Raw genomic sequence first — 135,639 nt, forward strand, 5'->3', positions numbered from 1 at the left:
AAAATGACAACTAAAACATATAGAGGAGTAGATTTTTGGGAGGTGAGATTGACTTCAAGGGAGCAAAACAGTAATTGGGAAAAGCGGGGTCAAAGAAGTATCCTCTGCTTTTTGTTCTTAATATTAGTGGTAGTCATTCTAATGAATAATTCCACATTTCATCATTTTTTAAGAACAAGCTGTGCCATAATGTAGAGCTACAAGGTCTTCATAGATGCAGTTGTATCAATAACCTTGCAGCTTACTCTTGAAACTTTCACTATTTTTGTGGGGTACATACTCATGGGCTGTATATACTGTAGTTGGCTGTGACCTATGAATTTGCACCAGTAAACCTTTTAAACGGACAGCAAGAAGGTCTGCGCTGTCTCTGCTTCTTTGTGGTCAGCTGGATGCACAAAGGACTCAGGATTATGATTGCCCCAGTGGGTAGTGGATAGTTGGAGCCAGAAGAGAACACTCTATTCTTGTTGAAGTATAATAGTAGTATAGTAGTATAATTGTATAATGACTAAGTTAGACAAATATAACCAACTGAAAACATAATATTTTCCCTTTCCTGTGTCTCTAATAATTTTCTGCAGTGGCTGGGCAAATTATTGATCTATTTGATCTAAAACTATTGTCTGCTCACAAGTTGCCTAAGGCATGCTTCCATTTCATCAGCAAGCCCATTATTTAAACCACAAGACGAACTCATAGGTTACACAATATATTCCCTGGACATAAATTATTTTCAGCATTTGCTGTGCATAATTCCCCTCTTGGTTAGCTAAATCCTGTGATATTACTGCAGTTGCCACAGTCAGTAACTTACTTAGAGAAGCAAAATGAAACTAGGGTAAGTCAGCTTTCATTTCTTCACAAGACGGAACACAAGGCTTTGCATGGAAATATAGCTGTACCTTAGTTACAAGGCTTTCACTCCCTATAAAAAGTTACAGAAGCATACCTTTTGTGGGGTGGTGATAGTTTCCATCAGCCAAAGGTTTTATCACCTGAACTACACCAACACAAAGCAAAAGCACTAAGTTACTCAGGCAGTCACTGAGAAAAATATGGTGAGTGGGAACATTAATAGTAACCACAAATTAAAGTAATCTCTGCAGTATGAAAACTGGGGCTGTGTGACCTGCTGCAACACACCAGGGCCCGGACCCCAGCTGGGACCTTCAGGAGCTATGAAAATACATGTACAACACAGAGAACACAGAGAAATCTGCCGTGGTATTAATGAGCAATGCTGAACAAGCATGAAGTGATGTCTGCCTGAGGGCTGCTGGTGTAGATTAGGTGCTGCAAAAATCCCTGCACCTGCCACCAGAGCAACCTGTGTTTGCTCTGCCACTGTTTGCACAACGTCCTTGCAATTCAAAGCTCAGTATGTTAGTGAGAGCAGGAGCTAAGAGGAAAAGCAGTTGAGTGGGAACGGAGCAGAGGCTTTGAACTTAAGCTATCTGCCATCAGTGACATTGCGGTCACTCACAGGTGCTGGTGGTGACAGCCCCCAGATAAGTAGAGCAAGATACACAGATTCTTTGTTCTCATTCAGACAAACTTCTTTTGGCTCCAAAGGAAGCTTGAGTGGAAACTGGATAAGGTGCCTGGTAAAGCTATTGGAGCTGGAAATAGCCTATCAGGTTGTTGGAGAACACTGTACCATGCCTATGAATATTTTATCAAAACTACACAGAAGCAAAGGAGTTACAGGAAGATACTCATCCCCCATGAAAGATTAATCATAACCAAATCTTCCAGAGCTTGCTCCTACTGCTGATTTCATGTCTGCTGTCTCTGACTGTGCTACAAAAGGATTAGTAAACTCCTGTGAGAGAGTGCCAGTCTCCATGTCTATATGCTGCTTCTCAGCAGCATTACTTCATAGCCTAGATATTTACTGTCAACCGAAAGTACTGGGCAGCCCATGAGACCAACACGGTAGTCAGTCACTAGATGATGGCAGACATCTGCCGTGCTCAGGAGCAGTAGTCAGCAGTGTTTGTATTAAAAAGCTTTTGTGGCCAGACAGCAGGGCTGACTCCTCTGAGCTTGGTTATGGTAACAGTCCCCCAAGGCAAAGACGTATGGCTTAAAAGAGGAAGCGGATTCTGTGATACACAAATTATGTGCCCTCTCTTCTCTGCCAAATAACTTGAGGGTCTAATTGCACCTTAAATAGAGGGTGATCTACAAGAAAAAACAAACTTACACATGAATAAGTGCTCTTTGTTGCTTACACAGCCCGTGTATTTGTCTTTTGTCTGTCTGACTTGCACTTTATGTGTTTAGCCACTATCCAGGGCAAAGGATTGTGCATATTCACCCTGGGACTCATCCTAAAAGGCACTGGGATTCAGGGAGACAGTGGTTTTGTGGTTTCCTTAGTCCTTCTACGAACAAACAGAATGTTGTGGTGACACCATCCTTAAGCACTATGGCAACAGAGTACGCCTGGCCAGTGAAGGGGCTGGTCTTTTGAGAGCTGATATTTCCCTAACACTACCTTTTTTCCCAAACAGCAACATCATACAAGGTTTCCTCAAGGCTCCAACAACTGGCCCATTAAGTGGTCCAATTTCTGATATCAGTTGAATTCATGGAGATTTGAGTATTTTCACCACAGTCTCTGGCTTATTTTGCTTTTAAGGTGATGTAAAGAAACTTTATATCTGGTCCCTGTCTTTCTATGCTGGTACAATTACAGCTGACCAGCTGTGGCCCAGTGCTTTTCCCTGGTGTTTCTCTGAGGCTTTGGTATGGTAGCATCAGAGAAGGCCCTTCCTGACACAGCGAAATTGACAGAGAAAATCAGTTTTAGAAATATTAATTTATTTTGCAAACCCAAAGCAAAGTGTAACAGCAAAGAATAAGGTTCTGCAACATGATGAAAAGGCTAGGGGAATTATAATTTAGTGACAGTCAATCTGTAAGCCTCCATCGATGATAGCCTTTCATACTCTCAGATTCAGAGAAGAGCTAAAGTAGGTCTGAATTACCAAAGATGCCAAAAACATAAGAAGAATTATCTGTCATATTTAAAATTTTTTGTCAAAAATCTGTTGCAGCAACCTCAGTTTCTGCATGTGTATTTTGCAATAATAATCCAAGTGCTGGTAGCCTTGCTTGTATTATTTGGATTTTCATGAATACTGGTTTTGGCTGTTCAGCATTCATTATTCAGGTGGTGGGATCTGCTCCCTACATTTTAGTCTCAGACCGGACTCTTAGAAGTTTCTAAGCAGATCAATTATTTGGCCTTAAGCATTCTTTCTCATTTACAGATACAAGCAAAGTACTGACATCTCTTAAACTGTAACATACACACAAAAAAATAAATTCTCTGTGTGAATCTGGTCAAGGGAGAGAATTACAGACAAATTGAATGCTGGAATGTGAACAAATATTCTCCAACTCTGTGTTTGCAGCAAACAGGCATCTCTCACTACAAGAAAGGGTAGTCACTCCAGGATGTAGTGAAAGGCTCTCAGGTTTAATCTTTCAGTATTTCTGTGCCAAACAGGTTCACATAGTTTAGACAATTTTTGAATAGGCATCAGTCTTTTGAATACTTATCTAAGACAGACCTTGGAAATTTTCAGCTGCTTCCATTGGAACAAATTAATCCCTTGAGCTAAAACCAGTGCAGCTGGGTTTATGCAATTTTCCAAGAAAGAGAACTACTACTACATGTAAAGTTTATTGATACATTTTTAAGAAAAAAAAATAGATAGGATGTCTTATGTAATAGAATGAGTCCCTGCTTTTGAAGATACAGTCATAACAAACATTATATTCCATGGGGTTATGTATTAGATCAGCAGGTGACTGACAATATACGAACCCGTCCTTTCTCAAATGAGAAGTGCAGGCCCCAGGTCTCACTGCACCTTATCTAAAACTATATAACATAGGCAAAAATAATGGTTTCTTTCTACTTTCTCTTGGAGCCTTTTCTCAAGAGAAATCACATCTTTCTCAGTGCCTAAAAAGCCAAAGGGAGGCAGACATACTTCTGATTCCACATTTACTTCTATGCTCAGTGCAGTTCCCTTATTTTGCTTCTTTGTCAGAGCAACCTACCTCACTACACAAGTGTTAGCAATTCATTTACTGAGTGCATGAATGAAATTCAGAGTTGAGCTGCAGCTGTTTGTGTGGACTGGAGTACTCCTTCCAAAGAATAAATGTGTTTTCTTGACAACTTCCCAATGCTTTCTTTGCCTGTCAAGGTAGGCAACAGGGGAGGTAACGGGTAGGCAAGTCATAAACATGCAGAGCTCTCCAGAAGATATCAAGTCTAATTATATAGCAGAAACTGCTTTTCATTCTGCAGTGGAAAGATAACAAAATCTTCCCCGTATTTCTGAGAAAACTGAGTTGTTCCAGTCTTTGATTTTGTTTGAACCAGATCTCAGTTCAGTTTTTCATCTCAAATGCTTTCAAGTCTGGCAGAGAATGGACTTTAACCCAAACACCTCTGGCTAATGTACTTACCACCAGGCTGGTTAGCTTCATTGGTTTTATTTCCATGAAATGTAGTCATTTAAATGATGTGATTAACTCTAATATCAGCTATTCCCCATTGCATCATTTTCTTCTTAGATGGTGATTATTGTGTCTACGGTTGTTTGTGATATAAAGAGGTACTTCCAAAATCCTGTGGTTCATGTATGCTTACATGAGTGCTCATGCCATCACCTTCATCCTGTGGGAAAAAAAAATCAAATAACATGTCTGGAAAAACAAATAATTTATTAAAAAAAAAGATTCAACTTTGTGAATTCTTCTGTTGTATGCCCTTTTCTTGTCAGTCATCATGAGGTACATCATCATGGTCTATCACATTTCAGGAGTTTTCATCTACCTCAAGACAAACCCCCATGCTGTTTTTATTTCACTTTGATTCAGGCAGAACAAATTTTTTAAACTATTTTTTTTACTTCTGAGCAAGTTAAGGCTCACCTTGATGAAAATATTTCCTCAAAGTCACATTGTTGGTCAGGGCCAAAGCAGAGCTCAGAGCTGAGTCTCAGTTATGGGCATACAGACACCTTGTTGGGTGAGCAATATTAAGGCAGATGATACCTATTCACTTCATATCCTTGCCTGGCAATGCATGTCCCTTTTATCATGTAGGTGTCAGCTACCTCCCAATTACCTCAGGGTGAAAGACTGCAGCCAGGGGTGTTGATGTGGTGGTGAGTGACTCACACTCAGCCAGAGGCTCACATCTTGCAGAATCCCTGGTTTTTCTTACCAGGCTCTGCTGCCTCCCGTGGGCCAGCTCTTGTGCAATTCCAGACAAGACCATTTTTTCTTTCATGGTTTTTTGTCAATGATCAAAATCAGAGATGAGTTTTTAAAAGTAAGCAAACAAACAAAAAAACATGGTCTTTGTGACTCTTCTGGAAACTGGACATCCCTTTGAGATTAGAAGTACTTATTTGTTAGGTTCTAGTAGTAACTAGTTGTGGTTTTTTGTTTGGTTGGTTTTGTTTTGTTTCGGCTGGTTGGTTGTTTTGGGTGGGTTTGTTTGTTTGTTTGTTTAGTTGTGGTTTGTTGTTTTTTTTTTTTTTTTGGTCAAGTACTAACTATTGTATTCAAATCCAGATCTGAATTTCAAAACAAAAAGTTCATGAATGCTCAACTTGATGACAAGGACATTGCTAACCCAGAATTACTATGTCTCCACCTATCATTCCTAGCTTACATATGGAAGTTTTATCATAAAACTGCTGAAAACTTCAAGTAGGTGGATAGCTGGATATGCTCTGACAAAGCTCTAAACTTCCACATGTTTGGGTTTTTTTTTCATCCAGACTCCAGAACTTTAACCCATGTGCTCTTTTATATGGTTTGTTTCCGGTGCTGCAGTGGGTATGTATCTTCAGGACATATTACAAAAAAGAGAAGGTAGGTCACAAATGGCAAATACAATTCTGGTTTTAGTAAAGGCCTCTGATAGCAGGCATAGACAAAGTAGAAAGAGATTAATGGAAGTTACACTTTTCTTGGATTCACCCCTTTGCAGCCACATGACTTATACAATGTCCCAGATACTCCGCATCTCTGCTATGAACTAATACAACATTCACATGACAGCAAAGCTCAAATTTAGCCCTGAAAAAGCTGCTTGCTGAGGTCTGAGATGACGTGGGGGGAGTAAAACCTCTCTAATGCTTAAATCCTCCTGCTGCTTCAGAACAGTCAGCACCTCATTAGCCTTAGCTCCTTGTTTGATAGGTAATGTCAGCTCGCCACAGGAAATCTCCTACACCCAATGGCAGGAGCATCTGTCTCCATCTAGTGTTCGTCCATCTGCATTTGTACTCACCTGCCCACCAAGGAAATTACAAACCAAGAAAGGAAAGCAGGGGAAACGCTTACTAAAACACCACCTTCTCACCCAGCGGAGGTAGCAGCTGACATATAAACCTGCGGATGAGCTGCAATGGAATTCAGCACTCCCACCTTCATCTTGTGCTAAAAGAGTGGGAAGTGACAAAAAAATGTTAGAAAAGCTTGTCTTTTTTTACAGTATTCTTCTGCCCATGACCAAAGTTACGTTCAAGCCCTTTCTATTTTTTGATGCCAAGGGAATTTCTTAGTATGAGAAATGAAATATTTAATTAAGGAAAAAGAGCATGGAAACATTTATAGGAATACTTTCCACTGTAACTCCCAAAGTACTGGATAAGAGTTACTCAACTTGCCTCTCAACGTGACTCTGAAGAAGAAAAATGTCACACCCTCTGTGGGTTGTGAAACCATATTTTCCTCAAAACCGTCTGGGTGATTTGAGGGCATTTGAAGTGAAACCAGGTACAGACTGCCACCAAGGTAACCCTCCGTTCCAGAGGCCCAGCTTTTTGCTGTGCATCTTGCCTTATCCCTTGAAAGATAAATCTGTGGTACAAAATGCAGGATAACAATTTTGCACTAGTAGAAGTAGAACTTGAAGGGGGTGGTAAGCCACACAGACACTTTTGGGAAGAGAATGTGTCCCTTCAAAACATTTTTAGGGCCCTAGAGGGACCTTCAGGCTGCCTAACTGGAACAGGACCCAGCCTGCAGCCACTACTGATGAGGTACTGCTGAGACTAAACTGAGCTGTAAGCCACAGGAACAGCATCCTGGGAAACTCAGAATGGACATAAATATAAATCCTAAGTTTTAAAATAAGAGGTAGAAGAAATATCCTGCAAGCTCAATTTATAGCAGAGAGTATTAAGAGCCTTTGTGGGAAACACGGTCTTACTCAGTCTTCATGAGGTCTTGTTTGTCCTAGAAATGCTGAAATAGTTGTTGACTGAAGGGAATTAAGCCCTAATCTCCCTTTCTTAACACTTGTATATTTCAATAAGTGGAACGAATTCCAAAATCTCAGAGAATAATCTGAATGTCAGTGGGGTGAACCCAAATTATTTTGGTGAAAGGCAACAGAGGCAAGCAAGGAAGTCATGGAGCTCCAGCATGCAGTCAGTACTGGGGCCAGCTTCCAATGGCTTTATATTGTCTCTAGACAAAACAGATTCACAGCAGTTGTTACCATGTTCATGCATTTGAATTTTCCCATCTCACATCTGACTGTCTTCCCAAAACATGTTAACCCATTTACACACAGAGCATGCTGAGGGGTGTAAAAGCATGATGGACCCAGGCTTGTCAGAGAAGAAGGGAGCAGACAGGACCTCAGCAGGAATTTAAGACCAAAAGATTGGCTGATCCACCGGAACCTGTCAGACCTCAGGGAGTTCCTGAAGTGGAGAGTATGGGGAAGTGGTGCACAGGATGTGCCTGGAAGAGGTGTGGGAGTGCAATGAACTACAATTTCAGCTTAGAAGCAGCACCAATGTGACACTTCAGGAAACAACACTGTTTCACACTCCTTGTTTCATTTGAGAACTTGCTCCCTTTTGTTCATACTCTCTTCTCTAATGCTCAACAGCTTCTCCCTTATTCTGAGAACTCTTCCCAATTTTAAGCTTTACCACTGAGTTCTTGCTGACCTCCAGTTGAGAAGAAGGAGACAAAGACCACCCATGATCTGACTCATGCAAATACTGCAAGCACTGCTGATGTTGAAAATGTCAGTAAGTGAAAATAAGTTAAAGCTGTTTGTAAAAAGAAGAGAAGCACTAGGATAGCAATATTCAGTATTTGACATTTCATGTATATCTTATTTTTACATTCCACCGCTTCCATCTGTCTACCTTGACATTCATCTGGAAAAAAAAAAAAAAAAAAAAAGAAGAAAAAAAAAGAAAAAAACTTTGTATTTAGATTTTGAAACAGACTTTGCTGGAACACTTTCACATTGATGAGGAAGCCTCTTAATTGGTTTTATGTATGTCAGGAGGTATAATTTCCCCTGGGTGTCATGAGTAAACAAGAATGTGAACATAAGTTTTTCAATATACAAGGGCTGAGCTTAAACTTTACACTAAAACCAGATGAGTTTTTCATACTTCTGAATTGCACAATGACAGTTTCACATGGTACCAATCATTAACAGGCATACTGCAAAAGAAGTTCAGTTTTGGTTAAGCATCCAAAAGTTTGGATGCATTTACAAGCCTCACTGGTTTGGAAATAGGCAGACATTTTCATCAGATCTGGTTTTCCTCAGTGTATTCCAGGGATCTTCTGTCTCAGGCAGCTCAGAAATGGTACAAAGAGAGTCAATGGAGTGTCACAGTATTCATGTAACTGGTTGACAACAGGCAGATGGATGCAACATATGAAGTATTTTATTATTATCATCATTATTTTTACTACTACTACTATTGGTATTAGTTGTGTGTTTATATACATTTTCCAAACTTCAAAATGTTTGAGCTCTGGGGTAATGCTTATTTTTATTGAACTACATTACCCCTTTCTAAGCCATAACAATAGTTCTGTTGAGTAGGCAAATACATACTTGTAGTATACGCATAATTTAAAGTGAATGTTGTGCTCAGAAATAGGACAGACGTGGTAGGCATTAAGTCCTTTATAAATTCCCAGAATAGTAAAAGCACTTGCAGTGGCAATACTTTCTCATATTATCAGCATACCACGAGTCTGTTCTTGTCTAAACCTCCTTAGCTATAAGAAGACAGTCCAGTTTCTGCAGCAATTCAGCTCTCAACTTCTTTCCTGAAGTTGCCAAGAAAGTTGTTCTAGAGGAAGAGATGCCTGAGGTGGTTTTGGATGTGAACAGTGATAACAGCAAAAATGGTAACAGTAGCAGCAGTCAGTTTTGAGCAGTTTGGGTACTGGGAATCCCACAATGCCTATTCCTTCAATTGCAGCTACTTTCAGCGTACTAATTCAACATCGTGCCACTTTATGTAGACCACCTTCAGGCAGCTGCCATTTTGAATAAAAGGAGGTTCCAATTGCTTGAGTAGCAAGGGTCCCATATAACCTCCATGGGTTAGCTAGGATTTCAGGACTTAAGTAGAGGAATGCCAAATTACAAACCTCTCCCCAAATCCAAACTTGTCTTAATCAGTAATGATGCCACAAATCAGTAATCTGTTTAGTACTTAAGTATGTTGCATATGGCTTTTACTATTTTTATGGTAACTCTTCTGCCCTGTAATGCAGGCATGAGACTCTGAATGAGCTTATGTGTGATATATGAAGGCAGACTGACTCAAGAGTAGCTTATGAAATAATGACTGGAAAGAACAATGATCTGTGGGAATTCTGCCCAGATTTATGAGAACTGCTAGGATTGCTTTTCCCAGACTAATGAGCCCTGGGCAGCAACAGCTTGAAATGTTGAAACCAAGAGCATTTTTGAGGGAGGACATTTTAGGAGAACATCTTGAAGCTGAATTTTGTAATGAAGTGGAGACTTTGTGTGTGGGTCAATACTGTTGGAAGTAGTATGCATCTCACCTAACTTCAGACATCTTCAAAGAACATATTTAGTCTAAACTGGTCATTTATGTTTCCTCTGTCATCAACTAAGAGAGACAAGTCTATATTTAGCCTGTATGAAAGACTTCTTGGTGACACCTGGCTTAGGATATGACACATTATATGTGTCAATCAGTCTCCACTCAATAGCACCTAGACGACTAGGTTAGGCAGAATACTTATCTCCTAAGCATCCTGACTAAAGTTAGGAGAGACAAAATCTCATTTTCCATTTCCCAAGAGAGGCTACTGAGTATTCATTCCAGAACCTGTGCATAGACTGCAGTTTTATTTCTGTCTGTGTTAAATCCTTTGGCTTTGGTTGATGGAAGAATAACTGCTCTTACATGCTGTGGCCCTGGCAGCTATAATTCAGAAGTACAGGCTTGGTTCTCGTTGATATTTGGCCCTTGGCCCTGGCATGGGCTGAGGAGGTGAGCTGGTAAACAGGTAGGCTGTATCTAGTAAAATGAGGCTGTGATCTCTTCCAGTCCCGTGAGATGTCACCTGCCTCTTTCTCATGAGAGAAAGAGAAAGTCTTCATTCACTTGCACAATATTCCCATGGGACAAATCCCTGAAAATATTAAGTGCTTATCAGTGCTGGGAGCCCCACCATTGGCACTGTAGTTAACTGCATACATGTTTTTTTGGTGCAATTTCATTGTCACTGTGTATAGCTTCCAAAGACCCATGTCTTCTTCCATACCCTAAGTGCAGATCTTCCTATCAATTACAATTGCTCATGCTAACTGACTGAGCCATACAAGGATTTAACTAACCAAGGCATCTGAAGAAAATGGACAAGGAAGTTGTGTCCTACAGTCTAGGCAGGCGCAGCCAAAAACATAGCAGGCCAGGCATTATTTTGAGCATAGAAGGGGAACAGCAAGGAACATATTAAGAATAATGTTTTCTATCTTTGCTAGACAAATTTTTTGAGAGACTTGTATCTTCATTCTTTAGATGGATAGGCCATTCCATCATAATTACACTGATACCCTTTGGTACTATCCCAAATGACTGGCTTTTGCAAACTCCGGTATTCTTTCCGACAAGGAGCAGACTATTTTAGCCAAATTTGGAAGGTGATGAAGAAAAATAGATCTTTGTCCAAAAACTCCCTTCTCTCTAGTATAAAGGAGATGCCTGAGAGAGAAAAAGAGGGATTCATGTCAGCAGTTTTTCAGTCAGTACAGAGAAATAGCCACCCCTAGGGTCTTATCCTAGACAGGCATCTGACACAAGAAAGATGATTCAGCTTTGGAGGTGTCTGTTTGTGCTGTGGTGATGAGCTCAAATGGGATGAAATAACTTATATGAGCTGATGCGCCTAGCAAAACTGGGAATCAAACTCAGATTTCCCAAGCCCTGACCTACCGATGATATCACAAAAACACCCTTTTCAATGGATTAATATTTAGCTTTAGAAAAGTTGCTGTTATCCTCTGTATCTAATTAGCTGTGTTTATTTTAGCAGTGAAGGCACCAAACAGATTGTCTAATTTATTATTTCCAATACATCTGCATAATTGATTTGTCAGCCCCTTGGAATTAAATATAAACAAAAATATTTATTTTTATTAAAACCAAAATGAAAAAAATATCAATGTCAAACATTTGACAAATAAAAAGGGTAAATGAAGTTAATGGGAAGTCAAATACAATATTTCAAATATTTTGTAAAGAAAAAACTACTCCATGTTTAGGCATTTGGGTAATTTTAAGACTTTGTTTAGTTTCTTAATTAAATTAATTTTTTTAAAGAAACATTTTATATTTATTTTTTTTAGGAAACCTTTTTTTCTTCCCTAGCAGGAACTAACTGGCAAAAGAAAGGTAACTGCAAACTCAGCTGTGCCATCAAAACAGCATATTTTTCAAAGAAGAAAAGCTCAATCGATTCTATCATATTGGAGCTGGAGAAACTTGTAAAATGGATGTCCCTAAAAAAATTATATCAGAAATGAACACGCATATGTATGACAATGTTCACAGTCATATTCAGGTGAACCCCATAGCTCAGTGGCGATCATTTGATTCAATGAAAAAAATGTTTGCCATAAAAGAAACACTGGAGTCACCACATGCTGTGGCAGGGATACTCCCAAGCAAATCTGCCACACAGACTTGCCAACAATTTATTCAGACTATTCCAGGTGGCTTAGACAAAGGGGAGGGAGGAAGCCTACAAAGGCAGTCAAAATCCCTAAAGATAGGAGCTAAGCCAACAAATTTCATTTAGATTTTTCACTTCAGAATAGTTCCTGCAGTTGTGTCTGAGCCCTCAGGACATCTCTTTTTGTCCTACAGCCCTGAGCCCTCAGGACATCTTTCTGTTCCTACAGCCACAACAAGATGTCACCAGCCCTGTTCATTCCCTTTCTCACCATGAGGTTCAGACCGTAGATGCTCTCTTCTCTATTATACAAAAGTAGTACAAAAGCTTGTCACTGAAGCCTGAGAGCTTCCAGCTACCAGTGTTAAATCTCCGTAAGATGAGTGGCATGGTGGTTTGCAAAACTATCCCTGACTCTTGGGCGAGCCTCCGCCTGTGAGCAATAAAATCACAGCTCCAAAGGTGACCAAGGGACAGGGGAAAACAAGGCTGACTTGTAACAGAGCTGGATCTGCCTTATGACAATCTGCTTGGAAAACAAGTTGCAGCAGAGGAGTTGCCAATTTTCCTCCTAATTTTTTTTGCCTTTGAAATAAATTCAGCATCTTTGGGACTGAGAGCAAGTATGAGTATGATCACCTTTCCAGAAAAGTGCAAAGATCAAACGCGTGGGTGTTTTGACAGAGCATTACCTATCCTTCTTACAAACTGGAAAAGAAGATTACATATAATTATATGAATGACATCATATTAGGAAAACTTCTGGCATCTTTTAACTCAAAATGTTTGCTTCAGCCCAACCTCCATCAATGATTAGAAAACATTTGGTGACGCCAACAGGTTGTTTGTGGGAAGTTTTTAAAGAAAAATACAATTGGTGCAAAAAAAAAAAATCCCTTTTAATCAGTTCCTCATGCCAAAGATTAGCAGTGATCTTGACGTGTGCAACATAATCAGTCACAATTAAATCCGAACTGGAGTAGTACCTCAGATGTTGTTAATTGTATTCCTATTAGCCTCTTGATTTACCCATTAAGTCCTGATGGAAGATGCAGAAACTTGTTCAAGATACCGTATGTTTGCCTTCAGCAGCAAATGGATGGAAGTATATAGCAATGGAGCACACACAATTTCATCTTGGAATTGTCCATAGGATCTGAATTTCTCGCCATATTGTCTCTTCCAGAGAGTTTGCCTGATCCTCCCTGCCTCTGAGCTTAAAGACTTCAAAATGTTGCTGAAAATACTACTATCTCTACCAGATATTCAAACTATCCTTCCAGGATTTAAAAGAGAATTATGGAAATCTCTCATCATTCTTGTAGTACTTCATTAAATTCTAAAGGTTTTTTCCCTAAAAAGATACAGACTCCTCAATGTTTCTCTTGGCTTTTTCACTGCCCTGAGATTTAGGTAGTCTGCTAGCATGTGCAGTTCAGCATTGTTTCAACCTACAGGATTTAACATCTCTTTTTGGAGTGAAAATATGTCTTTCCTGCAACCTCTGTCAAACATGCAAGGATCTTGGCCATCTCTGAGACCTCCCACTGTGGATTTTTGTTAAATCCAGTTCTCTACCTTTCTCAAAAGTATTTTGTGAAATGAAAACCTCAGTACTTCTACCCATAGTAGCAGATATGCTGTGTGTCATAACAAGGAAATATTTTTGCTGAAGTTCTCAGATATTACTTACTGTCCTCACTTGAGTTAACAAAACTTCTTTCCCTATTTTGTCATATACTCCACTTCTTGTTCCTTCTGCATTTTCTGCCTTTTCTGCAATGTTCTATCAATGCCACTTTCCCAGGAACTATGAAATAATAGAGAGGGAAAAAAAAAAGGTAGCTATTCTTTTTAAGAAGGAAATAAAATTGGCAGAAAAGTTTTGGAAAAGGTAATGTAGGCAGGGAAGTTGCAATCACTGCAAATGCACACTTTTCAACATTTGAGGCTTACGCACTTTAACACAGCGTAAGTTCATGATCATACCAGTGCTCACCATACATGATTGTTGTACCTGGTCTTAAACTAGCACTTCTCCTTCCTTCTGTTCAAGAGAACCCCACTAAAAATGGCCACAGTTTTTCAGGGAAGAGCAGTTTCAATACTTGTGATTCTCCACCACAGGTGGACTTTAGACCAGTGCACATGACTGAGACCTCTGCATCCTGCTGGACCAGAAATAGATTATGAATAATGATAAGATAACATGCAGCCTCAAAAAAGTACCTTGACCAAGTGTGTGTGAACTTACTAGCCACCTAAGGAAACATAACCGTAACTGGGGTTCCTTTAAGGAGGAAAGTTCGCTACCAAACATTTTTTCATAGGTTGAAAATGCTCATTAACCAAGTGAAGATTATACGATAACAAAGATTAAGCTGCCACAGTACAGAATGCTAAACTTTGTTTACGCATGCTGCTTTCCCACATTTTAGCCCAAATCCCAACAACAGAGACACTGTGCATGTGCTCTCTATAGTCAGATGCTGGTAAGAAATACCACCTGCTTCACAGGATTACTGACTGAGTAACTAATAGCAGCTTCTCGTTTTGATCAGCTTTACAAAAGGAAAGGCTCATTGCTCTGGTCAGATATGAGCACTGTTAAGGAGGCATCACTTCACCATTTCTTCCAGCCTGTCAACAGCAACTTGACTCTGTTTTCCATAGCTGTGATACACATTTTGTATTTCTCTGAGGTTAGGAAAGTTCAGTTTTTCTATATGCTTGAAAATATATAATCAGTATCAGTATTTCAGTTTGTGAAACCTAAGGCAGCAATATCTTGCATCATGCCTCTTACAACTGCACTTCCTGTATCAGAACCAGGACACATATATGAGTCAAACCAAAGGTCCATATAGCCACTGTCCTTCTCCAACAGTTGTCAATGCAGATAAATAGTGAAAAGTATAAAAGCACAGGAAGAAAATAGAGGTATTGTTCCAGAAAAATCTGCCTCTTCACGACAGTTTGGTCAGGCACCTCTTGAATCAAAAATGCTATCTTTGAATATATATCACCCTTGGTGAGTTTTTCTCCCAGACTAACACAGAAGACATTTCAGTTAGGAAGGGAAAAATTTTGTTAAATCCAGTTCTCTACCTTTCTCAAAAGTAATTTGTGAAATGAAGACCTCAGTACTTCTACCCATAGTAACAGATATGCTGTGTGTCATAACAAGGACCATTCTAAGCAGTGGTTAACAAAATTGAGAACACTTTTTGTCAGCTTGTTGTTGTGAACATGCTTTTTTTTTTTTTAGACTCTATTTGAAACATCATCTTACATGTTCAAGTCTGGCTGCCAAGCCATTCTTTCCTGTCACACATTGTAATGATTCTGTAGTCAGGTAAATGGCTTCTGAGCAATGCCTTCTGACTACTGTTACTGTGCTGGTGTACAGCAATAACATCCATGTAGGTATAGCTGAGCACAGTTCATTCTGGATCAGCAAGCAACTGTTGTCCCTTTGGTGGTTTACAAGAGCAGTTACCTGCAAAACCTCAAGGTTCTTATGTTAAGTCTTTTCCTTATCTGTTGCAAGTCACCGCAGATGAGCCAAAAGCCTTCTGCGCGAACTTGCCAGAATGCCTGAGATTTTCTTGGATTATTTTGCTGTCTAAGGATTTTTTTTTTTTTTTGTGTTGCATGAGCCTAGTCTTTTCTAGTAGAGAAATGGCAATGCACAGCAGAGAAATAATAATGTTAGTCTTAAATTTACTCCATCTGCAATAAGCCATATGGCATCGCTGCCACAGCATATCACAGAATCACAGAATCACAGAATGTTAGGGATTGGAAGGGACCTCGAAAGATCATCTAGTCCAATCCCCCTGCCAGAGCAGAAGTTTTTTATCCACATAGATCAAAGAACTCTTTAGATACAATGCTCAGCCCTCCACCTCCAAACACACTAAGCTGTAACAAAAATCCAACACAGTTTTAAGGTCTCCAGACCTTGGAAAAAAAGTCCCTGCCTATATGCTAATATTTCTTCTTGGTACAATCATTTTTACTTGCCACTGAAACATCACAGATGTACTACAAGAAAGGCTGAATTGCCATTTGAATTAGAGACCTGGTTAGCAAACTGTCATTAGGTCTTTTATTTTTCTTTCTCCAGCTCCTTACTCTATTACCAGCCAATCTATGGGAGATCTACCACAGCTGGTGTTAGCCATAGGTCAATTATGTGGTCTATGGAACAGCTGGCAATGTGATTGTGTACATATGGACAAGTGGAAATAAAAAACAAACACAAGATTCCCATTATTTTGTTGTGTGTGCCTACATATAACTTTAGGAAAAGTCAGTACATGCTGTTTGGTTCATCATGGAAAGCATGAGTCATGAGTTCTTGAGTCATCCACCAAGGAAATGTGATACCATAATTATCTTAGTTACTTCATCCCTTTCTTCTGTTACCACACACTACCCTATCAACCTCCTCTCCAGTTTCACAGCCCTGCTATGAGGACAGAAGCTGCTGTCCAAAAAGTTAAGGCTGTCTGTAACCTTTTTTTGGCTCCTGTTTGTTATTATGGGACATAACATTTTGTAGACTTCATCTCTAAAGTGGAAGTGACAAACGGGTTTCCTGTCAGTATGCCAGAAGTTGCTTTTGTGCTGTATTTCACACTAATGTGAAATTTTTTTAAGATGCACTGTGTTTTTTCATTCAGAAACACAGAAGAGGGTAATCTAGGAGAAAAATTTAAAAATAACCCTTTAAAAATGTTTCTTCTGCAGAGATCAATGTATTTTAGACTGAAGGAAATAGATAGAAAGTTCAATTGTCCCTTAATGAACTAAAATCAGATTTTCAAAAGGGTCTGCGGAGACTGAGTTGCGATGCTCATCCTCTTTATTCATTCACTGGAACGAGACAGATGCATTTGCAGGGATTTAGAGGACCCACACAGCCTCCTTTCAGTGCTACCTCCTGTCCTTTGTTCAGGAAGCCTGCGTGCTTCCAGAGAGTGTCTACCTCTTCCAGAAGAAAATGGTAGGTACAGCTGACCACCGGGCATCCAGCTGCCCAGCTATGCCTACTCCAAGATAAAGGAGCAGGGTCCCGGATTCAGTGCACAAATAGAAATGTCAAACATACTTAAACAGGTCGAATGCTTGAGTATTTTTGGAAAAGTTCAGTTACACAACACCTTCTGAAATCTAGCCACTGGTGTTCCAAAGCTGGTGGTAGTAGTGTGCAATCTTGGGTGAGATTTTTCCAGCAGCTCTTCAGGATCAGACACTTCCTACACTTTGTCAAGTCTGGCTTTTAGACATTCCTAAAATGCAGGGGGATCATACAAAAATCTGTGCAATGAGGAACTTGCCATGTGGTGAAAGGAACTCAAACTAGGTCCCTCCCTGAACAAAAACAGATGGAAAAACATGGACAGACCACATCAGTGCTCCATGACCTACATCGAACCTCCCTCCAAAACATCTCTTAAACCATTCAAGAACCACATCAGAATAAACTTCCTATTGCTGAGATCTGTCAGACCAACAGCTTAGAAGCATTGGGGCACGATCCAAAAGTGGGTCACCAGAGGACACCCACTGGGCTTCATCCCACCAACTGAAAGGGCAGTAAATCCCTGTCGTTGCTAAACCAAGCTGGAATTTTAAGCCCAGCGAGAAAGAACAATGCTTTTCCTCACCCACACCTTCCCTTCCTGCTCCAGCTGCCCTTGCCCTGATTTTCATCTTCACTTGCCCACCACAAAGTAGATGACCTGCTCTTCAGTTGCCCTCTCACCTCCCTGTTTTTCCTGCCCAGCACTGACAAAACACCCATATGATCCTGTAGTACTGTGTCAAACTCATGTCCATTTGCTGAGGAGCACAAAAATAGCCTTATTCCATTCCTACAATGTCTTATTTTGTCAAGCATAGAGCCTCCAGGGTTCTTCACCTTGCAAACTCAGGCATAATAGTTTTCTGGGGCCTCAACTCATGTTTAAGCCTAACAAGCCCACCCTGTTGCATGATTATGTTTCCCCACACTAATGGTCGACTCCTCATGAAGTAGAACAATGTTTATATTTTATATGACATTTATAATGCTTCTATTTTTGTTAAATGGGAGGAAGAGGCTAGCAAATGTAGTCACACATACGTAGCAAGAACTTTCCAGCCAACCTTAAGGCTACGAATAAGCAATTTAATGGAAAAATTAAGGAAGTTGCTAGGTCACCAAGCAAACTGAGAAGTCCTGCTTTAGAGGAGTCTTTTAGTATTTTAACAAGAAGAGCTGGCATTTCTCTAATTGATAATGGACTATCATGACAGCTACATATGGGCTCTGTCAATGGAACAGATGGAAGATTTGCCTTTCAGTCTTCTCTGCATAGGAATGACTTAAAATGCAGCCATTCCTACTTTATAATAGTTGTTTTTATAAGTAACAGGAAAAATAAAAAAGAATAAAAATAGTAAGAAGTTTTACCTGCCCAGAGTGTTGTGTCCCTGTGGTAAGCACAATGCAAACAGAGAGTGAAAAGAGTGTCCCTGCCTGTGTCTATATTCTAAGGAAATGGACCGACAATAGCACATAAGGAAACAAAAAGGCAATATTTGAAGCAGAGGTTTCAACACACCAACTGTTGTTTTGCTTTTCCCTGGATATCATGGCAGAAAATCCGAGGCAAATCCTTCTGGATAGCATGTATTAGGACTGCAAGCACCCTATTAGGTTCCCACAGGGCAGGGATGGGTAATAGTATTCCTGTTATAAGCACAGAAAGCACTGTTGTTAGGTACAGTTCCCTAAAGTGGGAATCATACCTAATGCTGCATCAATACTCCTTTTTTCTCTGTTAAAGAGCTTCAGACTCTAGTCTCGAGTGTTTATTAGGTTTTATGGTGTTAACTTATTGTGACATCCCTCAGCAGCTGACGCACAGATATTGTCTTACAGATAACATGCATGCATATGGATAATCCCTTGAAGTTCTTTCCTGAATTATCTCCCTGTAGTAAATGTGTTTAAAAATTAATCACTATTTCTGTTGTGTTTTCCTCAGAAATCCATACTTTTCTTATCAGTAGAAAATAAAAGCTTTTTGAAATATTAAGATAAATAAATATGCCGAGGGAAGTTTTAAAAGATTGCCTTAAAGGAATTAGCGTGACTAAACTTCTCTATTTCACTACTGAGCTCTGGATGTCTACATTGACACCCTATAACTGTGGCTCAAAAATCCCTGCCTCTTGTCTGACATCTCTCATGCTATGTACACATGCTTGGTGTAGTTTTTCTGGCGTTCACAAGATATTCATGAGCTCTTGGTGTGTTTTCTTGTATCACTGATGTTGTTTGCCTGTTCCTTTTTTTGTTTTGTTTTTCAGACAGGGACCTGTTTTGAGTTCCTGTCAGCTACATGGGTATATATTTATCATTGCTGGAAACAGCTCGTGATTTCCTGAGATATTTTGAAGAGCAAGAAGAGCAAATCCAAGTTTTGAAAATATCCTCTCTCTGAAGAATGACTTGAAAAAGCATGTGATGTTTAGATTATTTTATCTGAATGGCTACTGCTTTCTCAGAAGAGCTCTAGAGCCACGTACAAACATGGTGGCACATGGAACTCAGTGCAATACAGATCTGTATGGTACTGACTTGTCATAGTGTAGACAGCCGGCTTGGTAATTTGCGAGGTGCACCACTACCTTCCTCTCATGGGAAGCACGAACAAAAAACCCCAAACCATAACAAAACAAAAATTCAGAGGAGCCCATTTCTCATCCTTTGGTAAACTGATTACTGATCTCCTATTTTAAGAATTCCTGCATCATCTTCTAATTCCCTAGTGCAAGTAACAGGGGAAAAGATCACATTCCTATCTTTCTTACATGTGTTCATTAGGTGTTGGAGGATGTTCCTGCAGCATCATTTAGCTGTCTCATTAGAGACTTTTCATCTGCTCAGTGTCACCACCACAGATTATTGGAACTGGTTTAAAGTAAAACTACTCTTATATTATGCTCAGTTGTGCAGATTTTCACTGAAGCACATTGATGCTATTTATTTTTCTTCAATACTCAGTTCTGGTTATATTTGACATAAGCATCCAGAAAGCAAGATTTAACCTGTAGAAGATTTACTCTGGTGGATTTAAACCTTAGACAATGGCAAGACTACTATATTGTACCGTACCATACCATACCATACCGTACCATACTGTACCATACCATACCACACTGTACCACACCATACCGTACCGTATTCTACCGTACCATACCGTACCATACTGTACCATACCGTACCACACCATACCACACCATAACTTACCCTACGGTATGGTACCGTACCATACCATACCATAGCTCCTTCTACACCCCGGAATAGGCATTGTGCCCAAAAGTATCCCTGAGTTTGGGTAAAATTGAGACGACCATTGTGCCTCTTAGAAACAGTCTATAAATTAACCACAGACATAGATATATTTTATACATCAGATCTGGCTCACCTTCATTTGATCTCAGTGTCAGCCTTCATATCCCACCTCCTCTTGAACCTGTGCAGCATAACACAGCAGGAAGAGCCAAATCTAGACACGTAAGTATGACACACACAGTGTACTTTCAAAACTCTCTTTCATGCAAAGCCAGCCCTGGGTTGTTGAAAAGCACGATAGAAGGCTGTTACTTACTATATTCCAGCTGTTGTCATAAAAAATCATGCTGCTTTAAGTAAATGCTAGTAAAATATCACATTCCTTCCTTTAGCAATAAATTAAATGGTGTTGTGAAAATATTACAGAATTAATAATATTTGGGAGGATCTGCTTTTTCATAAAGCAGCTGGACCTACAAGTTTTGCAATTTACAGCACCATCTTGACATTTTTTGAAGTAGAGCATCATGGTTAATACCCAGTTGACTGTTTTCATCCTTGCACACATCTTGCGGTGGAAACCTAATGGATGAATCATTTAAAAGAAGAAGAGAAATAGAAAGTATAGAGGTAATACAGTTGGTAAAATTAAAAATGAATAGCTACAAGATCAGTGATCTAATGCATATTCATAGAAAGAAGGTTCTTCTGTATTTTTCAGATATCTGCACTAGCTTCTGTGCTGAATCCAATACTGTGTTATTGCCTATTCCAAATGCATAAAATCCTCTTTTCTTCTCTCTTTGAAGTTGTGGAACAACTTCAAGGGGAAAAGAAAAAGGCTAGTAGAGCTTTTGTAGGGCTTATTGCAGGATCTGTTAATAAAATCAGCCACTATTAAGATTAATTAATATTTACCTTTGCAAGTACGAAAACATAAAAAAGGACTGGGGTCTATTGCAGAGGAAGCACACTAGAATATTAGGTTAGGTACAGCACCAGTCTTCTGTTGCAGGTGTGGAGCTTAGGATAGCAAACTGATGAAGCAAAGGCCTATTAATTCAGAGTCCATTTTCCTGAAAAAAACAAAAGATCAAGCCAAATTGAAACCGACGCCTGATGACTTCAATAATTAGATCATAGTCTCATGATACGAGGCACATCGTATAGTAAACTGAGCAGAGGCCAAGAATAATGAACAGAGATCTCATTAACTGAGATCCTGCAAGTTTCTAAATTTTACTAAATCATTTTAATGTCACTTCTCACCACTAAGTGGCAAAAATAATACAGTGAAAGCACTCTGTATTTGCAGTACTAGACATACCTAGCATACTCCCTATGCCTCCACAGAGCTTATAAAAATACAAGTAAATATTTGTAAATCAGACTCAAATTAATTTATTCTTAATACTCTCCAAGATTTTTTCAGAAATAATCCTGGTGCTTTCCCTGGAAATTTTCTATCACACATGGAACATAATTATCTATAAAGCAATAGGAATGTACATGCAAACATGCTTTGCAAATGCATAGAATGTATGGGCAAGGTTATAATTTAGCTTGGACTAAATGGAACAAATTTCAGTCCTACAGAAGACTTAAGCTAATGCATTGTTCTAAAAAACCCATAATTTTGGGGCGCAACAATGCTTCAGTGAATGGTAGTTTAAGAATTTTGGAGCAAAAGACTCACAGAGTTCAAAACACAGCAGAAAGTCCATAGCTATGTCAAAAATCCTTTTCACGCTGCTCATCTCTATCTGTTGCACACATTTGCTTTGCTAGTACCCTTCTAGTCTAATCATTGCAAAAGTGGATCCACCAAGGAGAATTTTCACACAGAGCTGAAGAATGTTTTTTACAGGAAGGAGAACCATGGAATTTGACCAAAAAAGGAGTATGTCATTCCAGTGCTAATATGCAAAGTGAGAGCAAATTTATGTAAATACAGTCCAAATTACAAAAGTTTGTCATATCTATCTCTGGAAGCTGCATAAAGGATGAGCAGAAGACTGAATTATGATCTACCTCAGCATAGACCATCTGGCGATATTTGGATATGAGCAGATGCTGAGACTTTCTACCTTATATCCATTTATCTTTTTCATCATCTCTCTTTCTTTTCCAGGTATCTAAGGAATAAAATATTATCTCCCTGGGACATAAAAGAGTATTTGTGCAGGGGCAGATAATCAAGGTAAGCAGGATACCTAAAATGTTGAAGGCAGACTCAGTTTCAGTTCTGGGCTCTGTGGTCCTTCATGCCTTCCTTAGAGCTACCTGCAAGAGAGTCACAGCTGTTCTTTTTCAGTTTAAGAATGTGACATTTACTTCAAAACAGTATCTATTGCTGTAAAGGATATTATAGTGCTCTAGGGGGACTCCCACCTGCACAGGACTTGCAAATACTTAGTTTTGCAGTACCTTGCTTCCCTCTGTAAATGTTTTCCAGCTTAATCTGACCATTTTGTGAGGTCATTGTAAACCTCCATCTGTCCAGCCAGTCAGCCAGTGAGCCAACCAGCCAGGCCTGTGCTCAGTTTCATCCCTCTGGCTTCCAGCACCCAGCTGGGACTCCTTGTCTAGGAGCATGGTTGCCACGCTTTACATGTACAGCCCATGAAAGGATGTGGCTCTAGAAAGTGACTCAGGCCACCCAGGAGCCGTGTTCTGGATAAGCACATCTGTGTTCATTCACTGCAAGGTAACCATGTTCCTGACACAATCCTCACAGGCAGGTGACAAGAACCTGTGGGATGACGCAGGTCTCTGCTTAAAATGTGTTTTCATAAAAACTAAAAGAAGAGTTGGAAAAGTTCATATTGGCCTTCTCCTTCTATAATTCACCTTCCTGAGTTGATGGCACTTTTTAATAGAACAATATCTTTTGAAACACAGAGCTCTATGCAATCTCAGTATTCAAGTGAAAGAGAAGTTCTCATCTAGACAATAGTATCTTTTTCTGTGTGACAGAGAAAGCTATTAGTTGTACAAATCTGTGTAAAATTCAGTCTGCTTTTTATAAAGGCATTTTTTAATTAGGAATGATTTTCTGGCCTATGAGACATTCCCACATACTAGAAGTTTTGCTGCGCTTCAGGGAGGAGTGACATCAGTGATGATTACATTAGCCTAATAGCCAGCAATAGCAACAACAAAAAAATCACATCCCACAACCTGTGTGAAGATTATCCAATTTCTTAGTCTAGGAATAAGATCATACTAGATTTCCTGCAGAATGTCATTTTGGTTTAAGTGCGTCGTTCACTCTTACATAGAGGTTTTTTTAGGAGGTAAACAATGTCACATCCTCTTTATGGCAGAGGAGCACACAGAGTTCAGTCCCTGGTTCATTTCTTTGAGATGATGCAGATGTATGAAGCTAAATTTAAGCATTTCCTTCTTTATTTCCGGATAACTAATTCTGAACTAAAAGGGGAGGTAGAAATCTATCTGGAAAAAACAGTAAACTTTACCTTTGTCAGAATTTCCTTGCTAATGAACAATATACTGAGCAGTTGAACAAGTATGGAAAATCTACAGAAATCAGGAATACTTTTCAGATCTTCTCATCAAAGCTGGCATCTCCTCAACGACTCTAGGAGAAGAGACAAATTCTCCTCAGGGGCATCTGCTGGCTGACAATATTTTGTGCTCGGTGCTTAAGGTTGAAAGCAATCCGTGATGATCTAGGGAGCTTATTCCAGGCCCCTCCTGACACCTCCACCCTCTGTAAAACTTTTTCGTCAGAGCCTGTGACCTCCTCCAGCATACTCCTTGCTCAGCCACTTGCCTTTGCCTGCTCCTCAGGGAAGCAGGTCAACTTCCAGCCCTCACCTTGCAAATCAGAACTGCTAGTTATTTGTTGCTTATCAAACACAAGTTTTCTTGTTACAGCAGTTGTTCTAATGGACCTCAAAAGAGCTCAGGTTGTTTTCAAGCCACAAGTTGGATAGCATTGATGTAAAATCCCCCCGAGGCTTTAGTTTTCAAGGTAAAATATTTATGTAAATGTACAATCAAAGATCAACCAACAGAATGCCTGTGCATCATATCTGCAAGCATCCCACAGCAAATTATATAACCTGGACCTTAGTTGCCTTTAAAACCATGGTTGTTCCACAGTGTTGCCTATCTTAGTGTCAGTACTTCTGTGTTGGGAAGTTGACCCCATGTACAAACACAGCAGTTGACTGTGAGATAGATGATCATGGGCAAACTTACAGGTACTTTTTACTCTTAGTCAACTCCAAGTACACTAGAACTTTTTTGTAAAAATCAGCAGTGGGCACCAAATTCAGACTGTGCCCAACAAACATTGCTGCAGATGAAACAACCGTGATCCGGGGGATCCAGGCTTGCCAGTAAATTACTGTATGACACGTGTTCCTTCTAGAAACAATTTTCACAAAAACCTCATCCAAATTCTGACCAGGCTTGGTCTGAAAGGCCTGCTGGTCACCATTCGGTCAGCAGGCCAGGAGCTCTTTGGGACAGATGTTTCTGTTTCTCCCTTGCTGAGCAGGTTGCCTGCAGCGGAACATGAGCGTTTGTGGGTTGTCACACCATGAAACAAGTCTCCTATCAAATCGCAGCCCTTAGTCCACAGAGCAAGCGTGCAGGTTCAGTTACATCTTAGTGTGTTTTTCATGCAAACTGTGGTATTCAACTTTGGGTCCACCCTAAGGATCCTAACAGGACATAATTAGAAGGGACATGTCTTGCCCAGGGACCCACCACCCAGGAACTGTGGGCAGGTTGCAGCCTTCCTCTATATGATGTTTCCAAGAATCTATTTGATGTGATTTACACCCACAGAGGAACACAGTAAGAGTGTGGAAGCTCAGACCTGCTGCGATGTTTGTGCAAATGGGCACAAGGATAGAAAGTCTCTTTGTTCCCTGCCCTCCTCTGCTCCCACATTCAGCTTTCAAATGTGGGTGCTGGAATCTGACAGCACTTTTCAGCACCTACAATGATGTGATTGATGCGCTTTAGGATCAAATTGCGTAGCCTGTTTGCCAGACTGAGATATTCTGTGTAGGGCCTCACGTTTAAAGATTCATGGAGTGTTGAAAGTTCAAAGTGGTTTCAAATGATCTGCACCTCAAGAAGATGCCTGCAAACTAGCACACTACAGTTTCATTTCTTTCTGTGCCCTGACCATTGAAATATTCTTGTCTGAGTTTCCTTAGCTAGAAAATGGTGATAACACCTTGATCATTCGCTGTATCAAACGTGGCACGCACAGTATCATGACATGGACTAGTCTAAAGCCATTTTCTTGTTATGATGCTATATTTCATTCCAATGTCACCCTTTGCTGCCTTAAAAACCAATCTTCACCCAAACATCAGAATTTTTTAATCTCAGTATTAGTAACCTGAAGTGAGTGTTGTAGTTTTTTTTTTTTCCTTTAGTGTAAGGCCAGGAACTGCACAGCTGCTACATCAGATTAAGAATTAACAACTAAGGCATTTAATACTCAAAGGAAACAGTCTATTAATGCAAAAAGCACAAAGGCTTTGTCTTCACTCTCCAGCTTCCAAACATTTACTCTTAATAATCTTTCCATCACCACAATTTCAGAATTTATATTCCTACCCCTGTTCTAAAAGACATGATTGAAGGCAAAAAGATTGAGATTGATTGTTCCCTTCAGGCTCACCTGGAAACTCATCTACATTGCAGTAAAGCTCTAACTCAATGCTTGTTCCTCTAGTTATCAGAATTTGCAAGTGCTAATGATTCTAATTTAACTAAATAAGCTACCATTTTTTTCCTTAACATGTAGCGAGAGCAGTTATAACTCTTTAGCCTTACCTTCTTGTTTCATTGCTAAACACACCTCCTGTTTGTCTCTCGCTGACAATAATTTTAGGTGCTGCTTTGTACTCAGAGCCTCCTATGTGGAGAATGCTGTACCAAACCCCTGCAATCAGTACTGGGCACTGTGCTGGATGGGAGGCTGCAGAACAACATCAGCAGCTGGGTGGGGAGAACTTGTCCCTCCCACCAAAAGGAGCTTGTGTAGAACTACTGTAAATACAGGTAGAGGGGGCTGATGTAGGGGTTTGCAGTGCAGAAGCTCTGTGTGGCCTCGAGTCATAGTAGCAAGCTCTGGAGCACAGACATAACCATTGCACTGTGCACCTCAGAGTTGTGGAGATGTCCAGAAGCCATTGGTTTGCATGGTGGGGCTGTCCTTCTCGCAGACACAAGTTTTAACATCTCTTTTTAACACATTTAGCAGAGGCCTTTTCACTTCAAAAGAAACTGATGCTGACCACACCAAAACAACACTGATGACTGGCTGGCTGTAGAATAACAATAATAAAAATGCTAATTACTCTCGTTTGCAAAGTGAACAAGGGTCATGTAACACTTATGAAAAGGTCACCTTGTGAGGTGGCCAAGAATGAGGAATTCTGACCTTTAAGGCTGAGTGTAGCCCTCTGAATATGTTTGGTTTTGCTAGCTCTGAACACAACATAAACTCCCAATAAATGGGCACTGGCTAAGGAAACAAAGAGATTCCAGGAATGAGACTGCTGCCTTTCTCCCAAAGAACCCCGTGTTATCAAGAGAAGTGAGTGGTCTGGAAGAAAAATTGTTGATGTCTCTCTTCCCCGAAGGTACTTCAAACAGTAAACGAACACACAAGATCCCGTGTTTATTTTCTTTTAAATATATTTTTGAAAATATTGAGTGATCCAAAATATGTGTTTTTCAATTTCGCGTGCCATAGCCTGGCCATGAGTGATGTATTTTATCCATATTCATAACAGTGTACAAACTTTCTATTCATAGCTCTCTCCACAGCATAAATTTTGGTGGGCATGCTGGAATTTCCTTCTGCCGCATATGGTAATCCTTTACCTGAGGGCTTGCTCCAAATAAATGTTTACATTCCTCTGACAGCTCACTCGAAATGTAAAGGAACAAAGTATGTGAGTCTTCCATTAAATGACTGCATTTACATGTTTGGGGGAGGAAGGCACATAGCGTTCCTACACTGGACTGGCTGCAGGAATGTCCAACCTTGTTTCCTCTCATAAATATTTCATAATAGAAAAGACCTTAAAAATATGCCAATTCAAACTGCAGATTGACTCTTCCAAGTCCAGGCCCCGTAGCTAGGAGGGACTGAAATAAACACCACAAGTAAGCAGTGCCCGCAGTGGGAAGTCATCTGTGGTAACCGCAGCCTCTTCTTTGGTCCTGGGGACCATCGTTTCATTCGGAGGCTATTCCAGGGAGGGCCAGCTGGAAGGGAGGGCAGTGGGTGGCAAGGGTCACACATCGAAAGTGCCAAGGAAGGTGGAAAGAATCTGGAGAAAAACTTCCTCGTCTGGGATCAGGTTTTATTTTATTTCAACCAGTTCAAGCAAATAACATTTCTACTTATGTCCATGAAAGAATGTCTCAGCAGCTAGGGATCAGCATGCTGAAGCGGTAAATAGGGTAAATGCCTATACACAGTGTGTATATCCAATTACCGAAGTAAATGTGCTGCTGTTTGTTTATTAGAGTACCACATCTACTCAGGCTCCTGTGATTTCAGATAGTCACATGGCTTTTCTTTAACCTTTTAATCATTATTCATATCACCAGGGCTATATACTTGGCCACCCTCCTTTCAGCTGCCACCAGGCTGGGGCTGGCAGGTTACCAAAACATCCCCGAGAGAAAGAGCAGTACAGGAAGTCAGGAGTTTGTTATTCTGCAGGAATCCAAACCCACAGCTTTCTCTGGTCACTCCTGCCCACCTTCCTTGGCAATGGAGCTCTAATAAGATATCCTTCAGCTGCCTTTGATATCCTTTGCTGGGTGAACATGTTGTTTAGCCCCAGGAGGATGGTAAAACAGAAGCTCTTTCTCCTCCATTACTCGTATTCCCGTGCAGTGGAATATCTCACATTTCCCAGTTAAGAGTCTAGTGTTTCCTGTAAGTGCTTGTCAAGAGGACCATATTTTTTGCTGTTCCTCTTGATTGCTATCAAGCCTGCTTGCAGAGCTCTCTAAACGGACACAAGGAGCTTGTGCAAACTGAGCAGAAGTAAAACTAATACTAGAGATTTAGAATATCTCTCAAAAGCTGAGAGGTGCCTGAGTGACAGCTTGTATGTCCAGGACATTTAGCAGCTAATATGTACCCAATAGCTTTGCTTTAAATTAAGGAAAGCTTAATGGGTGTTACATGATTTACTCTGGCATAAAACGGGGCGGGGGGGGAATGGACTCTAGTAGCTACAGTAAATTACAGTTACCACAATAATAGTTTGTAATAAAAACCAGTCTCTCCAAGGAACAAAATTGCCTCTGCAACCTTTATTTAAGTTGGAATCTGAACCTTTTGTAGGCTAGTTTCCTGTACAATCCCCAGTTTACAGTGTGGAAACCAGGGCATGTATATGTAAAGTAACTTATCTGAGTGTCACAGAGGAAGTCAAAGACAAAGCCAGGAGTGGAAACAAACCAGACCGTAATATAAATGTATACAATTCCTACTAGAATCTGAAAGCACATTTATTCAAACCTAAATTTTATTCTTACTTAATAATCCCGTGCCTTGTAAACAAAACTATCCTTTGTCTACCAGTAATTTCAAAATCTACTCATTATTGAGAAGGTGCATGTATTCATTAGGCAATTGATACAGCTGTGTGCAGTGTCTCAGCACCCTTCTCTGCTGAATTATGTTTATATATATCCTCTGCCAACATGCTTCAGAGAAGTGTAGTAAGGACAAAACACTCTAAGGAGGAGAGTTAGTTTAATTCAGATAATTCTTATTTAAAGTCACAGATATTACCAAGCAGTTGTCACTGCTAACACAATTGAAATTGGATTTTTTAAAGCAGATGAACAATAATACCACGTACCTGTTAAAAAATCCATCAGTGACACTAGTTTAGCTCATATCTGTCGTTAAACTTTTCTGTCATGGATTATCAGACAATATGACTTCTGTAATCTCTGGGGACCATCTACAATCAATACACAGAACTACATACACCAAAAGTAGTAGAAGTCAAATCAAAAAAGGTTTGCATTTCTCAGTACAAAAATCATCCTGCTGTGTGACAACCAACATGCCCAAGAACAGTTTCTGGAGATATGAAGCTTTTTCGGCATACTTTTCAAGTCAACAGAGTAGGAGTAGTTACATTTATACAGTCCTAAAATAACGTATGGCCCTCTGAAGGCATCAGTGAGGCTGATGTGGCCTCCGGTGAAAATGAGTTTGACACCCTTGATTTAAATGATGAAACAAATGACCAAATTGAAATGTTCCTGCTGGAAATAAACTAACCCCTCCTTCCAGAGCTTAAAACTGAACACGGCTAGCAAAAGTGCTTCAGAAAATAGGTTGGCACGTAATGAGAATGATGAGTTCTGATGTTTCTTGTGACCCAAACAACACAGGATTTAATAAAATGACTTGACATTAGGATACACATCTTCCAGCTTAGGTAATAGCCTATTGAGAAGCCAGATGGGATTTCAAAGATGTTAGTACATTGTTGATGCAAATACAGACAAGCACCTCAGAGGTTAATATCTGTGGTTGTCAATATAGTCAGAGCACACTGCAGAACTGTAATCTTGCATTTAATCTTTATCAAAGAAGTAGCCAGCTCTATTTCTCTCTTTCTCAGCTATTGATGAAAACAGCATGAGCTCGTGCTGGTGCTCTCCCATAGCAGTTTGTGTGCCCCAATCCAACCTTTACATTAAAGCCTCCCCAGAATACCTTTGCAGCCTGTCCCCAGGACTGGCAGGTTGAGATAAGCTTTGTTATTTTCTGATGATGGAGATATAAATATTGACACCTTAACACTTCAAATAAGCTTTTTCAGTGGGATTTCCTAGCATTTGAAGAAGTTCCATTGTGTTTAGGTGGTGAACTGTAAAATCCATCCACAGTCCTCCATCAAACAGCTTCAAAAAATCATTACAAAGGGGAAGACTCACACTACAATTGAGTCACAGTGTATTACTGCATTTTGGTTTCATATCCTCAGTGGAGATGTTGAGAGACATCTCCTAAATTACCAGGACACTTCCAGGCATATTCCTGTAGGTTTCAGCACACTTCTCACCACACCATCAATCTCATGCAGTTGGCTCCACGGAAGTGAAATTCAGAGAGCCATCTTTCTAAGATACTCCTGTAGCACATGGATAATCTCATATATCAAGAGCCTGCCTGCATTATTATTAAGTCCCATTGGAACTGATCTTCAGGTCAGTTGTCTTCTGAAGGCAACAAAATGTTTTTGAAAATGCCGTGTTCCTCCAAATCAGCAATGGCAGCTGTTTGCACCCAAGTTAAGAAACCAAACCATTTGATGGTTACCAGAAAGAAGGCCATGTACTTTTGTGCTAGTGACATCAAATACAGTTTCCCATTGTATGAAGAACAATTTTCTGTCAAAAAATGGTTTTGACTGAGCCTTGGGCAGTAACAAACTTCTGCCATTAAATATAGTCCTGTTTATCACCATCGACCCAATGGCAAACTGTGAACCACTTCCATTTGGTTGGGTTTCTGTGAAGCCAGCAAGTTCTTTCACTTTTATAAGTATCTCAGAAAAAAAAAATCTTTGCAACTCAAAAAGCAATAACTGGAGTAAATATCCTAGAAACATCCTTGGTTTGGTATATTTCAGCTTTTATTATATACATTTCAGAAAAGATTTTGCCTGCATTCCTGTACTGTTGAAACTAATGGTAGGAGCACATGACTAATTTAGTGGTGTATAGCTCCCTCTGAACACTGTGTCCATACTGGAAAATGACAAAGCGGTCCACAGATGACTTAGTGCCCAGATGTCAGATTACTAGTTGTGCATTGGGTGACGCTTGAGCAGTATGAGGTTTTTTGTATTAGTATTGCTGCTTGTTACCAATATCACTCCATTATCACTTGTAGGCTCCCCAGTGAGATGCTATTGGCAAAAAAGAGTGAAGAAGTTGTATTTTTTATGCAGCTGGATTTTTTAAAAGCTGTACAACAGACAGGAGTTTAGCTTATAAGTATCACTTAAAAGCATCCAGCTATAAACAAAACAAATTATTCATTATGAATGAGATTTTGAGTGGTATTTTTGGACCCTGAACTAATGACAGCTGGCCACATTCACAGAAGCAAAGCTGTACATTCGGATAAGTAAAACTTGGGAGACTTCAGCCAATGGGATCTTAAAACACTCAGCACTTCTGAGATGTGGATGATACGTGTTAAGTTCCTTTAAAATAAATCACATTAGTATCAGAAGTTAATGCTTTGCAGAATCATCAAAAGAATAATTTCACCTCTATGAAAAGGCTGTAAGAATATCCAACTAACTATTCCTGCTGTAGGCTTTATTTTATAGAAAGTGCATAAGGGAAAGAAAGTTTCAAACAACCTGTATGTTTGGATAGAAAATGATGTCTCGCAACTAGATCTGTTGAAGCACTTCGTTCCTGGCTAGGTTACAGCTAGCCTTCACCAGTCTATTAAGTGCTGGTGAATGTAGAAGGTGGGAAGGCTGAGTTCAGAAAACACCATTTTGTTGTCTATTTTTTCCTGTGTGTCCTATTCGACCATTGTGCTGACACACCAGGAACTCTATCTATAGTGCTTGTATCCACTCCCAGAGCATCACTGTATTTCCTTTGGGATGTCACGGCTTATATGTTGACTGAGCAGCAAATGAAGAAAAAACATATTAATGAAAACAACAATAGAAACCAATCCATTTAACAGTTTGCTTCAGATGATTTCTCGTCGTGCTTAGTCCTGCAATGTTTGCAGGCACTCTTCAGGCCTGCTGCCTGCAGGCAGCAACAGGGCCGCACTCTGCCAGGCAGCCTCTGCACAGACACCCTCAGCAGCAAAAGTCTTGTCAGTTATTCCTAAATTCACTCAACCTTCTTTGACCTGGAGGACTGAGGTCAGGGTCTCCCATTACACACTCTAGTTTGTAGAAGCTTGCTGGCTGTGACACTGCTCTCTGGCATCAGCAAGTGAAAGAATAATTCATCCTTTGTCTCCTATATTATTTTTTACCTTGCAAGGATGCAGCAGCTCTTTTCAGGAGACCATGGGTCATCTGAAGCATCATGCCCACAAACTCCAGTAGAGCACCTCCAAGAAGAGGGCCAGGAGCCATCTTCTTGGGATTCAGCCAGTTGTCTTGTTCCACAGTCTGAATTGCCTCTTTCAGATCCTCACAGGGAGAAGAGTTAAATATCAGCCTTGAATGCTGCTTTTCAAAGACAACCATGTCATTACTCATTTTAAAGTAAACAACTCCTGCAATGCACAGTAGAATGAGCTATGTGTTTCTTGTGCTATCTATAAAATGGTGGTTTTGTCTGTGTTCTCTGGTTTCTTTATTTCCTATGGATAAAGGTCAGTAAAATATGAACAAACCTGATATATTCATACATACTGTTATGGCAAAACCAGTTTCAAACACTTAAATCTCATAATGGTCTTATAATTTCCTTTTATTTCAGCAATATTTGGACATGGCCACTCCTCAGTTGAAGGTGATGAAGATTTGACGAGATATAACTTGACCAAAAAACTGTTCCACTGGCCTTTTGTTTGGAGATCTACCGTTTTGTTCCTCTTCCCTCAGATCTCTTTTATTTTTCCTCCGTTTCTTTCTTTGTGCTCTACTGCAAGTTCCCTCCTTGCCTTCCTCTTCAATAATTCTTTGCAAAATTCTGCTTTCATGCACTTTTTTTCAACCAAGATAGTTCTCTAGAGTCATCTTTTATCAGGAAGAAGCCAAAGAACGACAGAGAAGACATATCTCTACTAGTCAGTTTAAAACGTGAGGAGTTTAAATGGATCATAGATCCTTTTCATAGTTATCCAGACTAGTCTTACGAGCTGGCAAAAAGAGGAGCTTCTGCAGACATCATTACTGGTGGTATTAATGATCTCACCTCCTCTGACGTAGGAAACACAACAGCTAGTGGTCAAGGTGGCTGGGAGTAAGGAATGTACTGTATGTTTGAAATAGAAGAAGACCAAATGACCATGGAGCCACTGCTGCTAGTTTAGAGGGGGAAAAAAATGCACTTTTGCTTGCATTTGTGCATTAATTTACGGAAAATACTATTACATTACTACATTGTTATTGTCAAGAGTGTTATTGTCAAGAGTGCTAAAATATCCATGTGCTTTGTGACACTTTCAGTGTGAATCCAAAGTTAATGATAAGAACTGTGTCATAATGGCTCATGGCCTGAAATTTCTGTTTTATTCCAAGACAGCCAGCTCCATTTGAGATGCTCCTATTCTGTTAAGTGTTAGAATGACCATCAAAGCACATACCCTGCTGCCTTCTTCAGATAGGACCATAATTCTACCAGGACAAACCAATACTATGTTTGATTCATATTGTGCAAAAGAGGGTGAGAGCAGATTTAAACACCATATTATACTGAGTTACCATAATAATCTCTCTATTCTCTGAGTTTCAAGAAGCAACGCTTTGTAAGTCTGGATCGCAGAAAACATACAGTGCTGATATAAGATGCAGGAAAAACAGTTCTCGAGGCCCTGTTTTTTTCATGTGGAGATTCACTGCATGATGGCAAAGGAGCATTTCAGTCCATCAATTGACTGACTGTTGTAGTATTTGTCGTTTTGGTGCTTATTTGTTTTGCTAAAGGAAATGCTTCAGCAGGGAGCGCACACACAGCCTGGCGTAAGATGGATTGTGCCCACATTCCTGACAATGATGGTTTACTTAGCTGTGTGGGGGAGGCTGTTTTCAGCTGACGGTTTAGAGCACCCATTTTTTTCCTGAAAAAGAGGAAACATAATAATATCATGGAGAATCATAGACCTGAGCTGCCTGATTTCACCACCAGACGTAAATTCTTCCAAAACAAAATACCTCAAAACATCCATCGGGCAACAAGGTGTGTATTTATGCACTACTGTGGCAGGCTGTGGATTGGCTTTTCATGGTGATATTCAGCCAGCTCAGTATTACAAACCCAGACACAGTAGCTTTAGGTACCTGTTGGTCTCCAGGCTGTTACTGTGGCAGACACATTTTATCCAAAAACTGTGCTTTACACTGCGTAAGGATTTTGTCCTTCGTTCATCAAAACCCTAATGGATCAGCAGAGAATATTTGCAGGTGATTTTAAGGGATGAGATATCTGTGAGGTGCAGAAGGCTGGGGTAGCTCAGCTGGGAGCTGAGAGAGGGTATGACCAAGGTTTGTATAACCAGGAAGGCAGTGCAGAAGATGAGGGGGAAGGTGTTCACCCAGATTCTCCAGTAGCAGAACAGGGCTCAGTTTAAAACAAGTAAAAATCACTTTACAGAGCAGGGAGTACACTTCTGAAACATGCTGCCACAGGAGACATGGTGAGGAGCCAGAGCAAGCCTCCAGGTTCAAAACAGGAATAGATAAAATAAAGCAAAATAAGTCCAAAAAAGACACCATTGGGAATAGGGAGAGATATTTCCCCTGGTATCCCCAAACCAACAGATAACTTTACACAATTATTAATGTTAATCTGGAAAAGCTAGTCTCCCTAGGATGCCTTCTACACAGCAACCCAGGGAAAATCCTGTCTCCCTCCAGTGGCTCTCTAGCGAGCTCAAGGAGGCTAGCTCATTTAGGTTGAAGTCAACTTCATCTTAAACCTCTCCCCAGATAGGGAAAATTTAACTGAATGAGCCCATGACATAAGTAGAAAAGTCATATAGTAGAAACAAAAAAAACCCCAACCCTTTGAGCCATTCTTAGAGAGAAATAAATGTTCAAAACCTGAAAGAATCAATGTCAAATTTTTCTGCCACCATGTCAGCCATCTGCTGACATAAAGGCAGAGTCCAGCCACAGTGGCTTAGCTACATCCTTGTCCCCTGTGGCAAAAGGATTTGAGAAAATGGCTCAACTTGCAAAAATGGCCAGTATCTTGAGCCAAGTTCTGTGTACTTTTGACTGCTGGGAAACCTCACTGCTAGCCTTGCTTCAGGTGGTGAAAGAGAACCAAGTGGATCATATTTTTTATATCATTTTCAGGAAAGAGGCTATAGCCTTTGACTCGGAAATTCCTTCCAATGTTCATTTTAATCCATTTCTTTGAATTTATCAAGGCTAACTGCTTCAGCAGTCAGTCACTGTTTTCCCCACTAAGCCCACGCTGCAAATTACTTTGGTATACTGCCTTTCACTTTATCTTTGTTCACAGTAACATCAAATTCCTTGCTGAATGGCAATCCATGTGTAATCTGTCTGTGAAAAGGAAAGATAACCTCTTACGGGAAAGTGCAGCATACATAATTATGACTCAGTCTGAAAAACAACAAAAACTGCCTCGGTGTTTTGATTTGTCAGCTCCGTTGTGTAATGTTAACCAGTCTTGATAATCCAGGGCAACAACAGAGGCTGCCCCATTTCAAGTTTTCTTTGCACAATTCCTTCACCAGAACTGCCAAATGCATTGGCATTCCCCTGCTTCTGCACTACCTTTTGGGTGTCTGTGCCTTAGCTGACCTCCAAGTAGCATAATTTATCACCTAGAGTCCTGTTTCTAGCTTCAGACAATCCCTGGCTGCAAAGCATGGAAAGGGTACATGTATAAAAATATGTGCCAATTCTATAACATATATATAATAAAAATTTGTACCCATTAAGTAATAATTTATAGCACTGATCTATGGCAGTGGATCCCTTTTCCACCCTTTATCCACCCTGCACATTTGTAGACTCTACCCCATTGATGATTACTACTAGGTAGAGAAGTGAGACAGAAAACAGTTTTACGGATGGGGCACTGTCTTATCTGTTGGTCGTAAGAGAGATCAAATCTTCACCTTCTCCCTCTGTGGAACCAGGTGGTTTGGGCCTCTCTTCCTTCCTAGGAAAGATTTTTCACGTGGAAGGATGCTTTCTGTATTTACTTCAATCTTATTCTCACTGAGTTGCAGTGCACGAAGTAGCCTGTTGACTTTCTGCGTCATGCCTTGCTGTGAATCCAAGATTAGCACAGGCTGCTTGCTAGTGCTGAGGTTTATTGATACAATGAGTTTCACCAAGTTTATAATTCCAAGAAGTCTGTCTCACAGGCAAATGGGAAGTGAAGGAAGAAACAGCCTGTGAAATGAAAAATATTTTCTTGACCTACCGTAGGTGTAAACTGAATTTTCATTGAAAGTAGTCACAAGAAGTCATCCAGAAAGGAACCAGAAGTAAAATTAGTCATCAGCCTGCTAAAGCCATCTGTACTAAGTCCTCTTTGTATGTTCCAACAATGTACACAGTTAGTTTAAAATAATAGTCACTGTAAAGCTAGACAAATATGTCTGATGCTGACTTCATGTAAGTGCAAATGAAACAACACAAAAATTAAAAAATACCTCAAAGATAAACACATCTGTTTGTACAATAGCCACCTCTCACTCTACAGCAACCCTTTCTTTTTCTGTTCCTGTTCTCTTCCGCTTTGCCATCCGAAGTATCATCCTGGCTTTCTTTTATTTAATTTTACTTAATTTAAAGTCATTTATTTAACGAATTTCATTGACTTAATTTTTATAAATCCAAAATGGACCAGTATTAGGCACATTCATCAATCTGATCATTCATTTTGCCTGCAGGAATTCCTTGTGCCATATAAGCAGTTCTGTTTCAGTCAGCTTGTTCCCATAATATAGGACTTCTTGGCAACAGGGAACTTAATTAACCATTACACTTGGGCTGTGGATGTGCACCCACTTGGGCTGTAGCTGCACCAACTGAAGAGGTTACTGAAGCAGCACCTCATCCCCATGTCCTTGTCACCTTCTCTCTGTGGTCCCTGACCAACACCCATCAAAGAGAGATGCATCAATTTTAAGAATTTAAAGAAGGGGCCACTGTTGAAGCAGCTTATTTTGACTGAAACAAGTTATGGGAAGTCACATGAGAAGCCTGGCCAGCAGATCAGAGGGGATGATAACTTCCAGCAGCAGAGCTGGAAGGAACAGCTGGGAGGAGGCTGGGGCACTCACCTTTTTGTTGGCACAGCTGCAGCTGGAAAAGAGCATGTGTCCATAGGCTTGCAAAAACACCAGCTGCAAGAGAGGAGATGAGAAACCCAGAATAAATGCCATAGAGGCATGTCAATGTGCAGGCAGATCACAGCAAAATATCTTGGTCTTGTAGTAAACTTATTCCCCTCGAGAGTGGGACCTTTGCCATTTACATCTGTGACAGAAATAATTCTGAGTTCTCAGGCCAACTTGAACTGCATTAAATGAAAGGACAGTTTATCACACATCATAAGATGTGTGTCAACTTGCTAAACCACATAGTTAGATCATGTGTCTGAGCCCTAAATTCTTACTTACGCACCTAAAGAAATAGATTGAATTTCATAAGCACTGGGAATCCAGGCATCTCCTGTTGACTTAGTCATTCCAAAGGCAACTGTAAGATACCCAAATTTGGGGAAAATAAAACCATTTATATCCTTACATGAGGGCCAAGTAACCTACTTTTAGGTACATTTATGTTAATCTTTCAGTCCGTGCAACTGAATGCAAGGAAATAAAGTTCATTTGGAAAGGCAAACTTGAATCTTGCCTCACTTATTTTAAAATACTACAAAAACTGTACAAATACTCAAACAGAGATTTTACAGTAGCACAATTATAGTGTTTTGGATGACTGTGGCAAGATCTTGGCCTAATCTAGTCATGGTTAAATTTCTTCTAGGTACATAACTTTTTTCTTCAGAACAGAAACCTGTTATTCCCGTCAAATGCAAATCAGTCTCTAAATTCTAAATCTAAAAGGTGTGCCAATGACTTCAGCAGCTGTTATCTAACAGAATCACAGAATCACAGAATCACAGAACGTTAGGGATTGGAAGGGACCTCAAAAGATCATCCAGTCCAATCGCCCTGCTGGAGCAGGAACACCCAGATGAGGTTACACAGGAAGGCGTCCAGGCGGGTTTTGAATGTCTCCAGAGAAGGAGACTACACAACCTCCTTGAGCAGCCTGTTCCAGTGTTCTGTCACCCTCACTGAGAAGAAGTTTCTTCTCAAATTTAAGTGGAACCTCTTGTGTTCCAGCTTGAACCCATTACCCCTTGTCTTGCTGTTGGTTGTCACTGAGAAGAGCCTGGCTCCATCCTCGTGACACCCACCCTTTATATATTTATAAACATTAATGAGATCGCCCCTCAGTCTCCTCCAAGCTAAAGAGACCCAGCTCTCTCAGCCTTTCCTCATGAGGGAGATGCTCCATTCCTTTAATCATCTTCGTGGCCCTGCACTGGACTCTCTCCAGCAGTTCCCTATCCTTCTTGAACTGAGGGGCCCAGAACTGGACACAATATTCCAGATGAGGTCTCACCAGGGCACAGTAGAGGGGAAGGAGAACCTCTCTCGACCTACTAACCACCCCCCTTCTAATACACCCCAGGATGCCATTGGGCTTCCTGGCCACAAGGGCACAGTGCTGGCTCATGGTCATCCTGCTGTCCACCAGGACCCCCAGGTCCCTTTCCCCTGCACTGCTCTCTAATAGGTCATTCCCCAACCTATATTGGAACCTGGAGTTGTTCCTGCCCAGATGCAAGACTCTACATTTTCCCTTGTTATATTTCATTAAATTTTTCCATGCCCAAGGGAAATCTTACATGTATCTTTCAGATACATGTAAGAAGATCTTTCAGCCTTTATGTTTAATTAAGAAAGAAACTACTTAAAGTATTCAACAGCAGTCTCTGAATAATGCAATAATATTTTGCCTCTTTATTGATTTTACCATATCTTTCACAGTGCATTTAGAGGTGGAACTGCCCCACTGTCAGGGATGGAAAGGTTCATGGTGGTTTTGTGCTTTCTGTTCAGAGGTTTCATGAGAGTGAGGCAGAACTCTCAAAACTTGGTCATTTCTAGATTTGAATGTGCTCGCTGATGATGACCCAACTGTGTTTAGCCATATCAGTCACCTTTTCAAAGCTCAGTCTGCAACTGATATGGCATCTGTAAAATGCTGTGGAGCACAGTGCAGTGAGTACAATGCAATCAGTACATGCTTCAGAGTAGTGGAGGCTCTTGACCTTGCAAGGAACAGAGAGGAAAAGAGACGGTGAATGGAAAGGGTGAAGCTCTGAATATTAGAAGATATTAAAAAAAAAAAACAAAAAAAAAAACCCCAAAAAACAAAACAGGAAACTCTCTGCATGTACCTACGCATACTTAGTACTTTCCATTACATCCAAACTATGTACAACATACCATAGCATACTCATTTTTATGGGCAAAGTTGTAGATATTACAGTATCTAACTTTCCAGCCCTCCTTTGCTAATATCTTTCCCATATGTTAGGGAAGTCAGTTCTGAAGAAACAGATGCCCTGTGCACAAAGTTCATACATCAAGCACCTGAGTGTAACAGGCAGGAAAGGCAGCTCTGAAGCATTTTTATCGCTTCCCCAGACCCAGATCAGCCAGTGTCTCAAAGTGTCTGGAGAGATGAGGGAGCAGTAACCTGTCTTTCCTCATTAATGCTGCCTGCGGAGGTCTCATGGGGAAAGCTGTGCTGGCTGAAATCTGGAAAGAACGAAGATGATGTGTGCCTTGCCTAGACAAATAGTGCCCTAACACCAACCAGGCCGCCTGTCCCCTATGCCCAAGTGTGTTGTTTTATATCCACTTGCCATATGACATCATCGGGCAGTCAAATCCCATCTGAAAGTCTGTTCAACACAGTATACTTTCATTCAATCCAAAATTTAACCTAACCATTTGTTTGAAATTTGCATTTCATTGGGTCCCCATCCACCATTTTTTTTGTATATGTACATATGTATGTATACTTGCATTGTGTGTATATTTGTATGTACATACACTCATCTGCATCCACACATATATAAATGTAAAAATCAGTTATGGGCATTATAGATCAGCCAAAGTGATGTCTGTTATGAGGGACCTGTCATCTCAGGGACTACTTGCATCTGGCAAAATATGATGTCCTTTTCAGCCTTTCCCCTCATCTCTTCCTCATACCTTGACTCACCGTTATTATCCCCTGTTTCAGCAAACCAATGTTGTGCTGGGATACTGCACAGGTCTATGCAGAACATGCTTGAAGTCGACACTTTTGGACGAGCATTAAAAGAGCTATTCCTAGCTGAGGAACATGACCATGTATTTGGTAGTGTTGCCTCTTGCTAAAAAAGCAGGTGTTGTTACCTGCATAGGAGTACAGTGGCCCAACTTCCCACCTGCCAATGTCTGCATTTGAAAAGCAAACACTCAGGCTGTGCAGGATGCATGAAGTTCAGATGGAGAGAGTGAGCAGCTGGGATGGAAAGCCTTCTCACTTTTAACTGTTTTCTTTTTCAGAACAAACTAGCTCAAATCAATTCAGCACCAGTGAATCAGACAATTAAGGTCTTGAATGGAAAGTCAGTTACAGATAAATTTAAACCAAAATATATCATGGCTTAACTCTATGCTGCAAATGTTTGTGTACACGTTTGAACTGGAAGTTACCTGATTCAAGCAACCAGTGGCGTTAGCATGAATTAAGTTAAACACATACATTAGTACTTGCCAGGCTGAAGTCTGAGACCTTGATTCAGTAAGTGATCTCCTCTTCAGCTGAGACACAATCATTGGTCATTAGTGTCTCAACCTAATGTGCCAAAAAGATGCTGTCTGGAGGGTGAGACAAAACATCTAATTTTGCTTCATATTTGCAATGCACTAGGCATACACATCTGGCTAGTGACCATATTGCAGCAACTACTGGCATCTTCTGAAAAAAATATAATTCAGTTTCTTACTATGTGAGCATTTAGGCTGGCTTCACAGGTGGATTTAAGTACATAACTCCTGTATAATGGCTTTAAAAGAGGCTCATTTCCAAATGTGACCTTTCTTGGCCTTTAGTCAGATGCTTTCAGGCCCTGCAAGCACTTCCATTTTCTATGTCAGATTTCTCAACCTTAACACATCTCGCCCTATTAATAGTACTGGTCTGCTTTTGACATCTGATCTGCTAGGTGTTTTTGAGAGCACTTCTGCTAATGAAATATCACCACAGTAGGAGTGCTTCCACCTTCTTGCCTCAGATCATATTCAGCTCCACCCTTCTCTTCCCACTGAACTGCAAGAAAAGCTCTGAACTGCAATGTGAGAGGATCAGTCTCAGTTCCATCCTCTTCTGACAGGCCTTTGCATGTCCCATGCAGTTAGAGGTGAACACCATAAATTCCAGGCTATAGAGTTTTCTGAGACCCCCTTTGATGATTTGAATAATAAAGTGCAGTGAATAACCACATGTTTGTTAGGTCAGAGAGAGAGAGAATGAAGGATTTGACAGACTCTTGAGTCAGGTGTTCCCATGGCTGGGGAAGTATCTCACCTGCCGTAGTTCTTCAGTGGTTGACTATGTCACATGGATGGCTTATCTCTGGGAGAGGAACCTCTTCCCCTTGGCTCACAGGTCTTCCAGGCTCTGCACTGTAAAATATTGCTTTTCACCGTAGTCTGTATCAGAATATCTAATACCCATGTAGTTTAGTAGTTTTCCAGGAAGTAAGAAATACTGCTTCCAGTCCTTACAGGCAAAGAGTTGAATATCACATTTTTCTCTTCTCTGGTCCTGTTTCTGCTAGTCTCCATATTGTGGTGGAAAGGTCACCATGGCTGCATTCTGTGTGAATTTATCACAGCACGGGCAGCTGGAGATGGAAGAGAGCTCAGGGTAGTGAATTCTCATAAAAAATCACTAATTGCCTGCAGTTTGGTGACCGGGAAGAAGTGAAATTTCAGATAATATTTCCTCTGGTTTATTTGTAACCACACTGGCTTCTGTGGATCCAGCCAATAAGGGTTTAGATCTCTCTGCATATTGTTCAAAGAGGGTAGGATGCTCACCTTTCAGGCAGTGAAGTTCATCAAGAGTAAAGCTGCAGTAAAACACCAAAACCTCCATCCTGAGCACCAGTCTTCTGGGAATCTAATTCCCATCAATTCAGATGAGTCTAGGTGCTTTTTGAAAGTTTAATCCTGCAGTCTTAGGTCACAGTCTCTTCAGGGCAGGGACCAGCTATTTCATCAGGCTGCAGAGCAATACCTATTCCTATAGTTTACAGCACTGTGAATACAATGGCATTCAGCAACTTACTATCAATTTAAATAAGAACTTTGCCACCTGGCCTAGAGGCATTTGTTTCTTATGTGTTTCACCTCTGCATGGACTGTTATAGTTTGCCTGAGAGCAAAAGCTTCATCACTATCTCCCTCCAATGGTAAACTTTGGTAATTTCTTTTGCAGAAAGAAAAAGATATTAGAAGACATTATAGTACCCACAATTTATGGAGGTTTTTCCAGTCTGATGAGTAGAGGGAGAGACTGAAAATTTTATATGTCAAATGCTCATTAGAACATGCTGTTGCTTCTAAAGAAGAATTCTCATTTATCGAGTGTGTATTTAACTATATTACAATCACAGGACTGAGCCAGAGTGTCATTCAGGCTGAGTGGGAGCTCAGGAGATCTCTAGTCCAACCTCCTGCTCACAGCAGGGCCATCAGCATGGTCAGGAGTGGCTGCTCATGGCTGTGTCCTTTCAGATGTAGAAAAACCCCGAGGAACCCACTCCACCGCCTGAATGTCCTCAGCAGGAAAAAACTTTGTCTTCCACCCAGCCCGAACCTCTCATTTCAACTCAAACCTGTTGTCCTTCAGCCTCTCACTGTGCAGCACAGTGAAGACCCTGGCTGCATCTTGTTGACCACCTCCCCATGGGCTTTGGGAGTGCTGCTGTTAGCCCCCCAGTGTGGTCTCTTCCCCAGGCTGAACCAGCCCCATCCCTCAGCCACCCCACATGGGAGGGGTGCTCTGGTCTGGCCACCTTGAGGACCTGGCTAAGCTCCCTCCAGTCTGCCCATGTCCTTCCTGAGCTGGAGCCGGGGAGCTGGCTGGAGGCAGCACCTGCACGTGGTCTGTCAAGCACTGAGCTGAGACATTGCATAATCTAGTGTCTTTGCACCTATTAATATAATGAAATATCAAGCCTGAGAAGATCTCATCATGTTTCTTCTATGCTGACATGAGTGGCTGGGTGTCTCTCTCCTCCTCACATCTGGATGAAGACAGCTGGCAGCAGGGCCCCATGGATGGCCAGAGGGCATGGAGAGCCACCTCTCCCAGCTGTGTCCCCAGAGAGGAGTACTCACATGGCAGCCCTGGGACCTTTCAGGGTGTGAAAAGGGGCTGGGACAGGGCAGAAACTTTCACTCAGAGCGTGTATCTTTTACCGAAAATGTGGAAAATATGAATATAGCTCAGCTGAGAACACAGATCGCACAAGTCAAGGTCAGGTCTTTCTGTGGTTTCACCATTTCCCGGTAGCAGTTGCAAGAATTTCCATGCTTTTCTGATCTGAATTTCATTTGGAAAGTATGTAAAAGGTTATTTTCATTGCTCGTACCGGCTTAGTCAGAAACTCATGCCGAGGAAGATGGGCATTTTCCAGAATTTTCACAAATAGCAAAGCCATCGTAGTTTACTCTAGAGATGCTGAAACTGAGGTTTAACAGCGTAGCTGTGAAACAGTTCAGCGTGCAGAGTTACTGGTTGTGACAATTCGACATGTGGCACTGGGAGGTCTCCTGCACGAGGTAATAAAAGCCATGCTATTGGATTCTAAAGCATCTTGATTTCTAGCTATAAATTTTGCTCTTGCTACTGATACCCTGTTCTTCTCATGTCTTGCTGCAGTTTAGGCAGTAACATGGTAATCTAGTAAATAGTAAACCTCCAATAACACATTTCAAATGGTGAAATACTTGCTAAAAAAAAAAAAAAGGAATTTTAAGTGTCCAAGTTTTTGCAGATAGATTCAAAGACTAGGCTAACATAAAGTTTGCAACTTATTTCAGGGATTACAATGGTGAGTTTGGCATATGTGTATGTATGCATAACATAAGACACGGAATAAAATTTGATGAATAATTTATTCACAAAATCTAATTTGACAAAAGAAATTTTCACAGGCGCCTCTGAGAATTACATCTTGGTCATAGTCACTGTCAATGAGACTGAAGAGCCACTCCAGCTGACTCTAGCAAAGAGCTATCATCTATGAAATATCTGAACATCTTGAACTTGAACTTCTTGCAGGTACATTGCTCTGGGCTGAACACTAAGCATGTAGTAAACTAGATGTTGCTTTTCTTACCATCTCTTTTTATGTCTTTGGTCTGTTGATGTTCTTGACTGTCCCATTTCAGCCTGCCTATTTCTTTGTTAAGTCAAAGTCCTAGAAAATAAAATAATCCAAATCTGTAGGATGCCTTATTTAAAATTATTCTGGTATGAAGATCTATCTCCTAGACTTCCACTGTAGACTAAGACTATTCAAAAGCCTTCAATATACCAAAACTGCATTATTTTATAGATACAGATACATAGACTGAATTCAGGAACAGGCCCGAATATTAAAATATTTTTAAAATAATTTTTAAAAAAAGATTGAAAGGTTGAAATAGTAATTGAGCAGCAAACCCTTATTTAATGTTCACCCTTAATAAAAGATTATTTTTACCAGTATTACTTATCATTACAAATGGTAAATGGTAAATTTTAACCAAATAATAATATTAAACTTGAGTTTTGTCTCAGCTATCTGAGGAATTGTGTGAGAAAGCGTTTATCCTAAGCAGAAAACTTTGGGTAGGATGGGTGATTTCATGCATTTTAGAAAGAAAAGGTATAGCTGCCTGAAGGTGAAACAGGAGGATGACATTTTCAAGTGAGTAAAAGTACACAAAAAAATTCAGACTGTGACAAATATTTCCTAATGCTATCGTCTTCCCCCCCACCCCCTGTACATTTCCCATGGGCTGAACTGCTTCTCAATAACTTTTCCCAGTAAATTTTCACACTCAGCATCCTAAATTTCATAGAAGTAAAAAATATGGTGATAATTAAACAAGAACACAATGGTATTTGGCAAGAACGTTCAGTTTCTAACTTTTAAAACGCTATTAGTGAACACAGGTTGATCATTTGATATGAGGTAATCTGAGGACATGTACTGCTTTGATATCTTTTAATGACAAACAGTAGAGATTACATATTTAACCAAACAATACTAATGATATATTTTCTTGACAATGTAAAATTTTCTAACTTGATGTGTGGTTGGTCAGTGTGGTATCTTCCTATCTGTACTCCAATTTCTGTTTTCTCCATCACTTTAGTTCCTAAAAATTGCTTGAATTTTATTGGCTCTGACATCCTGTCTGATCTGTCTGAGTACATTTCAGCACAATAGGATTCCAACCTTTAAAAGAAATACACTATACCTTATTCAATATACAATTTATAGTTTATATAATACATGATACATTAACACAAATACATTTCAAGGTATTTTTCCAAAAGGGCAGAGAAAATAGGAAGAGAGTCTAAAAAAAATGCCATGCTAAACAAGCAGTGAAAGGTCTCTCCAAGTCCTGCCATGGGCAGCTCTGAAACACATTATAGCACATAGTGTTCTTTACGGCAGGTTCCCACAGACATACAAGAGAGCAAATATTTATTTCACAAATTTGGACCCTGCAGTGGAACATAAATATTTTGTATGTTGCCTGCAGCTCATTATCACAGATCCAATGTTACAATTCTCAGAAATCAATCGCCTAGGGTGCACTCTGTACTGAGACCCAGGGTAGGCAAGGAAGAATACAGCTTTGTATTTCAATGATAATCCAGATGTAAATTTAGGTGTATCCCCCAGCAGCCTGCTAGAGAGCTCCGAGTACCTTGACCATCAGCCAGTCCCATCGGCTTTGTACTGTTTATGGTCCATTCCTCACATTCACGGCCAGCCCTGGAAGTCGGCTCCATCTGGATGGTCCAAGAGAGCTGGGTGTTCTTGGCCAAGGAGCGGGTGTTTTTCCACAGCTGGGACAGGAAGGACTAGAGTGGGTACTCGTGAATGGGAGGAGAACTGGACAGGTTTCTGTTGCTGGAAGGAGGTAACTCCTGGTCAGTGGTAAGCTGTCAACAGAGGAAGAGCTATTGCCACATGTCTTTCAGGGAAGAAATGGCAGAAATCTTGGCAGGGACCACCCTTGTTTCTCCACTGAAATTCTGGTATTGAGATGCCACCTGGAGATCTCGGCTGACAGGCATGAGGGATTTGTAGTCTTGCATGTCTTCAGGGGTGCTCCACATTGGAGAAGAACATCAAGTGTGATCTCTCAAAAAATTCTAGATGCACAGGAGTGCAACATGTCTAATGCCATGCTAATCCTAATTAATTTACTCTTTTTTTTCTGACAGTTAGAGACAATGCTTCTTCATTGACAGCACAACACTTTGAACCATTCTATTGCAGTACGAGGTACCTGAAAAGCATTCACTCTGTGACCGCAAGAGGCATCTAGTTTGTAAGCTGAAACAAAATACTAATTGGTCCTAGGAAAATGTTATTCAACCCATTTTAAATCCAAATGTGCAGTGGACTCTTTAAAAATGTATGGTATGAATTGCATAAACTGACTAGAAAAAAAAATTGACAACGTTTATTCTTAAATTATTGCACAGGAATAGCTAAAAATCACTCTTCATGTTATGATACAACACAACAGAGGAACTGTTTATTATTTTGTTTTCCACAGATCAAGTTTCCCTCACCTCTTCTGAACCAGCCATGCACAAATTTTGCAGTATTTCATGGCCTGCTGTAGCTCACCCATAGCACAAATCAGGGTAAATTTATGAGCTGTTCTTTACCTGCAGTCTGCCGTACGTGATACTAAACTTTTCTACTACCTAGAATTGGCCAGGAACAAAGCACTCTTTTTCATCTGCATGTCTTGAATCTCGGGTGAGGTAGAGTAAGCTGCTAAAAGACCGTTTATGCTCACTTTATAATGCATGTGGGGAATCCCCAAAGGGAGTGTTTGGGGGAAACTGAAGACTGTTGGTGTTTATGCAAGCACGCTGAGAGGTCTTGACTGAGGACCAGACCTGGGTTCCTTGGTGGTGCTGAAAGCCCAAAGAAGGAATTCATCAAGGTCTTATCCATTGCTTACACCCCTAAGACCCTGTGGACCGACAGAATAAAAAGAATCCAATGCTGTTCCTCGATGAGAGGAATGGCACAAGGAGATGAGATCTTCTATGAGACATCACTACTAAAACTTGGATTAATGCCCGTGCATGTAAGGATGAGTCAGGGAGGTAATAAGCTCATTCAGTGTATCTGAGATCTGAGTAACCTTTTGGATACCCTCTTCTGATTGACTCCAGAGGAAATCTGATAGACTTCTGCAGCTCTTTACTGTCCACGCACATCTGTAGCACCTTAAATAATTTTGTATTATAAGCAAATTTTAGCACTTTACTTCCCAGTCCCTTCCCAGAGCATTTCTAGACGTGCCAAGCACAGGGCCAAATACAAATGCTTGCAGAACTCCTTTAATGGCATCTTCTGTTGAGAAAAGTTGGCACACCTCCCTGGATATTGTAATATTTTTTGAGCTTTTTTGATGTTGAAGCTAAGTACACAGCTGTGGCTCATAGGAGGGGTTATACCACTATACCATGAAATAATCACCAATAATACATAAAAATGTATGTCCTGCTTCATGTCCCAGTGTAACATTTGCTCAGTTTTTATGTTTCAGAGATATTATTATTCCCTTCACTACAAGGTGGAGGCCAAACAATATTAGTCAAAGGAAGTTCAACTGCGGACTTGTTGAATTATTGCTTATAGTGTATGAGTTATCATTTTAAAAAGCCTTACAACTAGAAGAATGCAAAGAAGTTTTTAAAATAAGTGACTCTGAATCTTCAAAACCAGAAATTTTAAAAGTTTTCATGAGCAGGCCAAGGAGATACAGGCTAAGATGTCCTGTTGCCATGAACTGGAAGGAATTATGGTAGAGAATGGACCTAGTAAATTCCTGCACTAATGTGATACAATGGCAGGAGAGGACATGCTTCAAAATACATGGGACTTCTCTGAAGAGCTGAGCATCATCAAGCTGTTATAGGTGATCAGAGATATTCAACGGCTTCCAAATAAGTGAGTAGACAGGCTAGATAGGTGGAGAGAGAGAATGACAGAGATCTGTAGTCATGAATGGTGCAATAAATGTGAATAAGAAATTACATTTAGATCCTGTAGACTGTTTTTTAAAGGTTGTATATGTCAGGAGTCCTCATGAGAATGAATCAGAACTGTTGTTTCTGAATATATATGAAGGCATGAGAAATTTGTAAAAAATTATTACCAGTTCTCCTTCCCAGTACTTTTGACCACACAGTTTGGGGCCAGAAACACATGACTCTCAGAAGTCCAGGGCATGAAAATTCCCTTCAATGAAATGGAAGGAATAAGTGACCAATTATTCATTTCATTAGACAATCAGTGGGAAGATCACTTGAAATTGCCATATGAAAATTCAGGAAGCCAAAATCTTGAGATGTTTTTGTTGCTGTTTTTAATTGTTGCTTTTGTTGCTGTTGTTAATTGTTGATGCCTCAGATTATTCATCTTGAAGAGGATCACAATTTATTTTTTCAATACACTCCTGAGACATAGTATAAGATACTATAAACATTTTTTGTATTAAGATGATTCTTTGCAAAATTTCTGTGCCTTACTACAGATGTGGTCATAAATTCATTTCATTGAGGTTAAATGGAGTGCATTTTCACATGCTTTAAAATAAATTGTTTGGCAACACTTGCTATTAAAAGAGAAGCTCATACAGACAAAGAGATGAGGGTGTCTAAAACTCTGATTTAAAATTGCTTTATACCAATTTAAAGATTACAGACTGTCTGGGTAAGCTCCGACACAGACAGAACATCTTGACTCAGTCTGCATCCAGGTGCACAAGAAAAGTCCAAGAAACTTCAAGGAAGCAATGAGTGATTCAAGCTGACTGCTAGTCAGAGGCTGTCAGATATCCAGTTCTCATTTTTCTCCATCTCTCAGCAAAACTGTAGTTTCCAGCCGAGGGACTGAGCTGGCAACACTGCCCGTGTGCTGCTGCCCTGCTTACAGTAAGCTAGTCCTTTGGTGCTGCATTGTGATGTGCAGTGAAAGAACCAGCATCCCGCAAATAAAGAAGATTATCAACTCCTCAACAACCTGTGTGTGTGTGCACATAGAGAAAAATAGTGTGGGTGTTATAAGGAGAGGAGAAACGAGAAAAAGAGACAGAGAGGAAAGATAGCATTTGCTACTGATTAATATCCACTATCGGGACAGCCCCTGTACAAAGAAGATATTTTCCCCATCAGCCTGCTTTGGCAGTTTTTTTCCAAACTGCAGCTTGAAGAAAACAGGAAGAAAAAATTCCCGCTGTCTTCCAGATGTCATACCAGGATGCTAGCCTTTTCCTAGGTCATCAAATCAGCCTTGCTGATTGTTCAGCCCACTGTGATCTGCGTAAGTTGTTTTAGCTGTTGTGTACTAACAGCAAACTTATGCCTTCTGCCTTCCTGTGTCACTCAGCTTCACTCTTTGCCCAGGAGCTCCTGGCCGGCTGCCACAGACAGTAGACTCACCATCTTGACTCGGTCATATTTATTAACTCAGTCTAGATAAACAGAGCTGATCAGCAGCAGTCAGCGTACCTTAATCAGCTATTTTTCCTGACAAACTCTATAGCTGTGGGACGCAACTGTGTTACAGACAGTCACAGAGAGTAACTGTCTCCACAGTGCTCTGGAGAAAGACGTGGTGTGAGTAAGTGAGAAGTGCACAAACACAAGGCTCCAAAACAAGCCCTGTTAGCCTCCACAACTCCCAGGAAACAACCTTTTCCAGGTTGATTGAAGAAAGCATGAATTAACAGACATGAGTTTAATTAATTCACTGGTTCCAATGGAAAATGACATTTCTTGGGCTACCCAAAGAAAGCAAAGAATATGAGTTGAAAGAGGGAAAAATACTACTGCCAAAAGGGCATAATTGTCTTCAGGGAGGGTGATTAACTGCCTGAGGATTACATGGCCTGAAAGCTGATGTATAAATATTTAGTAAGCACCTAAGACCAGTTCATAACAAATTTACTTGAACATAACTTGTCAGTTCTGCTTTCAGCTTAAAGATGCAAGGATATCTTGCATCGAGGCTGCAGTCATAGAAAGGATGAGTGCCAGTGACTGCTACAGGTATTTGGCAGAGATGGTGTAGGGAAGAGAGCATCCTGGCAGCCCCTTGCTGCTGTAGTGATGCTTCTCATCTGCGGCAGCTCTGAGGTGGGCAGAGGTATATTAAGCTCACATTTACCAAAAGAAAATATCGAGAATCAGAGAGTCGAACGAGTGAGCAAAATCATTACCTGCTGTCACCTCATCTGTCTGCTGTTTCACTGTCTGTCGCTGCACTGAAGTACTCTGTCTTGTATTTTCTGGTTTACATTTTTGTTTTAAACAACACAACTGGCTAGATGCTTTCGCAGATTCCGTGTGGGAGTATTAAGTCTCTGCTAAACAAGCCCTGGAAGAGGAGAGTTAGTTTGATGGGTGCTGGTCTGTGAATTCCAGATACTACCAGAGATCTGCTGTGGGAGGAAGGAAAACGGAGTCTTTTCACTACTGACAGCTGTAGCATAAACCTTTATTAGTTTTATTGTAGTTGATTTAAATAGTTCTCAGCTGGGCTCTGTGTGGAAGTCACAGCTACACGTTGACCCTGGTTTTCACCCTGAATACGGGTTTTGTTCCTATGATCATACCTCTGATGTCATGAGCTCGATTTTACCCTTGATGCAATGCCCACTCGTAGTTCTTCCCTGGCTGCCTGCCTGCGGCACGGCAACAGGCACGGGGAGACGAGGGAGCCTGTGTGTCCAGTCACCCACCCACCAGAGCATGGGGCCGAGAGCAGAAAAGGAAGATGAATAGAACGCAGTCCAAATCCCGGTCTGAATGAGCTGAATAAAGTTACAGAACTGGATAAAGTAATCCCTTTTACCTTTGGTCCTGCTGTCTCAGCTCTGGATGTAATAACAAGCTGGCTTTGTTTCCGTGATCCAGCCTCTGGTTTGTGGGTGACGGCTGGCAGGCAGCTGCCCTCACCCCGTGCTGGCAGGGCCTGGGGGATGCTCTCTCCAGGACAGGCAGTGGGAAAGCTGATTTAGACTCAAAAAGTCTTCATTTTCTACTACTTTGATGTTATTTGGCCAAGCAGGAACCTTTTCCAAGGAAGGGATGATACAGTAGAAACAATATGCAATATTTTCCAAGTAACTTTTCCTTCACCTACTATCTTACAAAAGAGTTTGTTAATCTATTATTGGCATTTAATCAATTATTGGCATTTATCCTGTTCTACAGTAAAATTACTTGAGAATATAGCAGAAAAGAAAGGGAGGGAAACTATAACTGCTAGTGATACATAATTTTCCAGGTGATTTATATTTCAGAGTCTTCATTTTCATAACACAAAACTAGCATGGGACTTTTTGACCATAAATCTTACAACAGAATTAAGAATTAACATGTGCGGTAAAGTCTGGCTGGGTCTGTAAGATACCCAAGAAAAAGAATGAATTTCAAATTCTTAGTTATTCTCACATATAATAATCACAATTCAGAAAAATCTTTCTAATCCTTCCACATGTGACAAAAATGTTGAAGAAAAGGATGGTCATAGTGAGTGGTAATATATTAGTTTATGAAGGAAGATGTAAAAGTGCACTAATCTGCCTCAGGTACTGCTACGTATCTCCATAGGAGATGAGTTGGAAAGGAAGTAAAAATCAGCATTGAAGAAAAAAGGTGAAAAAGAACAAAAAGTACCTTTGTTGAATTATTCAGCGTTCCAGAAGGATTATTGTAAAACTGCTTAATAGCATCAGTTACTACTAAGGTTTTCACATCATTTCCCTTTTGGAGGTCATATTCTCAGTTATGTATAATTCTTATGAACTCTTCATTTGGACAAAATTTTCCATGTCTAGTGTCTGCTTTAGGCTGCTTTATTTGTGGAAAAATCCAGCCAAAATGATTCACTGGTTTCCAAGTAAGAGGCTAGTTAAAAATACATTGTTTTTAACAGAGTAAAAATGTTCTGGTCGCTTTTCCCTGGAGGCACTGAAGCACCCCTCTCATTTGAAACATGGAGTAGAAACTGGGCTTGGCATGAAGGCTGGGAGGAGAGCCAGTACAAGTGGGCTTAGAGCACACTCTGATGTCTGTGTAGTAAACCAGCAAGTCCAATAGTCTCTCCTCACTGGGCTGCTGCCAGCAGATGTCCATCAAACCTGGGTTTGGGTGATGCATCTTTTTCCCCTTGTCCCTCTCTGCCACTTCCGTGCAAATCCCTGTGGGAGCTGCCAGCCCCCAGCCACAATGAGTTACTCGGTCTTTCTCAAGCTCTTGTTTTGGAAATGCAATCCAGAGCATGTAAGTACAACCCAAATCCACAATTGCACCCGCTGTGAGGAGCCATGTGTCATGTCCAACCTGCTGCTCCAGCCTCTGGCCGCAGCACTCTGCAGGGACCAGGGAGCTTTGGGCTCTCTGCCTGGACCACTTCTCATCTGGTGCAAACCATTGTGGCCAAAATTCGCAGGTGCTGCTCTCTTCTTGTCCAGGAGGAACTGAATTGTAGCCTGATGAATTATCAATATTTGGGAAGAGCAGGCAGCATTTCCATGGGTAGCACCTGGTGGCATGACTCTGATTTTCTTTTCTTGTTTTTTTTAAAGATAAAATTGCAGGAGAAAAAAAAGTTTTTTTAAAAAACGTCTTCCAGGTTGCAAAGTCAGGTAATGACAGATTTGCTCTCCTTCCTGTGTGTCTTTTTATTGTGTGCTGTGGTTTCTACAAGATCTCTGCTTCATCAATTGTAGAATATAAAAGGTGGGAAATAGTGAATAGCGTTAAGAACTGGCTGGCAGGTTTTAAGTGATACAGCAGCTGCTTATTCAGCCTAGGAAAAGGTACATTGTAATATGGCTCATCTCTGTACGCAGGGAGCACGGAGGCACAGTGCGCGTGGGAGAACCGCAGTAATCAATCAGAGAAAAGGGGCACTGCCTGGACCCTCCCAGCACATCACGAGGGGAACGACTGGCCCTGTGGGGAGTGACTGGGGGTGACACCCACCATAAGAGTTAAGGGGAGAGGGTCTGTGGAGCACCCCACAGATACAGGGGAGATGTACGTAGCGGTATAGGACTCATTATGGGATGCAGGAGAAGAGCATTTTGGGATTTATTGTAGGATGTTTAGGGGAAGAACCAAAGGCAGGCAGGCAGAGTGTTCAAGGTAGTTGGCCAAAAACAAGGGCGGGAAAGCACAAATGTAAGAGGACAGAAGGGGCCAGTCACACATAAGCAGGCTGATGCTCAGCACGTTTGTCTGGCCGTGCCCTGTCAGTGCAGCCTGTCGTGGTTTCTCACTCAATTTCTAACAGTTTTCCCCTGCATGTGTGCATATTAATGCCAGCAGCGGGAGCAGGACTGTGGGTCACAGGGCCACACGTCCAAGTGCCGGCACCTGGAGTGGATGAGGGCATGTGTGTGAGTGTGTGACCATCAGCCAACATCTCGCTGGACTGGCTGGTGAGCAGGGCAAGTGTCTTGGGAGTTGAGAGGAGTGTGTCTGTGTGTGTGTATGTATCTGAGCATCAGCGAATGAAGCAGGACTTTGGGCCATGGGGGATCCTGAGTCCAGGGGCCAGCTACCGGGGGGATTCGCATTACATATACGTATGCATTTGCCACCAATGGACCTTTATTTAGAACTGGCAGAGAAAGGAACAGGATTAGGCTGCTTGTGCTGTCTGTGAATGTGTAACTGTCACTGTTGGTGTTGCTCGGTGGGGCCAGCCACTTATATATGTATATATGCATTTGTGTTTACATCATGTTTGTGCCTGTAGGGGATACACACTTAGCCTTGCTGCTGACTAGACCGGGGGACATGCAGTGGGGGCAGCCTCACGTCTGTTGGGATGCCTGATTCGGCAAACCTAAATAAAGATGGTATTTCTAAATTTAGAGCGAGCACCCTGTGTGCTAACAGAAAGGTGAAGACGAAATGGACAAACAAAATAGGCAGATAAAACTGATTAAAGTCTTTTAATAATTCCCATTAGGTGAGCACTGAAATGCCACAGTATTTAAATCCCTGCCTCTCCCATGGCCTGTCATTTCTTTAAACACCAGTTGTTGGTAGGTCGAAACACGTCGGTCAGGGCTGAGGGGGACATTGCTGCAGCGGGAGCAGCGCCCCAGGAGAGCGTCCTGGGCTGTCCCGGCAGGCGAGGTGACGCGGGGACCGGGCGTCCCAGCCCTGCTCCGCTCAGGAGCCCGAGCTGAAAAACCACCCTGCACCAGCGACCGCGACAGCGCTGGCGTCATTCTCCACCGGTACCACAAGATGGCAGGGCCTTAATTTTCAGTCTCTGCTTCATATTTCTAATTTATTTATTCTGTTCTGTTTTGTTTTCAATTTCCTGTCATTTTGGGGCTGTCCGACACTCTCAGCTACTTTATTTATGTTATTAAGCTATGTTATTTACATTATTAAGCCTAAGCGAGGAGCTTAAATGATGCTTTTGTAGTGATGCAGCTTTGTCTGCATAACAATTTTGCTTTAGCTCTGGAGTGGGTTAAACATTTAAAAAAATAACACTGCTTTACCAGTATAACTTAGTATAAGTGCACCTTTTAGTTTCTTGTTTGGTACCATTTATTTCCTTTTCCTTCTTGGAGCAGGACAGCCACTGGAAATATTTTTATACTGGTATAAAACCACAGATGTAATAGTTTACACATAAAATGCTTCAACTTTTGTCCTTGGACAACACTTCAGTGAAGTTACTTTTATTTGAAGAAGGCAGATGTTTGGGGTTTGAGGCTGCTCCCGTCCTATATCTGCAGAGGATGCCACACCATAGGAGATCACCCAGGTGAGGACTGAGGGTGGGTTTTAATGCATGTGTGCACACTGAGCCTCCCTACCTGTCTCTCCTTCATCACTACTGAGCTCTCCCCCTTGCCCAGGAGGGCAAACAGTAGGCTTTGGGACTGGCATCAAAGACTGTTTAACACCGTCCCCTCTCATTCCTTGTCAGAAGAGGGCATTTCTCCCATCCTATGAAGTGTGTGTTTTAGCCTTGAAAATCTTAGAACAGATACCACATGCAAATCTCTCAGGAGGCAGCAGAGAGTGCTGTTCAATAAGCAGTTATTTTTTTTCTGTCTGGTTGTCCTTTTTTTTTTTTCAGTTTTACTGCAAAATTGAAGAGGAAAACATGAAAGGGGAAAAAAGAAGTACTTGACTCCTTCTGCTCATAGGAAAGAGCCCTCTGTCCTCTGCAAATTAAGTGATGTACTAAATACCAACTCGTATGGGACCAAAAAACCAGACGTGAACAGCTCATGTTGCACAAGCCTTACATGTCACTGTATGCTTGGCAAGCCCTTTTCTCCTGCCTGGGTATCTCAGCCACACATTGATTAAAGACTAGCAGGTAGGCATAGGGAGGCAGATCCTGCAATTGCCTGCTACCAAGTCCAGAATTCAGACCTTTAAAATTCCTCCTCTGCTGTTACCCGGCTCTGCAGCACCCTCATCCTGGTAGTCATCAGGGCTAACCAAGCAAAATAACTATTTCTTTATGCCAGCTGAAGTAAAGTAAGTGTTTTTTCTTCTTAGGAGACAAAATAAAAATAAAAATTTTAGTAGTAAAAGGACGATCAGCAGGGACCTTTTGTTAAACACGATGAGAAAGATGAGGAATAGGAAAATTCTAGACAGGTCTGTGGAACAGGAATAAAGAGTGGGAAGCCAGAGAAAGGCAATTATAGTAGTAAAAGAACTGGAAACTAAAACCCAATAAATGAAAATAAACTCTAATCCAGCAAGTACTGATTGAAAGGGAAGAGCCCTACTTTTCCTTTTAGTGCAGAATTTGAAAACTGAGATTTTTCTATGGAAATTAAATTTTGGAGAGGACACTGTATAGAGGGATCTATTTTACTGTCTGTGCTGGGGTTGAGGTTGACTGGTGAATTTAAAAAATGTATTTTTTTTATATGAAACCTTTTGCCCAGCTTGCAATTTCCAAGATTTCTAACCTGTTCAAATATGACTAAAACCATTTTTTAAAAACAAATATATAAAGCCACACTCTGTGAACCCATATTGAAAACAAACAGAAGATAACCATTTCTGAGCTTCAATTATGGCAAACAGATGCTAGTCCTTTAACACAGTTTTGGTGATGAACATGGTGCATGCAAACATGTACCTATGGGGGAAAAAAAAAAAAAAAAAGAGGTGCTTGCTAAAGGCATGTTTCATTTTTCTGTTTACAAGGGAAGTTTCTTATTTGGTTAGCAGACTATCCCCTGTCATTACAGGATTGTTCTATAAGGCAAACAGGGTTTTTTTCAAATTTAGGACTACCTTTCCCAGACAATGAAGCCCCAGGGCTGCACACACAAAAAGAAGAAACTGGACAGATTTCATAATCAGGAAGGCTTGGCTAATAGTCTTTTCCAGCCTTCCACAGTTTTAGTTTGCCTAGTTGTCCCAATTTCTCTTTAATAATTCCTTCTCTTCTGTACCAATACACTCCCTGTACATTTCTGGCAATCTTCTTATCTCTGTGGTATCCAGTTCTCACATGCACATTTTCAGATTTATCCACCAACACCCTGTTTGAAGTGTTTTAGAGTGTATATTAGTTTAACTGCACACGTGTTTCTGGCAATGGCATGGGTAGGCTACTGAACCTGGGACCCCAAGGCTTGGTTCAGTGCATTCGGCGTGAAGCCGGTATGAAGCCATCCTGCCTTTCAGAAATACCCCTAGATTTCATATATAGGGGTCTCATTTCTCTGCAGCGCGGTTCTTCCCCGACCCTAGCTAAAAAGCACTAACCTCTGGAGGTACGTTCAGCTGGCCATATGTATCATTATTTTTTTCCTGCTGTCTGGTTCCTGTGGTGCCTTTCTCAACATTCTGACCTGCTTTTCTACATCTTTCCAGACTTGAAGGGCCAATTCCTCTGCTGTTGAAAGATGAGGTAGACTCATATATCTCTATAATGGATTTGTGTCACCTTATATTAGCAGTGAATCCAACCTGCTAAGTCTAAAAGTGCATCCAGGTTCAGTATTTCAATTACAGTCTCTCCAGAGAGGCACAATCTGAGAATAGCTTCTCCCAGATTTATTATATGATGCCACAAATAATGGCCAACACTTGAGCAGCTTTTATGGCTTTCATAGTATATTGAAGACTTTTAACTTGATGTCTAAAAGATGTAGATATTTATAGAAGTTTTGTGTATTCCCCAGAAATGCTTTGCAAAGTTTTGCACAGGTCATAAAGAAGTTTTCAAACCCTATCCCCTTAAATATCTTAAAACATCTTCTGATGAAAAGCCAGTCATACGATCTTAAGACCAGTGAAAAAGAAAAATATACTTCACAGCATCTTCTTTTAGACCTGAGAATAGAAATTCTCAGTAAAACCAACAGGACACACACAGAAATGCTCTTTCTCTTGATGAAGTAGGTATTTTTAATGTATTTTCTCTTCTACTGATAATCTGTGCTTAAATACACCTGAAAGGCATTTGAGATTGTCACACTGTCACACTGGTTTTGCTCCTTCATAAAGCAAGACTCTTCACAGTATTATGTCAAGCTGCAAGAACCTTTAATTCCTGGTCCCTAGCTTAGAGCAGGGGAAAAAGTCAGCAGCTTGGATTTTGTCAGGTTTCCTTTCAAAAGATTAGAAATTTCCAGTGAAAAAATACAGTTATCTTTCTTAAAAATCACTGCAGACAGGGAAGTTAAATCATGATTAAATAATGTCAATGTGCTGAGGAAACAGTTGCTCCAGCTGTAAAATTAAAAGACAGAGTAAATTTTTTCCTTTGCCGCTATTTTGTAAGGGAGTTGTAAACCTCCTGTAATGAGGCTGCCTGCTGGTTAATTAGTGAAAGAACCACATTCAACTCCCAGCTGGTTTCTTGCTTACTAGGGTGGAAGAAACTGGAAGCATTTACAAGGTGATATACATGTAATCCGTGGGAGGCATACGTAGGAAACGAGAGAACAGCCTCACAAAATGCAATTTACTTTGCTCGTACCTCTGAGTCTCCAGGAGTACTAATACAATCTGTTTGTGTTTTACAATAAGAGTTTTCTGTCTCTCAGAGCTCACATCAACACCACAATGTTAGTTGTCATTGGTAGTGAAATTGCAATATGTTGTCCTAGATCAGATTTGATGCCCCAGATTCACTGTTAGATGATTCTGCGGCATACAGAGTACCAAGTGTAAAACGACATTTGCTTAAAGTAAATATTTTGTTAATATGATGTGGTGCAAAGTGTTCCTTCCCGTCAAACAGTATCGGGGAGAGTTGTCCCTCTAGTAGGACCCCTGTTCTGCATCATCCTCTTCTGCTACAAAGAGCAACTGGAAGCCTCAGCTGCCTTGAAGCTAGGTAGAGAGAATAACACTTGGTGTCGTTTAAGGAGCTCTGGCACATCCCAGGTAAAATCAACAGTATGTAGGGATGCATGGCAGCTAGGGAAAAAGAGCTGCCTTTTGTACAGTAAACAAACAAACAAACAAAACCACACACACAAACAAACAAAAAAAACACCACGCAAAACCACAACTCACACACACTTTGTATGCTTATAGCATCTGAGGCTTAAAATACAAGGAAAAGGTCTAAGTTGAATGAAAAATATGTCCCACTGCACATTCTGTATGTTTTCATTCATTAAAAGGTTGTAATATTTCAAGATAAACAGTCAGCCCTCTCCCAGGAATCGTGCTTTGCTAGCTAAGAATTGCTGCAATAGTTAATTAGTTTTCTATATGCCGCCTATGACGTAATAAAAGTCAATTCCTGCAGTTTGATCTGGACATGATCTTAGTAATTAAAAACATAACAGAAAGAGTTTAATTCAAATAAAATTAGTAGAAATAGTTTAATCCTTGTAAATCTGTGAGACAAAAGCTTTTGCCTGTCCTAGCTAGCACAAGCCATGCTCTGTCCATTCTTGATTCTTCCAGTCACGGGAACAAGTGAAGAATTGCACAATGATTCTGTTCTGACCAAGTGGTGATAAGGCAGTTGCTACCATCTGAGCCTGTAGTATTCACACTTACACACTCCCAGCATGCCACCCTTCCTTTTTCTGAAGTCATTTATTTACACTTGAAGGGTTTGTTTGCATTTAACTAAAAAGGTGGATATTTAATTCATAAGACTTTCTTAAAAATCTTAAAAATACAGTTTAAACTTCAGTAATTTTAAAAGAACACTTCAAGAAGTATTTAATCAGCCACCTCTACACCATTCATCAACCTTCCTAACTGTGCATTATGTTGTAATAAAGATTTTGCTTCTAAGGCAGGTTTTCACAGGGTACTGAATATTTTCCCTGTATATAAGAGCAACTATCCTCCTTTGCACTGCTAGAAAGTCTCCCTTTCTTTATAACTTTACATTCAGCAGCCATGCATATTTAAAATCCGTGTAGTATATATACAATCCAACTAAGCGGTTCCTTCAGTTCAGAGTTCCCATCACACATAAAAATACAGTTTTACCCAATTTTGTGAGTGTATTTTAAATCAAGGAAATATAATTCAACTACTTCTTATCAGTGGAATCGCACCCGTTCAAAATGCTTTTCAACATTGAATACAATGCAAAACAAGTGGGTAGTAGGAAGAGCCACATCTGATTATGTGGGATCATTCAAATGGTGATATGTGCAATTCTTGTTCAGTGGTTTGGAAGGGCTTGTAGTGAATTTTAGCATGTCTTCTTCTGAGCAGGATCCAATAACTCATCCTAAAATGGCCAGCTCTCAGAAGCAGACTATAAGTCATGTTTTTAGATATCTTAGGTCATCTTATGTTTGCCTGATGGCTTACAGTTTTCCCACAAACTAGAATAACCACAAAACCAAAAACTCAGCCTGGGAAGGTATTTTACTTTGCTAGTTTTGATGTACAAACATAAATTATGTTCATACCTTTATCCTAGGTGAGTGCACTAAGCTCCAGGTTTTAGGTTTTGGTAGCTGGGGGTGGGCACCAGCACCACAAGCACTTTGCAGGGGCTGAAGAAGGGAAACCGCACAGCTGCCCTCACCCCTTTGGTCAGCCTGTGCCAGGTTCGGTGCACCAATAAGATGCTGGTCTCTAGGGGTCTGGTTCTCCTGAGGGTACCTGTGGCCCAGGGAAACCTCTGTGGTGATGGGGGAAGCAGCCCAGAAGAGCTCTCTGTGTCACAGTGGTCATTTTCTTCTCCCAGCTTTCCCCTCTGCTTAAAGGTTCAGGACAAGTTTGCTGTCTCCCTCTCTCATGCAAGACAGAGAGGTACCAAAAAATCAGAAATAAGAGGCAGAGAGCAGAAGGAGCAGAAATTCTTAAACATTCCAGAAGTAATAATGGGCCTAAAAATAGTCACTTTCTGCATGAAGGGAAGAAAGAGGAGAATAAGGCCAGTGTTTCTGCTGGTTTTATTTATTAAATTTGTGTCTTTTCGGCCTCTGGCATAATATGGCCATACAGTCCCTCTTTTTAAGCAGGCAGTCTGGTTACCAAGCCAGACCTCCCCCCAGTAGAAGGGCTTAAGCCCAGCACAGTTCAACTACCACCGGCTGCAGCTTTGCTTCTCGCCCTTGTGTCCCTCCACACTTGCACCCAGCCCAGATGTTACCATGATGCAGAAACAGATGGGCTGATGCAGGGTCATATGATGGACCTCGCGGATGGGATATGCAAAGAGAAAATGACACCCTCCTCTATAGGGTCAAATCGAAGAGCCACATAAACTTCAGTGCTCCCTTCTCGGTCTTCCTGCATCCCAGTTTAATGATACATGGGCAAAATCCCAAACGGCTGTTGATTCAGTTAACATGAATATTTGAGGAGAGCCATATGTCAATTAAATGGAAACTCCATAATCAACAAATAAGTAACAAAACCAAAAGGGATTGAACAGTATTAATAGTATATCTATAGATAGTCTACAGGCAGCTGAACCATTTTGTGGGTAATCTGGTTTAAGGAGAATGGGATTTTCAACCGCTATTCCAGAATGCAACTCCTTATCCCACTAAAATATTCATATATTTAGCTTCTCACTAGAAACTCTTAAAACATTTATTCATACAGAAAACTTTAAATGGCAAAATTGTTAAAATGAGGTATAATATTTAATCATTTTGGGCTCATAGTCCCTAACTCCTTGATTTTCCAGTGTATACTCAACACCTCTTCTACCATGATTTGACTGATTTATTGTATATACTTTTAACAATGACTATTATGAAAGCTTTGTGAAGAAATATAATGCAAGAGTGTATGCTTAACATAGCACAAGATTGAAAGAAAAGCGCAGAAATATGTGCCTGAGAGCTTATTCATGTGCAGTGTGACAAAGTGTTTGTTTGTCTCACTTGTTTTTAATTCAGTGGCACAGAGTTAGCTCAGGGTATTTCTTCCCTTTATCCCTGTTTTGAATTTTTGACAATTTCAGACTTTTATCTCTTTTTTTTTTCTTATTTTCAGTTTCTTTAACAATGTTAACGTGCTCACATTTGTTTTGGATCCTTTTAGTTGGAAGTATCTCAGAACTCTTATCGCTAGTCTCTCTTTTTATTTACCTGTAAAGCAAAATTTTCCTTTCCCTTCCTCCAGAAGTCATAAAACAGTTGCAGGTTAAACGAAAATAAACTTCTAGTGCCTACGACAGGTCTTCCTGATATACTGACAGTTATCTCTCACAGACATCCTTTCCGAGGCTTTGCTTTACATCATCTCATGGCACACTGGATGGCAACAACAAACACTCATCTGTTCGCATGTTCTTGGGATGGGTGTTCATGGAAAGGAAATCCCTGTAGATAAGAAACTGCATCAAAACAGAGAACAGCCAAGTGAATGGAAAATAACCTTAGATCTAGCAAATGAGAGATGGCATTGTATGTGAAAGGGCTCCCCTGTCCAACACAAGTGCTCTTTTCTCATTTCATTCACTATTATTTTTCCACTCACTCCCTGATGAAAAACTGTTCAAACATACTCACTTTAGAGATGGGTTTAAGAGTAAGAAAGGCCAAGGCTCCCTCTGACTGCTTTTACAATAAGATGCACCCTGGACTCTATGACATCTTAGCTGGACATTGCCCCAGCTTTTCACGTTCAGAACAGATCTGTTCAAATCACCCAGGTAAACTTAGGGCAAGCAGCCGCCCAACAACATCAAAGAAATTTCCCAGGATTTGGTGGAAGTTGCTCTTAACCCATGTGCAGACTGCAGCATCAGGAGGATTTAGTAGGCCCTGTGAACCCCTGTCTTCATGGCTCATTTTAAATTCCCTTTATGCATAAATTTTGTAATGAGATTGTTATAGCTCCTAGAAAATTAATCTATACTTGATTAATTCTTTCATCTCTACTCGAGGCATTAGCTGTTTCAGTGCCTCTCTTCTGTGTCAATTATCACATACATTGTCATTTTGGCTGCCCACAAAAGAGTCTTAGCAGCTTTGTGACCCTTTCCTTCTCAGTTCTCAAATACAGAGGAGACAGTTCCCAAATCTTCTCCTTTTTTTCCTTCTTATGTGATATTTCTTTGCATCAGAACAGCCTGCTCTCATTAAGAGGTGCAACTGCACAGACAGGTATCAATTGTTAACAGTCAATGAACAAAAATGTTTAAAAAAATGGTTCATCTCTGTTCAATGAGGTTCTTGATCTGCTATGGACTCAGAACACTGCACATGAGTGCTCAATGACATAAAATGTATGTAACAAAGTCAAAATGTAATGAAGTCTACAGAGGTTAGTTGTAGTGCAGGTGTTTCGGTGGTCAGGGAAGAAACAACTTATTTTTACAGCTGCACTCCAGTAACGTTTAAGCAGCACTGTGGAAAAAATATAGTTTACTGTAACTGCAGTGTGGCTATAAAAATAAGGGGGGTTTTGGATGTTCAAAGTCCTTTTCTACTGTGTTACATAATTTCTTTGGGGAGCAACAAATTGCATCTCTTTTGGGAATATTTCCTGCCCAACACCATCTCAGTTAAAAAAAAAAAAAGTCGCAGATTTCCAAATAAATCAACAAATAAATAACAAATTGTACAGAAAACACAAGAATAACCTCTTAATCAACAGTCTGGCCTATCGTGATGCTCGGCATGTGCTAACAATGGTTTCTGGTAGACTGGTACTCTGGTTCTCCGTGAGAACAGAGCCTGGCTGTGAGACAGATCTTTATTGCTACTGCTATCCAGATCAAATCTAGCCAAGGTGTGCCCACCCCTTGCCAAAGCTTTACTCGCTGTAGAAATACCATAAGACAAAAGAAACACGCTGCATTTCCAGGGACTGGGGAAAATAAATCCCTGCCAAGCCAAAGGACTTCTACAGGACTTGCTATGGGGAGATTTGGGGTTCATCCCTCTGACCCCCATAGCACCTCCTTCTCTCAGGAGCTGAGATGGTCTGCGGTGTGTTGCTTCCAGAAATCTCCTCCCTCAATTAATCCTACCTGTAGTTTATGGCACATGTCAGTCAGACATAGCCAAACACATGTTCTCAAGACCTGTCCATGCAGCAATAATTTCATAAACTGCAGATGTCGAGAACCAAGACAAAATAATACAGCACACACCAAGCTGAATGTGGTTAACAAGTTGCTTTTAGTTTATTAATTTTGCCCATATACATAGTTGATTTTGAAAACACCATGTGAGAGAGCCATGACAAAGTATGACAAAATCATACTGGAAAACATCTCGATATGCAATGTGCCAGTGTACCTCCTGTGTTTTATACGTACTTTACATTGAAAACCAAAACCCCACAGTTTTCAGAGGAAGTTCATGTTTTATTTTGAACCAGCAAATTTAGTTTATTAATATGTAAAAAAATAAATCTACAATAGCAACAGTGCAAACACATCAGAAACTTGCATGGCATACAGAACACGAATGAATAAAAATTATTATACAAAGGGGCCAATGTTTCCTATGGTATTGGCTGTGACATGTAGAACAAACAACAAGGTGAGGAATAAACTGCAACATAAACAGGAAGATGAGCTACATATTACTGGTTCTGTCTTGTACGGTCTCTCTATTTCAGGGGGTAAAGCTGTCATGCCTTGGATCTGCAATTAAAATAATAAAAAATGATCAGAGTTTTGTCACATAATATTAGAAATCTGTATTTTGCTCTCTAACTAGTTGACAGCTTGCATGAGAATCTATTGTTAGTTTTGTACTGGGGTTGTGACTTTTACTGTGGGGAAATCAAGCTCAGTAAAAATATTAATATATTGCACACCATATGATCAGCCAGCATGAACATCCATTGTTTTCAGCTTGGAACAGCTGGACACACTGGCATCTTCTCCAGGAAAGCAAGGTTAGGCTTTTGTTGGTTGATTTGTACCACCTTATTTTGCTTTGCGGGATTGTCTGGTTGGTTTGTTGGGGTTTTTTTCTTTTCTTTTTTTTTTTTTCCCATCCTTCTGGCAGATAAAAATAGAAGGTTACAGGGTTACAGTTCTATAGGGGTATTAGATGCTATTTGAACATATTTGTTTGTACATACAAAGCTTACACTTGCCTGTACAAGGCAGCTAATTGTGCATACGTTTTTTCATGGAATCACAGAATGCTTGAGGTTGGAAGGGATCTCTGGAGGTCATCGAGACTGAGAGCACTGGGTCTGTTCAGCCTAGAGAAGGGAAGGCTGAGAGAGGATGTAGTCAATTTTTATAGATACCTCAAATGTGGATGTCAAGAGGATGGAATCAGGCTCCTTTCAGTGGTGCCCAACAGTAGGATGAGGAGCAACAGGCACAGACTGAAGCACAGGAGTTTCCATCTGAGTATGAGGAGAAACTTCTTTACTTTGAGGGTGACAGAGCATTGGAACAGGCTGCCCAGAGAGATTGTAGAGTTTCCTTCTCTGGAGACATTCAAAACCCACCTGGACACATTTCTGTGCGATCTACTTTAGGTGAATCTGCTTTAGCAGGTGGGTTGGACTAGGTGATCTCCAGAGGTCCCTTCCAACCCCAACCAGTCTGAGATTCTGTGAACTGCTCCAATGTCCCTGCTCAAGCAAGGTAATCTACAGGATTGTCATATTAATATACATTGAGCATTTTCACTTTTCCCTTAGAACTTAGTGCAATTGTTATGGTGTTGGACATAACTACCCGCCTGTCATGGTTTTGACGTGAAATTAGAGAGCTTTGGGTACACTGCTTGGCTATGCTTTTCCTGAATGTACTCCCTACATATTAAAGCAAAGAATTTCTGCAAAACGCAAGCTCCTGGGCATGAGTATCTTGGAAAGTTTGAATGACTACCTGCACAGCATGTGTTTGCTTTGGGTTTTTTCCATGTTACAGTTATCCTGCACTGCAGAAAAAAATCTAAATATTGAATTAATATTGGCAAACACAACACAAAGCTAAAACTGACCAAGGCACCATCGCTACAGAAGGATGAAGATATTTTCAGTTTCCTTTCCTTTCACTTCCTTTACTTCAAGTATTTTCTTCTTGTAACAACTCACTGATTGTTTGGCCATTCAGGTTAAATTTGTTCTTGATTTTGATGAGGATGGCCAATTTAACATAATATCACTAATAAGAGATGGAAGAGGAAAGAGTCCTAATCTTAGTTTTGATGAATATGCCCTAGTCACTTAAAATAGGAAACTATGATTAAAAGGAAGAATTAAGCACTCCCAGTTCCAGTGAGCTCACTCTTTGACAAAGTATTGTTCCTTCATCCTGTAAGATAAAGGTGAACAGCATTTTCCAGAAATCATACCATTAAAAATAAATAAAATAAAATAAAATAAAATAAAATAAAATAAAATAAAATAAAATAAAATAAGCAGCATATCCTCTCTTGGTAGAATTTCTCTGTGCTTTTCATCATCTTAACTTGTCCTCTGACAAGTAATCAGTGAAAGAGTGGCTACGCAGCTGCTACTGGCCGGCACTTGCAAATGACAAGAAGTTTAACCAAAACTGGCGAATAGTCACATGTGCTGTCAATAACTACTTTTCATAGAAGGCCTGCAGTGGGACAAATATTAAAAAAAACCAGGACCTTTCAATTACTTATAGCACACAGTATTTCATTGACATTCTATGGGCAGAACAGTGTGACCGATGTTGGAAAGACCTGAGAACATCACTGCAGGAAGGCTGATTTTGCCACCACCTGAAAGCACTGTGTGACCTGCTGCGAGGCAGTCAGGGCTGTTTTGCAGGTTGAGGAGAATGACGGAAAGGTCTTTTCCTAGAAAGTATTTCACCAGTAGTATCTCGTACCAGCTCTGTTAGGCTGGCCTAAAGTCACAGTAGGAGAAAAGCCAGTACAATGAGCCAATCTCCCCTTCTGAACAGAAAAGCTCAAAAAAGTAAAATGGAATCTTGACTTTGGATTCTGTAAAGGAGTTCAAGGAGCAACACATTTTTCAGCACAACCTTAGTGATGATACTATATGCACTAGTAGTTATTTATAAACATATGTCAAAACTAAAGATGACAGCATTTCCCAGCAGTCCTGTTAAAATACCAGTAGACATTTACAAGAAATAATAACTTACTGGGGAATTATGTTTTATCTTACAGTTATTTCAATCAAGAGAATTGGGAAAGGAAAACTATAGAAGATAAAATCTTCCGAAGGCGCACAAAGGAAACAGACAATCTAAATATACTTTTTTTGGCCCAATAGTATAGACGTCTCTAAGACACAAGACCAACAAAAAAGTAAGAGATGTTGGATTAGGTAGTCTAGACCAGGAGTGTCAAACTCATTTTCACCAGAGGCCACATCAGCCTCGCGGTTGCCTTCAAAGGGCAAAAGTCTTAAAATTACATTCGGCCCTTTGAAGGCAACCGTGAGGCTGATGTGGCCCCCGGTGAAAATGAGCTTGACACTCCTGGTCTAGATGCCTGAGTTAAGAAGTTAGATGCTTGAGGCTTCCTTATGCAGTCAATAAGCTTCCCCTTACAGAGTGACTCAAAGAAGAAACCTATTTAGGGATTTTGAATCACCTATCACAAGACCCTAACGTGAGTCCCTGACAATGTAGGCAGCCAAGCGAAAACAACTTTCTAACTTGGTCACCTAATCTGGACACATGGTTACTATCTGATCAGTCCCAGACACACTGAAAGACTCCATACTCCTATTACTGTTCTCAACTGCTGACCAAACTTTCAAGTTTTCTATTCTTTTTAAATACTTCTAGAACTTGAGTTAGGTGAAAACAATGATAAAATATTCTCATCCTTTGTTGCTGTATGTAAATGCAATATAGTCATTTAAACAGTTTGAAGACATAACCAGGTAATACATTGCTTCATACACAATGAAGGACAGTAAACCGCATTTGTTTTGTGGCATTATTGCCTCCTTTTCAACACTTAGACTTACCGACCACTCTGCATTATCTGTTTTTGAACATCTCACGTTCACTGGTAGTTTAAGCACAAGTTCATTATAGGAGAGACCCTCCGATCTGGACCATTTGAATTTGTTCATTGCATCCATAAAAGAGAGGTTTTTATATTGCTTAGGACTCTTGATAATGAAAGGCCAAGTCCTAAAGAAAAACAAATAAATAGATTTTAAAAGTAAATACCATCAGGTTGGAAGTGATGTACAAATGTACTATTAATACGTGTATTATACCTAACTCACATTGTCAGCTATGTTCCCTGCTACACAGAACTGATGCAGTTGTATTGATTTTAACAGACTTACAAAAGTTTGTGAGCAGTTTAATACTTGCTCCCAGATGCTTTTAGAAATGGAGGACTTTAACTTAAAGAAAAAGAATTGCATTGTTGTGCTCCAATCTACAAAGTGAATACACAGGCAATACAAAACAGATCCTCTGTTGTAACTTCTCAGAAAAGCCCAAAACAAAACAAAAGCCACCCCCTCTACTAGGCTTGGCAGACAGTGTTGCAAAGAAACGTTTGCCATTAGAAAGCTGCTTCCAGATGGCTCTGCCAAGCTCTGGTCTTAAGTCAGATAATAGGTAAAAACTCAGCCCAGCAGAGAAGTAGTTCTAACGTGTTGGTTGGCAGCAGTGCCAAAAGATCAAAGGACAATAACTGGTATTGTGGACATTGTCTTTTGGCACATCCCTACATACTGGCTGCAAGGGGACTTTTGGCCAGGGACGGGATAGAGACCTGTTGTGCTGCTGTGAGAGATCTGACTATTTGCTCATGTGTGGGAATCCTCCCCATGAACAACTGGGGCAAATCCCATTCTCCACCAGCCAAAGATGTGGAAAGTGAAGAAATGAGATTTCTTGTCTTTATTTTGGAAAGAAAACTCAAAAATAATAACAAAGGAAAAATAAAAGAAAAAAAAAAAGCTGAAGAAAACCTTTTCCATTGTTCTTGCTTTCTTCTTGCTTGGTCTATTGGGATGAATGGAGACAACATGGTGGATGGCTCAAGTTTTTAAAAACAGAAAGTCCAATACAGCTAGTGGAAGAACGAAAGTAGGTAAAACTTTGTCTAAGTAACTTAATGAATACTTTGGTGGCAGCATGAATTATCTTCTCAAAGCACTTTACACAGATCTGTGTTATCTTGCAGGAGGCTGTCTCCCACTTGCTTTGGGTAAAGTTCTGCCTATGCCCAGGTTTTGCTTTACTCAACATCTAGGCACAGGGAATATAATTTTAATCAAGCACCTATTTTACACTATTGTGGCCCAATCACTTTCATCTCAGGCCCTCATGACTTATACCACTGTCTGTGCCACCAGACTGAGGGAAAAACAGAGTTTTAAAGTGAGCCACGGTGCCTTGATCCTGCTGCCAGTTTGCCTTCATGTATAAGTCAAGAGAGACCATAGAGGAGTCAGTGAAGCAATTCCAGTGTAAGACTGACACAAGAGAGATGGATATCAGGTCACATATCCTTAGGCTGACAGAGCTTAATGAAACAAGAATTGTGGATTAGGTCATAAATACTAGAGGCATTAATAATCTCTTCTTCTAATTACTATTCCATTTGCAGCAGACAGTCTGCATACTTACTCTATTCAAAACATCTTTATTTCCCCAGGCCACATGTGCATTTTTTCCTTAAGTACAGTTATCATGAATGAACACTCAAGAGAGCATACATTTGTTAGAATATTCTCTTTCTAAGCTCAGAAAGACTTTTTTAGCTAGGACTAATTTAGAAACTGTGTTCTCCCTGTATTAAAAGAGATTGTATATAGACATAGTGTGGAAAATGAAGTAGACTGATTGTATTGTGACTTTCTTTGAACTCTTCTGTGTTGGATATAAATTTCAGAACTAAGACCAGTAAGCCTGTACATCAAATTACTTTGAAACAAAAGTTTTATATGGTTTTGTTAAGATAAAATGTATAAGGAAATAAAACTTTTAAAATGTATATGTCACTACACACTATTAGTCTACCAATTTTATTTTAAAAACTTGCTCTTACTTTGTTTAGTTCAACTAACAACACAAATGCAATTCACCTTTCACCACTAATAGTGCATTCTACTTGCTATTGTCTGATTATTTTTCTGCATTTTATTCATTGTGGGAACTTTCCTCTTTAGACAATTCTCACTCTGTTTACAATCACTTCCACTGCTGATCTGCTGTTGAGATGCTTTAATTTTAAGCACTGGAAGGAACACTTAAAACCTGAAATATGCTATTTATTGGGTTTTATATATTCACACACATTATCCTGTCTTATGTGGCTTCCTCCTAACTCCTGCCAAAATTTAAATTATATGCGAGATTCTGGAAATGGCTCTTAGTGAGCAATATCCTTGTGCAGGTCATCCCACTGACATTAAAGGGCAGAAAAGCCAGATCCAGCAAAACACTGGGAAACATTTTGTTCTTGCTGAGGACTCTCATGGTGAAGGGCAGCAGGACTTCCACTGACTTACCGATGAAATTGTAACACCTTGTTTAAAATTCATCAGCCTGTGGTTTACCCCAGTGGCCAGATGCCAGGTGAATTGCATGGACCTTCATGGTGGTTATTATATATCCTGAGTTGCCTAAATGGTAACAGCCCTCACCCACCATGATTCACAGAGAGGATATTTAAAATTTGTGGAGCACTGAAGCGGACAGATCTTACAACAAAATGATATTACCCCTTTTGAGCTGAGCAGCTGATCAGTATTCAGATTCGTGTGGGTTGTTTTTATTAGGAAGAAAAAGTGATGAATGAACTAGGATTTTTTCTTTCTGACATGGATTTACATCTGAAAAATGTGCAGAGTCCTGCTTGCCCGAACGGTAGGAGTCTAAGACTCAGGAGACAGTCTCTTTGCACAGAATTGCAAGCCCCTGCAGCCAGTAGTTCACCTAAAAAGCTCTTTCTCCCTCTTGGCTGGATTCCTACCAGTGGTTCTGTGTTTTTCTCTCTACTTACCTTGCATATCATCCTCTGACTTGTTATTCTTCCAAAGCCTCCATCCTCTCATTTCTCTCCATCGTGGTGATTATCTACCACTTATCTTTTACTATGAACAATTTAATATTCTCTCAATTTCCTTTCTAACTTACAACTTCTTCCCCTTCTATGCATTTTTGTCAGTGCCACCAAGACAGTGTTAAGCTCTATATGTGAGCAACAGTTCTACCATCTGGTTACACCTATTGACTTCAGCTGAATTACTCACAACAAATTTACCCAGGGTAATTTGATACCCATGCTCCCAAACTCCTTTTTCAAAATCATCTCTACATATGTGAAAAACTGATATGTTTTAATAAATTGATAGATTTGAGATATTGATATGACATTGATACATAGTCTTTTTACAGATGGGTGTGGTGGAATAAAAACCTTCTGTGAGAAATATTATTTCTTTAACAGAAGAAACTGGTTTGTTTTTGTTTTGGTTTCTTTGTTTGTTTTTTTTTGTTTGGAGGTTTGTTTGTTTTTGTTTTGTTTTGTTTTTTCTTTTAAAAGGCAAAATAATTTGGCAGGAGAAATAAGTAGCAGCACAGTCTATTGACGAAAAAGAAGCAGCACGGGTGACCCTGCAACGTGTTGCACTACCAGAAAGAAATAAAGGTCATATAAAAATGACTCTCGAATCCCACAGACAGAAACAAAGGTACTACACATATCCATAAAGGTATTACTTGCCTGACTGGTCTATAGATTTCCTTAACACCAATGAACTGGAGCTGTTCCATTATATCCGGAATACTTGCACATCGAGTGAGGTTGATTCTCGGGTAATAGAGCAGATATGACAAGCACATTTCATTCCTGGTGCTCAGACCACCCTGAAAATGGAATTTTTCTTTTCATCAAGATAGCATTGGAATCTCACAGAAAAAAACCCCACTGATTAGCATTTATATGCCAATGAAATGTGTATGAGGAGGCCCAATTAAACAGGTTTATCTTGCACATTAAGTTATCAAGTAGTAAGAAGTTTTTATATAATTCATTACAAAATACACTGCAAGCTCAAGCAATAGCTCCCAAGTTAAAAGATGTCAAAAAGAACAACTATCAATAAAATAAGACTCCTATTATGTTGAAGAGTACTATCTGAGAAGTTTAGGTTTATTTTCAGCTGTTTCCAAGGTACTTATATCTACCATGTTTCAGAAAAGGGGCTTCAAATTGGAGCAGATATAGAAAAAATCTGGTAGGATAATTAGTCTGTTTAATAAGAAATTAGATGAGCTTTGTCTAGTAAAATGGAGGCTGGAATGGAGTATGTATCTATATGAACTCTCCTTGTATGTACACATGCAGATACAGAGTAAGAAAGAAAAGAGTTATATAAGTTAACAGATAATGCTGACTCAAGAACAAATGAGCACTAACTGTAAAATAATTAGAATAAGATTTTTAGCTAGCTGTGGAAATAGACTCTTAAACAGTCTTCTATTGAGAGCCATGGGCAAAGGACTAATTTAAAATTAATCTTGATAAATATAGACAAGATTATGAGTTGCATGTTCCTAAATCCTGTGTGGGAACAGTTCCACAAAACTCACAGAACCACAGGAGGAGGAATGGAGAAGACGAAATACACAAACCAACAGCCAAGGGCTAGCATGGTCACCACAGAGGAAAATATGACAAAAAATCAAAAGCCTTCATTCTCACACTTTTGCTTTTGTTTATATGCCTACTTGCAAGCCATGATTCAGGGAGAAGTATCCCTGTGCTCTTTGGATGCCAGGACTAGGTCTTCCTTGCTGAACAGAAACCCCTCCAGTCACACCTCCCAGAGGTCTGGAGAAGAGGAGACCAAGAGGAGACCTCATCACGGCCTACAGCTTCCTTACAAGGGGAGGAGGACGGGCAGGCACCGAACTCTTCCCTTTAGCGACCAATGACAGAACCCAAGGGAATGGCAGGAAGATGTGCCAGGGAAGGTTTACGTTGGACATTAGGAAAAGGTTCTTCCCCCAGAGGGTGGTGGACACTGGAACAGGCTCCCCAGGGAGGCGTCACGGCCCCAAGCCTGACAAGAAGAGACTGGACAACACCCTCAGACACATGGTGTGAACTGTGGGGTTGTCCTGTGCAGGGACAGGAGTTGGACTCGATGGTCCTTGTGGGTCCCTTCCAACTTGGGACATTCTATGATTCTATGATAGGTCTGGATTCAGCCCCTTCCGAGGAAGCAGAATCAGACCCTGGTGAAGGCCTGTGGCTGGCAGCTACCTCCCTCCTGTAAAAATGGTGGGTCTGGCATCACTCTCTGGTTTTGCAGCCAGCTGGCACAGTCCAGCTCATGTCCCAACAACCAAATTTGCTTCACCTCCAAAACCGAGTAGCCACATCACAATGGCCTGCACCTGGTCTCTGCCACCCTAAAAAGCTGCATCTGGGACACCGTGCACTGCTACGTGCCAAACCTTAGCCAAAGCCCCTTGAGCCTGAAGGGGATGCTCACCCCCTGGCCATGGGGTTGCGGCACAGTCACTCCTTGTGGCTCAGCTGCAAGGCCACAAGGGTACGAAACAGGTTCCTCCTGCTCTGGAGGCAGCAACGGTCCAGGAAGGTCCCTGCTGCTGGAAAACCCACAACGAGAGAAACGTAACTCGCAGAGGCTGACTGTGCCCAGCCTCCTCTTCTTCCTCCCAGCCCAAAGGACCTACATTCTGCCTGCATTCTACATTAGGCACAAAAGTAAGCAGTCCCATCCTGGTCATAGCATAAGTAAAAATCGATATGTAAGAACCAGCAATTACAACTAATGCCTAACAAGTTCATAAAAACAATTCATTAGAATATGTAGAATTTGAATGTTAATACATGTTATGAAGAAAGCACTCCTTACACTAGCAAAGTCTGACTTTTTAGGATCTTTTATGAGCTGGCTTATTTCTATAAACTAGTAATTTGAACGCCTTATGCAGGAAATCAGGCTATGATAATAACAGTCCTGATTACTTGAAAACTTTAGAATCTATGAAAGGAAAGATAAGACATAATAATATGCACACAGGCACTAGCAAGTAAGCATGGCATTTGTGAAAAAGGTTTTAGTCCTCGGTATTATCTGTGTACTTATTTTGACCCATTAAAACTTTTCTTACCCATGTCATGCGAACTCGGTCCACAGTACTGTAGTGACATTCCGTGATTAAATTATCCCCCTGAAACACAAGATTTAGGAAGCTGACAGGTATGCAGTTTATCAACACCAGCTTCAGGTTAGCATAGGTGACAGCAAACACTTAAGAAATAAAGATCAGAGCAATGAATACGACTTTTTGAAAGAGCAAAGGATTAAGTAATTGGCGTATGCTAAGGCCTTGGCTCTTAGCATTCATATTATCCCAGATCTTCAGGAATTGCCCATGGATTTAAAAGGGGTCTTATTAAGACTCTGGTCTGTTTGTTTAAGATAGCAATGGAGGTGCCCAGTTATAGTCCTATTTTCAGGAAAATTATATATGTAGGTGCTGTATACGCATGATTCTTGCTCCAAAACTCATCCAGTGCTAGTTTGGATAGCTTTCTTCAGGCTATTTTATCTTGCCAACTTCAACAGAAATACTTGCTAAATGAGGAAAAGAAGGCTTTCCACATCACAATAACCACTATTTATCTGCCAAGCCTGGGAGTAGAGGAGTGGCAGGCAAAGACTTAACTACATTGACAGATATGTATGGGAAAGGCTAAATACTTACATTCTCAAGTACATACAAGTAACTTTTGGTGTCTTTACAAACTGATCTACAGCTTGGTAGTAACTTTATTCCCAGTACCTGATCAAATACAAATCTCAAAATCACCATGATAATCAAGTGGAAGTTCAAAATATTTAAGAGTATAGCCAGACATCAAAATTCTGGTATTTTTGGGCAACTTCATATCACAAGGATGCCAGAGGTTCATTTTTTGGTATCATCCTCTCCCCTTATCAGCCACTGTATTAATCTTCCCTGGAAAAAAATCAGATCACTCTTCAAACATCGAGAATTTCTCCTTCCCTGCAGGCTGCCTCATTGCCAGATCAATGCTAGTGCTAATTAAGTTCTGGGCTGCTGGAAGAAGGTGCGTCAGCCTCATGTCAGCCAAATGGAGACAGAGCCTTCTGAAGCAGTGAGTACTGGCACGACTTCGCTGGTCCCAGCAGGAATGTGCTGGTTCCTACCAGCGAGGTCTCTGGCTTACAGACTGGATAACATTCACTAAAAACATTCCTTCTGCGAGATTAAATCTTTTGCTTCCAAATTCAGAAGAGAGTTCTAGTACGTGAAGAAAACAAGCAACCTGGACTCCATGAACCGAAAGAAGGATACACCCTTGGAAGGGCTGGCAGAAGGAGACAATAACAAGAACTTCTATAAAAATTTTTAATCCTGTTAGGTAATTGATTAGACTGTGGTCTGAATTATATCCAGAATGATGTATGTAAAGTTGTACTGGTAGTTTTGTTTAAGATGAAATCAATAAATAGCAAGAAAAAGGCTCACTTCAGAGAAAAAATTCCAGCTTCTACTCCAGCTGTCTTTTTTAAGTTGCTGATACTATCAAATACCTCTTTTAGACTTTCTCCTGTCTATTCCCTTTTGTTCTTGAATTTTAAGAGGCCTTTCTCTATAATCTGCATGGATTTTCCTAAAAATATTCCAGGCTTTCTCTGCCAACCTGTCATCTTCTGCTAGCCCTTTTCCTAAACCCTTCAACACTTCTTTCCTGGAGGAGGTAACACCAGTTTGTCTTTGAAGTCCCTGTGGAGTACAAGGAGTTGGACTTCAAAGCGTAAATGCTACACCTGAAAGTCCACGTTTTGCTTTAGAAATTAAATTAGAAATGTAGCATTTTAACTTCTTGTCTCTAAAGGATAAATATGAAAGTATCCCAGCATGGGAGAAGAGACATAAGAGAGGCAGGGACTCAAAGAGAAGCCTGGAAGATTAAAACATGGGGCTCCTGATCATACTTGAAGTTCAGTCATTGCAATGGTCTTTTCAGCTCCCTTTCCCTTACTGGCTCCAACCATAAATAAAATCCAGTTGTTTGATATTTTGCATCTGAACAGTTCCATGAAGTAACTGGCTTGTTCACATGCACCAGGAAAAGCACATCTCCAGCTGCTCTGCAGGCCAGATCTGGAACACCCAACCTTTGTGGCATTAAACTTTCTGTCCTCAGGCCAAAGCTTCAAAAATAGATGCTGGCTGGAACTAACAAAGCTTGAGTGAATAATTTTTAAATGAGTCACTCATCCAAAAAAATATAGAGTCTGTTCATACAATACCTATAGATAGCTATTGCTTTATAATATAATTGCAATTGGGATTTTTATAAAAGATATATTACATTATTCTCAAAAGTATAGCAGATAGAGATAAAATTGCATTTCTTCTTCTGAACAATTTTGTTTACTTGGTGAAACCTCATGTGGAACATTAGCATGGAGTTTTCCTCCCAACAAAGAATAAAAATCAGAAACCATCAGAAGGCTTGGCTGATTTGTAGATGTGTTTGCAAGGCTGTATACTTGCTCTGTGCAAATACTCAGGATGTGCTACTTGGTTCCAACAGCTTCGTAAAGCCATACCATTATGTTTCTATTCTTCAGCTGGCTGGATGAACAAAGATGGCACAACCAGGCACACGTGTGATTTTATAATCTGCTTTGTTCAAACATTTATAACAGTAAAGTTAAAATCAAGTAATTGTGGGCACCAAACACACCTAGAGGATAGCTTGAATTGATTGGCCAAGCCAATTCTGTAGTGAATTGGGTGGACACTCCTGAGACACTGCAACTTTAATGCATTAGCCACTCTGCGTTAAATAGAAAAATGAACAAAAGATTCAAGAAATTCTGTAGTAAAATTAATCCTAAATGTGAGTAAATCCTAGGCGCATGATCTCTTAAGTGTTTTAAGGGAAAGAATTACGAGTGTCATACTGGCAAGATGGTTCTTTCTTCTTTCAGATACTGAAACTCCTGGAAGTTGAAGTCAAACTCATCGTCATAAGCAAGAAGTTTCTGCTCCTCGCCGTTGTGGAAGTGACGCATCCTGATAGCTCTGCCAGCAAGATGAGCATGAAGAAGGACTGCAAACACATGAATCCCAGAAGGTCTCTCAGCACCTAGAGCCTGGCCCAGGGAAAGCAACACCATCAGTGTGCCCACATGTAATATAACTTAATGTAATGCAATGTAATGTAATGCAATGTGCAAACAGAGTGAAAATACATCAACAAATGCATTTTGCATTCCCTCAGTTTACAGCAAAAATGTGGTCTGGAGCAAAACCAAATCTATATGTGAAATTAAGTTTTTATATACAAAAAAGCTAGGTTTTTTCTGTGTTTTTTTAAATAAAAATGTGTTTTGACTTTTAATGAACACAGTTTTTAAAAAAACAACTGGACAGCCAGTAAATCTCAATAGATTAAGACTTTCAAGGTTATTATACTAAAACTTCCAAGTTATTTTACTACTATTGGCCAATACTACTGAATGTGGATGTTTATTGTGAAAAAGAATTCTATGCAGTTATGAATGATGCTACCATTAATATAGTGCCAAAAGAAGCACTTTAAATTAAGAGGCTGTAATTATAATATGCTCTATTTCCCATCTTCACGTCAACTGGTAGTGAAATACTGTGGGTCTACATCTGAAGCTTATTTCCAGGTCAAAAGCATTTTAAAATGAACTTTTCCAAATTGACACAAATATGACAACACTCCCATTCCAGCTGAGATCTACGGATCTGAACTTTTGAACTTTTAGTATGCAAAACTTTGATTCTTGTTCGGAGCCCAAACTAGAAATAAACTGCTATCGCAATACCTTTCAAGTACAGCCTTAAGGTCAAAACCCCATGATAATAGAATACTCAAGTGCTTTTAGGCTGAAACATGTTATGACAGTATGCAGCATTGAATACCACCACCACCAAAATTAAATTCCATATCGAATTTGCCCTTCATTCCAAACCACATCATAAAAAGCAGACACTGATTCAGCCTTTCTTTAAAAATGACAATGTACATGATAATTTCCCATGATATCTTAATCACAGATTTTAGACAATGCATGTATTACCTGTAGAGATATTTAAATTCTCTTAATGAAACCAAGGGTTTAAGGAATGCATAGTTTTGTACTTTGGGCCATATAACAAAACTTGTTCAGGTCTTCAGTTTCTGCGGTTGGTCTAAGAATACTTTTCAGCCTTTCACTTCACTATTAGGAGCCTTTTGCATGTGCACAGATCTTAATTAGTCTCAACATTTTTTCTGGGCTAGCTATTCCATACTACCAAGAGTTTTTCCATGGAAAGCAATGTATGCTTATAAATTGAACACATAATTAAGTCATTGCAAGCACTGTGTCAGCCAGTATCATTCATATCAGTAAAGCAGCCTGAATCCTGAGCACCCAAAATACCCAGATCAAAAAGACTCGACATTCTGGAGGGCAGTGTGTAGCAGATGCCTTTGCTCACATGTCTTTAACCAATAACTATCAATCTCCTCAAGAAGTTAAAGAGGCTGTCCAAAACTATTTTTAAGATTGAAAACCAATGGATTCAGGCAGGAGACATACCTCTTCCAGACATTCCAGTGTGCAGTGACCCTCTGACACAAATTCAGGCATGCCCGGCGGGATATTGTGGAAGAGGCTGACCCAAAGACCGGCTTCAATAACCCCAGCATCATATTTCCTCAAAACCGGAGTATAAATTAGCCTCAGACCAGAGTTATCTATCAAACCTGCAACAAAAGAACACAGTAAGCCATGACTGTAAATCAGTATTTGAAAAGAAAAAAAAAATCCAATTGTTTCACATTTTTCAAGGCTTGTCCTAAGTTTTTTACATGAAAATTGAGGAATCAACCTCAATAACCTGGAAATCAGTCAAACCATATGCAGGAAGTAATAAATAGGGGCAGCCCACAGGAGGGTTGTTAAACATGGTATTTTGATATCTGCAGTGTTGAGATGTGAATGAAAAATATGTGCTGCCTGTAGCACCTGTGTCCCTTCCACTAAGCTACCCAGCAGGGACCTGAGAGAAAAGAAGGTAGATCACAGGCAGAGCAAACAATACAAGGACACAATAAGTCCTCAAGATGTGCCATGTATGATTTTCAAATAAAATATTTAAAGGAGAGCTTAAAGTTGTGAGGGTTTTTTTTCTTTAAAATTTTCAAGCTGTATTGTCTTCTACTTGTGAATTTATCTATTTCTTCATGTTGAGCCCCAGCATTAATTACATTTTTTCTTAGTTTTGGATTGCCTGTCACATTACAGCATACCCCAGGTGACCAAATCACCCCTTTTGCAATCTCTCCAATTAAGACAGCAGCAACTAAACGTGAAAATTTGCTTCCTAAATCCCAAAGTTGAAGATAATACCAGCACTTTGAGTAAAGTAGACAAGAGAACTACATACAATTTTAATGCTGCACTCACTCAAGGACTTCTCTTAATTTCAAAAAGTAGTTTCAGGAACCAAATCATGATGTAAAAACATGCAGATTTTTAAGGGTCAAAATGATATGAATCTATTTTTAATTTAAATATTTAGTCATATACGTTTGTTTGTGTATCTACTCATAACTTATGTTTCCTCTATCATCTAACTCCTTATAATTATTTCTCTTGCATTAGCCATTTTATTAGGAAAGATTCAAGCTAAAAACAAAGATTAATTTGTGTTGCAGAAGCTCTACATTGTTGGCTCATTTCTTCTTCGTTGTCACTTTTCAAATTTCAGCTTTGAAAATTAAAAATGCGAAAAAACCTGTTAAGTATCTTAGAGAAGGTAAGAGGCTTCCTAGTGACCTATATTGGTCTTCTAAAAACATAACAGACATAGCAGTGCTTGAAACCAAATTTTACATCAACATTAAATCAGCAGGCTATTTTGAGATAGGCAAATGACAAAGGGGCAGAGCAGGGACTAAGTTACCCAGTCATGAAAATACCTAAGACAGAGTAGTATATAACAATTAAGAAGCAACGGTTATGAACTATGCATAACCAATTAAGAGTGATGATCAACTATGTGACATTGTACGCCATGTATTTTGTCGGGGAGGAGAGAAACATGACCTGGATTACAGACTCCTCACTTTGCTGGTGCTGCCTGAATTTTCTCAGGTCTTTTGTGAGACTCTGCATTCACTTGGGACTGTCCCAAAAAAGGCAAAATTTTCCCCATTACTTAATAAGGAAACAAAACACTATTGACTCCCAGCTTTTGTATCTGCCACTTGAACTAAAACAACAGTATTATGCAGCACAGTCAATTAAAATAGTTAATTTAGGGACACAACCAATTCAGAAATGGTTTTTCTGCATGCGACTTCTCAGGCTTTCAGGTAACATTCGATGGAAAAGCAGGCAACACCAAGGATGCAAATGAAGTTTACTGTATCCCGTGCAAATGTGCATGCTGAAGGGCAAGAACCTGTCATTAAACAGAACCATTTTGAGACAATTCATCTGGAACAACACAAAGAGGGGGAATAACCATAAGACAGAACACCATAACTCACTCAGAAGATTTTATTTAAACACATGGGAGTGCAAAGAAAGGTCAGTACACTGTGCTGCACTGGATTTTACTCCATTCATATATAGCAATCACCAGAATATTCTCAGGTATAGTAGCTCACTAATCTTCTCTTTCAGAAAAACAGAATATCTTTCCAAATGTCAGCTTCAAAGTTCCCTAGATTTTCTGGGGCTCCCTGGTTTCTTCCTTTTCCTTCTTCTAAATATAAATGAATTTTAGAAAGAAGATTAAAAGACACCATTATAAAATAAAAGCTTGTCTTTTAAGATAAACCGCTTTTACTCAGTGGATGGCCTAGCAATCTGAGTCTATACTTCTCCTTTAGTAACTGGCCACAGTTCAGGTAGTTATCTCAAAAAAATACTAAAAAAAATTGATAAAAGGTTCATTCCCTGTGTTGTTGTCTCACAATCTGAGTGCTGTGCTGCTCGCTCTCAGTCTGACTGGATTTCCCAGCAAAAGGAAAGGAGAGATAATGTGAAGAATGTAGTGGTAAAAGGAGATGTATTCACCTGGTCCACAATTCTTTGTATATCTGAATCTTCCACTGACTTTAAGTTAAGCTTTTGAGTGCAGTGGAAAAAACATTGGGAATCAGGAACTATTGAGCAGGGAAAAATAAGCCTCAGCTTTGTATTTGCTCTGTTTGCCGTGCAATGCAATGTGAAACACTTGTCTCTAGTACATTTCCAATCTTGCATGGTTTAAAGAGTGCAAGGGAACAAACCTTCTGTGTATGATGGATTGTCATAATGAACCTCCATAAGAACAAACTGAGGGTCAGCTGCTGTGCCAATGGATAAGCCAACATGAGGAGGGTATGTGAAGCCCTGGAAATCAACACATGCATATAGAGTTAAGGTTTCTTTGCCATGGTTGAGCTAATTTATTTTTATAAATACACTTTTTTTTTTCAATTATACAATAATATTAACAGTAAAATTTACAAAGGTAACTTCTTTTAAAACTTTCTGAATATGGCATTGTGGCATAATGTATTTGTTATATTCTGAATGCACTAAATAACTATGTCAACATAAAATAGCAGATCCTGTGCTTGCTAGAGGATAAAGCCCAGAGCAAACTGGTCTGACCTCACCACAGACCCTGTCTTCAGCAGGAGGCTAGACTAGAGACTTCCGGAGGTCTCTTCCAACCTGCGCTGTCCTGTGATCTTATGATTACTTATACTGTATTTATTGCTTGAGCAGAAGAGGAAAATTCCATCTTAAATGTATAAACATTGCATCAACAAGCAGTTAGTCTGACAATAACGCCCTTATGAAAAAGTGAATCTACATTTTATACGTTCCCTTTTTCTAAAAGCAGTAATTTCCAGGGAACAGTGAGGTTGTATGCCAATTGCTAATCTAATTGATTGTTTTTCTTGCACAAATCACTGCATCCTAACCGAAATTATTTGAGCTATAAAAATTATCTTCCTGGCTACATTTACGTGAGCAAGCCATGTAGTGCAAAAGAAATAGCTCTATACAAGGCAACAGTGTGTTCTGGACCCACTGTCCCCAAACGATGTTCCTTTACTCAAGCTCTGGTCAGACCCATGCACTCGAACCCCATTTATGGCTGAGAGTTGCTGAGTTGACCCCTGCACATTCAGTTTCACTTCATCCCAAAGGGGGCTGTGCAAGTTCTCAAACCACTTGTGATGATAAACAGAGCTTGGTAAGTGGGGATAACCTGGAGATTTACTTCAAAAGCTCACTCCTGATTCAAATAAATTCCAGTATCTACTAAGTGAACTCATTTACCAAATTCACTTTTATAGGAATTAATTTGCATCATTTTATAGTATATAGCAAATATTTTAACATGCAATTTGAGATTATAATTTTCTGAAATGTGCAATTTGAGATCCAAACTTTCTGATGCTTGATGGACATTAATGAATCAATCATAATACATAGTAATAAATATCACTCCCATTCTACAAAAAGGTAAACTGAAGTAAGTGAAATGAGAACTCCAGTAAACGTGAATGTAACTCAGATCTGCCAGATTCCTCTCTACAGATCTTTAACAACAGGATCATCTTTGCAAAAGCCTCCATGCCGCTTGACACATGATAACTTATTTATATGAGTTTTTTATTTCACTTAGATTAAGACAGTTGGAAGTATAAATACTAGGTCAGAGCATAGCTGAGGGCAAAAATGCACAAAGCATACATCAGGGATAATGCTCACAGTGGATTAAACTTCTTGTGATGGGTCCATGTAGCAGCTCTGGCTTCCTCACACTGCAGCACTTGAAGAAGGTTTTGAGCTGCAGGCTGGCAAACGAAGGCTCCAGAAATTATCATCACCCCAGTCCCTCTCTGTGCCTACACCATGGTTTGTGTAGGCACTCAGTGAAGCAAGGGGGTAAAGAAGGGGTGGGAGGCTTTTGGCAGTAATGCTGCCTTATGTCAGCTAAAAGCATTAACTGCAGCCTAAATTAACACGTGAAATAAGCTGAAAACACAGCCTGGGGGCAACACGGCATCAGAAACCGTGTTTTCTGTAGATATACTGTGTTGTCATGAGCAAAGTGATCCATGTGCTGGCTCTGCAGTGTCACAGGGTCACTCCTGCATTGAAATTATGTCTCTTTGGGCTGGGTAGGAAACTTCAGAACCATATGCCTGAATGGGGCAACACTGTAACCAGGTCCTGGTGAGGCAGAAAATGAATTAAGTCTATGTCTAACTTCATTTGGAAAATCTTGCCTCCATGTCTGTTATGCAGTCACCTACAGAGACTTGGTTTTTTTCTGTCATTCTCCACAGGTAACAGATACTGGTCATTGCTCTATTTCCATATTAGATGGGACAAGCTGATACGGTGACAGACTTCCATGCTCCCAAGTCATCTTTCTTTCCCTGAGGCATCAACTCTTCTATACTATTTTCATTACTTTGAGCTTGTTACTCAGGATGTTCATTGTGTTTCATACTTCAGAGGCAAACAAGAAGTTGAGGACTTACTGGTGAGGCATTTAGGGATTGTGACTGTGTACCCTTAGAAACAGATAGATAAATAGTCAGTAATATACTAGGAAGAAACTTCATTATGATGTACACCTTCCTAAAGCCCCATTGATGAACCACACTAGACAGCCATTCATCCTACCTCTCCTCCAATGGCCCAAGCAAAAATGACCGTCTCACATGTAAGAAAAGAGTCTGGCATGTTGGGGTGGTAGCACTCGTGCCCATAGTCCAGCACACTGTCATTCAAATTGCTGCTGCACTGGTAGAGCAGGATATGGTGCACCAGATTCTCATGGCCTTTCTGGATCAATGGCTCAACCTGTCAATGTTAAAAAGAAAAACAAAAAGAAAGTAAACACACTTCAAATGTGATTATTTCAATGCAGGTATGCAGACAGGACTAAAAATTATATGGTGCATTTAAAATATAAGAGGACACTTGACGTTAGTTTGTAGTTAGGTTGAGATGTTACTTCAGCACTCTGCAACCTCAAGCATTAACAACTTCAATGCTCAAGTGAAGGAAGAAAATTCTGCGCCTCGATGAAACCTCTTGGTCTCTCTTCTCCTACTCCAGTCTTGCACTGTCACTTGTCTCCCTGTCTAATCTTGTTTAGCCACATAACACCATGAAGGGATTCTAAACCAGCTGAAAGTCTGTTCAGCTAAACCAGCTTGGTAACTGAACTACTCAGAACTTTTCATCTGTGTTTCTGCCTCTTTTGTGCTATTTCAAACTAGAGCTGCCCATAGATTCTGTACCTATAGGGTGAGCCTGGAGGTATATCCCACATTCCTCAGCAGCTCAAGATGGCCTTTCAAATTTTTTTGACGTCTACAAGAAATTAGAATTATTTTACAATCCATTCAGTTGTAAAGACTTTATTAACATGAAGTCATTCCTGAGAGGTCAGGTGCTTCAGACTGTTTATGGCAGTGATGAGCCGGCGGGCTCTCAAGGGTGCCTGGGTGCCCTCAGTATAATTTGACCACCGAACTTCAGAGTAGGCTGAAATGATTTCATTCCCATATGACAATGTTCACTCTCTATTTGGATGGATGATGTTAAATCATCTCTGTCAGAGATGACATCCCTGGGGCAAACATGAATACTTCTGAAAAAATTATTTTGCATTTCAGAAAGACCATATTCCACAAAATATCGGCATACAGAAAACAGTATTAAAATGAAAGGAGTTTTTCCCTTGCTTTCCCTTTCAAAGATTGCATCTCATTCTATCATATCTACCTTCAAGTTGAATAAGATAAACATGAATGTTTTCGCAAGAAAAGTAAAGCTTTGGCAATGCAGCTCTTGAGATGTAGGGTGCCATGCAGTATTGCCTTCTAATTTTAGGAAAGAGAAGGTATTCTAAACAGGCAGAAAATGTATATACATCCTAACTTCGCATCCATTTGTTTTGCAAGTACATGAACACCAGCTACCAGAGGACCAGAACAGAGCAAGCAAGGATAGTTTATTACCTTATTAAAATATTATTGGCACAATACTCTTACCAGAAATGTTTCTTTCTGCACTTTGTTCAATCCACTAAACAGATTACAAAAGAGGAAGGGCAGGAAGAAGCAACCAGAGTCTGTGCACATCAAGACCACCCTCGTTAATATGAATCTGCAAAATACCATTGAAGTTGGGCTCTCAGGGAGTCCAGCTGCTGCTGAGTACCTGCATGTCTGTCCAACAAGTTCACAACCCAAAACCACCCACCTCACTGTGCTTAGAAGTCAATGGAAAGATGCCAATTAACACGGATGCAGCCAAGATTTTTTCAGATGGCAAGACTGAAAATACTTCACAAAAGATCTTCTGTACTGTTCTCAGAAATCCCTATTTCATTTAGCATTACCATCATCATCAATAACTGTGGTACAGAAGTAAAAGGTACTTTTGAATGAGATAAGAGTCAGTTTTCCCATCAGATAAGAACTTATTCCCAAATAGACTGACTGAAAAAGATCCAGAAATCCGTTTCAGCTTGGTGTTGCTTCTTCCCTCTGCTTTCATGTACCTGCATATTTATCCAAATACTGAAGAACTAAAACACACTCATATTGTGGCAGCTTATACATTAAATAGTAGTATATATTTCAAGAATTCAGAAGCTTCACATAACATACAGGTTAGTGAGGGAATTTTATTCCTGTATCTATCAAGAAAAAACAGTGGTTTTGTCCCAACATGCAATAATTCTGCCTGCTGCTACAAGATCCCAGCACCTGCTGTGCTTACAATCACTACTTCAAAAACAGCTTCCCCTCAAAACAATGGGACATCACCAAAATTAGAAACTCACATCCTGTCGTTGCTTTCTTTGTGCTGGTTACCTAAACAATAATGACACTTCAAAAAGTAGGTTTGTTCACCTATCTTTACTGAAGAAAAGGGGGAAAAAATAGAATAAACCCTTAAGCATCTTTCTGTTGCATCTTGTAGGGCAAATTATATACTCCATATGCACAAATAAATAATGAAAAGCAGCAGTGAAGTTACACTTTTTACACATTTTTATTATAACCTGGTTAAAGAGGTGCCAGCTTTCTCTCTCCCCTCTTAAACAAAAAGAGAAAAAAAAAGCTACCATTAGGAGTGGTCAGAAACCTGTTAACAAAACTCTTAGTAAAAATCTCATTAATCACAAATTGTTCATTTCCCAGAAATGTATGGAAATATTTTAAAGGCCAGATCCCTAAGGATCACAGCATCATTTCTGATTGAAACCAGAGAAGGACGAGGAGCAGACCCCATAGACATACTGGGTTCCCTTTCCCTGTTCCAATGAGTAGCTAACTGTCTTTACTTATGAGAATAACCTTGTCAGAAAAGAAAATTAGGAAATATGAATTGATTCTCTATTGTAGTGATTAACTGGAGCAGGGATTTAAACATGTCATTCTACATCTCAGGTGAGTACTGCCCTAGTTACTCGGCCATTTGTATTTTAACTTATAGAATAAGTCGGTTGTTTAGGCTGCCTCTCTCTTCCTCCCTCAGTTTCCACAAAGAGCATCTGTACAGCTTAGTTTGCTCCAAGCTGAACAGAAATTCCAAAACGCCTTTTTTCCAAATAAACAAAATTCTTGTTTTCTGGGCAGCATTGCAAGCAATGATGAGCAATGACAAAGTTCCTCAAATATGCGGCCAAATTCAGCAAATCACTAATGTATTTAAATGTGCACATAAGTTGTCTCAGGTTCAAAATTAGTTACTAAAGCAGGTATCTACAAATAAATATCTAGATCAGGGTGTCCCGGTTTCCAGAGTACTTGCAGCCACAATGAATGATAACACAATTTGAAAGGGCTGAACTCTTACAAGGTTATTCTTATTTTGACAGCCCTTTATCAGCCTTGATCCTTAACTATAGGCATTCGTTTTTAAAACAAGGGCTGTTTAATGCACACATACAAAGTTTCCAGTTATTTGAATGTTTAAAGCATAAAGTTTTTCATTCTTTGGTAGCCTTTAATCACAAAATCACACAACTGAAAGCTAAGGTAAACTAAGGTCTACTTTTGCAGGTCTCCGGTCAAAATAATGGTGGACCAACCCTGAAAAGTCTCTATGACTGTCTCGTTAATTTGTCTTGGGAAATAATGCGACTTTTAGAATATTTATGATAAGATAATAATTTACTGTCATAAATTAGGGCAAAGTAATAAAATACAGAAAAATGTGAAAAAAGTAAGCATAGTACGTGATAGTCAATAAATTGCAAATTTAAGTGAACAATTAATTTTTATTTGGATCCTTGTTTATACCTAGGCTTGTTTACTCTGTTCTTGTAGCATAAGAGGACTCTCAAATGACACTTTCAAATGACATCAATAACTGAGTAATTTAGACGAGCTGTAGTGAAAATGAGAATCTGTATTTCACTTTCAATAATTACGAGGAAACTTGTGGCTTAGAAATGTAGTTCCTTTCCCTTTCCTTGCTAATTCCTGCTGACCTCTCATTAGCCAAGGGAGTGAAGAAAGAGGCTGAAAGGAGCCTGAAAGGGAATATTCATACAACTACCTAGAATATTATTTTCCCCCTTCCACCTCATTCTTTGAGGCTCATCTGTGGCATTTTCATTGTTGCTGAAATGCAAGGAAGACCCAGCTGTCAGGGTTCATCTCTTTGCCATGTTGTGAATAAGCCTGCAGAGATACTGCACCACTGAGGCACCTTGGTGACTTTTTCCCCTGTAGGCAAAGTGCATTTTCTGCTTGACATTTCCTAACTGCCAGAGGCTTGCAGAACAAAAGCCCTATATCCACCCTACATCAAAATGCCAAAAGCGTTCGGGACTGGAAAAAATAAGTGCATGCAACAAGACACAATCTCCCCTGCTTTTCATGAAACCGGAAGAAAAAAGCTGCTGTTTTATTATTCATGATGATTTACTTTTCGCATCGTCTCTATCTTTCTTGAAAGCTTGGGCGAAAGATCTTTCTAACAGAGCACACTGACATATGTGAACCTACCTGACTCTCATTAACAGAGAGAAAAAATAATAGATGTACTATACTCCGCCACCACATCTGCACCGCATTCAAATGCAAAGTGAAGACTCTGCTTTCTGCAGCCAAAAGGATGGGTTAGGGTTACGGTGTTTGATTAGCATGACCTGTATTTGCCAGAGAGGTTGAGAGGTTTTACAGACCCCCTTTCATCATACTGTATCTCTCAGCACTTCTCAAAATACTGACTTTCAAAAATATAATAAACAAATTTTCCATTTATTATCAAGTTAGTTGATACAGATAAGACATGCCTTCCACCTGTTAATTTAACAGAGGCAAGGTCAAGATGCTACTGTACAATGTACTACATGAGATGAAAATGCAAACAAGCTCAAATGGTCCAAGAAGGTAGATTCCCTTCAAGGGAAAAACATCTGCAGAAAACTGGAAGTCTTTCTCGCTTATTCCTGTTTTTCTCCTTTTATTTGCTTTGCTTTCTTTGATGTTAACAGCTGTGGGGTTTGATTCATGCTTGCTTTTGTGAATTATGAAAGTTAGTAAACTCTATCAAATAGTCTCCTCATAGTATTCCGATTAGAAAATATGGCCCACTGAACTTCAGAAAAAAAATGCTGACTTTATTTTTATATACAAAAATGGCAACAGGTTTTTGATCTTGTTGCAGTGATGCTTCTACATGGAAATGTCAGTGAAAAATATGATTTCATTTTTTCTGGCTTAAAAACTAGCTTCAATTTAATCTTACATTTTAAAGACACTAAGGGATGGTATATTGCCATATAAATGACTTTGAATATGGCCACAGCCTTACACAACACCTTGTGTTTGTAGCTAGTGGTGTCACAGGGAAAAAACATTATTCTATAACCTCAAAATTGAGAGAAGAAATTTGACACAAGATTTTGTCCTGGCACTGCTGCATCTAAGATAGTTTCTAGCCTGTGCCTGGTTATTTTATTTATATGAGCTTGCCATGTCCCTTTTTAACTCAGAACAAAAAGTGATAGTTGTGAAATTGAGTACTGACAGAGTTTACCTGAGAGAATTTTTGTAGCAGAAGACCAAGTTACAGGGTCTCTGCCTTCTGTACTCATCATTGGGAAGAACTATTACTGTGGTCTTTGCATTTCTTTAACAAATGTGCACCATGTGCAAATATTAAAATATTTGCCTTAGTTCTTCAAAGGTAGACATGATGTCTTCTTATTGGAAATCATCAAGATTTTTTCTGATTTTTTCTTTTCAAAAGTGTAGTTGTGAAATGAACAAACATTTACCTAAAACATCTCTTTTAAGGTTTTAGATTTTTCCAGAAAAGCAAATACTTAGAATACTCGGCTTAATACAGTTGGGCCTTTTTCAGCAAAAAACTCCATGTATTGCAGAAAAAAACCTCAATGGTAATATCATTTTATTTTCATCTAAATATTCAGAAAGAAAAACACTAGGTATCTGCTGCCCAGCATTGCTTTGTGCACACAACCCAAAGGTGTGCTGAGCTAAAACCCAAGAGTCAGACATATGCCTCTGAGCTGGAGTAGATGTTTAAGTCCATGGCTCCAGGGTAGACCAGGATTTTAACCCTAACAACCTGACAGCTATCCTATGTCAGGAGAAAAGCCTGCTTAGGTCTGGGTCACGTCTGGGACACTAATCTCTTGCAGACTTCCAGGCCCTGAGTTCAGGCATCCCAGGGTCAGGCAGGGACCACCCTCCCAGCACCCCCATCCTGTCTGTCAGAAAGTATTAAATTAATGTCACAGAATAGTTAGGGTTGAAAGAGATACCTCCAGTGCTCAACTGGCTGCAGTCTAGCATGGACAAGCTGCCACAATCTTTTCTGAGATCAGCCACCTCGGTTGCATGTACACAGCTAAGTGCCCATTTCTGGTTTTCTCACGGTACAGTCCGGATCCTAAATTCAGACTTCATTACTAACAAACTCCTTTAAATCACTCTCTGTCCCAAGTGCTTCTGAATTTATACTGTGCTTCTTACTTTAAAAAGTGTATATTTTGATGAGTGAACTGCAGGAGGCAGAACAAAGCCACTGTTTCTGGTTCACTGATCGTCATCTATGTATAACAGGGAGTATTACTGCTTAACTTGAAGTGTCCTTCAAACATAAAAAAGTTCATCCAAATTATTTTCATACATATTTCTCACATCTTCAAGGTGGAAGAAAATATAACCTGTGTAGTTAGTGACAAATCTTGCTGCTTGAATTTTAATGCAAAGGAGATGGAGATGGGAAAAAGGCCCAGGCAACAGCAACAGTCCCCACCCCCAACCTCATAATGTGATTAGGTAAGGCTTCCTTGGACGATGGAAATTTTCTCAACCAAAAATAGAGGTTTCATACAATTTAAGGCATTTAAATGTGCATGATTTGTCCTTAATACTCATGGAAGTGTTTTTTTCCCAAGCAATATCCAAGTACAGGACATAATCAGAAGTTAAAATAACATGCTGACTTGTTTATTTATTTATTTAAGCTATATTGTTGGCATTTGGGTTTAACTGGTTTTGGGTGTACTTTAAAACATGTAACAAAAATTCTAACATCACTGTGGATAAAAAGTCCTTACCACATGAATAGAAAACCTTATTCAAAGCCCAGATATTTCCTGTTCTGGGTGTAAAGAAGAAAGGATCTGTTTACTCGGTGACTGCATTTTTCAATGAAGGCTCTTATTTACGTTTTATTAGTATACCACATTAAAAAGTAATTAGCCTACTTCCATTTAAAGATGCAGAATTTTTATTGGGAAACAATATGTACTTTCAGGTAAAAATTACCGTTGCTGCACTGTTAGCTTGGAGAGAAGGCTATGTATCTAAATTCACACAGATCCTAGTACTATAATTAAAGAAATGTTAATGATTACACTGTACATCCAGAATTTCTACAGGCCAGTATGCAGAACAACTTAAGTACTTCAACCAGTAAAACTAAATGATTTAGAATGAGAAGTAGAGACTGGTTTAGGGCTTCTTGTTCTCTCTGCCATCAAGCCCACTCCTAAGTTCTTCTTCCTACATAATTGCCTGGCACTCCATCATCTGAAGAGTTTCAGACTTTAAAGGCATGCAGTAATTCAAACCAAATCCAAAAGAAGTATACCTCAAAGAAATATTCATAAAACATTGTTTCTGCCTGAGGTACGTCTGAAGATCTAAGATAATGCATTTAGTAACAGTTAAAATGTACAACCCTGAGGAGCAATCTGATAAAAAGCCCAGGTCAAGAAAAAGCAAGCTTTGTTTGGTTACGGTTCCTGGCTATACACTCGTTCCACTCCAAAGCAGTAGAAACACCACCAGAGTGGTTACAGGATTTGGTACAGTCATCGTCAATCAGCACAGCTGACACACACCAAGCAGATTTAATCGGTAATTAATCAGCAACCTCATTACTTTCTTGTGAAAAGCGTATCATAATAAAGTAACATGTAACAAATATGTTCCAGATCTAAAGCCAAAGTGGGTAGTCTATAAAGAGTTTATATTTATTCAAAAGGACCATAATAATATATAATTTGAATATGTATTATATAACATAATAATATAATTTGACTAGGATAAACAATAAAGTCAGTGTTCATTAGATCACCATTCATCCACAACGATGTCTATCTGTTTCTTTGAGATGGCAATGGAAGAGGTTTTAATTCTACTGTACAAATGTAAAATGTTCCCTTCTATCGTATAGCTTAATAACACTGTACTTTTTCTCCTCCTGCTTGGGAGTGAACGTGCAGCTTTGCTCAAAGACAAAGTGTGTGAGAATTTACAGTGTGTGCATTTTTTGTTTTACACATACTGGAGTATACTGTCAGGAAACATTTTTTCTGACAAGGAAATACTGACTTCTGTGAAGGGCTGCCAAAAGGGAACACAGACGAGAAAAGACTTTAGGTATTTGGAAACTGAGCTTCTACAGGACTCACCAACCTGGATGCTCTGGCACCTAAAGTTTGCTGAAGAGAAAGTGTGGGATAAAATAAGCAAAAGGCTCATGACTTTGACATGACACAGCCTCCTGGGTCTGCAGAAAAAATCTTGGGAACTATTGCTCATAACCCTCTAAAAATTTATATTTACAGGGTTAACATACAAACATGAGATGGCTTACAAAATAAGTGCGGTGAGGTAATGCCTACATTAATAACATGATTTCCACATTTCCTCAACCTGAGCCAGACCCTGATACCCTTGTGTAGGACTCCAGCATCCCTCAATGGCACCCATGAAGTCACACAAAAAGGACAATTTTCAGATGGCATGGTTCTTCTGAAGTTACTTGAGAATACTGTATTAAAATTATGCTATATTAATTCTCTAGCTAAACAAAAATTTTAATTGGCACTTCATAAACCAGAAAGACATAGTTCCAGTCCAAGCAACTTAAGAGATAGTAACGGAAAGGTCACTGAAATGAGGGGACGGAGAAAGGAGAATGAAGGACATTATTTTGCAGTTTATAATAATTTGGTTAGATATTTACATTTTCTCAGGTTAGAGTTTTTCGGGGTTGTTTTGTTGTTGAGTTTTTTTTCTTGTTGTTTGATTGGTTGGGTTTTTAATGTATTTTAGTCAGATCCAAGATTTAAATTATTTTGATACTAGGTAAAACTTCAGTCTTGGTGCAAAGAGAAAATATTCACAATCTACCTGTGGTTCAGCTGTCATCAGTGTGGATTTAGATGTCATGTGTGCTATGTGTGGACATGGTGGAATGGTATTGTCTGACAATTGCCTGTTTTTCCACAGCTCTATAGCTGTAATTACTGTGCATTGCAAATGGAAGCAGAAACGGAGAGGATATTGTAACATTAACCTCTGAAAACTTATCCCAGGGCTTGCAGAGTGAGAAGAGGGAACTGAAGGGAAATGCTTTAAACAGTTAGATTGGAAATGAAATTTCTTGTCTACATAAATGGTGTTGGGGCAATTAAATGTGGCCCTATACAAAATTTGTTTAAGACGTTAGTCTGTGACTTGTCTGAATTAGAAAGTTGATCTTAAGAAGCAATGCTAAGAAGACAGCGTGACTGAGGTAGATCTGCTCTGTGATCCATCTAGACACTCACTTCACACTGTGCAAGTCCCATCAAGTCAGATTTTAATAGCTATGAACCTGCTGTTCTGGTATTTGCACAAAAGACTGTTTGTAATTGCTCATTTAAGGCCCAATCCAGCTCTGAAATATTTTATTGCTTGTTATGATAAGAAGCATGGATCAGTTAACTGCAGACAATTCCTAGACACAATTTTCTTATTTTTTCAGTGCATTACGTAATCACAGGTTTACTCTAAAGCCATACACAAAGCTAAGGATGAGGAAGAAGAAATGAAGACATGGCATAGCATAAAATGGAGTCAATAAATAGCAATCCTCTGCTGAAGATCACCCTACAAAGACCTCAGAACTGGAAGGTGAAACTCAGAGAACTTCACAAAAGTTGTGTCCTCCTCCATGCTGACCGTTGGTCATCTTTTAAGTTAAAGCTCCTTTCATCTAACACTTCTATGTAATTATACAAATTCTGACTTTCATTTAACCAGAAAATCACTTAAAATACATATTTTCCAACCACATGTTGGCATAGTCAATACATTGCCATAATGGATGGATGTTGTTTGAATTTAAAAAATAAAATAAAATAATAATAATATCAAAGAAACTGGGTTAAATTAACCAGATATTCAAGTTTGCTGATGACAGAAATGAAGTGGATTATTTTTGCATACCAAGTATGGAATAACTAATGCAGCAACAGCTGCATAGTTCAAGTATTCTTATTGTAAAGATACCAGGAAATGAAAGAATACTACTCCAAAATAAGAATATGTTCCACTAAGAAATACAAACTTTGGTGTGACAGTAAAATCTGTGGTTATTTGTAGTTTCATCTTTGATCACAGAATGAAATAATATATGAAATTATTTTACATATGAAATAATTTATCATAATATGGGAGAAGACAGTATTTCTGTTATTTCCTGAGACAGTTGCTTGGGAAACTTTTAATTCCCAGCCAGTTCAGTTAGATGATTCTTTAACACTGTAAAGCCTAATGGGCCAATTTAGGCTTGCACTGAAGAGACAGCCCTGCAGATCAAAGGGCAGATAGCTTGCAAACTCTGCAGCGCAAGATGAGTGTTTGGTTGCCAATCTAACTTATCGAGGCTGAAATTGCTTTGCAGGGGAACATACAGAAAAATACAGAACATTTGTTTGTGTCAGGCTGCATGATGCAATTTGCTAGAGTTATCACATTTAGCAAAACGTAAAAGTTCAAGCCAGAGAACAACAAGCAGTTACTGTCTGGTATCACTCAAGTTAAAAATCAGTGCCCTCATTTAGGTACTGAAGGCTACAGGCTGCCCTTCTGGCTTTCAATCAATCAGTTTCTTAAACTGGAGTCCCTTTGTATTTTCACACTGGGGTCTTTGGTATTACTAAAGCATTCCACTGTCAAAAAACAGAGTTACCCTTGGCAACAAGTTTTTTTGGAGTTTTTACTTCCTTATCAGAGATACTCTCAAACTGAACATGAAGATTAACTGGCAGCTGCTAGTGTGTTCTAATACAGGCCTTTCTTTGACTGAAAAGAGGCTCCCTTTTCTAAGGAGATCAAGAATGGAAAACTTTGGTGCTTATATAAAAATATGTCCAATGTAATGCTTCTCAGTTAATGTTAAATAATTTTTTCTGGTGACATGCTTGGCCTGTTTTCACAAGTCACATCTTAAGTTCAGTGCCAAAAAATTACAAAGGGCTATGACTGACAAAAATCTATTTTTTCCCAAAGGTAAATTTTAAATAAAAAGTTTTATTTTGCAATTTTTGCTCCTATCACAATCTCTTCTATCACCTGACCATTTTGGCAGGATGCGTGTCCCCTGATTCATCCATCTGAGAGCTACATATCTAGTACAGGCTGGTTATCTGGGTTCTCTCTTGAGTCAAAAGAGAGAGAGAAAGCCTGAACCGTACCTCCGACCTGTAGGTAGGTCAAGTTAGATGAGACTATATCAGCTTCAAAAAAAACCCAGAAAGTTTGGAACTATAGCAAAATGAGTAATTCTTAGAGAAAAGATACATAGATACAGCTAAATGGCCTTACTACTCAATTGTATGTGTTATTTTGCATAAACTGATTTTCCTGCTCTTAATAATGAAATTCAGCATCTGACATGCTTTTGTCTATGGGATTATTACTACTGAAGCCCAGGGAAACTACCTTCCCTGAGGAAGAAAGAAATTAAGAAAATAAAGAGGGAAGAATTACGGTGTTGAAACTAGCATGGACATGTTATACACTGAAGCTGAAAAGCTTCATGCAAATAGATTATGGCTCATCTTGCATATAGAATATACATATCATTCATTCACCAGTAAATACTGTAAATTTTCAGAAGTTTACACACAGCATTAAGCAATTTGTCAGATGTAGTGGGAGACCACAGGCATAGAGAATTCACAGAAAATCTAGAGACAGTAGAGGAAATACTGTATTTTAAGGTTTTCTAATTGTGGCAGAAAAAAACAGTGGAGCACATGGGAGACCTGTGGTTAATGTGAAGCCAAAATAATGAATCATTAGCAGATGCAGTTATATCAATAAGAAATACAACGAAATTAAAGGAACAGAAGACATGGAGTATTGAAAGCTAAACTGAAGACCATAATAAAAATGTTGTATCTGTAGAACCATGAGTAGAAAGAGCAGTAAAAGCAAGCTTTGGAAATACAGCAGAAGCTGTATTTACTGAAATACAGGGAAGTATTTCTCATGAACGTGAAACAAATTTTCACTGTTGTGCCACTGGTAAACATCGGCATGATGCCAATCACACTAAGCAAAAAATAAATTCAGCAAATTCGCAGAAAAAACCAGTCACAAACAAAAGGTCTTACAAACTGTCAAAGTAGAGAATGACGTGTGAGCGCACACATATCTATGCACACTGAAAATCATGAAAATCAGAAATATCAATGGTACAAGAACTAAAGGATCTCAGAAGTACCAGTGTGCTTCCACTGAATAAGTTTTGGTGTTTGTTTTGGGTTTTTTGGTTGGTTGGTTGGTTGGTTGGGGGGGTGGGGGGCAGGTGCTGGTTTTTTGCGTGTATGTTTTTTTGTTTGTTTGGCTGTTTGGGTTTTGTTTGTTTGTTAAACTGAAAGACCAATAAAAAAACTTTTAAAACAGGCAATTTACGAGAGGGAGGGCACTGCACAGACTCCCCTTTTCGGTGGGTGCTCCTGTAGGTAAGCACCTCGGGTTTTGTGAGCCCTTGCTCCCAGCCCCGCTGCGGCTTTGCCTGCAAGGGCTCCCCACACCCGAGGGGCTGCCCCCAGCACCACTTCAGCAGGGAGACAGAAACCTTTTCATGCAGAGGTCAGTGCATGGACATGCCTGTGTGTCTGTTATACCAGAGGGTCCCTCCCTCCCTCTGAGAGGTCTTGCCAGAGCAGAGGTCCTTCCCCAGGTGCAGTTACTGAAACCAGAGAAGTTTCTTTAGGGATGTGAGCAAGAGGCACATTCAGAACCAGTCAAAATAACCATGTTTACAGAGCACTGCAAAAATCCTAGCAAGAAATAACCTTAAACCCATCTCCGGAAAGTCTGAGCTAATAAGTGGAATGCTTTTTTTTCTAAGAAAGCTACTTCTGAGAAAGCTCCCAGCTAACTTCTGTATGTGAGAAAAGCAAAATTCCCTGCAGGGTAGTAAGCCTGAGGCACATACCACAGCCTGCAGCTCAAAGCAGCAAAACAAGCCAATGCACATGTAGCTGCAGGAGGATTTTGCAGACAAGCGGCGATGTGCAGCCAGGGTCCACCACTCCAGGACCAGTGCGGCAATCCTGCAAACAGCTGACTTGAAGAAAGACAGTTGCCTTCTATTACCTCCAAGCAATCCCTTTCATCTGTTCTGCATATTGCTATTTTCAAAATGGATCTGTTACCCTGATAATCGGTTCTGCTAACAAAAAACAAATGGGAGGAATATCCGTAGAAGTTTAACAAAGTTTCAAACAGCCACTGCTCAGCCAGGTAGGGTGCTTGAACCTGAGGAGTGATGAATTCCATCAGAGTCACAAAACCAGCTTGGTGCCTGGTATTGGTTGTAATCTGGATAACTCTTATCACTATTATGCCCAGATATTGAGATATCATCTCATTTTATTTCTTAGCAGGCATAATATTCTTATGAGTTACGTCTCCAGGGCTTCCCAGAGGCGTCAGAGATCTCGTAACAGAAGGCATTGCATGGACATGTAGGAAGACAAAATCTCTTCCCTAGGGAAGAAGCTGCAAGAGATATGAAACAAAGGAAGATTAAACAGACAAGTCCCAACACTCACTGCATGCCCCGTTATTGCAGTGAAGCTCTGTTCTCCATTGGTAAATGCAGCATAAGAAGGGATTACTTATTCATGCCCTTGTTCTACCTATGAAATGAACACAAGATTACAATCTTATCTTTTGCAGAATTTACATATAATGTAGTGCAGCTTGATCAAGAACAGTCAATGAAAATACATCATTTCTCATTACCTGAGGTTCTTGGAAAGTAGCATAAATATTATGTAAAGAGAAAGAAAAGACGTAAGTTTTTACATAATTTACCTTTGACTGATTTTGAGATTTCTTATGCTAGTTATTTCTTTATCTTGTGCTAACAGAAGAACCCAGCTCTTGCAGTTGCTACCCAAACAAGCCCTTTGATTCACTTCAAATTAAAAGCTTACTTATGCAAGCAATCAGCAGGAGGACCTTGCCTGAGCTACCCGCAAGGCAAAGGCACCATAGTGGGACATCTGAAAAAAAGAACTTTGCATTGCCCAGAGGGTCATTCAGTTTCGGGAACTTTTTTTTCCATGTGAATAAAAAGCACAAAAGAAGAAAAGGGTGTGTTCTGGACATCCTCACTATTCATCACAAATGTTTTGTTAGTTCAAGAGCCGGTCTGGTCTCATGGACCACCAGCCCATTTCCACCCAGGGACTTCGGCTGTGCCCCTGGCGTGCACCCTCCTGTTGAGTTTCACCCAAAGGGATTCAGTTCTTGAGTTCCACAACTGCTCCATGGCAGTAACCACACCGACATAAGCAAGAAAAACTTGAGGTTTCACTTTGGAACTGTGCTTCTTATCCAAACTAAAACACTATTGTAGATGCACCCTAAGACCAAGTATTATTACTTATCCAGCTATTGCACCCTAGACTGTATTTATGAAATATATTTGTTCTGCCTGAGAGCTTATAGTTACTCTTTGAAATAATGCATGGTCAATGGAAGTTAAAAAATCCTTTTTAAATTCAGAATCTGTATTCAGAATCTGGCATTTGTTAACCAGAGATGATTAAATGTCTTGGCCTCTACCTTTAATGATAAGTCTGATTTTTTCCTCAGACAGTTTCCTTCATTATAATATTGTGCTTTTCTCATAAAACTGATATTTTGAGGAGGAACATCTTTTATTCAAGGGTGACAGAGCACTGGAACAGGCTGCCCAGAGAGGTTGTGGAGTCTCCTTCCCTGGAGACATTCAAAACCCGCCTGGACATGTTCCTGTGCAATCTGCTCTGGTGAACCTGCTTTAGCAGGTGGGCTAGACTAGGTGACCTCCAGAGGTCCCTTCCAGTCCCAACCATTCTGATTCTGTGATTCTGCGTGACATTTTAGAACATACATTATTATAAAATGCTCAGAGCAGTTTTCAAGAAGAAAGGAATGACAAAGAACAGCTGAACAGTACGAAAAAAAATACTGTGGCTGTTGCACCTAACAGAGACTCCAGATCACCAGCAGATTTACACATACACACAGCTAAGCACACACTTCCGTGGTGGTGATGGCACACATTGTCCAACAAGAGCTGAACTGCACTTCAGTGCTCCACAAAATCATACAGGAGGAGAGAAATGGCCAAATTCAGCTCACATGCACATTACTTGAGTAGACAGAATTATACTAGAGATGAATTTGTACTATTTTAAAACTTTTTTTTTCTGTCTGTAAAAATGAGATGTGTAAGTTTGTGCGAAAATGCTACTACAGAAGGAATCCAGAACCAACATCTACAGACTGTTTGATCAGGACAAACAATTCATCTGTCCTCTTCTTTGTGAAATTCAATCTTTGTTTGCATAGCTAATATCCTCCTAAGTAGCCATAAGCCCTATCCCGTGTGTATCAGTAGGCTTTAGAGAGTGTTTAGTTTGCAAGACTGCAGCGATACAATTCCACAACAACCTTCTATGTGTCATCTACAAAAGTCACACATGAATGTGTAAGTTGTGCCCCTGAACATAAATGCTAAGGGAGTGTTCTTACATAATTCTTCTCTCTTTCTGTAATTATTTTTCTCTCTCAAAACATTTTTTAAGTGGCAAGGTGAAATTTGTTTGCTTTTCTGAAGGTGGAAAATCCCTGAGGATTCTACTCTAATTTTTATCTTTATAAAACACAAATAAATTTCTGATTTCATAATGTGATTTCTAAAATTATAATATTATTTATATATCATCGTAAAAGCAAATAATAAGAAACTATTCTGAAAAATTAGTCAATGTACTTCTGAGCTAAAATCATGTTTTAGCTTACACCAACCACAATTTTTTTTAAAGAGTAACCATACATGCAGTCAGGTAAAACATTTAAATAATAAATTCAGAAAATATAAATAATAAATAGTTCCAGGAAACTTTTTAGCAGACCAGCATGCATCTACAACTTCCATCAAACTTAACATGGAAAGCATGATCCTGACACTACCACTTTGAAGCGTTCTCTCTTGAAAGCAGAGAGCTGGGAATCCTGACGTATATTACAAGCAAATTCTGCTTTTCGTAGAGATCTGTGAAAGCAGCTGTTACAAATTTCAAATGGGATTAAAGACCAAGTACCTGAAGGCAGAAATCTGGACCTTGCAATTCTTCATTTTGATAAAGTACAGAGACCCACAATATTTCAAAATAACAAGATGTGTTTCTCAGATGCATTTGAGATCATATGTTAAGTTCTCTGAGTTAATTTAAAATTTCAGTCTTACTGAATGCATTGGAGAAATATGACTGACAATAGCCCAAATAATGGAATAGAATTGTACACTTAAAAGCATTAATGGGTTCAAAGAAAGGTAAGAACAAGGGCCAAAGCTATCCCACAGTACTACCTTGAGCAGTCTAGAATGATAAAACGTTGTTCTTTTCGGAGGTCTTTGGTATATTCCTTCCGGGAAGGAATGCGAGAACCATCTTTCCCTCAGCGCTCTTAGAGAAAGAGAAGGAGAAAGAGAAAGAGAAAAGAAAGAGAAAGGGAAAGGGAAAGGGAAAGAGGAAGAGGAAGAGGAAGAGAAAGAGAAAGAGAAAGAGAAAAAGAAAGAGAAAGAGAAAGAGAAAGAGAAAAACAGAAAGAGAAAGAGAGGCTCTGTCGCTGTCCATGATGATCAACAGTGCACACCAGAATCACTTGACCCATGTTTGTGAAGACAGACACAAGATCTTGTTTTCACTCCAATAAGTAGTGAAACTAATTTTGAAAATGCAAGAACTGATTTGAAGAGTAATGGTTATCTGAGGTCCTCTATTTGCCCGGTCAGGATCACTCACCTTTGTCACGTGATGCTTTTCATGTTGTACGGGAATCTTAAACATTTGGCACCAATATGTTGTATCCTTGTCTGGTACAGGCACCTGTCTTAATAAAAAGGGCAAGAACACAATATTATAAAAGTCTCATTATCCCATTGTGTAAGCCCAAAGCTTTGGCTGCCAGCTTATCCCATCTCCACATAAACCCAAAACCCAGAGTAACTTACGTCTTTGTTTGTCAAGTCAAAGTATGGCAAAGAGGCAGATGAGACTTCCTCTTTCTCAGGATTCAGTAAACGCAGACTCTTGGTACCGCGATTAGCCCCATGGTAATTTTGACCTGCTTCTCCCATGTCTTTGTGGTGGTAGGCCCATATTACCCTCACTGTGCTCTCCTGAAAAAAAAGAAAATAACCAAAGAACCTATAAGGAATAGGAACAAGATCTTACTTGTATAGTTCACATAATTCCTAAGATCTGTATGATGTAGGTCTTGCTGTATCTGAACAATGACAATGTGTACCAGAGGGAGGAGCAGTCATCTACTGATTCCAATTTGCCTTTAAAATTAATAATGTTTTATACTCAGAGTTCATTGCAGATCTGCATAATTTTAATCTGTCTCTGACAGATTCCTTCATTAATGCCACAAATTTTAATTGTATCTGCAAATAGAAGAACAGACTCATAAAAAGGTAACCAACTCAACATATCAAAAAATTTTCTCTAGAGATGCCATTCATTTGGCCAGCAATCAGAAGGTTTCCTTCCAAAACAGTTCCCAGGCTCTACTCTGTAAAGATGTGGATATCTTCTGTGAAGTACTGTCTTTACATGCTAGGGAAGATAGACATTCAATTACAGAACAGATTTACATCCGAAAAATCAATCTACAGCCACAGCACACATCAATTCTCTGTAAATCATACTCAGATTGCAATAATCACCCTTGAGACAAAATACTCTAATAAATCCTGAAGGGCCCCAGAAAGTTAAATTACACTGAGACAATTTGGAGCAGGTGCAAAAACCATAGGTCCATTGACTGCCTGGAAATCTGTCAGTTTATACAGCTGTGGATTTGCTTCCTGCATCTTTCAGCTCTTCATGTTGTTATTATTGCATATATTGTGAAAACATAGATAATGATATTTTCAACACTATTTGTGTTGAACTACCACAATCCTTCCAAAATGAGTAGTAAACAAGCCAAAGCACAGAATGCCTTGCAAATCTCTCTAACCTGTCATTTCCGATACGAAAGTCATCAACTTCATATAATTTAAAATTGTGCTTAGGAAACAGCACAGCAGTCCCTAGGGCAACAGGAGAATTTGGCATGAAAAATATTTTACCATGGAAAGAGTTTTATCATAAAAACTCATTTTGAATTAAGAAATAAAAGAAAAAAATATACTAAAAATACATACACTCCAAAGTTTTTTAAAAGTCTGTCTTTAAGATCAATTACAAGCTAGTATAAGACCTAAAAAGTGTTTCTCAAGTTGGCATCTCTTGAAGGATTGTAAATGTGGAGTATGGGACCTGATGGCCCAGAGATACCTGTTTCAATCCTGTGTTCACTTGATGTGTTAGAAATTAGAGAACATAATGCATGAAAGTAGAAGGACAAAGAAAGTTGAAATTAAAATATAAGATCTTAATAAAACTAGCACAAGTATTTTACATGGTTAGTTTAAGTTGACCAAACAAATGTTTTGGAAAGTGAATTTCTCTAATTCTGTCTTTTTACTAGGACAAGATTTTACTAACCAGCTTCATAACCACGTATACATTTGGTTTGTATTAATTAGTTCATAATTCTACACATAGGCAGAGCCTCTTACCGTTATGCTTTTGTCATTTGTATCACAAGTGTGTAGTTCTCTGCTAAAAGCCAATACTGTATGTGTGCTGTTTTCCATGGCGTATTCTAGATGGTAATCCTGTTGAGAGTCCTTTTTAAGGACTCTGTTTTCATCTGTAAAATAATCCTGTCAAAATAAAAGGTGGGTCATTAATATAAACTGGTATTAAATTAAAAATAAAATGTTATGTCCATTACTGAAGCCTCTTAAAACACATCTTTATGAAAAATACGGAAGTATCATGGTTTTGTATCAAATTAAAAATCTGAGGCAGCACTGAACACTTTTTTGATTAAAAATCTTCAGGAAAGCAAGTCTCCTTGATAAGTTGCTTGAAGAATATCTTGAGCAACTTTAACAACATGCTGCCTGTACATAATTGCAGAAATATTGGCTGCACTCAACAACCAAGAAGCCTAATTTATCGCAACTGAGGTGTTGCGAACTTCAGGGGTAATTACAGAGAGAACAAATTTCACTTAATATTCACATCAAAACAACTTTTTCTTTCTTTTTTATTTCCAACAAAAAGCAAACCTCTTGAATGAACATTGACTAGAACCAAAGACCCCATGGCTTAACTAGCTCAGTTCATACAAAAGGTGCTGGGCTGGGGTGGGGGTTAGGTTGGGGTTTTGGAGCGGGGCGGGGAAGCTGTTTTTAAGAAAGAGGCTCTCCGTCCGGGGTTCAGCAGAGGTACAATGGAGGAGCGGCTGCAGCGATGCCGGGTCATTAACCTCCTCACCCCAAATTCCTGCAGCCCCGCGCAGCTGGGACCCAGCCCTCCTTCCTCCTCCCCCCAGCCACCTGGAACGGGCTCATCACCACCTCAGATGCACCTCTTTAGGTCGCCCTACTTAGAGATTTAGGACGTTTCTGCCAGATTTGGGATGGGGAGGGGGACTTTTAACTAATAGATATTTTTCTCATGCCAAACAGGCTACAGGCAGAGACTGTTAACCTTGTGGCATCATTGCAGAATAATGCAGCATCGGCTGCTCCTGGGATCCATTTATTTATGTAGCTATTTGGACCTCCATTCACTTCTTGAGAAATTTCTAGCTTTCCCCTTTTGTTAAAGTGAAGGCAACCAAGATGAAAAATTGCAAAATGTTATGTCCAAGTATTTTGATACAGGTGAAATTAGCCAATACCTTATCAATTCACTAAAGTATCATTTAGGAGCTGTAACCTAAAGCTTAACCCCACCCTAGAAATCTGTGTGTGTGCAAGAGACCACATGCACACCAGTGCAGTTTACGAGCTCTGCCTTTCATAGATATACAAATAACTTCATGCCCGAACATTTCATTAAGGTAAATGAATTTGTATTAAAAATTGCATTAAATTATCTCAGTCATTATTCAGTTTCAAAGAAGAAAAGTGTAAAAAGCTGACCATTTTTTATCAGTATGAAAATATTCAGATTTAATTCTCTCTTACAAAAACTACTGAAAGAGTTTAGATTTTTCCTACATTTCAAAAATTTTTCCTGTCGGCACTTCTTACAACTGCAAATGGATGAGAACATATGTGACAGAATATACACATGGAAAATTAATCACCAAAAAGAGTAAAAGAGGGGTCTGGGACCTGAAGTTGTACGCTATAAGAAAGGGAACTTATGAGTTATGTTTGTTTAGAGAAATAATTTTGGATTTGCCTTTCCAAAGGGAAATAATGAGCCTGTTCTGGGATGGTACTGAAGATGGGTATTTTATGGGATCAAAATGCTCTGCTTCAATCCTATATCAGAGCTTGGAAAGAGGCAGTGTACTTCTATATGCAATACCATCCCTGCTCTGAAAACTCTCGACAGAATCTCCACTTCCATCTTAAAAATAGCAATGGTTTATCTGGATGAGAAATGTAAGCTTGTGAGCACCAACTTTTATTAAGCTGTGCTACCTTTGCTGAAATATTACATTAAATTGGAGGAAGGCACCGTTTTATTAGAATAAGCACCCACATACTGAATTATTGAGGAATTCAAATGCAAGGATAGCTTTTCCTCATGTGAACGGGTTGCATGTCTTTGCCTGAAACCACTGTGAAGAAACACTCAGAAACGTGAAGTAAAGTTAGGTGTGCACGCTCAAGTGTTTTGTTGGTAAACTTCACCATTTCTTAACAAGTCTAGAGGACGCAGCCGTAACACAAAACACCTCTTGTAATATAGCCGTGAGTTCCATGACCCTGCAGGGAGAATGTAAAAATAACTCGAAGGAGTTGTGTAATTAAGGTATTAGCTTAGATATGCCTTGGTAACATGATTGTCAGTGTAATTATTTCACTCGTCTGGGTGACGGTCAAAGACAGGTCACAGCTCTGGCTCACTGCAGGGGGCTCATTTTGTGGCTGTCAGCAAATGCTTTGGGAAAGATGGTCCCAAAACCCAGGCCCCAGGAGGGGACCACACTGCTCCCGGCAGGAGGAGAGCTGCCCTGGGACAGCTGCACTGGGAGAGCTACACTGGGAGAGCTCACAGGGGCTGGCAGCGCTGCCCACCCGGGTGCTCGCTGCCTACCCTGCTGTCAACACTGAGCAGCACCTCGCTCAGTGACTCACCTTAAATTATGTTGTGGGTAGATGCTAATCTGACCAACTAACATTAATCTGTCCCACGTGAAAATTTCTGTGAAGTAGTGAATTCCTTGTCTCTGCTTATTTGCTCAGCTTGATACATGCCGCATCGAAACAGCCCTTGAACATCAGGGTGCTGAGAATACCTGGGAGGCAAATTTATGTCATGCCCGAGAAGACCAAAATGTCCATTTATTCCGGAAATCCTACAGTTCCACTGAGTGCAGCGGGACTGCCTCAGAGGAATCAAGTGTGAGTACACTTGCCAGGAGCAATTTAGGAGCTAGCAAACCATCTCTATTACTATTTTTATTTCCTTTATTAAAAATTATCCAGATGTTCATCACAAAAATAATGTAACGAAAAAATCCTGAACAGCTCAGAATTTAATTTCTCAGTGTCTCACACGAAAACACTTTTTTTACCAGTATTAAAACAAAATAAGGCCATATTGCCAAGGAAACCTACTGATCTCTTTCTGTTCACAGAGAAGATTTTGAGTCAAACTACAAAGACTTGGCTCAATTTACTCATCAGAGCTTAAAAGCCTTCAAGACAAGTTTTTGTTTATACATTGTAACGAATGAAAGCAGGCTATCAAAAATGAAGACGCACAAACTGTGATGCCACATCCGTTTCAGTAGCATCTTGGAAAAGTAAGAAAAAAGCTGGCTGTAGATGTATCTATATAGATATATGTCTGTACCTTTACACATATCTTATGCTTCCTTCCTCACAGCAGAAACCTGAAAACATGGATTTATGTACTGATCCGGCACTTGCATCCAGATTCTTTTGTTTCTTATACACACAAATGTATATATCCTATGTTAAACGAAGATAAAGTTGCCAAGTTTCACAACAGCATTACAGAAGTGTAAGCAGTTACAGAAAGAGAAGATAAGGGTGAAATGACTGTATTTTTCTAATAGGAACACCTTATTTTGGTTATTTAAATAGCAAGTGTTTAAAACAAATTTCGGAAGTGTTATTGATTATGCTACATAATAACAAAGTTGTTATTTTTATTTCAAAATTTGCTTATGTAAACTGTTTACATTTGAAACGTTTGAAGTTTCTGCACTCCCTTTAATTATATTGCGTAAACTGGCATTTTAAAGTCTAGACTAAGTTGTGCGATGAGTCAATAAGGTATCTCCTTCCTCACATTAACTAGAAGTTGAAACAACAAATGGAAAATGAAAATCCTCCTGGCAGTATAAGTTATTTTATGTTCTTTTCCAGATGGGAAGTTGATCATGTTATACTGTTTTTAAGATCCCATTAACCTCTTTCTTCCTTAAAAAAAATGTTTTGTGGCATATATGGTTTCTGATTGCTGCTCTACAAACAGTCAGAAAGGGTAATTTCTTAAGGATGTGAGAAGAGGCTGGTTTCTCCTCTGAGGATGTAGGCACAGCTGCAGGGGGGAGCCTGACCCTGAAAGCACCACCAGCTGTCACCGCAGCCCTGAACAGGTGTTTATGGGACTCCGTCCCCAGATCTTCACAATGTACAAGATTGTTTTGTTTATGATATCCATTTCCCACCCTAAATTATATACAGCACCTTTCAACCTCCGAGAGCATAAAATAACTCTCAAACTGTGGCCTCGTCCAGCAATCGCCTTGCGGGCTCGGCTTGCGAGCAGCCCTGCCGCCGGGATTTGCACACGCTTGAACTGGGAGATCGCTGCTACTTCAGCAGTGATTTAATACTTACAAACGAGTAAACGGACAAGACAGGAATGGGTAATGATGGAAAAACAAGCTGTGTTGCAGCTAGTCCTCACCAATGGCCTGTAGCCAATCCATGGAGTTTCAAACATCCCCAAACTACCAAAGTAATGTCTAAGGCCAGGGCTGAAGATAAGTAGTTTGGCAAAAGTAATTGGGAAGCTGTAACCGAGATGAAAATTGTCATAGAAGATCTATCTTAGTATAAATAGGATGCATAAATTGCTACAGTATGCAAAAGAACTGACCAGAACGTTTATTTGAAATAAGCACCAAGCTATGCCTTTCTGCGTTTCCAAAAAAATAACTGTGGTTAACATTTCTCTTTTTTATTGTTACATTTAATTTAAGTGGAATCCTGCTGCTCATGGTTCCAGCACACACTGGATGTTACCACCAAAAAGAAGCTGCTTTTACATTGTATTTGGCAAGAAGCAAACAGAGCATGAGTTTACAAATAAACAAATCAAACTTCTTTGTAACCTCAAATAAATTTCAGCTTGAGTTTCAGGCAAAGTTCTTACTATGCTCAGAAAAGCAGAGCCCACCCACAGAAAACTAACACGAAGCAGGAGTCTGAATGCATCACTGCTCCATATAAGAACACCTTGAGAGCATTCCAGCTGACTGATCCAATCTTGGCTTTGACCCGAAACAAAAAAATATCTGCAGAAATGGTATAGTGACAGCAATCAAGCAGTTGTAATAAGTTCCTAAAGAAAATGGGATCAGTAAATTCCACTGCTACCCTATAAGCAGTCTGAGCATTCTGCTTGCAATTAATTTAGTGATTTTTTTTTTAAATCTACACAGCAGATTAGCATGAAATGATTCAGTCCTTGCTAGAAAGCCTGGATCTCACTCACACGGGCAGTTCCGAGAAGCTGCACACAATTCCTGGTACAATTCCAATTAAACCAGCTGAATAACACTGGACTAGATGTGAATTGTTACTCCAGGTGTACTACTATTATAACTTTAACAAGGACAGAAGATTTTTATCTGTAACAAATAATTGCGGGTGTGTCTGTATTTCAAATGCAGACACACACATATACACAAAGACACACATTTTCCACTTGTGTATTTACAGAAACAGATAATGCATGTATTTGTGTATACATGTACATATATTTTCTTTGCAAAAGAGGGTGTGTATTTTTTACACATGAAACACAGTTATTTACTTAGAGACCCATCTTTCCTCATCCAAACTGTGTCATTTGAATACACTTCAGTGTATTTCTTATACCTAGTTAAATGCTGCCCGGGGCGGCTTCCCAATAGCCTACAGCTAGCAGTGACATCCCTTGGTTTCTGTGGCATTCCTGGGAGATATAAAAATATCATTTTCTCCACACACAAATGAAAAACACTGAAATGTGGATTGCTTTCTAACTTACCACACAAAGGTGTAAGACACATGAGTGGTTAGAAGTTGAAATATAACATCACTTATCGGCATGGATACTTTGACTTGGCAGCGGAGTCCCAAAGACCTATCTGAGTCTTCTCATCGAGAATAAATGTTGATTTAAGAGGTTATATTCCAGTTATATCAGAAGCTATAATGCTAGATTAAAGGCTGTCCTAACAGAAACAGACTAGATAAAACATGTAGCAAAGTGTTTTAAGGGAAAGAAAATCTGTAAGTAAGAAATACTGCATGATCTAATCTTAAAACTGCACTTTTATCACAAGGAATATGCCTTACACAGGAGCCACATTTAACCAGTACAAGTCTTCTTTACAAGTTAATTACTTTAATTACTTTAGTTATAAGGAAGTTTCAAAAAAGCTTAAGGGATTTTCAAGCACAACTATTAGTGATACTTGTTCCCAGAATTTCTGTATGTGCCTTAGAAGATGTCCCCTCTTCCTTCTTCTACTTCTATGATACTTGTTAATATTGAGAATTAACTATTCCCCCATTATTTTAAGCCTTTGCATCACTCATGGTGGCTACATTTCCATCCTGCCCAAAGTACTTAATTTTAGGCAGCTGTAAGAAAATTCCATTTTCTTGGTGTTTCCAAAAGCCAAAGGACAAGAAAAAAATGCCATAAAGAGCAAAAAAAAAAAAAAAAAAAAAATCAAAAAACCAACCCTTGTAAAACAGCTCCCCAAAGGCTGAAAAATACAAGAGCTACAGAATTCTTCTCATCTTTTGTTCACTAACTATTGCTTCCTTGTCTTAACTATTGTACCCCTGAAAGGGAACCACAAAGCACCCAGCCAGTGGAGATGTACACTGGAGTGTCTCTTTATGGCCCACATCGAAGCCAAGAGGGACTCATTAGTCATCTGGAGATTTTGCCCCAATGCCCAAAGGCATGAAATACCTCCAACCAACAAAGCACCAACTGAGATATGTCAGTGTGGCACTCACTTTGCATCTCTCTCTTGGTGCCTTTCAAGTTGTTTTCTAAACACTTCTTTTGTTGCTGTTGGCATGAGTGCACTTAAAAGCAGCATATCGTTAAGTACAGAAAATGCTCACTGTTTTCTGTCTTTTAAAATCTCTTCCAAGTACTTCCCTGTGAGCAATTAAGCTAACTCTATGGGATACATTTGATAACAGATATTCTTTAGTTTGGGTGACAGTTAACAAGCAGGGCTGTAATGAATAATAAAGTACTTTTTAGTGACACACAGTCCCTATTCACCCTGAGTAGGGACTATTTTTGTGCAAGTTCAACAGAAGATTCTAACAATGCAGCCCCCTTGTATAACTTGCACAAAATAGGCATTCATCAAGGAGGATTACTCTCCCCAAAATGGGGCTCTCAGCAGCTACGTGCTGTGGGTGGGGATGCACAATTCCAGACAGGGGTGGAGACCAAGGAAAAGGCATGGGTCTAGCGTGAAAATGCATGCTGTGTCAATTCATAAGTGTAAAAGAGATGCATTAAAAAAAAAAAGGAAAAAAAAACTAGATGTAAAAAAACCTGCCCCTAAAACTGTTACGATGGGTAACACATGTTGCAATTGACCATGGCAATATTTCAAGGAACATTTTGCTAAGTATGAACTCTCCTTCCAAGTCCACCCTCTCCCTATAGACACAAAGGCAGCTCCCAGTTTTCCAACACGAGCCCCCCTTGGTATCTTCCACTTGTTCTCAAACACACTCACCCAGACTCCACATAATCTGCCGCGCTGTCACCACAGGGCTCTCAGTAACATGCGAGAATCATTTGTTCACTAATCTCCCTCTTTTTTTCCCTCTGCTTGATAGAAGTGTGTCTTCACAACAATACAGTAAAGCTATGCATATATGTATGTATGTATTCATGCTATGTCCTCTACATCCTCCCAAAATACATCTAGGTTCCCATTCCAAATACTGAACTTATGAAATGTTAGGATAGTAAATGTATAATATTCTGATTGTTCAATGCTCTTCAAAAAGCTACTCTGGTACACCATGAAGGTTTGTTCTTCTTCGCTCAAGACATTGAAACACTTTTCACCTTGATATATTTAGAGAAAACTAAACCTCAGACTTTCAAATCATTTTAGCCTTTACTTACTATGCCAGACACCCTTTTAGCTTAAATACAGCTCAAACATGGAAAGGTAAACCAAAACAAATAACTCCTTAGACCCAGTTCAGGATACAACTAAAAACTGAGAAAGTAAACCCCAACCTCAGATATCCAGAACTTTGAGTCACCAGATTTTTTCAAGGAAAGCTCTGCCTGCTGACGGTGAGCATAGCATGTACTTGCTCTGAAAGGATGAAAATTAAATGCCAGAGGAAATATTTTCTCTCTTCTCTGAAAACTATCTGGAAGTTTACCTCAATATGCTGGTCTTCTACAGACTAAGGCATATCTGCTTTTACCTTTACTGACAGCTGTAGTCTAACTACATTTACATATTTGCTCCCAGAAGAGGACTCTTCCCTCTGAGAACACTTTCTATTTTTAAAGGAGAGAGAATTTAAGAGGGGAAAAAGAGGCTAAATTCTCCTAAGAGACTAGCAATTTCAACGCCCACTTGAAAGGCTATAAAGGTGTTTCAGAACATCTTCTGAAAATCAGGCCACTAACAAGCATCTCAAAACTTTCAAAGAAACCAAAAAATGACCATTCTAAGAGTTTAGACCACGATGCACATTTTCCAACTGATGATCATGGAATAAAAACATATTTCTAAAACCAAAAAGAAAAGTAAGTTCTTTCATTATAGGGTGTACATATTTTATCGAGTGCAGCTAGGCATAAAACCACATACTTTCAAGGGTACTATCTATGAAAAAATCTTTTTTAGTAGTAAATAATGTAAATGATGGTGACATACACTTAACACAGAACATGTTTTTAAAATATTAACCGCATTTGTGTGTCCAGTAAAAGGAAGAATTAGATATTATTGAAATAGCATTCTAGAACAAGTTATTCATTTTATAGCAATCCCTGCTGACAGGCCAGAAAAAGCCTTTGGACAAATTCTGTTTCTTCATCATCTTTGTTTCTGGACTTTCCTTGTTGGTGCAAGTATGGAAATATTTTAACAGAGCAACCTTTTAAAAGACTTCATTCCAGTTTAAAAAGAAACTTTGCTGCCTAGAACTGAAGAAGAAATGGGGATGGAGAAAACCTCAGGTTGCAAGCAAGCTTAACGGCCAGAAGTGTTTCTTCTGTGCCTTACTTACTCAAAAGCACAACAAAATAAGTCATGGCACTTAGCGTGGCAGATCTTTATGTGCTAAATTAGCACTGGAGAAAAAATACCAGGTGTTCTGTAACAGGAGGCACTTGCTACAGTCCTTCCCTCTTCTGTCTCAGTTGTATTTGTCATGGGATGCCAATGAATAAAATCTTTGGAAGAATGGAATTAGTATAGAGTCATTTTTAAAGGATGCTGAAAACCTGTGAGAGGTGCTGAGAAGAGCTGCCAAAGTCCTTTAAGTGCTGGGGAAAATGTCCTGCAGTGGGATGGTTAAAGAGCTCTATCTGTTTTATGCAAAAGAAAATTGAAGAGTGACTTGATTACAGCATATAAATAACTTTATGGAGGTAGGATGGGGTGGGAGTAGACTTTTTAATATAGTAGAGAAAATACATAGCTGGAATCTGAACCCAGACGAAGTAATACTGGAAATCAGGAATAGCAAAGACCCACCATTGCCACAAACTGTCAAGGAATGTGATGGATTCTGTCACTGCATGTCTTTGCACTAGGTTTGGATGCCTTTCTAAAAGGCTTGCTTTGCCCAAACAAGATCTATGAACTAACCAAGCACAAAGTTTGTGTTTCTTTAATTGGTTAACAGATACATCTTCCAAAATGTAAGCCTTACATTCTGTGAGGTAAAAGCTCATTGCTTGATAACCAACATAGATGGTTGTTATTATTATTATTATTATTATTATTATTATTATTATTATTATTATTATTATTACGACTACTGATTTATTTAGACTCTGGTTTGGAGGAAAAATTATATTCATTTTGAAATATGGAGAAACAAAATTCTGAAAATCATCATTCTGAAATTAGATAAAACAAATATTTACCTAAACTTCACATAGTGAACTAATAGGGGAAAAAAATATGCTGAAACTTCCCTTTTTCTGGAAAAGATTTGATTTTATAAAATCTTTACAAATAGTAGGAGGAGTACATTAAGCATTTAGTTTTCTTATAATGAAATGTTAGTAAAAATCCATATTCTTAAAGCAAAATATCATAAAATTTAACCTGCAGCTTCAAAGATAAGTAGCTTTAACACAATGAAAAAAAGACAGACAACTTCTCCTAGACTGTACTCTAACAACTAGGTGTTACACTGCTCTTCAATTGCCTTTCTAAAAGTTGTTATTCAGGCAGTCGAGGGCAACAAGTTGACATGCCAGTCCTGATCCCCCTTTCACTCACCCGTGGGACAAGCTGTTCCAGCACCCCAGCCCCAGAGCAACTCCTCCAGCCTGGATCTCAAGTTGCTGAGATGGGACCAAAGGTGTGGGTGCATCTTTGATGGGATGCTTTGCTGGAAGCACCAGTGGAACCTCAGTCCCAAACTCATGTTCCCAGCCATAGCCCTGGCAATATCTAGACAACTACAGAAACATACCTAGGGAATTGTGCCAGTACAGTTGGGCTCCTCAGAGATTGCTTTATCAGACCAAGGACAAGTACCTGGAGCCCCAGTGGTTGCTCTTGTAAGCCCTTTTCAACATCTAGGTCAAAATATCTCCAGGTGAGGAGAGGAGAAACACCAAGGACAAGAGCAGCACCGGCTGTGCCCCAGCAGATGAGGACATCAGCAGGCTGGGAACCTGGTGGGATCGTGCCCTTATGCCAATGGGACTACAAAAGAGGAAGTTTAGGAGGCACCAGGACGGCCAAGCTTCATCACTTGTTGGTAGAGTGAGGATAAAAGCGATGCACCTCGCTGGGAGAGTCTCCGCCATCTCTCCCCTCTCCTCCCCGGGTCTGTGCTCAGAGGGCCGGCACGGAAAGAGTGCTCAGGGAGAGAGAAAAGGGCTGTTGCATTTTCTGGATAAAGAGGAAGGAAACCTGACACATTTGACGAAACCCACGTAAAAGTTTAGCAGGAAGGTTGGCAGGGAGTGGACCGAAAGGACCCCTCCGGAGTGAAAGGAACGCATAACAATAGGAATAACCAAAAAGCTGGAAGAAAGAAGCAAAGAGGTAGGGAGATCAGGGGCGAGGAGGCTGCGAAAGAAAGAGGGGCAGGGAAAGAGGGACGTCCCGAGAAACAAACAGCAAGGGGAAGGCGGGCGGACAAAGAGGACCCGGGACGCGCGGCGGGGAGCGGGGTGCCGGCAGCGCTCTCCCCCAGCAGGCGCCGGCGGCTTGCGGGCGAGGGGAAGGAGCCGGGCCTTACCTGCAGGTAGGGCTGGCCCCTCTCCACGCCCCCCACCACGATGTCGGCCGAGGCCATGCCGCCGCTGGCCGAGAGCCCGAAGCCCACGTAGCCGCGGGTGCGCACCTCCAGGCGAAAGGCGAGGGCGCTGCCGCGGCGGCCCCAGTGCAGGCGGTAGGCGGCCGCGCCGTCCAGCACCGCGCTGTGCGGGTAGCTCCGCGGCGGCCCGGCGGCAGCGGCGGCAAACAGCAGCCCGCCCAGCACCAGCGCCCAGGGGCGCAGCCGCCGCATCCTCCCGCCGCGCATCGGCGGGCGCCTCTGTCTCTGCCGATGCCCGGGCGTGCGTATGTGTGTGTGTGTGTGTGCGCGGAGAAGGGGGGCCGGGTGCCCCGGTCACCCCGCCCACGCTGCGGGCGGCACCGTGCCGGCCGGCCCCGTCGGGGCAGCGCGCCCTCGGCAGCCGCTTTGTTCGCTCTCCGCCCCGGTCTCCGTTTGTTCCGCGCCGCCCGTCGGGGCTGGGCCGAGACCCTGCCGCCCCGGCAGCACCTGCCGTGCGCTCGCCGCGGCTGCCGGGCTCCCGCGGGTGCTTCCCGGAGGTGCGCTCGGAGTTCGCGTTAACGAGCGAAAATCCTCCTTCTGATGGGGCGAGCGGAGAGGAGGCGGCGGATGGAGCTCCCCTCCTACTCGCTGGGGACGCCCCCGGCCCCACTGGAGCTTTCACTCCAGTCGAAGGAGTCCGCGGGAGGAAGCTCGGAGGCAAACGAGCGCTTTCCAGCTCTCAGCCGCTTCTTAGCGTGAGAGCACGGTGCCGCGGAAGGATGCCTGAGCAGGTAGATCCCCGTCGAGAGAGTTCTTTTTGCTCCGTAAGTGGAAAGCGGGAACCTCCAGAGGGATTTGCACCGACACGGTTCCAAAAGCACAGCTCAAATCCCCACCCGCTTCCTTTGACACCCCCGCACACGTCGCCGGTGGCCCCCTGGCCGTGCGGTCCCCGGTACACCCGCGACAGAAACTGCATCCATTTCCCCTCTGCTGACTGGCAACTCCACCGCCATTTAAGTAGGAAAGTAAAGATCAGAAAGATATTTTTGGAGGAATGTTCCCCAGCCCCCTGCAAATCTGGAAGAAAATAAAAAATAGCATACCACCCAAAACGGGAAAGTCATGGTCAACAAGTTGTATTGGCTGTTAAAAGCTCCAAACAATACAAAATCAGTTTTAAAATGAAGTTATGCTGTTTGAAGTGGTTTTTGTTGATGTTTAAATGAAAGAGAACGAGCTTGGCACTCAATGGAAATTAAATATTAATTCTATGAAAACCAATCAAACTAGTACATGAGGGAAATTAGCCATGCTTCTTTTTTGGCTTTTATGTGAAAATATTTCGCAAATATCAGTGGGGCTTTCGGAATATCACCACCTACTGTGATGTGAGGAATATATCAAACTATAAAACGACTTCTATAAAAGAAAACATTTAAAAAATGATAAGAACCAAAAATTACTTTCACTTAAAATATCATAAGAAAAGATAACAACAATAATTAGATACTGGTGAAATGAAAATAATCTTTAAAGGTAACAGATTAGTGAGACCTTTCCTCCAGTTCCAATTATAGTAGTAACATCAAAGGTACAAACTCTGATGACTGACAAAATAGAAAATGGGGACTTGCTGAGTGTTTAGATTCTCTTCTAAAAATTGCTAACAGCTACCAGTGGAGGTGGATTCATTTAAAGAGAAATTGCAAGTGTGCGATGATACTTCTCAAGGCCAAAGATGTGACCTCAACACTCAGCTGGGGAGATGCACCCTCTGTAAATGTATATGTTAAAGAAGAGATCCTTAGGAGAGTTACCAAAAAAAAAAAAAAAAGTATATATTTTCTGGGGACAGGGACAAAGAAGGAATGATGGGTGTTTCTTAAAATTAGCTTTTTTCTTCATTTTCTTATAAGACTGTATATTATGTTCTCACATAACAAACCCTGAAGTAAAGTTTAAATCATGTGAATGTGACAAGGTCATATAGCAACTTCACTGTCAGAAAGAATGATTGAATTACACATCTGGTAGGAAAATTGCTGCCTTCAAACCATAACAGTGGTCACTGAAGTCTAACTAGTGCTTCCACTGTGCATGCACTCTATAGGTGTTTGTGCAAAATAATGGAAAATACTCACATTAAAGTACTCCATCACGGTAAGGATGGTACTGACGACATTTTAGAAGCCTGTACACAACATGGGATATCATTATACAGTGAAGGGTGATGGAATATCCCATACAGTGGACTACGCTGTACAGCACAGCAAGCAGAAATGGAGTTCCCCAGCCAGCCTGGATGAAGGGAAGAAGCACTGGAGGTAGGTGGGCAGCGTAGAGGTTGTCATCAGTAAGAGCTGTGCACCTTCACATAACGAAAGCCTGGCCTCCACCCCTTGGACCTCCAACCCTGCTCCTATTACAGCAAACAGGCACAGACAGAAAACTGAAAAACAGGCTCCAATGAACTCAAACTTGAGGTCAGTTGACATGATTCTGGTAATTCAGCCAAAAGCCAAGACAGTAGGATCATTTAACGACTTGGACAAACTGCAGCATCTCAGAAAAGCCAGAGGTTTGTTACAGTGGGTCTGGTAAAAGTCATAACACTCATGGAAACAGCTTGGTGTTTCTGGTGGGCTGCAGGGGCCTTGGAGGGTGAAAAGCCCCCACGCAGCCTGGCATGCAAGTGTCCTCTGCTGGCAGAGCCTGTGGCCAGGGTGTTCCTGTTCCATGGCTCTGCAGCTAACCCCAAATTGCTCCCAGGCTTTATTTTCTTTTGTGGAGAAAAATGACATTTTGAAGGCTGAAAGCTGAAAGAGAAACAATACTCAGGTTCTTGAAATCTCCCATGGGATTGAATGATCTCTCTGCACAGCTCGAGTGTCAGTCTGCTGCTGCTCAGCAGCTCTGAAGCCTTTATTGCCAAAGCCCTTGTGACCCTTCACCAAAACCTGGGGGTGCTGGTAACCTGTCTTCCAGCAATGAGACTTTATGCAGCATCCCTGCTTGCCCTCTTACACTGGCCGTGTTTAGATTAGTAGAAGCACAGAAATAGCAACACTATTGCTTTCCGATCTCCAGTAGACATTTTTGCATTAAAACCAACCATCCAAATGGTTTTACAGAGCTGAACACTTGACCTACAAATACTGTGACAAAACCAACCTTTTCCAACTTGCCGCTATTTATAATCCTAAGAACAATACTCGTGTAATAAAACTTTCCTAGTAGACTTAGAAGAGGCACTTTGTGGGCAGAGTAGTAATATTCCCAAAACTCACATTAAGAGACTTTGGTGACTTCACTGAAGTTGTTTTCCATCATTAAAAGACCAAACTCCTATGAAGAAAATACAGTCTAAATCCGAACTCTGGCCTAGAAGTAATGCTGCTGGCAGGAGTACAGGATGACATTGGGTTACCATCTTCTCATGGTTGAACTCAATCCCACCACTCCTATTGTAGAGGAAGGCAGTCACCTAACCAAACGCAGAAAGATTCAGCAAGTGTTTTTCTCTTTAAAATCTCTTGCTACTGTTACTGAACATGATTATGGCCATTGCCCCCCACCCACCATTACATGGCGTGGTTCATATACTAGAATACTGTGTAAAAAATGATACCTTCTTGTTCGTATTACAAATATTTGAGGAAAAAAAAAAAGGCACAAGATTGATAAAACCTTAAAAACTTGCTAAAAATGTAAACATCTTTTGATACAAAACAGTGCACTTTGCTATAGGAGACACTCCACCCATCAATTCCCACAACGGTAAAGAAAGAAAGAACATGGCACAGCTGAAACAACAACCTGTGACTACCCAGGAGAAAGCTGGCCCTCAGCCAGTGAGCTAATCGAGCTGTCCAAGAAAAATCTTAAAAATCACTTGTAGCTGACAGTGACATTGGGTTTCATCCAGAGCAATAGCATGAATGCCTCCCTCAGCCACTCTGCTTACCTAAAAACCCCTCCTGCACCACACACCCCTCATCTAATTATTATAGAAACATTTGAAACCGTATGCATAAGGACCTTCTTGTGTCCTGCAGGAAATGCATGGAAATGCATTACATACAAGTTTGTCACCAAGTACCTGTGAGTAATGCTGTGAAGAACAGAACATAGCAATTGGTGTAAAAAAGTTCTGCTATTAAACCTGTGCAAAAAGCATTTAAACTGTATACCTTGTGTGACAGATAGATGGTCAGACAGGTAGAACTATAATTACATGTGGATTAACTTAGTAAAGATATATATGAAGCATAAATTACCATTTTAAAATGGTACTTGCACTGAAAGATTTCAAAAGGTATTCCACTTCAGGAAACATCAGCACCAGAACAAATATGATCAGGGAAAAGTAAAGAAAATGAGATTGGGTTAAATTCAAATGAAAGGGAAAGACTTCTTCCCCACACCTGAGGAATTATGACTGTGTAGAAATGCCGTGGCTGAGGCATCCCCTTGTAGCACTTGCTGTGAGCCAGCTCCCAGTATTACACTGCATGACTGACTGCAGTTAAGTGCCTCCTTTCACAGAGGTACTCGTAAAAAAAGGGGAAAGACAACAACCACAACCAAGAGAAATGAGAGAATCTTTGCTGTAAAGCCTGCCGGCTTTTCCAACTGGTCTAATAAAACTCTTGCCCTCCAATTTTCTCTCCCAAGAGAAGTAAGAAGTTTGTATGAACTTGAGTCAAGGTATTTGGAAATCTGGCAACATCTGCAGAAACCAGCCTGCCAGTGTGGAAATGAAAGCTAAATCATTCTACTGGTGCCCCAAGCACAGGATTGGGAAAACAATTTTTTTCTAACACTGATTTTATTATTCTGTCCTCAGGCAAGTCATTTAAAACATCAACCAACATGTGTCCAAACTCATCATAAGAATAGCTGAAAGCACACTAGTCTTTATTTATACCAGTTTGAGATTAACAGAGCATTTAAAATGTAGGTTGTAGGTAGCACAGTATTGCTCCAAAACTATTCTAAGTTGAGCCAAGGTCAGGCTGCTTCAAGAATGAAAAGGTAGAAATGGTCCACCTCTGTACTCACCGGTGCCAAACACTGCTTCCCGCTCCACTGATTAATGTATGTTACTTCACAAGAGGAATTTGTATCTCTTTGGCATGCCAACCTGCAAGCAAAAACAACTGTGTCTTCTTCTCTCCTAGCCTCAGCAAAATAGAAGAAAAATGAAAAACAAGTACATAAAATGCATAGAAAGAGAATTAAAAAGACTTATATAATAAAAAGCCTTCATGCAGTTACTCTGTTTACGGTGATCAATTAAATTGTAAGCATTTTCCACTTTACAATGTAAAAATAATTTTCAAGTATTTAGGAAATGAGGTGGAAAAACTTCTAAAGACCAGAATATGAAGTAATAGAGCAAATTCCAGAAATAATTATATACTGAAATGCTGGAGAGCTTATATCCCTATTTTGATATCTTGCTTTCAAAGGGTTTCCATGCTCAGAAGATACAATGGAACCATATGCTTCCCCTCTCAGAGCTAGCCAATGCCTTTGATATCTTTTCAGAAAAAACACAGGAGTGCATAGGAACAGTAAATGCACAACTTCTGGTGTATTTACATGACAATGTTGCTGTTTTCCAAAGTGCAGTTTCAATAAACATCAGTAAAATATGCATGATGCTGTATTCTCCCACCTTAATCAAGTAGGTTAACACAAAGAAGTTGTCCCCAACTTGAAGGGTTTTTTTGGTTTATTTTTTTTTCTCTACATTAAATACTTTAAACAAATGTTTAAGAGCAGCCAGATCATCACGTGTGCCTGAGGAAATGTTTGGTGCTGGCGAAGGCATAGGTGGAACATTTCCACCTTTCTTTTCTTGAAGCAATCTTGGCCTTGGATCAAGACAGAAGAGTTTTCCAGCTCCTCTTACTTTTTCTGGGAGTAATGTTTCCTAGGAGCCCATCCTGCTGGCTCAGCATTTCAGAGACAACATAAGTTCAACCCACAAACCTTTCTGTTCTCAGTCCCCCATCTACATTGACGGGTCTATTCTGCATAGGTACTCTCCTACTGTAACAAGCTCCCAACTGGATCTGCAAGCTACTTCTCTAACCCTCTTGCATCATGTTGATGTCAAAATCGGGATTTATGTAGACATCCCCATGGGGGATATAAATCTCTAAATGAAATGACTGAATAAAAGGTCCTTTGTTTCATTTTCACAGGTGAGAACAGACTTCTGGTTGCCCTCTGTTAGCAAGATGCTGCTGCTGTTGGCTAGGTGGTTTACAAAATGTTTATAAAAGACTTTGCATGAATTAGTAGTGTACAATCAATGTTCAATATTCTTGAATTTCCTGCATGTAAGCTAAATTGCATAAGAGAACAGCCAGCAGGCATCTAACCCAAAGTACACTACAGAGCACAGGATACATTAGAAATACGCTGAAATCAAATCTTTTTGTCTCTAGGATATCCCGTTGCCTGCAAACAGGCAGAACAGCCAGTTCTTGCTGGGCCACTCTCTAGCAAGAATGCCACTATGCCACAACACGCCAGCAGGTAAATTAGGTGTGAGGTCACTACCCATGATCAGGCTAAACCTTCATTATTAATTGACTCATTAAGGAACAATAGAGAGGCATCATCTCTTTGCCCTTCACTCTCCAGCTCCTGTCAACACCTAAGAGCATCCTCAATAGGGTAGCAGCAGGAGGCACAGTGCTTCCCTTGTTTCTTGTTTCCCAGAACTTGCTACCGTTTGCTAAACCTGGGTATTCTGCACAGCGCAGAACCTGCCGCATTTAGTTACAGTTGTAATGTGTAAGCCTGAATTAATGAGAAAATCGTTATATATAATGAGTAAACAGCATATAATTTGGAGAGAAATCTCTCTAAATGCACACAAACTATAGGTGAAAAAGTTTTTTAAAAAAAAGTGTTGCAGACTTCATTTTTTTCAAAATAAAGGAGGAATCTGAGACTTCTGGGTTTGGGTGATTTATAGTACATCTCTAAATTGGTTTCTCATAGTTCCATTAAAAATTCCAGCTCAAAGATTTTAGTGATTATACAAAACGTCTTGCTGGATTAAATGCTATAAAATAATATTTCTCCATCTAAAAAGTCTCTAAAAACTAAATGAAGCCAAACTGCTTCTCTCTGCTGTGTCTTTGTAATTTCAAACATGAGGAGAAATCTGGAAAACTAAGGTTATTCAACTCATTTTTTTTATTGGTTGTAACAAGATTGTAGAGAGGTTATAATAGATTTTATTGGTTAATGAAACGTTGTTATCTCCACCTAATACAAAATTTCTGTGAGACAGTTTATGCTAATGGATTAATAACGATTTAATATTAACATATCTTTTGTTAAACAAAATAAAAAATGCAGGTTGTCAAATATTTGTCACATTGAGAATAGACCTGGTGTTTTGGGTTTTGGTGTTTTTTTGGTTCTGTTTTGTTCTTTGGGTTTGTTTTGGCTTGGTTTGGGGTTTTTTTGTTGTTTTTTCTTACGACACACTGGCTAAAATCAAAATAAAAGTCTTTATCAGAGTAATGGACTTACCAGGTGAGAACTAACTTCCTGAGAACACCTAAGCCAAATCCTAACTCCAAAGCAGAATCCCCTTTTACATGTGTCAGCCCTGAGAGGTTTGCCTAGCCTCCCCTTTACAATGTCCATAAGCACAGAATTTTTTCCCTCTCCTCTGTCCTTCTTCCTTTGGATAGAATCAGATTCATCACCATTCTTCGCTTTATAAAGCTCGGTTAGGTGTCTGATCTTGAAAGCAGCGATTTAAGCCCAAAACTGCTGATGTATTTATTTGACTGTGTGGAAGCCAACACAGCTGCTCTTGAGGGGAGAGGAAGGTATTTCCTGGTCCCTACCCCTCACTGCCTTGTTCTCTGTCTTGGTATAGTTCAGAAACCAACCGGCAGACCGAGGTTTTCAAGCTGTATGACTTTTGTAAGAAGCTGAAGACCATCTCTTCTGTGCAGCCTTCACAAAGCTCAATAGGCATCCAGTTTTCTAAATTAATTATCATCTCTATTTTTTTCCTAACTGATGGATTCCGGGAACATAACTTACCTCTGGGTTTAATTTCCCTCTATTATGTATAATGTCAAAATTCGAAGAACAAACATAAAATAGAAGGAGAGCAGGAGGTGGGACTCGGTGCCTTGGGGGGAATGTTTCGCTCTGCACAAGTGGAGAGCATCCCTGTGCCCTACCCTTTGTGCAAACAGCCTGTCCAGCCAGTCAAAGCCATAAATACACACAAGAAACAAAAATGTAGCAGAAAAACAGTGCCAAATGTACTATATCATTTGGACAACAAAGGTACCATCTATCTTTCCAGGAAATTATGAAGATTAGCTCGCAGTTACTCCATCACATAAAAGTTTCCAGAATTTTTCAACACAGCAAACTACTGAACCCAATTCTGTTTCCACTGAAGTCAGTGGTAAATTCCCAATGCAAACAGGAGAAGTGACCTTGCTTTTGAGATTAAAACATTCCTTGGTAGAAAAAAATACTCACCTCTAAAACTTTCAAGCACCCTGCTGCGCTGATTTTTTTTCCTTAGAACTGCTGCAATACATTTTCTTCTGTATATGTAATATACATCCCAAACACACACATGCAAGATGGCTTGTATTTAAACAAAGAAGAAAGTTTTGTTGAAATATGGAGTTTATAAATAAAGTGTGTGTACATAAAATGTACACAGATTGAGGAACGAGATTCTTGCCTGCTGATTTGAAGGTAGGGTTACTGTAAGAGTTCCAAAAGATGGTGTTCAACATGGTCATCAACAAATGTCTGGATTTGTCTCCTGGATTTGCTGATTTGCTTCTCATGGTCATAGATACTTTTGTCAAATTTCAAACCTAGAATGACGAGTACTGTTACTATGGAAGAGAAAGGAATATGACAAAAACCAATGAAATTAAATGTCTTAAAAATTAACAAATGACATCACCTCTTGACATTAGTGATGTCAGCAATGGAACACTAACCTCAGGAGACACAAAGCAGACCTGAAGAAAGATTACAGATATTCAAGACCATAGCAGCAAGCGCAGAAAAAAATAAAGTCACGGTTATGTGACAGAAAAAGTACCCGGAAGCAGTGATGCCAAAAGACACCGAGGCATCTTGCTAAATAATCTACTGAGCGGGAACCCCCAGGATGAAATGTCGAGAGAGAGAAGAACTCATTATGCCACCACAGAAAAATGCAAGCATTGCTTTGCTCTGTCCCCTGTGCCAGGGTCCATACACTGAAAAGGCAGTTAAGAAACTGAAAATATACAGAAAATGACTGAAAGCCTCACTGAAAGCCTCAAAAATCTCTTTGCATTTCTTAGAGTCTTTCTCTGAGTCAAAGATAAGAGATGAGTTGATCATGACCTGTAAATACCTATGGATAAAATTACAGCAAAAAATACAATCTGTAAATAAAGATATTACCCAACTGCATCATCGAAAGCAAAAGCCATTCAAATATAAAACAAGAAGGACAACTGCATGGAAAAGTTAAGTGGTAACCATAAATGCCTGACCAGCTTCCCAAAGGATGTGGTGAGTACTCACACCCTGCAGGCTTCACAGCACGATGCGTGGTCCTGTATGCAGGTATGTGCCAGTTCAACCCAGAGCTGTGATTCACGTGCAGAAATTTCTGGGCAAAGTTCCATGGTGATCTGACGTCAGAGTCATAACAGCCGTTCTGGGCTTTGCACCAGCAGGAGATAACAGGACATAGATCTCAAATAAAAACTCTTCATGGAACAGCTAAATTCCGATCCTTAATGAAAAGTTATCATTGTAAGATATTTTAATTGATGTAATACTATCTGGAGAATGTTCAGGCAGCTGCACATGTCCTGTTTTTACTGTGTCTGAGCTGGGTAAAAAGACTGCCCTCCCAGCCAAATCCCAAACATTTGCCATCACTTTTCTAGCAGGGAGTTACCACTTTTGCCCCATCTCTCACTTACCTCTCTACACTGTTTCTGCTCCTCGGTTTAGTGCCCTAGCCACTCCTTAACCCAGTGCTTTCCAAATCTGTGGACCCAAAATCGTGATTTTAAAGCTTTTAAACTAGCCTAGCTCCTCAGAGTTTTGACAATAAATGCATTGTTTTTCTTTCAAGTTTGTTACACAGCCCTGTCCCATGTTTGTATGAGGAAGGCTTTGCAGCACCACCATTCACCTTCTCAGTAGCTGGCTGTGTAGAGAGGGGTCTGTATGGACGATTTATGACCATGCAAGAATGTCATATCTAGTAAAACATTCTCCCATGCTCAGTTTGGTCATTTAAGAGTTACCCTAGTCGATTTATTTATAATTTTGTGTTCTTATTCTTTTATAATACAGCTAATGTTGAGAATACCGTGTCATCAGTACATTATGAATTACTGACATTTTTTCAAAGACATTATGAGTACGTTTAAGTCCAGACCACAGCAGATCACAGACATTTCTTCTAAACATCAGGAGAAAAACAGCTGTCAGATGTTCCCATACGAACACTAATGTACAGATTTCCAGCTAACATTCATAGGCACAATCATTGTCAAATTAGGGCTCACTTCAACAAAACTGGAGCCTCCCAAATAAATCTAAGCAAATCATCGCTTGGAGCACACTATACTAATCCAAAGCATGAATACATATTATTTTGATTTTTGGCAACAACGGGTTTATTAATATACCCACAAGTCTCAAGCCTCAGACTTACATAAACAACCTGTGACTGTGCCAACTGAGCTCAATATCCAAAGACTATTTGTGGGGACTCCTGGGTGGAGTTGCATTTAGCACTTCCTGCTGGTGGTGTGAATTTGGGTCCTTGTTTGTTTTATAATCCATCAGATGACTCCAAGCATGCTAAGTTGCATGGGTGCGAGGGGAGAACAAAGATCATGCAGAAATGACTGCCTATTTGTCGGCTTTTGTTTTAGCCAAGGTTTTAATTCCTTTTGTATTAGTCAAAAGTCATGATATTAACAAAATAGATAATCCCATTTTGACAAAACATTGCTAGACTGCGGGGAAAAAAAATACCTCTTCCCATAAACAAGCTTGCTTTGAACTTCCAGGAGCTGAAGTTCTTTAACATGAAAAGCGGACAAGTAAAATAACCACAACCAAACAAAACCCCCACAAAACAAACAAACAAACAAAATTCCCTCCCCCAAACCAAACAAAACCCCAAGAGCAAAATCTTAAATATTTAATTTTAGTAAAACATTTATTTTTAAATATGAGGATCTATTCCTAAATTTACTTCAGGGTGGTTGCGTGTTCACCTGATGGTTGGGGTAGGAGGAAAGCAGGGAAAAGATTACACAGGAAGACAGGGAGCAACGCCTCCTCCACTCTTATTCTCCTACAAAAGCACCAAAACAGGGACTGTCCTTTCCCCACTTTCACAGAGAAAAGATTTCTATGAGAAAAAGGCAGAAAGGTAGAAAACAGCTCTGATCCCAAGTTCTGCAGGCTTGGGGGTTAGAGCTGGCCAGTGTACGAGCTGTGAATCAACAGGAATGCCCCTTCAGAAAGCCACCGGCTCTGGGGGTGCACCAGGGGCTGGGCAAGCAAGACTTCTGCAGCAATTACGCAAGCGAACTAATAATAGTGGAAATGTAAGAGCAGTGGGAATACATGTGTACAAAACAAACTGTACAACAACTCCCCCTCAATGGAGTGAAAGCCAGAGATAGCCCTAAACTGCATTTTTTCGAAGGATTGTTTTTTGCCTTACATGTCCCACTCTGGTGGGATTTCAAGCAGCTGACTTGGGTGATGCTGCATGATGATGTGGCCTGTGAAGCACCTTGCAAACAGAAAAATCTTCCACAGTCCATGATTTCTTTATGATACCAGATATTGAAGACTAGTGATGTTTTCAAACACTACTCTAGCTCAGAGCAGGAAAAGAAGCTGTTTTGGTTTTGTGGGTTTTTTTGTCTCACTTTCCTTCCTCCAGTAAGAGAAAAACAGCCCTACTGAGATCAACCAGATACAGAAATTACTCAGCAGGGAAAACTACAGGAAATGACAGTCCCTGCTGGGAGGGGCAATTCCATGAGGGAGGATTTCCATTTCTCCTTTGGGAAGGGATATACCATGAAGTGAGACAGGCCACCAAGTCGTCAGTGTTGAGGAATTGCTCTGGGCACAGAGAAGCTCTTCTTCTTCAGGGCTCGGTCCCAGCAGCTCTGCCCAAGGAACTCACACCACCACCACCACCACCACTTCATGGACTTCCCCTCTCTGAAGCTGAGCCCTTTAAAGACACCAGTTCCCAATTCCACATCTTCCTTGCCCCCTCCCCAACACACTACTAGCAATTGTAAGCAAAATTTACCAATAGCGTTTACTTTCTGATGGCCCCTTACCCTGTCAGTGTTTTACAGATCTGCTTTAAAATACCAGTGTTACTATTGCCAGCAGACAATGATTTGTTCTGGCAGTTAATGCTCTGGAGCTCCCATATCTGGACCCGCAATAGTTCTGCTTTTGAAGCAGAGCTCCTCGAGGGAGCAGTCAATTCAACACTCTCCCCTGAACCCTCTGTGGAAGCTGGAGAAGGCAGTCACAGTACTCATCCATCTGCGGTCACAACCTCAGAAGACTCATGTGATACCAATGCTGCACAATGTGTCATTTTCAGTAACTCCTGGCATTTCATGGACTTTAAATCATATCTTTTTTTGTTTAGCTTCATTCATCTCTCTCTGTTCCTACAAACCTGACATTGCAACAGCCAAACTCAGTTTTCCATTAAATAGATGGTCTACAAATAATTAACTCTGGTTTGTTGGAGCTGTACTGTAATTTCACAGTACTAAGTATAGATCAGAGTTTGCCTCCTCAGCATCTTTCAGGAGCTTCTGTATTATTTTAACACCATACTCTTGTTATCCTTGGTAGGATAAGAGGTTACAGTCCAAACCCAAACTTCCCTTCAAATTGCTAGTTTACATGCTTGCAGCTTCTTGTCAGAGATTTCTCTGTCAAGTACATCACCGCTAGTTCAATAAACATCCACAGTCACCTGTGTGTTCTTCTAGCAAATCTTCATCTGGACTAATGATCTGAAAATGTCCTCAAGGGTTTTCTAGACAGCATCTGCAGATCTTGGGCTACAGATCTTGGTCCTTTTCTTCCCCTGTCTATCACCAAACTGGGCTCTTACAGCTGATGGAAATACGTAATCAATAGAGTGACTGGTGTGCAGGTTGTCCAGGTTGTTCTGACCCTCTCTGAAGGAAAAGCAGCCTGGGTAGGAATGCCATGGCATCTCAGGCACCAGACCTTACCACAGGGCTGTTGCCCGAGTTTTGATGCAGACATTTATGTTGGTGTGGGTTTGTTTTGTTTTGTTTTAATAAATGGTTTCCCCATCATTACCTCAGAGGCTGTATAGTTCTGAGGTGCAATTGTCACCTACTTGTTCTCATCTGAGATGACACCCATGCACCAGCCCAGACTAACCTCAGTTTTGAGCCATCCTGTTACATCTACTTCATCCCTCTACCAACAGCTTTAAAAAAGTAAACACTCAAGGCACTTTGGCACCCATTAAAAGCAAATCAGTACTGTTAGCATTGTAATGACTAACAGTCATTAAGTACTACTCAGCACAGCGGGCAGTATTCTGTAATGCATATCGGTGGAAAATTTTACAACCCTGGATAAGTAGAAAAAAACCCAAAACGACAAACAGCTAAAAAGAGCTGTTAGAGGCCGGGTTAAATCTTGTTAAATTTGCATTCTTCCTTCTCAGTTTACAAACTTCTTTAGTGCTCAGGACTTTTTGATCAGATAAATGGTTCCAAATAAAGCATTGGAACAGGCTGCCCAGGGAAGTGGTTGAGTCACCACCCCTGGAGGTGTTTAAAAGATGTGTAGATGTGGTGCTTAGGGACATGATTTAGTGGTGGGATTGGCAGCGTTAACGGTTGGACTCGATGATCTTAAAGGTCTTTTCCAACCTAAATGATTCTATGATTCTACAATGTGCTACTTTTTGTCTGCCTTAAATGCTTCTGGGCTGAATTTGTTAAGGACCTCATCAAAAGATCCTCTGTGCTTTTTCATGGCAAAGCCTAACCACGAAAGGTTGAGGATCAAGCAGAGGAAACTCCTCCCTTCTCCCTTTAGGAATGACTACTGAAGGTCAGCCCAGAACTAGGACTCAAAAAAAAAAAAAAAAAAGATTAGTTGCCAAATGAAAGTATTCAAGATGTCAGCACGTCAGACAAGCTTGAGATTTTACTACATCTTCAGTACCTGCAGTGGCATTTTGGACACACCTTTGAGAAAATCAGTCTGGTCCTTGTGTTCCTTTGGGGTCAGAGTTGCTGAATTTTAGCAGAGAACACAGGTTGGCGTAGCACTCTCGCTAGAAACATCCCAACCGAATAGCACAGGAGTAATGCAGATATAATTTTGGTGCAGGGCAGTCATGGTGAAAAGCACAAATGATCAAACACGCGTTTGGAACAGGCCATTTCCTTCACCAGCACCCTCCCGATAGAACAGCAGAGATGAGGAGGCACAAAAGCAATCAAGAATCAGAAGTAATTAAAATAGCAACACTCTTGGACCCTTTGCAACCTTATAGAAGCTCTCGAGCCAAATATATATTTATGCTTTTTTGAAATTTTCAATATGATTTAATATCTGACTTGCTAAGTTTCTAAGTTTTGAGACTGGTATATATTTTGTCTTATAATAACTCATCCATAGCCAGACTGAATTATGCCTGTCTATCTCAATTTCTTGATATTAGCATGATGTCATTATTTTGGTATTGCTAATTCTTTTACAAGCTTTCCTAACACATTCTGCTTCTGCTCCAGTTCTCCTTACATTTTCGTTCCAAACACACCCCTCCCAGAAAACAAGAATATAACTAGGAATTCAAGAAAAGTTCAGGGATCTGAGCACTTCTCTAGACTTGCAACAAAAATGACTCCACCATACTACTGAATCCTCAGGACACAAACAAAACACAACATGCAGAAAAGCTCCTGGTTATTTTCCCTCCCCAAGCTGTAAAACACCCACAGCAAAGATGGTTTTTCTGGTTGTAGAGAGGGCCAGCTTTAGAAGGCTATTCATAGAAGAGCAATTTCCAAAATTTGAGTCATCTGCACTGGATGACAGTCAGTCACCATTTATTGCCCAGAACAATGTTGCATAGTGTTATTCAGCACAACCCTTTGCAGTCACGTCCAGTTTCTCAGACCCACGGTTGTTAAATTTGTTTCTGCCCTGGTCTATAGCACAAGCTATAGAAAGATCCTTCTCTGTCTCCCCTACCTCATCCTCTCCCCTCAAATATTTTTCTTACTTTCATTTAGTCTTGTGGTCTTTATGTAATATTTCTGGGTTTTCAAAGCTCTTCTACTCTATGTGCATGGTTTACAAAATATCCCTTCACTCTTTTTATGCAGAGCCATGTTTGCAAATGGATGAATCACAACCTCATACTTTTTTTGAGAAATCATTTCTACTGAAAATCCAGAGGAGTTGCAGTTTAGCTAGAGAGTTTATGGGTATCTTATGTCTGGGGTAAAAGAGAAGATTGAGGTCAAACTTCCACTGCCCTGGCAATGTTCACGAGTAAATCTACGGGGGCAGGGAGGAGAGGAGATGACAAGAGGGTTGTTGATTTGCAAGGAAATTCTTGGCTCGCTGGGAACTTGCCTGTTTTCAGGTGCAGTTCCATTGTAAAATTTGAACTGTAAGGATTAAAAAAGAAAAAAATCTCATTCTGGTGTCTGCCAGAAGAAATAAACTGAATTTTCGTCTTCACTGGGAAGAGCTACACTGAGATCGAGGCTACAATTGGTTGAGAAGTTCATGGAAGTTACTGAATTGATGATGTCAAATTGCTCCATCACTGAATGCCTTTGACACGGAGTGAATAAAATGCTTGTTCCCAGCCTAGAACTACTGACTTGCATAGCAATCATGTAGCCAACCTAAATGACCTTGTTTGCCGAATGAAAGTCGGCACAATGGGGTAGGCAGAACCTTAAAGCAGAGCTGGTTCTGCCTGTATGGGCTGCCAGGCGAAGGCTGGAGCAGGGGAAAAGCTCCCAGTAGGAAAAGTAAGACCAGGATAAAGTGTGCAAAGAGTTGCTTTTAGAAAAAAATGTCTCCTGTAAGAGCGAGTTGGTGTGGGGAGCATAGGAAAGATGCCAGAGGAGGCGAGTCTGAGTCCTGGAGAGGGGCCTTGGGTTCTGAGGGCACCACTCCAAGGGTGGCAAAACCCAGGAGGTGGATTGTAGAGCTCGTTGCCTACTCTGTGCTGGTTTGTGCACCTCCTGCACTCCATTTGTGAAATAGATAAAAAATTTCTTGCAAAACCTAGTGTTTGCTTCTCCTGTTAAGTTTTCGCAAGGACAAATTGGAAGTGGTGCTTCATGGAGACAGTTTCAAAGGGACAGGGACAATACATGGTTAAGCAGAACAGCCCAGCAGCAGCTGACAGGGTCTCAGTCCATGCAGACAGTCACAATCTGTCCTAAACCAAGGTTTGTGGAAATCCTTTTTGAATCAGTCCATCTTTCCAGGTAGCTGTTTGTTTAGTTTAGTACAACGAGCAACCAATAAAATATCTTCCACATCTTACAGAACTGTACTGGTATTTTTCCTGAATAAATCTAGAATATCATATAATCCACTACTCTCAGTTTAAACGGCACTGAAAGCAAATCTGTGTATTCTAAAATATGCACCAAATATTTATAACAAAAATCCATACTCCTCAAAAGAGATTAAAAGGTGATTTATACCCTTCATTAAAACATTCAGATACCAAAACTACAAAAGAAGCTTCCACAAAAGGAACAACAAATTCTATACTCATCTCAAGGCACCTCAGACTTTAACAAGAGCCAGTCCAACACTCATCTGCGGAGCAACTGCTAAAGAGGTTCTGAAGTGGCTCTTGCCAGTAATCCAGCCACATTTCCTCACTGTAAATTCAGACTCTTCAGGTGTTCAAACACCTGACTATATTCCTGTTTGCAATCAGGCAAGCTTAAATAATTACCACATCCCGCCCCAGCATGTCACGGCTGACCAGGCTGCAGAAGAGCCGTTTCTCTGACTCTAAAGCTCAGGCATCAGAGAGGCACGCACCTGTTCCTCTTGCAAAAGCTGGTATCTAAGAGTATTTCATACACTACATGAAAAACCTTCTTTTGCCTCAAGACTTGAAAACCGATGATGCCCTGTGCTTTTCTCTGGCCACTCAGGTGCCAGACTGCCCTTTTCCAGGGACACCACTGTGGGTCTGCAGAGGAAAGATGACAGTGGCTCGTTGCTGCCGAGACAGCCCCTGTCCCACTAGATTCCCTGCTTGGGAATTCACAAACCAGTTTATAAACTACTAGAAACAATGCAGGTCAGGGACAAATGCTCTAGTTTCCTTCTCCATTTAAAGTTCTCTTTTTATTATTTTAAATAATGATTTGCTGAAGACGTCAAAACCAAGGCTGACACAGGATAAGAAAGCCTCAACTTCTTTCTGTCGTCTTACAAAGACAGCTTAAATCTACTTTTTAAATACACGTTTCTAATCCTTCAAGCTTCTTCAGCCTAATTCTCCCTGCCAACACAGTGCCTAGTCTCCAAGATTATATTTATCCTTTATCCGGTGGAAGAAGAGCGGTCAGGGAACAGCATATCAGACAATGAGGCTTCTCACTATTTCAGTGACACTTCGTGGCAGAGAAGTTCTTGAAGAGCACCAGGTATGAAGGTGTAGTTCTTCCTGTGTGCTGGGCTCTGGGAACCCAATTTTGGTTTTTCAGTTCCCTCTGCAGAGAGAACATCCAGGCATACACAAGAGTGGGTGGGAAGGAGCAAACATGGCACAGATGGCAGGGAATATATTTATCTACCCTCTCTGCAAGTTGCTGGCTGATATTCTCCCTTAGAGCAGAGAAGATCTGCTCCTTGTCCCTCCTTACCTCCTTGAGATGAAGGTCCATCCCGTGGCCAGGGATTGTGAGAAGCTGAAGCTGTCACTGAGGAGCTCACAGCAGGTCTGGAGCATAGTCAAGTCCTCCCTCCTAAACCACCAGCCTGGCAGCTACAGCAATAGCTCCAGCAGCTTTTCCTTTTCTGAGTAAAGGCAGGAAGGTATATTATCATTTATAACACCTGGATTATGAAGTTCGCCTGTTCCTTCCCACACTTACTACCTCTTCAGACTTCGATCTGCACTGCCAAAGAACAAACATTTTCTGCTTAAACATTAAATGAAGGAAAAACATGATCATAACTCAGACCATGATAAACCTTGAAGAACTTGGATGGAGGAGTGGGTGTGCACAATGCTGCTAGTGACCTCCAATTTCTTTTATTTTTTTCCCCACTTTTTGCAAGACATTTTAATATGTTATATTTTAATATTATTATGCTAACAAGCCTTGTAATCTAGGTTATTTTCTTTTATTGAGTCAGAAAAATCTATTTTATCAGCAGTAGCAGAAAAGTGCTGTGTTGTGGACTGAGGCACGACTTAATTAATGAGCAGATGCTTATAGTATTTCTTCTTCAGAATGTTCTTGCAAATATCAAAAAGTGTGATGCATTCCCTTACCCTGAGTATGCACACCTTTCGAAAATGAACGTTTTGTTACTTTTTCTGGTTATTTCTGGGTTTGTAGTGTTCCTTGCTGCTGTGCAAGCACTTGGCTTGCTTTACCATTGAATATTTTCTGGCCAGATAAAGAACTAAACAAACACCTTGTTACCTGCATTCTTAAGGTATAGAAACTTCTGCAGCTCCAGGAGAACCATCAGAGACATGTACAAAGGCAAAAATGCCTGAAAGCTGATCGCTTTCGGATATTTATTCTTGAAACTCTGTGTTGCTGTAGCATCTAGGATGGCTCTGCAGGTGGGCACCTCATCAGAGAATAATTACTCCTCACTCCTGAACAGCTTTGGGTGAGAGATTTGGACTTAATTGCAAGCTGAAAAGGAAAGCCGCGTGCTATGCACTTAAGCACCACTTTGCACCATAGGTATCATAAGAAACAGAAAGTCATAAAATGTTGATATCCAGCAGCAAGGAGATTTCTGCTCTTTCCTTTCCAACAGTGTGCCCCGGCAGCCAAAAGGGCCAACCGTGTCCTGGGTGCATCCAGCACGGCATTGCCAGCTGGGCGAGGGGGGCGATTATCCCACTCTGCTCTGCACTGGTGCAGCCTCACCTGGAGCACTGTGGGCAGTTCTGGGTGCCACAGTAGAAAAAAAAGATATAAAGCTACTAGAGAGTGTCCAGAAGAGGACTGCAAAGTTGGTGAAGGGTTTGGAGAGGAAGATGTATGAGGAGTGGCTAAAGTCACTTGGTTTGTTCAGCCTGGAGAAGAGGAGAATGAGAGGAGAATGAGAGGAGACCCCATTGCGGTCTACAGCTTCCTCACAAGGGGAGGAGGAAGGGCAGGCGCTGAACGCTTCTCTTTAGTGACCAATGACAGAACCCGAGGGAATGGCAGGAACATGTGCCAGGGGAGGTTTAGGTTGGACATTAGGAAAAGGTTCTTCCCCCAGAGGGTGGTGGAGCACTGGAACAGGCTCCCCAGGGAGGTGTCACGGCCCCAAGCCTGACAGTGTTCAAGAAGAGACTGGACAACACCCTCAGACACGTGGGGTTGTCACATGCAGGGCCAGGAGTTGGACTCGATGATCCTTGTGGGTCCCTTCCGACTCAGGACATTCTATGATTCTATGACTCTCTCTCACTAACGTGCTGCTCCTGAAAGCATCAAATAGGTTCAACCAGAAATAAACAAAAACAAAGCAAGTCACCTCTTCCAACACAGTCTTCAAAACATCCCAAACTGGTGATCAGCTACAAGGATGTTTGATCTTTCAAACTTTATTAACAGATGATGTCATTACCTTCATTCCTCCCTACCTTTTGACCCCTTACTTCCCAAGATTAGGGGTTTTTTCATGGTTTTGAACTACTTTTGATGCCCCAAATCTAGCCCATACCTCTGACTTCAAACATATTTGCTGACTATATGTACACGGTGTGCGTGTGGGTGACTTCAGAAGGCTCTTAGGTATGAAGTTAGTTTGGGAGTATTGTATATCCTGCTGATTACCAAGAACAATTTCCAAAGGGGGAGGTGCAGGGGGAAAAAAAAAAAAAAAAAAGCCTTTACAAAGCTGCCTGCCCCTGTGATTTGCAGTTCTTTGAAAAAGCAAGAAAGAACAGAAAAAGCACCCCTGGTGTGTGGTTAAGATAACTACAAAGGAACTATTCTTAGCAGGTTCCTTCAGTAAAATGAAGGGTGCTTTGACTGCATTTTTTAGCCTTGCTAATCTGACAGATATTGACGGATAATTTGGAACAGCCAAAATCTTTGTTCTAAAAACATCAACTTGTACATGTTACATCCAGATGTTTTACCGGGTTTCTAATAGATATCAAAGCTTTCTTTGAATGCTTGGAAACTGTATTTTATACACTTAAGCATGCATGTATGCAGAGGAAAGATAGAAAGAGAGGAGCTCCATTAAGAGCAGCTTAAAAAGGAGTATTTATGCCCCTCATCATGGACATTCTAAATATAAAAAAGCTCAACGGTTTGTTTCTGCCTAATCAAGTTTGAAAATTAACAGCACCAAGATTCTTAATGAGCAATTAGGACCATGCAGGCTGCTCTCTCCGACAGGTACAGGAGCTTGTGTGTAAACACTCCAGCCCTGATTGCCCCACCACCCCCTGCCCCACAGCCTGGTCGGCAGCAGCAGCCGCCTGGGCTGCTGGAACCAGCCGGCCCCATCTGGTTGCCCAGGTGGGGACATCCCAGTGACTTTTGCCAGCTGGCCCTTCAACTCTTCCAGAGGTAAAGGGCTCCAGCGTCCTCCTTTCCCTAAGATTCCAGAAAGGAAGAAATCTTTTGTCTGAGAGGAGGCACCCCCACCCTGTAAGTAGTGTTTATGAGTAGGAGATCATGAATGAGAACACAAGCAATGCCAACACCGTGGCTCTCAGCAGCGCTCTTCTCCCTGACAGTGCCCAAACCGCCACCACCAAGAGCAGCTGAACATAGAGCACATGACAGTCTAAAAAGAAAGAGCTGACCGCATGTGGGAAATAAAGACATGCAAACAAATCAGACACAGAAGAACAAGAACAGAGGCAGCAAGTTGCAGCAGGGCTTTGGGAAATGCAATGCTGTGCAACTCGCAGAATTACTAAGTCACTTGAAATTGCTGCCCCAGCCTGATTCTCACAAGCTCCTGATGGATGAAGCTGTATGTACTGGATATGCTGCTTTGCAGTCACTGCTGGAGAAACTCATTAAGGAAGGTACTGATCCCTTTACTAGGTAAATAGGCAATCATAAAAAATACCATTTCTTTCCAAGACAAGCAATATTCTTCAGCTTGACAAGCCCTTTCATAGTAGAAAAACAAACAGATAAATTGCAATGCATACAAAATGTGACAAGTATCAAGCACAAATAGAATTTCTGATCTGCCAGGAGTCAGAGGTGAAGGCTTGCTGCTGAAGTGCTGCTTTTCCTTCCCAAGCATGTCAGTGGAATCAGTCAGTCATTGACAGAAGCAGGTATGAGGTATTGCAACAGAGAAAAGGATCTCCTGGGCAAGTAGGATCAGGCCATTCCTCTGTGCCTGTTTGCCATAGTGTAAGAGTTTGTTAACCATTAAGGTCAGGAAACTTCCAAAGTCAGTTTTAGACAGTTCACTGGTGAGAAAGCTACTCAGCCAAAATGCGGACTACTATTCTAGTTTAGACTAGTGTAGCCTGGAAACAACAAAAAAGGCGTTAGCATTACTAGTGCCAGCCTTATGCCTTGGGCTACCGTCAGCCATGGTATCTGATAGTTATTTAACACATAAGGAGCCCCGGCCTCACTCACAGCACAAAGGCAGTCACAGGAACGC

The 135,639-nt window shown here is 40.3% G+C and overlaps 1 protein-coding gene across 1 annotated transcript; it reads right to left on the bottom strand.

The window, feature by feature from the left end:
- Positions 1-64,143: 64,143 nt before the first annotated feature.
- MOXD1 (monooxygenase DBH like 1) lies at positions 64,144-113,952 on the bottom strand. Its single transcript, XM_065632141.1, has 12 exons — positions 113,653-113,952; positions 102,454-102,600; positions 100,834-101,001; positions 100,625-100,708; positions 83,644-83,823; positions 81,240-81,342; positions 78,535-78,701; positions 76,882-77,073; positions 74,048-74,107; positions 71,625-71,767; positions 67,897-68,065; positions 64,144-64,591 (listed from the first exon to the last, which is right to left on the bottom strand). The coding sequence occupies exons 1-12, from the start codon at positions 113,935-113,937 to the stop codon at positions 64,427-64,429; spliced, it is 1,863 nt and encodes a 620-aa protein (XP_065488213.1). The 5' UTR covers positions 113,938-113,952; the 3' UTR covers positions 64,144-64,426.
- Between the last annotated feature and the right edge of the window lie 21,687 nt (positions 113,953-135,639).

The sequence above is a fragment of the Caloenas nicobarica genome, chromosome 3 (assembly GCF_036013445.1).
Source record: "Caloenas nicobarica isolate bCalNic1 chromosome 3, bCalNic1.hap1, whole genome shotgun sequence".
Lineage (NCBI taxonomy): Eukaryota > Metazoa > Chordata > Aves > Columbiformes > Columbidae > Caloenas > Caloenas nicobarica.

Excerpts from the sequence above, each read along its gene's own strand:
- MOXD1 (XM_065632141.1), bottom strand. The coding sequence starts at position 113,937 with ATGCGCGGCGGGAGGATGCGGCGGCTGCGCCCCTGGGCGCTGGTGCTG. Across the intron at positions 101,002-102,453 it reads CAAATGACAAAAGCATAACG|GAGAGCACAGTGAGGGTAAT; the intron begins GTAAGAGGCTCT and ends CTTTTTTTTCAG. Across the intron at positions 81,343-83,643 it reads CTTGGGCCATTGGAGGAGAG|GGCTTCACATACCCTCCTCA; the intron begins GTAGGATGAATG and ends GTTGATTTCCAG.